This window comes from Carassius auratus, chromosome 9 (assembly GCF_003368295.1).
Source record: "Carassius auratus strain Wakin chromosome 9, ASM336829v1, whole genome shotgun sequence".
Taxonomy (NCBI): domain Eukaryota; kingdom Metazoa; phylum Chordata; class Actinopteri; order Cypriniformes; family Cyprinidae; genus Carassius; species Carassius auratus.
In genome coordinates, this window is record NC_039251.1 from 29922615 (window position 1) to 30045967 (window position 123353).

Below are 123353 nucleotides of genomic sequence, written 5' to 3' on the forward strand. Positions count from 1 at the left end.
CTCAAATGAATCACACTGATCAGTACATTCATTCAAGAACACAGCTGTCCTCTTTTTGTTATTAACAGTATTTTTTTTTTAACAAATATAATTACAAAGTTGCTTTGGGGGTTAAAGGGATAGTTCACCCAAAAGTGAAAATTGTATGTTTATCTGCTTATTCCAAGCCACTTACAATTGGGGAATACAAAAAGCAATTCTTCTTAGTTGCAAAACAGACACAGGAAGTGCTTGTGATACCAAGTTTCAGGCATTTGTTCAAGAAAGTACAAGCTAGAAAGGGAATGAATAAATAAAGAGAAAGAGAGAAATACTTTTTTTAAATTTAAATTTAGAAAGTCAAGTAACGTCAAAAGAGATGAGTTTTCAGCTGTCACTTGAAAATGTCAGGGATTCAGCACTCCGGATAGGGGTGAGAAGATCATTCCACCAGCCAGGAATGGTGAACGATTTTGTGCCTCTCTGTGATGGTTACACAAGGCGTTACTCACTAGCGGATCTCAGACTTCTGGAGGGGATGTAGATTTGTAATTTGTAATTTGTAATTTGTAAAGTGAGTGGAAGTAGGCAGGTGCTGAGCCTGTGGCTGTTCTATATGCAAGCATCAATGTCTTGAACTTGATGCGAGCTGCAACTGGTTGCCAGTACAAGGTGAAGAGAGGTGTAACATGGGGGGCTTTTGGGCTCATTAAAGACCAACCGTGCCGCTGAATTCTGAATCATTTGTAAAGGTTTGACTGTGCATGATGGAAAGTCCAGCTAGAAGAGCATTGCAGTAGTCCAGCCTAGAAATAAGAAGGGCCTGGACAAGAAGCTGTGCAACATGCTCCATTAGAAAGGGCCTGATCTTTCTGATGTTTTGCAATGCAAACCTGCAAGATCGATCAGTCTTTGCAATGTGGCCTTTGAAGGTCAGCTGGCAATCAAAGATTACACCAATATTTCTTACCGAAGTTGATAAGGTAATTGTAGAAGAACCTAGATGGATGGTGAAATCATGGTATAGAGTTGGAGAGGCAGGGAAGGCAAGAAGCTCATTCTTTGAGCTGTAGGAAGCAACTTATTTAGGCATGTAGGCATGGTCAAAATGATCTGCTAAAGTTAAAATCTAGCATCAGAATGGGGATGGAAGGAAATTTAAGTGACTTTGTGGCATGGTTGTAGTGCCAGACGGGATGCTGTGAGTATTTCAGAAACTGCAGAGAATGGTCAGAAAAAATCAAATAAAATATCCAGAATGGCAATCCTGTAGGCAAAAATACTGTGTTGATGCCAGAAGTCAGAGGAGAATAGCCAGACTGGTTCGAGCTAATAGAAAGGCAGCTGTAACCACACGTTACTAATGGAATATGCAGAAGAGCAACTCTGAATGCACTGTAGATAGGCTAAAGCAGCAGAAAACCAAAAAATTGGTTGCCATTCCTGTCAGCTAAGAACAGGGAACTAAGGCTACACTGTCATATCGTAATAAAGGTAAAAAATGCCAAAAATAAATAAATAAAAATTTCTGCAGAAACTGCTGATGCTATTATGTCAATATGGACATGAATCTCTGAAGAACATTTCCAATACCTTGCTGAACCTATTCCACAAAGAATTATGGCAGTTCTGGAGGCAAAAGGGGGTCAGACCCGGACTAGCAAGGTTTACCCTTGCAAAAAATTCATGGGTCCTGGGGTAGTATTTTTATGAATAGGCCCTGGACCCAGTGATTATACAATGACATATAGGACCATACTGGGCCACCCAGGATCCAGGATAACGTTCCTGACTCTCCCCCTTGTGGTGGGCATCTCTTTGTTATTTGCAATGTGGCTGCTACTGTCTTTTGAACCACTGCATGTTGAGGGTGGCATAATGTGTCCAGCAGGACATCAGTAGTGGGATGTTGAATGTCAGATTAGTCCATGTGAGCTTCCCTCTTGTGTGGGCTAGACGTCTCTTGAGTTTATCCCTGTGACAATGGACTCCTTTGTTCATCTTCAAAGCAGAGGTTAAAGGGTGAAATACAGTACAAGTTTTACAGAGTGGCATTTCACTTGCAGTTCTTTCTCCCTGACTTAGTCTTGTCTCATATCTCATCAGCCACATCCTCAATCCCTCCAGCTATTAAACTGGAGACAGGCTCTTAATCAGCTCGATTTTTACCCCTTGATGTTGCCTCTTGTCTTGGCTGTATTGCAGGATGTACAACAGGTGTGTGTGAGAAGGAGACAGATAGATAGTGTTTCAACATTTCGTTGACAGAGGCTATATTATATGACTGGTTAGAGTGAAAGTGACAGAGTAAACAGACAACTGTTTGTGTTCACAGTTGTGTTGGTGGTCACTACAACAAATAACAGTCAGGAAGAAAGGGACATTGTAAACAGTGCATTGGTTGACAGACTAAGGCCATGCATACAATCAAACTGAACAACTCAAGCAAAGCCTATAACAAAGCCCCATACTGTGTGACCTTTGACCCTGCCCAGACAAGTGTCAAATAGTACTTGCTACTGCAGCAAGATAAAGTGTTGGTGGGGTCCAAATAGCTAAAAATATAAACTTTATTTTCTTTATTGGTAAAATACTTCCTCCTATCTCAACTTTTAATGTGCAAAAACGGCCAGGTAAGCCATCATAATTGATTCCCCCTGAAAAGTGTGCCACTATATTGCCCTCTTTGTTTGAACATTCCACCTAGCTCAACAGTGCAAGGAAGGTGTGAGTTGACACTAATTACATATTTTAAAGTGTATTATATCTGTAATAAATACTCATGTTAAAAGTATTAAAAAAAGTATTATTTCCTAAGGGGACATTGCACAATTCAAGGATATGTTGTGCTATATTGCAAATATAGCACAACAGCAGATATGTTGTTACTATAAGGCAAATATCACTAAATCTCTGCTAATGTTTATTAGTGGTTAAAAACTCAATCCAGACTAGTTTTGCTATTTTTGATAACTCAAATTGTATGGTTTGTGGAGGATAGTTGGGCTATATGTTTCTAATTGATGCACCTAGAAATCAGCAAAATGTTTGAGACTTACAGGCGTTTGATCACATTCAGCGTTGTGACTGTTGTGGAAGCTGTTGTTCACACAATTCAAACAGGAAGCTACATCTCCACAATACAGAATTAGTAATGTGTGTTGAATGAAAGTTTGCACAATTTAATGAAAACTGGATTTGTGTTTTATTTTGGTGGTGTATCCCACTCTATATTTTTAAAATGTTGAAATGTCCAGTTTGTGTTATTGCACATCCTCTTGAACTGATTTTTTTTTTTTTTTTTTTTTGTTACAGCTGAATTATGTTTTGTTCCTTTTGTCACTGTTTTGTATTATCTTGATGAATGTGATTAGTTATGCTTGTCCTTTTCATTTAATACTGCTGTTAGCATTTGCAGCTTTTGTTTGTTTTTTTTTAAGCCTGGTGGCATTAGAGATTGTTTTAAACTAAATATTTTGGAGGTATGCATAAGGATAAAAAAAATAATAATAATTTTCTTTCATTGTGCAAATCGTTTCCTCCTAGAAAACAATGAGATTAAATCAGAGAATTTTACAAGTCCATTGCTTCTCAAAGAAGAAGAAAAAAAACTCATCGTATGGATGCTCACATACACATACACACGTAACATACAAGATTTGTCAAACATTAGGGAAAACAACAATAAAAAAAATCTTTACTTTGATTTGTGTTTTTTTTTTTTTTTTTTGCAAATAACGTTTTATTTACGTACTTTGTCTGTTCTACATTGAAAATTTTTAAAAGATATGTTTTAAATGGACATTCAAAATGTGCTATTTTAAGAATAATTATACAGTTTAAACCTTTTTTCATTTGCTTTACAATATGATTTTGTGTAATTGAGATCTGGCAGCAACACAGTTTTCTACGTGAGGTGGCGATTCACAGACAGCTTTTCTTGTGTTTGAAATCACCCACATGCCAACAAACCAATACGAATATGCAGAAATAATGACAGTTCATAATAATGTCAATTAATAACTATAAAGTGTAAGTGCTGCTCAACCGAATCCCTCCATAACTAGAATAGTTATAGTATTACAGACTGTTATGAAAGCTTTATGTTACAAAAGGGAATTTATAGTGATGTTCATTTTAATAAGAAAGTCTCCAAACTCTCTCAAATTGTTAGGGTATGCTGAGCATTCGCAGCTTATATGGTCAGAACACCAGGGATCTGTGTGTGTAACCAACTGTCTGTGATGAATATGAGTGTGGTGCTAAAGGCAGGTTGTATCACGGCAGGGGCCACATAACCAGAGCATGTTTGACATCATTACAGACACACTGTCTCAGTATCAGGTTCCTGTCTCAGGAAGAAGGCGACCCGTGTGCCGTGATGAGAGGGAGCACCGATAGGACCAAACAAATGACACTGCGGGCCCTGAGCCAGGTACATCCAGTGCCCATGTCACTGGAGGAGGGGCGAAGAAGATGAGACACTGATGGGATTTGGGGTGACCGGCATATGTTTACCAAGGGGTCTGAAGGGGTGTGAGTTGGTTGAGGCCTGGCACCTCTGACCCCCTGCATCGCTACGTCTTTATTTCATGGCTGACAGAGTGAATGCCAGAGCCACGGATGGAATTCTGTGTCTGCCTCTGATTTATGACTCTCAGCTGCTCTCACTAATTCAGCTGCCAGCTGCACTTCAGATGGGCCTTAAAGACAGAAAGAGAGGCGGAGATGAGAAATGAGGGAGAAATTATGAGAAAGAGAGAGAAATTGAGAGAGATCAGGAAAATTAGATTCAAGTGGTGGGCAATGAAAAACGTAATACTGACAACACACAGGATGCTGAGAGGGCAACCAGGAGAAAAAAAAAAATCAAGGCTAATTTAGAAGAATATGGAGCTCATGCTTGAGAAAGAAAAATCACCTATATTTTATTCAAAGACTCAACATGAGCAAAAATATGCAATTTGGTGCAGTTGCTGATATTTACAGTATATGGCTAAAAAGAGAGATTAAATTTGGTAGTTTGTATGTAAATCAGTGAGATCGCTATTAATAGTATAACACACTACTTACATAAAATGCACATTAATATCAGTTGACCCTCTATATAGTTAATATTATAATAATGTTGTATCATATTTAATACTCACATTTTAACATTTGTTTTCTAAAAGTAAACCTAAGTTGCGTCTAGCAAGTGTTAATCTTGAAATATTACTAATAATAAAACATATTCTTGCATGTATTTTACAAAAATCAGTTTTGATAATGTTGGGAATTTAGATACCTAGAAATTTGAGTATGAAGTATGATACCTTACATTCCCATTTGCTCAAATAAAAAGAAAAAGAATGGGAAAAGAGATTAACTGATATCGGCAGTATGAAAAGAGAAAAATGTCAAATTTACCATCACTTCCACAAACCATTGCTGGATTTATGATGCTGATGAAGGCCATCACGGTCAAATGCACCGTCACAGACTTTCATAGGCTTAATAGGGATAAAAATATACATTGACGAGTAGGAAAGAAAAAACACACATTAGATATCTTGAATATTTCTCCTAGATAGCAGTGACAGATAATTTTTTTTGCCAGTTTCATCCTCTGGAATGTCGTAAGAGTGCAAAAAAAAACATTGCAATCAATAATACAATAATGTCACATAAACTTATCACACTGCATAACTGTATAATGTGAACTTTTTACAGAAGATTTAGAAATAGTAGCTTGAGGACATTGCCTCTCGTTGCACATTCTATGCATGCAGAAGATTTACGCATTCTGTATAGTGCAGACATTATAAGAAATCTCCATAACACATCCATAACTACAGAAAATATCAGCCAGGATGAAGGCAGATTAAATATGTGGAGGGAAACAGGCACAAGCGGTTAAGAAAGTCATCTGAATTCAGCGCCAATGCTCTCCATTGATCTAAGCTGGAGAGAGAAATCAAAATGTTTGGCTTATTTTAGCCAATTAGCTGTGAGAGAGCCGATTGTGTGAGCACTATTGAGCGGCGCGCTGCTGAAAGCACTTATTGTCAGCATGCTCAGTTTGAGATCAATGCAGGGCTGTGATAGGATTAGCCGTGTTATCGATGCAGTGCTCTAATATATTAACAGGCTCATTAACAGTCTCTCTGACGCAGAGGGCTATGATGTCATGTGACACCTAAGAGTAAACACTGTACACATATACGCAAGCAACAATGATCTGCCATTATTTTTCAGATTAATAAGCTGTTTTTCCTAAATTAAACAATTTTTTTTCCTGTTTTGATGCCAAAATATAGTAAACTGCCAACCTGTAGTTTAACAGCTTTAAATGTGTAACTGTTTATGTGAATTAATCAATTTGCCACATACTGTAGGGCGTTAATAAATGCATTTACTGAAAAAGTCTAAAATACTTTTATTACATACAGTGTGAAATGCTCTATAGGTATTACATTTAAACCATTTATCAATATTGAATTTTTAAATGGGTTCACATCAAGCAGATTAATTAAATGCATCAGTGCATTTAAAACAAAACAACACATATTTTTACTGAAAAAGGTCTGGCTACATCATGAATCATTAAACTATCATGTCAGCATGGTTTAATCAATAAACATTTCTTTTGTTCAATCATTCATCGCTTAAAGTAGGCTGTGATTATCACAAGCCTGTGAATCTTTCTTAGTTAAACAACAACACATAAAAAGAAATAAACCGAAAACGCTCAGAGTTCATCACTCCAGCTTCCAGTGGTTTGATCGGGTGAGATGCACCACCATGAGACGAGAATCAAAGCATTGTCAAACACTGTCACGTTTAGGAGATCTGCGCTCCTGTTAACTGTTTAAAGGGACTTTACTCCTGTGAAGAGCTTTGTCTTTTGTCTGTGGGTGGAGACTGGCTTAGCGGAGCTGCTTTGTATTTTCTCTGGGCTTTGTGCCTTTGGCTGCCATATGGGGGAGAGAAAACAGCCATATAAGTACTTAAGCAAAGTTTATATTTGCACAGGAATTTTCGGGGCTTTGCTTCACTTCAGTGGAAAAACAATAACCAGGCAGACGGGATGCTACCATTATAAGCACTTATGCAAAGTTCATATTAGCAATGGAAATTTTAACCTTGGCATGAATGTCCAAGAAGCTGTCTTTCGAAATCAGAAGCGCAAATCCCTCCCCGCTCCCCACCTCCTCACAAAAAATAGAAACACAACAACCCTGCGCCTTGAAATGTATGTTCTGTAAAACAAGAGGAGAAACGTAGTCGTAAACGAGTTATTTTCTGCCATAATGTATTTTTTGGTCCTTTTTTTTTATATGAAACAACTGTGAAGCATCTTTTACTGATTATAAGTGCTTTATAGGTAATTATCTAGGCAACTCTTGTTGATGATTTTGTGCTTAAATGACTTATATTTAAATGTAAACTATTGTATGTATTATTTAGGTGAGAACAATAACTGATACATATGTTGTTTGCATTTAAAGACAATGTCATATATTTCACAGCCACTTATAGTCTGACAAAGAGCGGATGTAGTTGCATATCTGCAATCCTTTGCCAGCATCTCTTCAAATTTAAAGATCAATTCCAAATTAATTTCCACACAACTTTAGCCTACAGTCCGATTGCTTTTTGTAAATTTCACAGTGCCTTAATCCACCATCATCTCATTAGATATTAACAGCTGTTTTGTACAACTAATGGTAATATTAAAGTAGATTTAAAACTTGATTTGACATACTGTCTATTTACACTGAGTAAAAATACTCCACGTTGCTGACAGAGACTATTAACACTAGCTCCGCCCACAAATGTCTGGTAGGCATAGACAATAATACAAAAGACACACATTGCACCAATTTTTTTAAATTGCATATGTTGGTATTTTTTTTTTTACATTTAAAAACATACCTTCTTGGTTTAACATTAAGGGGAAAGTTCCACTTGATAGTTTTGCAAAAATTATGGAAATGTTGAAAAATTATGAAATGTTCTCTAAACCATCCTAGACAAATATGTAACAAAATGTTTCATAAAAATGAATTGTATAAATAAAGTTTTTGTGTTGCCGTTTTAAAGGTATTAAAGAAAACTTTGAATAAATGCTCTGTTGATGTTACTCAAAGAAAACTCATTCATAACCTTCAGAGAATCACCAGAACATCTGCGTCAGTAAAATCATAATCCATTCCATCACGTTCATTACAACATCATCTAATGATCTAGTAATGATGAAGACATGTCAAGGTTTGTTACAACCATCATAGGCTGATTATTTCAATAGACATAGACTGATGCTTACTGGTATAAACTGACTTCATATTGTTACATAATTTGCATGATTTTAATCTGTTGTTTGTTTGGATTTATTTCTCAATGGATCTGTCTATTTTATGTAGACAGATATCCAGAGAGATCATCCATCATACCTTAAAGACCACAACATTTATCTCGGAAAGAATGAGAAGGGAGCTGGCAAATGGAGGATTTGACACATTCATTAAAACATTTAGCAATTTATTTAGCATTAGCGTTTAGTATTAGGTAAGTGTGAGGAAAATAAATGGTTAAAATAAATAGAGTATCGTACCTATCTCAGATGCAAAAAAAAATCTGGGGAATTGACAAGGAGGATGCAACAATTTCACAAAAATCGATAGACTATCGTGAAAAACTTAGTAATAGTTTTATGTAGACACCTGTCACACTCAAAAATCCCAAAATGTCATTGCATTAGAATATAAAATAAAAATAAAATTGGCACTAGAGCATTTTGGCAATATGACATACAATTGTTGCCAAGGTGATCTTTAGTGAATGTACAGTGGTTCATCACATTATGGATACATTTCCACTAATGTTTTGAAAAGTGTGTTGTGCTATATATATATATATATATATTTTCTAATATTTGTGTGATTTTGTTTTTTTTGACTCTTTTCTTGACTTTATACAACTGGCAAAATCAAGTCCTCAGATCACAATGTTTTACCAGATCCTCAAGCATACATACCTCTAACATACGATATTACGCAATATCATACGACACGATGAATACTGCAAAATTCTAGCAGAAGAAGTTGGGAATTTGGTTGGACTAGCCAAAATTCCCTTCCAAGGCAATCTGTGTGCCCTCAAGTGACAACATCATCAAACTGAGTTCTGGGATGTCTGCCAAAGCCTGGTGACTATTTGTTTAAAACATTTAAAGTGAATCCTCTGGATTCCCAGACACTGAAATAACGTGTTTCTTCGCGGACTGACGATGATAATCATGATTATTATTCAGTGTTCTCCAGTTGCAGTAAAGTCTTACACTTATGAAAAAGAAACATTAGCAATCTTATGGATTTACAATTAATAACAAAAAAAAGAATACATTTAAAAAAAAAATCTTCAACAAAAATGTGCAAGTTAATTTAAAATGGGGATGGCAGCAATAAAATTGACCTTGTAACATAAAAACTAGATTTACCTTACTATTATGTAATTATAGTATGCGTGTGGGATGTGGCACCTTTTTTACAACAGTGTGCAAATTCTCACAGCCACCTTCCTTTCACACCACAATCCTTTTTTGTTCACTATTATGTTCTCCGACATTAATGAGAGAAAAAAGAGCACATTATGGGCATTGATGCTCTTCAGATGCGTGCTTGTTTTCTGTGTTTTCAACCATCTGTCTGGCATGACACACACAGAGCCACGGCCACGGCCGCCCTCGCTGCCAAGACTATCTATTCATGAGACTTAACCAGGCGTATGATGGGCTCAGAATACCAAGTGCAGGAGCTCTGGTCTCCTTCCCCGAGCGAGAGGGACACGAGAGCTGCATCGCTCCGTTGGGCCACACGAGGGACACTAGACGTGTTGCCACGGCGACACGGCGGGAGGTCAGAGGGCCTGCGTGAGAGGTGAGAGAGACACAAAAGGATGAGCGAGAGTCCATCTGGACGAGTGACCTGACATAATTAGATATTAATCCTGCTCTGAGGTGCGGCAGGAGTGTGTAAGTGTGTGTGTGATAGGGTGCATGCGAGCGTATGAGTGTGTGTGGCGCACGGGGGGGAGTTAAGCTGAGGAAGAGAGAAAAAAGAGAGTGTTGTTCTTAAACACTAAGCTGATTAGCCAGGCATGTGTTTGCTGTCGAGTTGAGCTGCAGTGGACCGGGCCCGTCCATTGGATGTGTTGGAGGGTCTATGGGGAGGGGGATGATGTTTCTGGTCTCATCTGTCTACTTGTTTTGTATTGACATTTGTTAAAAAGGAGAAGCATGGATGGAGAAAGAAAGAGGATGGTGGAGAAATGAGAAGGGGTTCGGAAATGTCAGTGCTGACAGATGGTGACGTTTGATGGAGCTGGGCTGAGTGCCACGTTATTGTCAATCCCTCGCTCTTGTTTCTTCAGAAACGCTACATGTCTTTAGATGGCATGGAAGAGTTTTTGTTCTTTTTCGACAAGCTTTCTCTCAAGCGTGCCACAATTCACTCATCTTTGCATCCATCCACCTGTCCGACCCTTACGTGATAAAGGCTCCTGTTGATTTACCTCATCAAACTGATTTTGAAGAATACAAATTGGCTCTAAGTTTGCCCAAAGTTGGCCTTCTTTGAGTCAATTGATGGTGTAACAACTTGGGTCACTTGAGATGAACTAGGTTGAGACATGTCATCCAATTTGTTGACCCTGAGGCCATGTTTAGTTAAAGCATCTGGAAGACACCAACTGTGACTGTCAACTTGGATGGGGTGATTGCCAGTCAGAAAAGTCCTTTGGGTAAAATATATTAGTGTGGTTTCATACCCATGCCCATGGAAGGCATTGATAACTTGGGCAATCATGCAAGAAAGCTACTTGAGACTTCTAAGCATCTGAATACAGAAATTTGGTTCAGTTATTTATGACTGATTATATTCAGAAAAAGTTGTATGCAATAATTCCTTCTTTATCCTAAATTGCCCCCCTGCCACAGTCAGCTTTAGCTTGCATGCAGCATACAAAAAGGAACATTTTTAAAAACAATATGTATTGTAAAAATGTTTTACTGAAAGAAAAGGTTTTTTTCTCTTGGTTTGGAATTGTTTCAGTTTTTAATGCTCTGTTATAATTGCAGCCATAATGTCCTTTAAAATCTTTCACTGTGAAGTTCTTAAATTGTAGTTTGTTTTTTTTTACTTGGCAGCATTTTCACTGGTCTAGCCAGAAATCATATTTCTGCCTAATATTTGGGTGAAAGCTTTGATACTTTTTTATTTTATTATTATTTGAAACATAAATATTTTATAACATTTTAAATGACTTTGCTGTCACATTTGATCATTTATGGATCCATGTTGAAAAAAAGCATACATTTCTTGTTCAAAATGTATTTAAAAATCACACTAAATTAAGAGGTCCTGTTCTAGAGTAAGCCCTGCATGCCCATGCCATGACGCCACCTCCACCGAGATTTACAGATGAGCTTGTATGCTTAGGGTCGTTTGCAGTTTTCTTTTTTCTCCACACAGTCGATCGGGTCGTCACTGGTTGCTGATGTCACCGGTAGTTTCCAAACTCTTGTTTTCTCCATGCTCTTTGTTTTTCCTATAGTTCTAATTGACTTCCTCTTTTCTTTTAGCATCCAAATTGCTTGCTTTTTTTTTTTTCAGAGTCGTTTTCTTCGTCTTCATCCTAGTTTGTGTGTGTCATCGTTGAATGCAAGACAGAAACAATGGATATAACTGATAATACACATTTCCTGCTTTTAATACCTGAAGAATTAATGCAACAGGACACAGCTCAACACTTAGAAAAATGTGAAGCTACTGTTCCAATACTTATGTTCACATCAGACAGGGAGATGCAAGTCTAAAAGTGCTGATTTTCTTAGCTGGTAAAACATCTTTGTGTTGAATCACCCAATGATAAAATGTGACATTCTGTAGTTTTGCCTCATATACATCTTTTAATCATATTTACAGATTTCTTGAATCCACAGCAAACAGAACAATTTCGTCTTTACTGTTCCAGTACTTTTGGAGAGCACTGTATATACGTAACATACACACTGGCCAGGTAGGGCATTTGTCAGCTCACCAACCTTATTGATTAAACCTGAAAAGTCATTACTGCATGAAGAATTAAGGACTGTCCAAATAGCTCAATGTTCAGCTGTGTTCAAATAGTGTCAATCCCACTATTTGCTACACGAGGATGGAAACATATATGTCACGATCTGTTGCTACTACTGTGTCAGAGATGAGGAGCAAAGTAGCGAGGAGACATTGGAGAACATACAAAACAGGATTTATTAACACATATGTAGTACAGTAACCAAAAGACGTTTAAGACAGCACACAGGACTTAGAAAACACAGGCCAACTACACATGGAAAGTAATGAGGGAACACCTGGAAACAATGATCATAAATAGGACAAGAACGTGAAGGACCAAATATGAGCAACAAAGACAGTCTAACGGGTGTGACATAGCACCCCCCTTCCCTGAGTGTGTTCCCACTTTGTAGAAATGACACATTTAACAATAATGTTCACAAATTGATAATTAGCTTTTTTATGCTCAAGCGTTAACTATGTTTCCATCATCCACTATCTTGGCCTTCATACAAAAAAAAATACAGATCTTCCAAATCAGTTTGAATTAATATTGATTATATGTTTATATGTAATATCAATATTATATTTGCTTGACTCAACCCAGATATTTTCAATTATACCAACTACTAACTGCTACCCACTTTAGGGTTGAGTTATACATTTCTAAAGGGGAACACAAAAAGGTTCCTTAACATGGGTAACATCTTGGTAAAAGCAGGTTTAAGGTTAAGATTCATTACTGCGTTTGTGGATTAAATAAAGTAGAAATAACTTCTGATGTTAACAGTAGCAAGTCTCCCATTTTTACAGTAAGTGGCCACACTATATTTTAAGATCCAATTCTGGCCATTAACAAACCATTAACTACAACTTTAGTCTCAATAAACTCCTAATTTGCTGCTTACTAATAGTTAGTAAGGTAGTTGTTAAATGTAGGTATGGTTAGAATATGTGCTTTATAAGTACTAATAAACAGTCAATAGGTTAAAAATAGGCATGCTAATATGCAATCAGTTAACAGTGAGAATTAGTCCTTATACTAAAGTCTCACTGTAAAAGCTTCAGTCTTTGGAATAAAACAATCCTGAACCTTGTATTGGGATATTGCATCTTTTTCAGGTTAAAACGCCTTAAATTCTTTGGCATTTATATTCCTTGGCAGTTTTCTGAGCATGCAGAGAAATCATCAGACCTAATGACTCCCATGGGACGAGAGCCTCATTACAGATCTCCATGTTTAAAAGCTGGCAACAAGGATTGCGGGTTGAGGCACAGGCTTCCACCAAACATAAACCCATGCAGATGCAGGAAAGAGTTGAAAGATGAAAAATCAGACTACCTTTTAACTTCTAGATTTTGTACTCTTTTACTTCAAGCTTCAAAACTAGACACTTTTAAAATGGCGGCCAAGCTATAAACTGCACTAACACTATATTTTACGGTCTCCTTACATATACTTGCTATTATAAGAACAACAAATTATGCATTATTACATGCAAGTAACCCTAAGACAAATCCTAATCATAACCCTAACTACATAGTAAGTAAATGTAGTTAATTAATATTTCTCAGAAACTAAATATTACACTGTAACAAGGACACCTTAAAATAAAGTGTAACTTAAACTGCTTTGAGAAGCATTTGAGGTACACGTGTTTAATAACTATTAAATAACTAATAATGTCATGATTTGGCATGTCCTCGTGATATTTTTGCCAGTTTACTTTGATAATTAAATAATGAATCATGAATCAGAAATGTGTTAGTTGGCTCATGTTGCTCTGAAATGTACGTTTTGTCAGATCTTCCAATTAGCACATATTGTAAATTGGCAATAAGACCAATGTGCATGACCTTTGCATGCGCATTTGTAATTAAAGTTTCAATAGCTCCAAGATTAGCTACATTCATGCTGTGTGGCCCCATCATCTCATGTACATCCTGTATATATTTATGCATCACAAGAGAACTGATGATAAACAAGGAGGGATGCCAGTGACACTGAGAAGCGGGAACCTAGCTGTGATAAACAGGGATTTCGGGGAGGATATTTTTGGAGTTTGCCTTCTAGTCTGTTTGTCAGAGCCTCATGTTTAGTGAAATGAGCCCTAATTATCATGATGGAAATAGCCATGGGCAGCGATAGCGAACAATAGTTAGCTTGTGCAGTAAGCAAGTGCAGAGCTAAGCGCTCTCAGCTGTGCTCACAATGTCAACCTATTTACCTGCTTGTTCATGCTTGCAGCCCCTGTGCTGGGAGCTTCTGCGTATTTACCCCAGAGATAGGTGTGAAATATCAGCCCTAATTTTGGGCTAATAGAAACTTTGTAGCTATCAGAGACAGATTCCTTAGTAGAAGCAGAGATAAGAGTGTATTTGCACTTTCCGAGAGAGGAGAGTGGCAGATAGCAGAGGTGTTTTGAATATAAATGGTCATATCACATTGGGATGGACCAGAAACCTCTCCAAAGTAAGTTGTACTTGCTCAGCCTGTGCTTTATGGGATGTTTGTGGTAGAGTAGAGAGACAGACAGTTAGTTGAACCAGGGGACTTGTTAAAAGTTTTACATGATTTTTTTCTGATGCTGTAGAAGCGGTTGTTAATGAAAAGCCTGTCAACACTTTTCCTACATCTACACTGCTCACATTACCACTCACCATTTGGCTTTGTGCCCTCCAAGCATAAATCTGACCTTTGGGATTCGAACTATTCCTGCCAGACTTCCTTTTTGCTGTTTAGTAACATGTATTTGTTTTTTGTGAATTCCTGCAAATATGCCTCCAGAACCGCATCTGAGGCTCATTTTGCTGAGAAATGAGGGCAAAGGTATGGTGTAAGTAAATGAAACTGTAAAATAATGTTGGTCTGGAACTGAATTAACATGCCCAAACATTTCCAGCTGCATGCATTTATTGCAATTAAATGCAAATGATGTACATTTCACCCCCAAGAGTCTGGGAAGACGACTGCTCTGCTTTGTGGTTTTGCTCGGCTGCACTTGTTTTACAAGTAGACCACTGGGAATAATTTACACAGAGTGGGCACACCGAATGATTAATGGCTTAATTAATTGAAAGGAAAAGACTTCTCCAGTGTTCTCAAATGGCTTGAGTGAATACCTAGAACTTTGTTGCAAATACACTTACAGACATTTTCATCATGGTTATTGCTAATTACTTGGTCATTACACATCAAGATTAATTGCTAAACAGTTTAGTATCCTGTTAAACTTTCTATTGATAACTTGCAGTCTAATGCAGTGTTTTTCAGCTGGTGGGTTGTGACCCAGAAACGGGTTGCAAGTCTGTTCTAATAGGGTCACTGACAGCAGGCGTAAAACTGTGCAAAATGCTGAGTTTTTTACCTGAACAGGTCTCTCAAATACTCTTCTCAGAAGAGTCATGATACAGAAATCACTCATTTGCATTTATTAATTAGTGTAGAGTATTCTTTTTTAATCATTTACTCCCTTTCATGTTGTTCCAAACCTCTTTTTCTTTTACTGTAGAATAACAAAAGAAGATGTTTGCTGCAATCGACCTATAACTGTCATATCTGTAACACTGTATCATCAGATCCTTTTTTTCACGTTTTGGGAATGTCCAATCGTAGTGAACCTATGGACAAGTGAATTCTGTTTTATAATTTTTACTACAAATTGATGACATGTCTAATCCATGTTTATGTCTTCTTGATGACGATTCTAACTACTGTATAAATTCATTAAAGAAGAGAATGTTGTTTGCTGGTTTTACAGCTGCAAAGAAGACAATTACACAAAATTGGTTTACTCTACACATGTGTGAAGAAACATTTTGGATCCCCAGCCTCCTTAAAATAGTGACTTGTGAAGAAACAACAGCACGAATGAACAAGGCTAAACCTAGTACCATCGATGCATGGCAAAGTTTTCCCTCCAAAATGTTGGCTTATATAAAGGAATGAACACAAAAAGTTTTTTTTTTTTCTTTTTTTTTTCGGATTGTACAATTGTTGATGGTTTGTTTGAATGGATGTTGTTTTGTTACAAATAAAATGCAAATAAAGAAGTTGATCAAAAAAAAAAAAAAAAAAAAAAAAAAAAAATATATATATATATATATATATATATATATATATATATATATATATATATATATATCTTTATTTGAAGAAAGTTTCAACAGTTTTTGGCCATACGATAAAAGTCAGTAGAGTCTGGCTTTGTTTTATTCTTTAGGTGTTTTTATAAAGTCTTTGCAAAAGCATTTTAAATCCATAAAAAAAATCTATTATGTGTAACAAAATCTAAATAAAATAATGGAAAACTATTGATTTAAAGATAGTGCTTGCATATAGAACTCATTTTAATGGGTTAAATTACAGAAATAAAAGTTGCAGGTTACCAAATTTTAATACTTAGATATATTTCTAAATAAACCTAAACAACCGAGTTTCTTTCCATCTATCATCGATCAGTCAAAGAGAGAGTCCCTCCCCAGACTCACGCCATTGGTTGAGACAATGTTGCTGTTTCGGAATGCTCAAATAAACAGATGTTTTGATTTTGAGAGAATCAATCTGTAAATGTCTTACAGTCATCCCTGCACAGTTTTGTTTAGGTTTGTACAATTTTCAGGGTACTTCTTGATGTCCAAGTACAATCTGGGTCCTAAAGCAGAAGCACTGCACTAATGCATGCATTCTTTGTATTGTGATGCCTGTGTGCTGAGTGAACCAGTGGCCCTGTCAGCTACAGTAATTGTGAGTGGCGTGTCCAGTCTAGATCTCCGCAAACCATATGTGTGACTTCATCCCTCCACATGCATGGCTCAAAATCAAGAGTTGGACAAGTTTTCCATATGAACCTTGTGCGCCCCCCTTCCTCACCTCCATTTCCCCCCTTTTATTTAAATGCTAATTTTAAAACATCAAAGAAGCCAAAGAATTACAGTTAGCAGCTAGAGCTTCATTAGCACTGGTTAGATTGAAAGTTCCCTATGTTGCCCGTACCCCGAATAGCATCTCTCATTGTTAAAAGTGAGAGAGTATGTGGGGGGAATAATTGCATTAGCATTGCTGATTATTAGGCCTTGCGTTCTTGATTAGGCCTTTTAGCAAGTGTGCACGCGCCACTCATAGTAATAAGCTATGCCAGACTCATCTTATTATTGCAAGACTTGAATATTTAAGGAAGGTCATTTTGTTTAGCTAATGATACTGTGTACTATTTAATGACAATCAATAATTACATACACAAAACCTCTTGAAAAAGACATTTTTCATTTGTCATAGTGGGCAGGAAATATTGCAGTAATGAGCAATTAAATCATGAGGGTTATTGCTTTGTGTTTCTTTACAGCTTCCATAATTAAAAAAGTGCCAGGAAGTGCTTTTGTTAGACGCTCGCAATGTGTTATTTCAGTTCAAAGGCAGAGTAGTAAATAAAAACATACTGAGGCAGAAGTTTGAGATGGCTGATCTGAAGCTTTTATCTTCCTCAGGGGCCAGTGTCAGTCTCTCATGCTTTTAACCCCTACAGCGCCGAACACACTCAACATAAGGAAACCCATAAGACTGTATACACACACACACACACACACACATACGTGTTTGTGTGTGTGTGTGTGTAAATGAAGAGTTCAGATGCAAAAGCCTCTAAATGCCATCTGAAATTTTCATCTAAAATAAGCATTTATTTTTTTATCAGGATCGTATGATAAGGTTCAGTAATTTTACTCTAATGGCAATGTATAAGTCCATTTCTATGCAATTAAGTGAAAAAGCCAATATATATATATATATATATATATATATATATATATATATATATATATATATATATATATATATATATATATATACTGTAAGTTGTACATGTAATGTATTTTCTAGCCCCCATAATACATTTTGAAATATATTTTAGTATAAGACGTTTGAAGCTAAATATACTTAAAATTTCAAACATTTATTTCTTTGAGAGTCACTGTTTACAACATGTTAACATTGTGTTTTCTTGGTCTCCTCCATTCAAATATGGCGTGTCTGTACAAACTTCTCAATACACGCGCAGAGACAAAGGAAATTAGCTGCATTAAGGAGAAGATCAGCGGGTAGCGGAGGAGAGCAGGGGATTATGGGATTGAGTGACAGCTCTCATCTCCACAGAGCTATCAGACTGAAGCCTGGTTTACCAGGATTACAACAAAACATAACTGTTTATTCAATCCATCTAACCCCGCAATAATCTCTACACACAACCATCTGTCAGATTGTAATTCTGACACCACAGTTCAGCACAGGAGAGGAAAACACTTTGCACAATACACATTTTTTTAAAAGGCATTATGGTTCAGATGTCTCCAAAGAATTTATATTAGCTCTCCAAATGATTTTTCATAAAGAAAAGCATTAAGAGATGATTGGTCTTGTGAATTGTGATAGGCTTGTTCCTACAGACCTAAAAATTATTTAAGTTGTGGATAAAATTTGTCATTGATATTTTGATTTAAACATGAAAAGTGCATGGGTTTAAGTTAAGTTTGGTGTATTAGGTGTCTTAAACTGCTATGTACTTATGTCAAACAATTATTGTTAATGTACCTAGTGTGTTCATGTTGAATTACAAAACACTTTTCCTGCTATTGAGATCAAATATGGTTAGGGTTAGGGACAGGTTTGGTGGTCTGGTTAGGTTTAAGTGTGGGTTAAGTGGTTAACAATGTATCGATGTAGTCTCAACCTCAAATGTCACGTCAACGGACCATTGGTTGAACGTCTGTACACTAGAGGATCCCTTTGTAACGTAACATGCAACTGGCACCTTCAAATAAAGTGGGTAACACTTTAGTATAGGGACCAATTCTCACTATTAACTAGTGACATATTAGCATGCTTATAATTAACATATTGACGGTTTATTAGTACTTATAAAGCATATTATGCATGAACATATTCTAGATCCCTACTCCTACCTTACTATTAATAAGCAGCATATTAGAAAAAGTTGCAGTTTCAGGCAAAAGTTGTAGTTTATGGTTTGTTTATAGCAAGAATTTAACATTACAATACAGTGTGGCCATGAAGGGTTGTCTAAACAGTTACAAGATATTGTCAAATTACAATGATCATCTTGTCTATCTTGGAGTTTCTTGTATAGTTTGCCAGTAATAAAGAAAGATGGCAGTTTGGTTCCCAGCATGCACTGCTGCGTTTAAGAATTATGTGGTTGCATTTTCTTTACAGTTTCTACACTGGTTCATTGTGATGTTCTTACAGTGTAATTATACAGTAATGTCATTTTACAACATGTGCTTACTCTTGGTTTAAGATTAGCATTTGATTTAAAGTTTGTTTGTAACTATTCATAATTACCTGTTATTACTATAGAACATGCAGAACATGTAAAGTATATCAACGGCACATTTTATTGTTAATAAAAGTTTATAGTATTTCACTAAACTAAAATACTAAACAATATTTTCCATATAACTATGCACACTAAATAAGAAAAAAATGATTGTTTAAAAAAAAACAATAATTAATTTAAAAAAGTAGAAATAGTAATAATAATAATATTTGTTTCCAACAAAGGGAGTTCTAATCTATTCTGACCACACAAAATATAATTATTGATGTTATTATCCCATAATGCTGTGTGATATTGTTAACATTGAAATTTGTTCATAAATTAATTTTAGTAATGCACAATTTGGACTTTGAAACCATATGGATTGTGAAAAGCTATACAAATAGAACGTGCTCGTTGGTTGCGACAACAGCTCCTGTACTAATTCAACTCAAACATCTATTGGACTCTGATCGAACTCAGCGTGTGAAGAAGGAGCGGTGCAACAGCAGAGGTGTTGGTCAGTGCCATCGATGGGGTCATTGATCTGTCATTCCTCCCTGAACTGCAGGTCATAAGTCAAATGTGATTTATTGAGTTCTGACCTTCTGAGTCACAGCCACTGCTATGCTTTTTTGTGCCGAGCCCATGGTTCTAGACACAGAGATGCAGATATAGCAAGCACAATAGAAATGTTTAGAAAAATGCACTATACATTAAATGACTAATGTTATTTTATTTATACAACTCATTATAATTGCTTTTGATAGTTTGCAAATATCAGTGATTACTTTATATTATAATTGACATATTTAGTCAAAACATTAGAATTGCTAAATGCTAAGCAAAGATAAGGTTTTAGTCACATTAAATCACTAGCTGATGAAAGTAGGCATCTCTTTAAATTAGATTTCCTCTGAGCTGTTGCTATGGAGACACAGTGAGAGCGAATGAATGTGAATACTATGGAACGGAATGTATATATATATATATATATATATATATATATATATATATTACACACACACACACACACACATTAAAAAAAAATTCTATACATTTTTTTTTTTTTTACAAAACTTTTTTATTGAAAGTAGGAAATATCATTAAATGGTTGAACAAACCTCCTTACCTTTTTTTAGGGCAATATATTGCAGGTAAATAGGGTAAAAAAAGTGTATTGCATGTTTTCAGAAATATTATGTTTGAATATACAAATAAGACTTTGTCTAATGATAATTTATGTATATAAACAGAATAGGAAACCTGAACACTGGATAAAGTCAGGTATACAATTCTGTTTTCATTTTGTTGATATATTAGAGTTAAAAGTTTACACACAGGGGATACTGGATATATATTTTTAATCACTCATTAAATAAAAAAATACAAGAAATGTTGTGAATGATATATTAATAACCACTCTGTAATAACATTCAGAAAGATAGGAATAAAGCTGTAAAATGTAATGCACATTTTCAGAAAATTTATATATTGTAACTGAAATATACTACTCCAAACATATAAATTGTAAAACTTAAATATGTATTTTAGATTTTTTTTATATATAGTTTTAAAAAAGAGCTAAATAGCCCAAACTCTCAATATTGACCATGCTGTGCCTGAAAAATCAATGGGATTTCCTGTACTGTTTTGCTTAATATGTACTAAATGAAAAAGGTTTTTAGTATATTATATTATCTTATTGTAATATACAAAAATATGCTTTATTATTAGATTTATAGTATATATAAGTCAAAAGCATCTTCAAATTATAGATCTAGAAATATTCAGTTATTTGAAAGAAAAACTTGCACTTTTCTTAATCTATATTTTGTTGGTGTCAGTGTGTATGAGTGTGTAACTGTGTCTCGTGGTCCTGTGGCCCTTCCTGGTCAAAGACGAGACACAGTGCTGTTTATGAGGGAGAAAAAACTGAAAAAAGCCTGTGAGCTGTCCAGCACCATGCCAAATGAGACGCGTGACTCATAAGATGAAACAGGGGATTAGGTGGTAATGATCTGGCAAATGATTTTGAAATTGTAATTATCTACCCTGTGCTGTTACGCTTAGATCTTGTGTGTGTGTGTGTGTGTGAGAGAGCAAGAGACAGAGACAAAAAAAGAGAAGGATAAAGACAGAGAGCGTATAAGAGAGAAAGGGGCTCATGGAGGAGTCAATAATAAAACAATGATGAAGTATTTTATAAAAACAAGTAGTTATTTCAAAAGGAAAGCCATGAAAGTTTTCTCAGCATTGAGTGGTGCTGATAGTATTGTGATAATTTTAGCAGGCTTCATGTCTGAGCTCTCTGATCTCTGGGTAAGTGCAGACAAAGAGGATATGAGCGAAGACTGCTCTCACTCCAGCATAAACACTTGACCTGACCGGTGGCACTCTTACCTGTGTTTCAATACTCAAGCACTTCAGCGTGCTAGAAAAGAGCGGCAAAAGCCCTCTAAATCCTCCTCTGCATATGCTACAACAAATATGGCACAACTGTGGAAAGCAATGCATATTCATCACCACACAGACTGAAATCAACAGCACGACAACCTGTAGGTTCACAGTGTAACACGCTAAATGTATCAGGAAAATGTATTGAGAACAAAACAAAATGAACAAGCTGAATAAATGTTCTCTGGCCACTTTAATTTTCATTGTTTCTTAGAACAATGAATCATAAGAATCAGTGGAGACAAACATCATGAGCTCAACCGTGAACTGTCTGATAGGGGCTTGCTGCCCCCTTGTGCTCAGAAAACATCATCACACTTAGGTTTTCCTGTAAATTGGGCTTATGCCTTATACATATGCCTTTTCAGTGCATATGTATAATTAGCATAATTTGAATTGGATTGTCTACATTCCACAAGGAATTTTTGGAATTTAAATCGGAAAGACAGAAAAGGGAATTTATTAAAACTGTATTTTAATAATAATTGATGTATGAATTTTTTAACAGCTTCTTTTGAGAGTTATTTTCTTTGGGTGTAAACTGCTTCATGTTGTTTGGTTGCATTTTGAAGATTTTATGGTAAATTACAAAAGTAGAAGAGACTGTAGATGGTTCGCACTCTGAAAGACTAGACAAAGTAAATGTTCTGGTAAATTACAAATAAAATGTTCTTCTGCCATGTTACATGAAATAACCGCTCATTCGGTCAATGACATCAGTGTATAAACAATGTGTTATTTTCAGATATAAAGAGAAACATTTGATAATTCAGTTTTCATAGCAAAAAATGTAAAATCATTCAAAGCTGCCATCTAGATAGATAGAAACAACCCCAATTCCAAAGAAGGTGGGACATTTTTTAAATGCAATAAAATCAAGAATCTGTTATTTGCTCATTCTCTTTAACTTTTATTTAACTGACAAGTACATAGAAAAGATTTCCAAAGTTGTCACTTACCAACGTAAATGTGTTTTGTAAATATGAACAAATTTTGATTTTGATTGCTGCAACACACTCCCAAAAAAATTGGGACAGAGGGAGAGTAAGAGTGAAAAGGTTATGTAAAATATCCATGTTAATGTGTTTTGAAACAGTTCACAATAAGCAGGTGCACTGGTAATAGGTTTGGGTATAAAAAGAGCATCTCAGACTTTGCAAGCAAAGCTGGATCATGGCTCATCACTTTGTGCCAAATTTCACTACGGAAATGTCAAACTTTTGTCAATTAAATAAAATTTAAAGAGAATTAACAAATCACAAATTCTTGATTTTATTGGATTATACAAAATGTCCCAACTTCTCTGGAGATTGTGTTGCTGATGAATCTGTTCTATTTCAGAGGTGAATGTTTGAGTGGTTAAACGTATATGCTCCGTTGCTGTGTCTTGTGCATCCTGACCACATGCTGTGAACAGGTGCTGCTCTCATCAGCACAAGTTCCTCTCCATTACTGCCCAACTGACAATATGTGTGTGTGCATGTGTGTGTGTGTTTTGTGATCCTTCTATGATCTACAGACTCTTATACATTTCAGCATTCGCATTGTTGAAACTGAATTTAAAATCCTATATATTAGATTTCATTTATTTTAGGTTTTCTGTCATTTCTATATTCTGTAGCCAATGTATATTCTTTAAACAGGTGCATCTCAATAAATTAGAATGTTGTGGAAAAGTTCATTTCAGTAATTCAACTCAAATTGTGAAACTAGTATATTAAATAAATTCAATTCAATTCAATTCAAGTATATTTGTATAGCGCTTTTTACAATACAAATCGTTACAAAGCAACTTTACAGAAAATTATGTTTCTACAATATTTATTAGTAGCTTATGGTGGTGACTGTCAGTTTGTGCATGTTTGACAGGATTTTTAGAAAAAATTAATACAAGACGTAGTCAGCTAGACGATGAACATTATTAATATTATTAATATATAATTATTATATGATGCAGTCACACATGTAGCAATAATTGCTAGTTCTGTTTGTTGATTCAGGGTTAGCATCATCTGAGGTCCTCTGATGGTCAGCATCATCTCTTCTCAGGTGTTCTGGATCCAGAATGGAGCTTGTGTAAATCCTAGTTACCATGGGATGTAAATCCCGTGGCAAAACATAGAAACAAAATAGAGACATCATTAGCATAGCTGCTAATCCAACAAACTAGAATTTGTTTAACCCAGAATAAAAATGCACATTTGATCAGATGCAACTACACTCACAATTTAAGAGATACATTATTTGAATGCTTGGCGAAAGAGATGCGTTTTTAATCTAGATTTAAACAGACAGAGTGTGTCTGAACCCCGAACATTATCAGGAAGGCTATTCCAGAGTTTGGGAGCCAAATGTGAAAAAGCTCTACCTCCTTTAGTGGACTTTGCTATCCTAGGAACTACCAAAAGTCCAGCGTTTTGTGACCTTAGGGAGCGTGATGGGTTGTAACGTGGTAGAAGACTAGTTGGGTATGCAGGAGCTAAACCATTTAGGGCCTCATAGGTAAGTAATGATAATTTGTAACTGATACGGAACTTGATAGGTAGCCAGTGCAGAGACTGTTAAATTGGGGTAATATGATCATATTTTCTTGACTTGGTAAGGACTATAGCCGCTGCATTTTGGACTACCTGTAGCTTGTTTATTGAAGATGCAGAACAACCACCTAGAAGTGCATTACAATAGATCAGTCTTGAGGTCATGAATGCATGAACTAGCTTTTCTGCATCAGGAACAAATAATATGTTTTTTAGCTTGGCAATGTTTCTAAGATGGAAGAATGCTATTTTTGTAACATGGTAAATATGGTTTTCAAAAGACAAGTTGCTGTCTAATATAACACCCAGATTTTTGACAGTAGATGAAGTAACAGTACGTCCAAACTGTAGTCTACTAGATTCTGTGTACTGTTTTGTAGCGTATCAGACCCGAACCAGACAAATTAAAGATTCGATCTGGACCATGGTTGAAACTTGAGGAGCCGAATTCCACAGAAAGGCAACAGGATGTTTTAAATCAATTCCTAGTGCCACAAGTCAGAAGCAAGTCCACTAACCAACCAACTCTTTCACAGAACAGCTTTCAACATTAATACCATTAGAACAATTATTGACAATTTCAATTCGGAGAAGAGATTGTCAAATTTGGGGCAAGTAATCAAGATTGATGGTCAAAGAGATGCACAGCCTGACCTTCACATGTAAACCCATGAGAGTATACAAGATCTTTGGATTGACTTCCCCCCAACTAGAAGAACCATACTAAAATTCTTAAGGGTACCTTTTAACCTCTGGTCTCTACAGAACATCATTATGTCAGAGAATGGCACAGGAACTGTTCTTTATAGATGTAGATGCACCGAAATGAACTCAAAAAGACTTATAAATGAATATCAGTCCATTGATTAACTCCATATTCATTTATATGTAACCCACAGATTTGACTATCATGTTTATAATCACTTATTGTGTATGTCTTTAAATAACTACTGGATAGCTTAAGGATTCATATTCATGTTTAGTATGTATGCGTTTGAATCTGTCTGCTTGAAACGTTTCTGACCATCATATTTGTCAATTTTGATACATTATTTGTCAAATGTATCATATTCTTGTTATAGGAATCATGTCCAAAATTATACCCTGCAAGAGCAGGAAATTTCAGACCTCGTGCTTGATAAGATAACATATGATTTATGATACCCCGAGCAAAGATAGTATCTAATTGGTCAAGACAACATTTGAGGTGTGGCCAAAAGGTTGAGGTGTGGGCAGGACACCATCAAATTTAGCTTTTAGCGTTTGCTTCTTAGCTTTTGCTAACGCATATTTAGCGTTCTCTGAGCACTGTTCCAGCGTGCTTTGGCCTGCATGCCTGCTGCTACCACGTAGTCTCATCAAACTTTACTTTTGTTATTTTACTCTAGTTTCTTTTTCTTTTACATTTGAGAGTTTCGTGTTCTGAGTTTTGTAACACTGTGTCTCCGAGTCTGACCTCGAGTGCCCAATCAACTTCAACCAGCCCACACAACATCGTCAGCCAACGCCCAACCACGGGCTTCCCAAGACGTCACTCCAAACAACTACCGAACTTCCAGCCAATCAGCGACATCGGGAAACCCCCTTTCAACGACAACTTTACACAGGAGACGCAAGTAGTACCTTTTATACTGGTGTATCTAATATAATTTTAACCTCATTGAGGAACTCAATGCGAGGGTTAATTAAGTTATTGATGGCTGTTCATGTCTATGCAATTTCAAGTATTGCTGTAAACTTGGGACTTCACATTTTTATTCTCTTAAACTCATTCTTCCCTAATGTTCTATCTTCCTGCAACTTGTATGAATGTCTGGGTGCGTGTGCTTATGTGTTAGATTAGTTTATATGTCTTAGATTTATCTAATAAAGCCTTATTCATATTGAAAAGAGAAGTATCTTGTGTTTTGTGCTTACAAGTTAATGTCTTAAACTGCCGATCTTGTTACTGTGCTAATTGATAGTGTTTTCACTATACTTTGGATATTAATATCCAGCGCAGATTTGATGTTAAACGGCTTGTTCAGTGAATCGCAGGGCGTCTCAGTGATCAGCCATGAAACAGTGATTCTGTTCAAATTCCCTTAAAAATCTTAATGATTCCCTTTGAGCTAAATTGACCTGTTTCCAGGGTTTCTGCAAGGTTTAATCAGTCAAATTTAAGACTTTTTAATACCTTTTTATGACTATTAGGATTTGAATTTATGACTTACACGAATTATGATAAATAACTTCAGTCATTAAAATTCCTTTCAAAAGTCTTTTTTTATTATTGACTTTCATTGAAAGCAACACGTTTTATTATTTAAAGAGTTATTCTATTATTTCTTAAGATTAAGAAACTGAAACCTTCGCCTTCTTTGTCTTGAGTATCAAGAACTCAGGAACATTTAACAATTGTAACATTGTAAATTAACAATTATTTTATGGCATTACTTTTCAAAATAACAAGTGTTCCTCTTCAGGAAACTCGATCTGCGTCAATGCGCTTTGGGGAACGCGGCCAGCGTGCGCGACTCTGAATATCGTGTGAAATCAGTCCAATGGAAGAGTGTGACGTCACCGGCGGGGTGACGTAAGCGACCAGAAAGCTATAAAAGCACGTGCCACGCAGCTGGCGTCAGCTTCGTGTCTTTCAGCAAGCGATCTGTGTGTGAATGTCAAACTGTTTGTCTTGTGAGTCTTATTTACTGTTGTCTGTCCAGTTAAGAGCTCCTAGACATGTCAAAAAGCAAGGCGAAACTTAAGCATTCTGATGGTGATTCCAAATCGCGTTATAGGTTGTGTGTTCCTCCCTGCCCGAGATATATAACGGGTGGGGATACACACAGCCTGTGCGTGGTTTGCCTGGGTTCGAAGCACGCTGAGTCGGCTCTCGAGGGGGCTGACTGCCCGAACTGTGAGCGTATGTCGGTGTGGCTGCTTCGTTCCCGGAGGGCCCTCTTCGAGGAGGGGGCCTTCGCCAGCGTTCCCCATGGTGATGGTCCCGCTTCTGCTGAGGCAGAACAGCGGCTGCACTCGTGGGGTTCGCAAGTGGATCTGGTGGAGGGAATGGAGACGGGCCAGTCCCTATCTCCTTCCACTTCTGCCAGATCCGGCACCCAATCCCTAGAGTCGGAAGCACGCTCAGCGGTTCCTTCCACTCAGGGAGAGGGGTCGACGCTCCGCCTCTCTTCCTCCGAGGAGGTTGACGTGGAGTCGATCGACAGCGATTCGCCACCCCACTCGCCGCAGTATGAGGAGCTCTTGGAGGTGGTTACTCGCGCGGTGACCAAATTAAGCATTGATTGGCCTGCCGAGAAAACAGCTGAACCGCAGAGAAGCAAGCTTGACGAACGCTTCCTGTGCATGAGTCAGCCACCTCCCAGCCGGGGCCTGCCATTTTTTCCCGACTTGCACGAAGAGATCGCCAGGTCATGGAAACGTCCATTTTCGGCCCGCCTCTACATCCCCTCGTCAGTTTACTATGGAAATGTAGTGGGGATGGGAGAGCACGGTTATAGAGCGATGCCCCAGGTGGAACAGATGCTCGCGAGCTATCTGTCCCCTGGCGCGTTGTTCTGAGTGGCTTTGAGGGCAATGCCGGGGCCTTTAGAGACGATGCCGCTAAAGTAAAAATAACCACTATACATATCTCATAAAATCATCACAGGGTGACTCTAAGAAGTCCTGGAAAGTGCTAAATGAAGTCCTTAAAGGGGGGGTGAAATGCTATTTCATGCATACTGAGTTTTTTACACTGTTAAAGAGTTGGATTCCCATGCTAAACATGGACAAAGTTTAAAAAATTAAGTTGTACGTTTGAAGGAGTATTTCTGTTCCAAAAATACTCCTTCCGGTTTGTCACAAGTTTCGGAAAGTTTTTTTCGAGTATGGCTCTGTGTGACATTAGATGGAGCGGAATTTCCTTATATGGGTGCTAAGGGCGCGTCTGCCGGAAGAGCGCGCGCTCCCGTATAGCAGAGCAGAGAGAGGCTGTGCACAGACAATCCCTGATCAGAGCGAGAGCGTCGCGAAATGTCACAAAAGGAGTGTGTTTTTGGTTGCCAGGGCAAGACAACCCTGCACAGATTACCAAAAGAGAAACAGCATTAAGGGACCAGTGGATGGAGTTTATTTTTACAGAGCATCAACGGAGTTGTGCAAGTGTTTGTGTTTGTTCCCCTGAATTTCGAAGATGCTTGTTTTACAAACAAGGCCCAGGTTGACGCTGGATTTGCACATCGTTTATTTCTTAAGGATAATGCAATCCCAACGAAAAAGGGTCACGATCGTGTGTTGGAACCGCAGGCGGTGAGTAAAACGGCTTCAAATATCTCTGTGTTGTTAACTTAGCTGTCGGCGTGTAAGCACATCAAGTAAACAACATGCGTTGTTGTCATCAAACTGCACGAGTAAAACTGCTTCAAATATCTCTGTGTTGTTAACTTAGCTATCAGCGCGTAAGCACATCAAGTAAACAACATGCGATGTTGTTATCAAACTGCACTTTCCACATGTACAGCTTAAAAAAAAAATAAAAAAAAAGACGACAAAGTGGAACCTAGTCATTTTCCAAAACCGCTAAGCAAATATATACAGTTTCAGTACATACCACATAGAGAAGCCTTTGCTGATGCTGCTCTTGTTAAATTTCAGCCTCTGGATCTGTGTCACAGCTTCCAGACTCGCTCAACACAAAATCCTACTCGCGCTCGTGATTCTTTAGCTCCGCCCACACGTCACGCCTCTAGGCGCTCGTGTTTTTCCAGGAAAAATCGGTACAGACTATCTTTCTCTTATGAATATAATAAAACTAAAGACTTTTAGGAGTTATGAAGGATGCAGTACTACTCTATAGGTACTCAAGATTAACAGGATATTGAGTGAAAACGAGCATTTCACCCCCCCTTTAACAAGAGCAAAAACAATGCTGTGCTTCCTAATGCTGTGGGCTTACCCTTAAATTTGGATAACAAATATACGCATGACATTAATTTAGCAAATAATTTTAATAATTACTTTAACTCTATTGGGGAAAAACTCTCTAACAAAATAGTTCAACCTCAGGGTATCACTTTCGACCATTATTTACGGGGCTCTTATGCACATTCTTTTTTTATGAAACCAACTAATTGTGATGAAGTCTATAAAATAATTAGAAATTTACGAAGTTCGTACACTGCTGGTGAGGATGAAATTTGTGGTAAAATTCTGAAAGCCATAGCATTTAATATCATGGAGCCATTGACTTATTGTATTAATCTCTCTCTGCTTGTTGGAATTGTACCAAAAAGGACAAAAATTGCCAGAATGAAACCAGTGTTTAAATCTGGGGATAAAAATGATATGTGCAATTATCGTCCAATATCAATCTTGCCCACAATTTCTAAGGTTTTAGAGAGAGTAGTGTACAATAGGCTATATGGCTACCTTGATAAATTAAATATTATTGCTTCTTCTCAATATGGTTTTAGAAAAAAAAGAACCACATGCATGGCGGTACTCGATCTGATCGAAAAGATCAATGATGCCATTGATAAAGTTGATAGTGGTATTGGTATTTTTTTAGATTTATCTAAGGCGTTTGATACTATTGATTTTTACATCTTATTGAATAAATTACACCATTATGGAGTTAGAGGATTAGCCCTTAGCTGGTTCAGAAGTTATTTGTTTGGTAGACAGCAGTATGTAAGTATCAATGAACAAATTTCAGTAAGTAAACCCATTAAATGTGGAGTCCCTCAGGGATCCATTTTGTGTCCTCTTCTTTTTTTAATATATATAAATGATTTTGAAAATTCCACAATGGCTTTACACAAGGTCTTATTTGCTGATGACACAAACTTATTTATGTCACATAAGAGTCCAGATGAAATGGAAGAAATAATAAATAGAGAGTTAAGAAATGTTGCTATCTGGTTTCGGTGCAGTAAATTATCTCTTAACATAAACAAGACAAACTACATCGTATTTCATTCCAAACAAAATCAATTGGCAAATAAGCACTTTTGTCTTAAAATAAATGAACAAATTATTGAAAGAGTAAATACCACTAAATTTCTCGGAATCTTTATTGATGAATGTCTACAATTTCAATGTCATATTGAGCAGTTAATAAAAAAATTATCAAAATACGTTGAATTATTTTTCAAAATAAGAAATTTTCTCCCACAGTCAGCACTTGTCATCTTATATAAAACCTTGTTTGAGTCCCATATAAACTATTGCAATGTCATATGGTGTAACACTTTTACTAGCTACCTGAAAAAAATACAGTCTTTACAAAAAAAAATTATACGGGTATTGACATGGTCTGAGCCAAATACCCCTTCTCGTCCCTTGTTTTATCGCCTTGGTCTATTAAGACTTACCGAATATAATACTTTTCATAATGCCTGTATGAAATTCCAGGTTGTTCATAAGTTAAATAACAGGTTGTGTGAACTTGTCCCAATCAGCCGACCCCAGCATACATATCACACAAGGGAAAAACATTTAATTACTGGTAAAATAAGACGATAGAAATGTACGAGTCTGAGTGCTGTCTGTAGAGGTCCGCAGATTTGGAACGAGCTTGAGGAAAACCTTAAATTGATGCATTCTGTCTCCATTTTCAAGAAAAATCTTAAGGAAAAACCGCTTTTAACATATACTTTTTGACCATTTTGAAAGTGTTACATTTGTGCTGGGATCGTCTATTTGCTGTAGTGTTTGTCTTGTTGTATTTATATTTATTTGTGTTTATGGATTGAGCTTTTTGTTCTTGTATGTTATATGTCGTATGGTGTTATTGGGCCCCCTCCTAAAAGCTTTCAGTAGCTTCTTTGGGGTTTCCCCTTTTTACACACATTAACCTTTCTGTAACTATTGTTAATTTTGTCTTTAAAATGATGAAGTGTGTGAAATAAATTCTTCAAATCAAATCAAATATCAACCACCAGGGAGGTCTGCGTTCACGCCCTTTGTACAAGCTGGTGTACCAGATCCTGGTGTGGTCCCAGAGCAAACTCCTCTCATTAAGACAAGTATATATTCCTGGGAAACAAAATATGGGAGCAGACATACTGTTGAGGCAGGGGACGAGGCCCGGGGAATGAAAACTTGACCCAGAAGTAGTGAAGCAGATATGGAGAGTATTTGGCAGGGCTCAAGTAGACCTATTTGCATCTCAAGAGACGTCACAATGCCCCCTTTGGTTCTCTCTAGTTCATCCAGCTCCTCTGGGACTGGACGCTATGGTACAGACTTGGCCGAGGCTTCGTCTGTACACATTTCCCCCTATTGCTCTGCTCCCGGGAGTTCTGGCGAGAGTACGCCGGGACGGGGTGCGTCTGTTGTTAGTAGCCCCATTCTGGCCGGGCTGAGTATGGTTCTCAGATCTAGTCTCGCTCCTCGACGGCTCTCTGTGGGAGATACCGATCAGGACAGACCTACTTTCGCAGGTGCAGGGTACGATAATTCACCCTCGCCCGGAGTTGTGGAAGCTGTGGGTGTGGCCCCTGAGGGGGCAGAACTTTTAGCAGCCGGTCTCTCAACCGAGGTTGTTGAGACCCTTCTCCAATCCAGAGCTCCCTCAACGAGGAAACTGTACACCCTGAGGTGGAAAGTCTTCACCTCATGGTGCAGAGACCACCAGTTAGACCCAGCAAACTGCCCGGTTGGTACAGTTCTGGAGTTTCTACAGGCTAGGCTGAATGTGTCTTTCCTGTCCTGTTGCCCAGTGGGGTCATAAAGCTTTACGACCTGGTCAGGAGTGGGGGTTGCAGAAACATGGCTCTCTTTGAGAAAGTTAAAATGAGGATAAACATTTCCAATTTATAAGTCAGCACTTTAATCATTTACCCAGGATTAACCATTTTTATGCAATACACAAACATTCATAATACATATTAATAAGGACTTACAAAAGTCAGGAACTTTAAGAAAGGTTTCTTTTTGTGTGTGTGTGTTAAGGAATTTGGGTGGGGGTTTCAGGTCTCCTTTGAGGCTTGCATGGGTATCGTAAATATTTTAAGTCCAGCCAGGCTGGCACCAGGCCAGGCATTTAGTGCAAAAAGGTTTAATTTGTATGCCTGAATTTAACCCATGAATCGATGACCTGCATATCCGTTACACACTGTAATTGAGAACTGCAAAGGAAAATCATAGAGGATTAGTACACACATAACCACCAGCAATTTGATAAACATAAGTATAAATAGAATGGGTTTCATACTCACCCACCCTGGTTCCTGCGCTGAAGCCCCACTCAAGGGTTGGCCCCTTTTAGTCTGGACCATTATTAAGGTGGTTACTATGAACATAGAACCAACCAAAACATCATAGGTCCAGCATAGGAAACTGTTATGCAAGAAGTTCCCACCTAACCTCGGTCAGGGGGAGAGCTGGGTGTTACAGGGGAATTAGGAAGGGGAGGATAAGGGCAGATGTAAAAATCCCCAAAGGGAACGTGTAGATACATAAGTATCGCTTTGATTCGCGTGAGAACACTGCCTCATCTGTATCACATCCCTTAGTTCTTGCCTACCACCCGTGACCCATGATTCCTTTTACACCTACCCACAGGTGGAGGAGGAGCATGAGTCGCGACACTTGCCTTCTGTGCCCATCTCTGATCCTCAGATCGAGAAGGACCTGGACCCCTATGTTGTTCGGGCTCAGACCTGGCCTTCGTGGAATGAAGGATTTGAAGGCAGCTAAGCACAACTTCGCCTCCCTGAACTTCTCGACTACCCTTTCTTTCTTCCCAATATCTGCCAGGTTCACCCACGGATGGCTCTCTGTTATCACCATGGACCTTTCCATGGCCGAGGTGGCCTGCTTGGTAGCACAGAGAGAGAGAGAGATCTGTGCGGCGCAACTTGGCTACCTGATCAGGTGAAAGGCCTTCGTCCTTATCCAGGTCCTTCAGTAGATCAGCCTGATATGCCTGAAGCACCACCATCGTGTGCAATGAAGCCACAGCCTGACCTGTTGCTGCGTATGCCTTGCCATTTAAGCAAGATGATTTAAGAGATTCAAGAGACTGACATCTCCCCCACAGAGAGATAGCTAGCCAGAGTCTCTTCTACAGGGGGCATCCTCTCATAGTCGCTTTCGCGCATCGCCTCGATGTTGGCATAACTCGTATGCTGAAACCGATGGATGCAAGAAGAAAACAGCTTCTTCCATTCCTTTTCAACCTCTGCATGGAGATCATGCAAAAATTTAAGGCTCACCTGAGCTGGAGGGCTATGGTCAGAAAGATAACACTCATGATCTGCCCTAGCAGTTTTTAGAGCCTGTCTATAGCTGGACATGCAGTTCTAAAAACTTCCAAGTTAGTTTTTCTCAATTTGCGTTCAAGACTATGAGTTACTTTCTTGAGAGAGTGAGTATTAGTGTTTTACCATGGCACAGTACGTTTTTCAATTTGATAGGGGCAACAGCTTTTAATGTATTAGAGAAAATAGTGCCCATGTTGTCAGTCATTTGGTCTAATTCATGTGTATTTTGGGGTACATATAGCAGTTGAGATAGATCAGGCAGGTTATTTGTGAATCTGTCTTTGGTGACTGGAACAATAGTTCTGCCCAGACGGTAACACTGAGACATATAGTTAATATCAGTGATATGCAGCATGCACAATAAGATAAGAAGATAAGATAAGATAAGAAGCACTTTATTCGCCAAATGCATCAGCAGATACACAGGAATTTGATATGGCCATCAGTAACACACAAACTCAACACACAAACATATATGCGTATAGCTGCAAAAGCATGCCTAAAACAATCCATCAAATAATAAAATAGTCCAAAAATAGTGCAAGATCAGCTATTCATAAGGGAAATGGCTCTTGGAAAAAAACTATTAAGATGGCGTGAGGTCCTTGTCCTCACTGCTCTGTACCTTCTTCCTGAAGGAAGCAACCTAAAAATGTCACTTGCTGGATGGGACTGATCAGCAGCAATTTTAGCCGCCCTCTTCCTGACTCTGGCCTCATAAAGGTCTTTAAGAGACAGCTGCCTTTGTCCAGTCAGCCTCTCTGCTATGCGCACAATACGCTGTAGTCTGGCCTTCGCCTGGGCTGATGCGGATGCAAACCAAACAGTAATGGATGCTGAAAGAAGGCTTTCCACAGTGGCTCTATAAAATTTAGACCGAACAGAGCTAGAAACGTTTAATTTATTTAGCTGTCTCAAAAAAAACATTCCACTATGAGCTCTCTTAAGAATGGAGGAACTATTTTCCTCCCATTTCAAGTCATTTGTGATAACCGTTCCTAAAAATTTAATTGACTCCACCCTCTTCACAACGGAGCTCTTGATAGTTAGAGGAGAAAGGGAGGCGGGTGTTCTACGAAAATCTATCACCATTTCCACAGTCTTTTGCTGATTAAGCTCCAAGTTGTTCTCATCACACCACGCAACCAATTTAGACACTTCCTGCCTGTAAGCAGACTCGTCGTTTCCCTTAATAAGACCAACTAATGTAGTATCGTCTGCAAATTTAATCAGCTTGATGGAACCATTATTGGAAGTGCAATCATTGGTATACAGTGAGTAGAGAAATGGTGACAGCACGCACCCTTGAGGTGCTCCAATGTTAGTAGTCTGAGGATCAGACATGTGCTCGCCAAGCCGCACATACTGTTGTCTGTCACTAAGAAAATCCATAATCCAGCGGCAGATAGAGGGTCCCACTCCCATCAGTGACAGCTTCTCCCACAGTCGCTCTGGTAGAATGGTGTTAAAGGCTGCACTGAAATCTATGAACAACATCCTTACATAGGAGCCAGGAGAGTCAAGATGGTCCAGAGCATAATGCAGTCCTAAATTGACCGCATCATCTACCGAGCGGTTTGCCCTGTAAGCAAACTGTAATTGATCAAGATATGGAGCTGTAATAGGTTTAAGATGTGACAAAACCAACCGCTCCAAACATTTCATGACCACTGATGTAAGGGCCACCGGTCTGTAGTCGTTTAGGTCCACAGCTTTGTTTTTCTTTGGTACTGGAATAATGGTTGATGACTTAAAACAACTCGGAACACTGCATAAAACAATTGATTGATTAAAAATGTCCGTAAAAACTGGGGCTAGCTGACTAGCACAGTACTTCAGGGTGGCAGGTGAAATCCCATCAGGGCCACTCGCTTTCCTTACATTTTGTCGGCTGAATATCTGATACACATCCTTCTCCTCAATTTCAAAGTCAATATCAGAGGCGACTTGATCTTGAGGGCCAATGTTCTCCCCCTCTCTGAGTGTAACACTCCCGGGAGGAAAAGGGTGAGGGCATGGAGATTTCTCAAATCTTGTATAAAAAACATTGAATTCATTGGCCAGTTTAGCAGATGGAGTGACTTGTTGTTTATTACTTTTATAGCCTGTCAAGTTCTTCAGTGACCTCCAAGCTGAAGAAGAGTCATTAATGCCAAATTGTTCCTCCATATTCACTTTATAGGCACTTTTTGCTTTCCTAATCTCTTTATTTAACTTTTGTCTGGCCAACCTGTACTCATCAACATTTCCTTCTCTGTAGGCTTGTTCTTTGGTTTCCCTGAGTAGCCTAAGGGATTTTGTGAACCAGGGTTTGTTGTTGTTATATTTCACCACAGTTTTGGTGGGAATACAAGCTTGCTCACAGAATGAAATATATGAACACACAGTGTCAGTATATGAGTCCAAAGAGTCACAAGAAGCACGCATGGATTCCCAATCAGTGGTATCTAAACAGACCTGTAACATACAAATTGCCTCTGTCGTCCATCTTTTAGATGTATACTGTACCGCCCTTGCTAGTTTTAGTTTTTGTTTGTAGATGGGGACCATCTGAATTAAACCATGATCTGAGTTCCCAAGAGGGGCACGGGGAAGTGAACGATATGCTGCTTTGTGAACAGAATAAAAATGATCCAGTATATTTCCTCCCCGAGTCGGACAACTAACTAGCTGTTTATATTTGGGCAGATCATGTTTCAAATGACATGCATTAAAGTCACCCATAACAAGTAGTACAGAGTCAGGGTGCTTATCCTCAATATTTATAATCAGCTCCGTTAGAACGTACTGCGCTTCCCGTGTGTTAACTTCAGGTGGAATATACACACAACCAAATATAACAGAGGCAAACTCTCTAGGGGCATAAAATGGCCTACAGTCTATAGCCAGGAACTCCAACAAGGGGCAACAATGTTTGTATAATACTGAAAAGTCAGTGCACCAATTTAAATTAATATAACAGCACAGACCTCCGCCCGATGTCTTCCCACTTCGTCCTTTGTCGCGGTCGGCTCTGATTAAGTTAAATCCAGGTAATTCCACCGCTGAATCCGGAATGTCCATGTTCAACCAGGTTTCGGTGAAGACAAAAGCCGAATTCATACGGAAATCTCGGCTGGTCCTTAACAGTAGATTAAGCTCTTCAATTTTGTTACTGAGAGAGCGCACGTTAGACAGGCAGACAGCAGGGAGAGGAACCCGGTGTCCCCGCTTCCTCCACCTGTGGAGCGCCCCAGCTCTCCTCCCTCTCGCTCGGCTACGTCGCTTAACTCTTGTCGCTGACTTAATGATATCCTCCTCAAAAGTCAGAAATTCGGGGATCAAGCTGGCAGGCATTGTTCCCCTAATGTTCATAAGCATGTCACGATTGTAGCTAAACCGCATATTTAGAAAAACAACAGCGAACAACAGCAAAAAACAAAAACAAACACACAGCACTGAAACGCCGCGGCTGCCCTGCATAATGGGAGGCGCCACAATCCCAAGGAAATGGTCTGTAACATCATCACATTGAGGTACGATATATATAGCAGTAAGATCTATCTATATGAGTGGGCCTGGTGACACTTTGCTTGACTCCAAAAGGGTTTATTAGGTCAGTAAACGCAAGTCCTAATGCATCATTTGTATTATCAACGTGAATATTAAAATCTCCCATGATTAGCACCTTATCAACTGTAACCAGAAGGTCTGAGAGGAAATCTGCAAATTCTTTTAGGAACTCTATACGGCCCTGGTGGTCAATACACAGTAGCCAGAGCAAGAGATACATTAGATTTCTTTTGCATGTCTGACAGTGTAACATTAAGCAGAGGTATTTCGAATGACTTGAACCTGTATCCCGTTTTCTGGGTAACATTGAGAATATCACTATATATTGTTGCAACACCTCCGCCACAACCAGTCTGACGTGGCTCATGCTTATAACAGTAGTTTAGTGGAGTCGAAAATAATCATTTGGTTTTAGCCAGGTTTCAGTCAAGCAGAGTACATCAAAACTATTATCTGTGATCATTTCATTTACAATAACTGCTTTGGGTGTGAGTGATCTAATATTTATGAGCCCAAACTTTAAAGATTGTTTTTTTTCATTTACTTTATATGTTTCTAAATTAATCATGATAAGATTCTTTCTAGATCCTACATTCAATTTATATTTTGACCTCACTATTCGGGGAACACAGTTTTAATAGATTTTTCAGCGCAAGTACTTTTATCATTTAAGTGGGTGGAACAAAAGTCATCAAAATAGTTATTTGAGAATTGTCTCACTAGTCACATAGAGCGAAGTGTCCTGGAGATGTTGTCAGAGAGCAACTCCGCTCCGCCTCTGCTGGGGTGCAGACCATCAGCGCGAAACAGCCTAGGACACTCCCAGAAAAGATTCCAGTTTTTAACAAATAGCAGTTTCTGTTCTTTACACCATGACAACAACCATTCATTTAGAGCAAAAAGTCTACTGAACTTTTCGTGTCCTCGTCGATACATGGGCAGTGGTACTGACACGATGATTGTTGCTGTGGGCGTCGTGCTGCGAACCGTCTCGATCAGGCTGCTGAAGTCCCTCTTCAGCGTCTCCATCTGCCGCAGCGTGGTGTCGTTAACCCTGGCGTGAAGCACGACTTCTCTGGGGCTTTCGTCGGAGATTGAATTGAAATTGGCAATAATTGTTCTAGTGGTGTTAATGTTGAAAGCTGTTCTGTGAAAGCGTTGGTTGGTTATCTTGCTTGGGACTTGTGGCACGGAATGTTTTATGACTTCCTGTTGTCTTACTGAGGAATTCGGCTTGTGTTTCAGCCACAGCCCTGATCGACTCTATTTTGCCTGGTTCGAGTCATTTCTGCTACACAATACAGGATATATTCACACGTTATATAAACGGAAACGATGGTGTATAAAATTAATTTTTAAGATAAAAAGTCAATAAAAAGCATATAGTGACGGAGCTCAAATGCAGTACAGGCACCAACAACAAACAGGCCCCATGGTGAGTGCCATTTTCCCTTCCAAGTATCAGATGAAGCCACTAACCACTGTTGTAACACTTACTGCCACTGACGTTTCCCTTCCAGTCAATGCCCTCCTCGATTCTAGGTCAGCGGGCAACTTCATCTCCGGCACCCTCTGCCGTCAGCTCAACCTCACTACCACGGCAACGCCATCAGCCTATCAGATCCATTTAATAACTGTTAAACCGCTAAGCACAAGACAGGTTCGCCGTAGTGTCGGCCCTCTAACACTCAAAATTGGTCTGCTTCATGTGGAAAAGAACCATCTGCTGGTTCTGGAGTAATCCACCGCTGACATGATCCTAGGGCGCCCGTGGTTGGAGCAGCAAAACCCGGTCATCTCATGAAAGACCGGCGAAGTTCTGAAGTGGGGTGACACTTGTTTCCAAAACTGTTTGTCTGGGTTTCTGGTTCCATCCTCTCCTCTCCCGGAACAGCTGTCTGTCTGCACCACCTCCATTGAGACAGCCCCAAACGAGCCTCCAAGCTGCCTCCACACCGGCCATGGGACTGTGCTATACATCAAGGAGGCACTGGCTCAAGGCTACATCCGTCCATCAACTTCCCCTGCTGCTTCAAGTTTCTTCTTCGTGGAGAAATAGGACGGAGGCTTGCGGCCATGTATTGATTATTATGTATTGATGGTCCCTCAACAATATCACCGTGAAATTCCGATATCCACTTTCTCTCTCAGCACATATAACCTCCGCAGTGCATATAACCTCATCAGAATACGTGAGGGGGACGAGTGGAAGACAGCCTTTATAACCCCTGCTGGACACTACAAGTACCTTGTGATGCTGTATGGCCTGGTCAATGCCCCCTCAGTATTCCAGGACTTCATACACAAGGTACTTCGGAAGTCGTGGCCTAATGGTTAGAGAGTTGGACTCCCAATCGAAAGGTTGTGAGTTTGAGTCCCGGGCTGGCAGGAATTTTGGGTGGGGGGAGTACATGTACAGTTCTCTCTCCACCTTCAATACCATGACTTAGGTGCCCTTGAGCAAGGCATCGAACCCCCAACTGCTCCCCGGGCACTGCAGCATAAATGGCTGCCCACTGCTCCGGGTGTGTGTTCACAGTGTGTGTGTGTGTGTTCACTGCTCTGTGTGTGTGCACTTCGGATGGGTTAAATGCAGAGCACAAATTCTGAGTATGGGTCACCATACTTGGCTGAATGTCACTTCACTTTTACTCCCGGAGCTTGGCGGGACATCGACACCACGTTGCGGAGGTCCTGAAACGCCTGAGGGAGTCCCAACTCTACCTGAAAGCGGAGAAGTGTTCCTTACATCAGCCCTCAGTCGAGGGGAAGGAGGATGCCATCAGGAACTGGCCAACACCCACTACCATTAAACAACGTCAAAGATTCCTCGGCTTCGCTAACTTCTACCACCGCTTCATCCAAGGTTACAGCTCCATCACCAATCCTCTTACAAGTCTTCTCCGTAATAAGCCCAAGTCTCTGTCCTGGACCCCAGCTGCCACGGAGGCTTTCAATACCCTGAAGGAGGGTAACTATGACATCAGCAACCAAGAGCTTCTACCATCAAGTTGGCTCTTGAGGAGTGGAGGCTTTGGCTGGAGGGAGCTAGACATCCTTTCCTGGTCCTAACAGACCACAAAAACCTAGAGTATCTGCATATTGCCAAGAGGCTTAACCCCCGGCAAGCTTGATGGGCATTTTTTTTACCCACTTTAATTTCTCAATCTCCTATCGACCTGGATACAAGAATATCAAGGCTGACGCCTTATCCCGTTGTAACACTCCTGAAGAAATCCCGGAGGAACCTGAAGCCGTGCTCCCTGAGAAACTCATCGTCTGCCCGATCACTTGGTCCACTAAGACTCTACCCTCCTCCAATTCCTCAACACTCTGCCGGGTTGCCCACCTGGCTTGCAATGCATCACCAGGAAACGGAACACTCCACTCATCCACTCTGCTCACACCTCACTTGGCACTGGCCACCCGGGGGTCAATGAAACCCTCTCGCTGCTGAAGGAAAGCTTCTGGTGGCCCAGCATGGCATCCGACATCAGAAGGTATGCGCAAGGATGTAGGGAATGCGCCATCTCGAAGAGTCCACGTCATCTACCATCCGGCAAACTCCTTTCTCTGCCCATTCCTAACCAACCATGGTACGATGTGTATGACGTCATTTACATTTTAAAATACTTTTTAAAGCAAATAAGTGACTCTAAAAAATCTTACACCCAGCTATGTGTAATTTCTTTGCATCTCCTTTCGAATACAACATTCAATTTACTAGACAAAAAAATTATATCCTGAGAAAAGTGGATTTTGAGGGGTATACCGCCATTGACCTCCATTGATTCTGCACACGTCCTGTGAGCGCCCTCAAATGGAATCAGAGTGGAACTGCAACCAGTTCAGAAGCTGTACGTGTAGTTAGAGTGAAACTTCTCGCCATATTAGACATTCTCTGATAATACTTTTGCCTTAAATAAAATGACCCGCATGATGACCTTTCACCTGACGACGACGACCTCATCCGACTGGGATGATTCCTCACGCCGCACAAGCATTTTTTAGTTGCTAGATGATATTTTGAACACCGTGGCAGCTGGTAAGTGGTGTTTCATTCTCAGCAAAGTGATTTTGATGTTTATTTACTTATTATTATTATTTTACAAGAACAATGTGATGTGAGAACATGCAGATATGTTGTTTATATTGCTGTAGTGTAGAAGTAACGCTAGCGTGCGGTTTGAGGGAGAAAAGTTTCACAGGCATCGAGGGGTCTGGTCTTTTTTTTTTTTTTTTGAGTGCCTTAAAAATAATTATCACAACACTGGTAAGGCTTATTTAGATTTTCTCAATCTCTGAATTATCATTATAAAAATAAAAACTATTCAGAAATGAATTAAAATATAATTATATTTTAAATGTGACACAATTTTTTTTTTCTACTATAGCAACAGTGTTTACAACAGCAAGACCACTTTAGCCTGTAAATTCAATAATATATCTCTGGAAGTAAATGTAAAAATATCAATGTAAATATAAAATGAATTATATACCTGACATCAAAGTGCAGTGTGAAGGAGATTTGACCCTAGCAGATTTCAGGAAAAGGTATGAAATGTCCTTTTGTGTTTGTGTTTTGTAGTGCAAAGATGCCTAGCAAAGAGAGGACAAAAATAAATAAATAAAAAAGGAGCTGCTTGAGGCAGCAAAAGGCAGTGGATCCCTATCCAGCTGGTTCACGAAGAGCACAACAGGTAAGAATAACACAAGTAGCCTGTCATTTGTTTACACTGCAAAGGTGTTAAATTTTAGACAACAGCAACTACAACTGTAAAAATAATATTAATCACTACATTCCAGTGTATCAGGTGTTTAATGTTTTGTATCAATATTTAAGGTGGACTTATTGATTAGGTGCAAGAGTAGTAGTGATGGTTAAAATAATAGATTAATGCTAAAATAGATTAAGTGCCCTGTTCCTAGATGGACAGAGAGTGGAAAGTAATAGATCAGATGAGGAGATGGTGATAGAGGCAGAAAAAGAGGGAAATGTAGAGGCAAAAGTGACAGAAACAATGCAGAAAGATGCAAGCATGGAGAAAGAGGCTGGCACATAATCATCCATTCCATATCGATACGTGAATCAGCAAAGAATGCATCACAATATAATGCTGTATTGATATTTTGAGCAGCGCTATTTAAAGTCTTAATCCATGTGCCCCTTTTATACTTTGAGCACCTGCCCCTCCAAAGGTCTCTTCATGGCCCTGTGATCACTGCCACTAGATATAAAGAAAACGTTGTTTTTTTAACTCTATGCTATTTAATGACAATAAAAAATAAAAAAAAATGTGTCGTTCGTTATTGTGCACTGCTGCTCGTAGACTAGTTCCAGTGCTCATTGCTGCGATGCTAAATGACAGCAACTCACCAGGACACTTCACCAACTCTCCACTCATTCTCTTCGGACCATGCATTTAATTGGCTTTGGCGGCCATCAGTTCTTGGCAATTCCTCATTTGCCCTAACAAGTCTGGCAGGTTTGAAATTATACAGCTGCGGGCCATCATACATGTTGGCTCTTACTTACTCTTTCTCATCACAGTCAGTCGCCATAGTTCTAATACGAGACTGAGGCTACCTTTCCTCCACTTCTCCTCAACGTGATGTCCTCATCGAATTGCGTAAAAAAAAAATTTTATATCAAAAACTTAAAAAACTGGTCTTTAAGACCATTTTTGAGACATTTTAAAAATGATATACATATCTAAAGTGATTTATGTACCCATTAATCGACTGGTGGTTAACCTGCAACATGGGCTTTAACATCTAAATCTTATTACTACTCTAATATGATTAGAATAGATTAGGGGGGAATACAAGGTCCTTGTTTAATACAGTAAATTATATTTTACGGCCTCCTGATACCCTTCTTTCTCATCTATGTTCTAGTGATCTATGCGATCAATTTATTACAGTTTTTAATACTGTGGTGGAAAAATTCATTTAACATTGCTTCTGTATACCTATATAAGCATGTGTTTTTCATTGCTACTTCCGGTGGAGAGAACGCTGGCATGTTTGGTTGCCGCTTCTCCACTCTGCAATTTTAATTGTTGTTTTTTTTTTTTTTTTTTTTTTTTTTTTTTCATTGTTTATTTATTTATTATTATACGCTATTGTTGGATTCCAACCTTTGGTTGTGCTATGACATTCCTGACTGGGATCGGACACACTCGCGCTGTGCCTGGATTTTTCACTCCTGTGCGCTCACTCGTGTAACCGTGCTTCAGAAGATCTGTTTTATTGCGCTTTTGGATTTACTCGGACATTTTAGGCTGGATCTAACGGTGTCCTGTGTAGCAGTCTCTGATCTTAGGCTCATCACAACATCTTTGTCCTTATTTTGACATTGCTATGTGGATCTGTCTGCTATCTGCTGTCATCTGTATTTTGCCAGTGACTGGGCTCTGTGGAGAGCGGATCCTCGAACTCCCGGACCACGCTATGATAAGGTACTCTCTGCCTGAACTGCTTTCACAGAAACACCAGTTGGGGCTCAATTTACGTGTTCGTGAAACTTTACGATCACTTCACCTTCTACGTCGACCTAAATATGTTCATAGGGGTTCACAGCGGAATTTTAACATCACAGGGACTGACATTAAGGTCTTATGTTCCCGTCCCGCATGTACTGATATTAAACAAAACATCTCTCGTGGTGTTTGCCCTGCGAACTTATGTTATCCACAACAAGTGTCTACAACATACTCTGATAAAGTACGCCCTGGTTCCATCAGGTTTGCCCATCTCAATGTACGCTCTTTAAACAAAAAGTCTGATTTACTCTATGACATCATCTTGGACAAAAAACTTGATGTCTTCTGTATTTCTGAAACTTGGCACCAACAGAATGACCTTTTAAATCTTAATTTATGTACTCCACCGGGATATAGATATCTTGACAAATCCAGAGCAACTGGAAAAGGCGGTGGCCTTGCTGTTGTGTACAGTTCTGATGTCTCTGTAACTGAAATTGTTGTTCCTTCTGTTTTATCGTTTGAGAGTATTGTTTTTAAAATTAGCGGTGCTTCTCCTGTTCTGATCTTGTTTATCTATCGGCCACCAAAGAGTAACCCTCTGTTCTTTGATGAACTCACAGAGCTAATTGCATTTGTGAATCCCCTTTGTCCATCTATGATTCTTATTGGAGATATTAACATTCATGTTGACAATCCTAGTTGTAATCATACTGCTAATTTGATGGAGATTCTGGACTGTTTTAACCTGATACAGCATGTCAAATTTCCAACTCATAGAAAAGGTCATACACTGGATTTAGTATGTACAGCCGGTGCTGACATAAATCAGCTTGAAGGTAAAGATTTGTGTATTAGTGACCATAAGCTCTTGAGTTTTAACTTATCTGTTTCTCTGCAAAAACTGCAAAAGAGGGTTATTAGTTTTAGGAATCTTAAAAATATCGATCTTAATCAATTTTCATGTATGATAAATGACAGTTCTGCAGGAAATACTGTTGATCATTATAATTCAATTTTATCATCAACACTAGATGTGCTGGCCCCCAAGAAGGAACGTGTTGTTTCATTTTTGAAATCATCACCCTGGTTTACTACTGAGCTCAGGGCTCTAAAAGCAAAAAATAGGCAGTTGGAACGACAATTTAAAAAATCAGGGCTCACTGTCCATAAACTTATGTATGATGAGCAATTGGTTCAGTACAGCGATGCCCTCAAAATAGCAAGAGCTGAATACTACTCTCAAATCATTAATGATGGTATTGCTAATCCGAATAAGATGTTTAAAGTAATCAACAAACTTCTTAAACCTTCCAATTCACTTATTTGTTCCACTGGGCAGCAGTGCAATACGTTTTTACATTTTTTTGCTGATAAAATTGATAATATTTATCAGTCTATTACTTGTGCCTCTATAAGTGTACCTCCTGAGATTCAGCCTTTAAATTGTCCGTCTACTTGGTTCTCTAGTTTTAAAACGGTCACCATTGATTACATTTCCAAATTAATTATGACTATGAGTTCCTCTACCTGTACCTTGGATCCTATTCCAACTCATGTTCTCAAAGAGTGTCTGCCAGCTATCAGTCCTCTCATTTTGAACATTGTAAATACTTCCATTACCACTGGACTTGTTCCTCAAGCCCTTAAGGTTGCCTCCATCACACCAGTTCTCAAAAAGCCTGGGTGTGATGTGTCTGATCTGTCTAATTACAGGCCAATATCTAATCTTCCTTTTTTGGGGAAGGTTTTGGAACGTGTTGTTGTGTCACAACTTCATTCACACTTGTCCATGAACGATCTTTTAGAACCTTTTCAATCTGGGTTTCGTTCTGGACATAGTACTGAGACTGCCTTGGTCCGAGTTATGAACGATCTCCTCGTCTCTGCTGACTCTGGTGCCCTTACTATCTTGGTGCTCTTAGATTTGAGTGCAGCCTTCGACACGGTGTGTCACTCTATACTGCTTGAGAGACTCGAGACCTGGCTTGGTATTTCTGGAACAGTGTTGGAGTGGTTTAAATCTTACTTGACTGATCGTACCCAGTTTGTTATTTTAGAAAATAATAAATCTAACGTTGGACAGGTGTGTCATGGTGTTCCTCAGGGGTCTGTCCTTGGCCCGATACTTTTTAATATTTACATGCTTCCTTTAGGGCAGATTATCAGAAAGTATGGTCTCGGGTACCACTTCTATGCTGATGATACACAGATTTATATTAGCACAAAAACTATCACAGGTGTATCAGAAACCCTTTCTGACTGTCTCCAGGAAATTAAATTATGGATGTACCAAAATTGTCTTAAATTAAATGGTACAAAGTCCGAGGTTCTTTTAGTTGGTACCCCTGCAGCTACCTGTAATGGTAAAAATTTTAATTTGGAGATTGAAAACAATCTACTGTCTGCATCACCACAAGTACGCAACCTTGGAGTAATTTTTGATTCTCACTTGACACTTGAAGCACATATCAAGAGCATTTCAAAATCTGCATTTTTCCATCTAAGGAATATTGCTAGGATCAGGTCCTTTCTTTCATTACCTGATGCAGAAAGGCTTGTCCATGCACTTGTGACCTCTAGGCTTGATTATTGTAATGCCCTTTATCTTGGACTACCAGCAAAATCTATTAAGCGCCTCCAACATATACAGAATTCAGCTGCTCGTGTTCTTACACATACTCCTTTTCGTCAGCATATCTCTGGGGTGCTTAGGAACCTGCATTGGCTCCCGGTCCATGACCGTATTGATTTTAAAACTCTTATCTTAACGTATAAAGCTTTACATGGAATTGCACCATCATATATATGTGATTTAATTAGATTATATATGCCCTCTCGATCTCTCCGTTCTGCCAACTCTCTTCTACTTAAACAGCCTTCTTGTAGACTGAAAACGATGGGTGTAAGAGCCTTCTCTGTGTCCGCCCCCAGATTGTGGAATGCACTTCCTTCAACTATTAGGAATGCACCAACACTAACAAGTTTCAAGAAACAGTTAAAAACCCATCTTTTTAAGATGTCTGTGTCCTAATTGGTGACACTTGATGTATATTCTATTATACTTGTTGTTTTCTTTTTCCTTTTTTTTAATGTATTTTTAATGTATTTATTTTTGTACTGTACTTAGCACTGTAGCGCTTTGGGTATAAGAAAAGCGCAATATAAATAAAATGTATTATTATTATTATTATTGCTGTATGACTGTCTGACCTTCTTTGCAAAGAATAAAAGCTTTTTGTTAATTATACCTAAATTTGAGTCTGTCTCTTATACTGACGAGAGTTTATTTAAATTTTGCCACGACAATACTAAAATTGGAAAAATTCATCAATAATTAACTTCTCAAAATAATGTGGCATCTGATCTATCATATTTACCTTTCCGTGATTCTCATTTGTCTCTATTTTACAGTTTTGGTCCAAAGTCTTATTTTCAGATGAGAGCAAGTTTTGTATTTCATTTGGAAACCAAGGTCCTAGAGTCTGGAGAAGCTCATAGCTCAAGTTGCTTGAAGTCCACTGTTAAGTTTCCAGTCTGTGATGATTTGGGGTACTTTGTCATCTGCTGGTGTTGGTCCATTGTGTTTTTTGAAAACCAGTCACTTCACCTGTTTAACCAAGACATTTTGGAGCATTTCATGCTTCCTTCTGCTGACCAGCTTTTTGAAGATGCTGATTTCATTTTCCAGCAGGATTTGGCACCTGCCCACACTTTCCAGAAGGCCAATGATTCACTAAAAGTGATTTTTATTTTTTTCATTAAGTATTCTAATTTGTTGATAGTGAATTGGTGGGTTTTTGTTAAATGTAAGCCAAAATCATCACAATTAAAATAACTAAAGACTTAAACTATTTCAGACTGTGTGCACTGAATTTATTTAATACACAAGTTCCACAATTTGAGTTGAATTACTGAAATAAATGAACTAACAGGTGCATCTCAATAAATTAGAATGTTGTGGGAAAGTTCAACTACATGTCTGTACTGACCATGCATTATAATAAGAGACAAATTGACCAACAGGAAGCTATGGATGCGATGAATGTGTATTTTTCAAGCATTTTATTGTGGCATTTAGTTTTTTTGCTGCACAGCAATGACAGTTTCTACAACCAGAATTCTGTCAACATTGACATTATTATATCAATTTGCCCTAAATGTTTGTAAACCCCTGACTTTTTTTTTTTTCCGCAGAACTCAAAAAAATAAACTTTGAATAATGCTGGTAATCAAAACCAACGGGTTTGTTACGTGTAGTCAACATAAAGGGAGTAATATATTTAAATTTTTGGGTAAACTATTCCTTTAATTAAGATAATAGACACTTTAAATTTCTATCACAGATTTAAATTTCAGCACTGGACACAGCCACTTAATGTGCTAAATTAAAATGGGTAAATAACAATAAGTAAACAGTCTTTCAAACAATGTGGCGCTGCCATTGTCACCCTTTTCTTGTGTGGTTTATGTCATCTTCTGATTGGTCAACTTTAGATGGATCGTCTCTCGTTCAAATTGTCTCGTACAACCACACATATGCCACGAATTTAAACCGACCGATATCTTCGGTCTGGAGAAGCGCATGTACTTCAAATTTACCATTATTAAAGAGGGAGCTAATACGCATGTGCGAAGAAAATATCACAGATCAGACAAGTTGTGAACGCACTTTAAGGTGTTTCAAATGTTTCAAAGGTGTTTCAAATGTACCCCACACACAAAGTATTTTTTTTTCTTACCATCTTTTTGGGGGTGTCTTGCTTTTAGACTAGTCGACTAACGCTAGTCTGATACAAAACTTTAGTTTAAACCATAGTCAAATAAGTCGTTGCGCACAGTTTCTTGAAGAATGATAATATGACTTTTTACATACACCATGTGACCTGTAAATGCGAAAAAAATGTTTCCATTGCAGTTTTGCAAATAATATATGAGCATTTTTGCAAAACGGACACATTTCCATTTCATTTACGCACTTTGAAGGGTAATGGAAACGTGCCTACTGATAAGTCTGCCTGATGCACACGTAAAATGTGAAGGCAATGTTTTTGCATTCAAATGTGGATTTTTAGACTAAATTCAATGAATATTCAAAATTCTCATTTTTATTTGATTGCCCTAATTTATTGCTTTTTTCTGAGTGTGTGTCATTATTAAGATACTTTGATTTGTTCTTGAAATAAGCTTAATATACAAATTAATTTATAAATAAGAAACTACCTAGAAAAATGCAACACAAATACAAACTAATCTTGAAAATACAGTATGTAGTTTTAAATTGCATATGGTTGTCAATACAAAATAGGCTAAGTGGGTAGATCTCATTTATAGTCATTTATACTCATTACTGTTCTTTAATAATTAGGTGGCAATGATATTCTGATTTAAGTCAAAAATATTTTGTCTAACTCGCATAAAATATGTAAGTAAAGCTAATGCTAACAAAGAGAACTCATTACACTGTAGAAAAAGTCATTTTAACAATAATACAATATAAATAGCACTTTTATATTTTATTATACACATATAATTGCAATATAATATATATTATACTGTTTAGACTTGTTGGTCTAGAGACTTTTGTTTTTTTTAATGTGTGGACTCAGAGGTTTGTGAATTCAAAATATTTAAGATAATATTGTACTGGTTGGGCCTATTGTAATAAAATGACTCTACCCTCAGTACCTGATCTATGGGCTAGTTGCATATCTCCGCCATCTTGGATTTTGCCGGTCTTGCGAGTGTGTGCGTAGATCTTTCCGGTTGTGCTTAAAGTCAGTGCAGAGAACCGGAGAAGTCCAAATATTACCTTCTATATGTTTACAGGATTTATAATATCACTTCATATGCAAATAAGATATACACTGCTATTATCACTATACTACAAATGTTAACTGAGCCAGTGGATTTGAAACTTGTGTGTGTTTGGGTCTGGTGAATGAATTAAATACACTAATGTTGACTACTGTTCACGAGATGAAAGTTGAACTCATGGTGTGTATACACAGCTATATAATGTATTTTATCTTACCAAATATGTAAATGTACAAATTACTTATTTCTCGAAAATTTTTGCATTATTATTATTATTATTATTATTATTATTATTATTATTATTTTAATATATTAAATATTTACCTCGTGAGACATGGGCTGCGATTTATCTTCAGAAGTATCCATTTCTCAATTGTACACATACATCAGTCTGTTTCATCGTTATTTTCACAACATATTTTATTATTTTACACAGTAAAAAATGTGACTAATTTTAATATCTGTTTAATCTGATAATGCAAAACAATAACAATATACATGGCTGCTCATAGACAGATAATAATTTATGCTGCAGATCTTTCACAAAACAAATAAACAGATAAAAACACACATGAATGCAAACAGCGATCTTTTATTTAAGGCAAACCTACCATAATTATATTACGTTTAATTGTACAGTTAGTTATAAATTATGTTATCAAATAAAGTTAATAAAACATGCTTTATCAGAAATCTCTGTGCATCGTTTGACAGTCAGAAACATTTATCTTACATAACAGAACAAAACCAGCTCTTCGAAAATGAAAAGTATTGCATATTTGAGTGGTTTGTGTTTGAAAGGAGAAATCCCTGTGGACCTGACATAACGCTAATCCGCATAATCAACAGAAGAATAAAGCAATCTCCGCGTTGTATCTTGATGAATTTCCACACAGAGGTACGCAAAATATAGGGAGGATGTTTCCCCATGTTTTTGATATACCACTATCGGCTGTTAAATTTGAAAATCATTAATTATATACATCTAGCCAAGTTTCGTATGTAAGTTTCCCTTACAGTTAATGCGAGCGTCGCAAGACCGGAAATAAGTACGCACACACTCGTGTCGCTGAAGCTCACTGGCACCATCTTGTGCACCTAGCCCATTGTCAGTACCTAAACTAACGTAGATCTGGTGGCCAGTAATATACTGTAAAATCTTTACTGGTCTTCATTGGGAAGTTTCTGTCAAGTTCCTCTAAATTACTATTTGAATTCAGCTATGCCTGGATTATTTCATCTGTGGCAAAAGGCCCCTTCCCTCAGTCCAGCTTAAACCACTGATGTTCTAAAATCTGCTCTAACGTCTTGGTTTGAGGCCTGACCAGACACTGCTCTATCAGATCTTGAAACTCTGTACAAGTTTTCAAAGAGGAAAAAGCTGGTTAGTCATGTATGCTCTTAATGACAGCATAGCACAGGCATGTTGTCATGTATGAAAAGCTTCTGGAAAGCATAGTATTTCGTACTGTATTCAATTTTAAACAGGGACAATCTCCTGTGTGTTACACTTACTGTACTTTAAATATCAATTATAATGTATTCTGTCTATCAGTTTTCCCTTTTATTTTTAGTAGCTGGGAAATTGAACACTCTGATATTGTGCCAAAAAGGTATGTTTGTATTATTGTTGTGTGCTGTTGTCTCACCACTGGAGAAATTTGGTATCAAAGGATGACGTGCTTTGGAGAGAAAAACACTCATGGGCTGGTCTCCGCTTACTATCTCCAAAAGTAACATAGCCAAAGACCAGACTGTTGATCCAACCGCCTGTTGATGATCTGTATAGGAAGCAAGAGATTAACAGAGCTCTGTCATTTCAGTTTCTAAAGTCATCTGTGAGCAATTAGTCTACTTTGAGATAATAAGCTTTGAATCATGTACATTTTTTGACATATTATAGCATTACATCAACTCACCTTCAGAGCAAGACATGTTAATACGTTTGCTACAGCTGAAGTCTATAAGTTTGAGCTGCAGTGTCTCTGTGTTGACCAGCATGTTGTCCGTCTTGATGTCATTGTGTAAGATGCCCCGTTCAATGCAGTGTTTGGCTGCAAGCACCGCTTGCCGCATTAAACCACGTGCCACAGATTCATCCAGACAACATCCATGGCACATGGTAAATTCCAGCAAGGTCTGACATGGATGTGGATATTCCATAACTATGACGAACTGATGTGTCTGATCAAACCACTCGATCATTTGTACAATGTAGGGGCTTTTCGGAGGTGCGCACACCATCACATTTATAACCACTTCTGACAGCAGAGGTTCTGTAGATCCAGGCTGGAAAAACAAATTTTGACTAAAGGTTAGCTTGACCTTTCTCTTCTGTGTGTAATATTCACATTGAGATACAGCAGAGTCTAGAAGTCTGAAAATGCTTTTTCTTGTCACTATTTTCCATTACAAACTACACTAGTCAACAGTTTTTCTAAATTTGTATAGAATTTTTTTTTTTCAATCTGTTCACAGAGTTTTGAACCCAAATGTGCAATAAATGTAAGTATACAGTACTTATTAATATATTGTCTTGCCAACTTACCACATTAATAAAGCTGTTCCATGGCTTCTTACGTATACATTTGATAGCAACCTGCGAAGAGACAAAATCGTTTAAAACATGTTTGATCAAAATAATCTGCAATTATCTCTGTTAATTTTTCGTAAAAAAAAAAAAAAAAAGTATGGAATATAAAATGAGTACAAAACAGAGACGAAAGGAAAAAGACAAAGACAAAACTAAAATACACAAAATGTTTAAAAAATAAATAAAGCAGGAGTAGTTTACCTTCTGGCCACTAAATCTGTGAGTCCCCTTATACACAGAACCAAAGGCTCCCTGTCCCAACTTCACTCCCATATCATAACGGGAGGAAAATGATGCTGAAAAAGAAAACATGCAGAAAGAACAGATGAGCACTACTTTGTTTTGATTATCTTACATTAACATTAACAAAAAGCAGACAGAGAAGTTATTCAGATAATGTTGATTTTATAAACTGTATTCCATATATTAGCTAAGAGCAGACTATAAAGGCAATCAGGGAACCAGGAAAATGATGATATACAAGGAAGTATGTGATTCAAAACAAACTCTGTCCACTAGAATACCACAGGATTAATTTTGAATACCAAACAAGGAATTAAGATACATGTCAGGAGCATAAATAATTTATATGTTCAGTAGGAACAAATATTAAAATTATGAAAAAGTAATGGAACATTATTATAGAAAGTAGTGACACTAGACTCACCTGCAGTTGGCCAAAAACCAGATAGGACTGGGACATGTTTTTGTTTAGAATTGTCCAGATCAGTGTCAGGTGTCCGCCTGCAGCTGCATGAACCAGAGGCAGATGACGGCTCGGGATCAATCAGATCCACAGCAGCTGTCAGAACGAGACTGGAGCCTGGAATGGGTTTTAGCTCAGGAACATCCAGACCCATGTCAGACCCATAGACTGGCATTATCTCCTGACTGGATGGTCCTGGGACAGATGTCAACTCAACTACAAGACCAGCTGGGCCTGGGTCAAGTGTTAAGTGTGACTGGAGGCTGAATGGATCTGGCTTAGAATCAGGTGGATTTTGGTTGGCCGTGACGGTCACCTCGAAACAAGATGGACCTGGATCATTCCTTGACAACCACAAGGGACCAGATAGACCTGGCTGGAGGTCCACTTGATCCCAGTGAGCTACTGGCTCAACTCGACATGAATCTGGGGCCAAGGAGGGAAACTTAACAGTCCTCCATGTTCGCTGAAAGAATGCTCGGATGTCTTTCTTCATCCTGATTTTTCTTTGTTTTTCTAAAATAAGAAAAAGAACAAGAAATTTCCACCAGAAACTGTACGTCCATTACTGAGGTCAGAAATCATGAACAAAGAAAAAATACAGTTCCACCTTAAAATAAAGATCCACATTAAATTAATTCTAAACTTGTATGGGATGTTTTAGCTCTGACATTGGTGGCATGTCATGCTATGTTTTTGTATTTTGTCCCTTAGAAATAAACATCAGGCTCTATTAATTTAATTATAAAAGCAGTACTAGATCCTCACATGCTACTGTACATGCAAATACTGATGAATTTCAGGAACATAAATATTATTTTTTTTACATTGTATATGTAGGTGTACTGTGTATATTAATTATGTATATATAAATACACACACATGTAGTATGTATTTTGAAAATATGTCCATGTATATACATGTATAGTCTTATTTTATATAAATTTATTTAATATATAAACAACATATATAAACATTTCTTGAATATATACATGCATTTGTTTGTATACATGATATACACAGTGTACACTACACACATATATTATGTTAATATTATGTGATTTTTTGCAATTAATCATTTGACAGCACTAGTAAAAATACAAGTAGACAGTAGACTAATAATGACAGTAGACTTACCAACAGGTGGCTCATAACCTGACTGATGTGGGGCAGGCATTGGCTCATTATTCAGTTTGGATGGGCCTGGGACAGGTGATGGCTCCAGATATGTTGGCTCAGCATTAAGTGTCAGCCATTCAATGCTGAATAAATCTGGCTGGAGATCTGAATTTTCCTGTTGAGCCACTGGGTCATTGGCAAATGGATCTGGAGCCACTTCGTTGCCCCTTTGGCAACAGAGAGCAGCACACTTAACAACCCTCCATGTTCGGCGGAAGAATGCACAGATGCCTTTCTTCTTCCTCTTTGTTGAATGTTTTCCTACAACAACAAAAAAAAAGGAAGAAGAAAGAAATAGAAACATAATTAAAAATTAGAAACTGTAAGTCAAATACTGAGTCTAGACATCATGAACAAGGAAGAACACTGGGTGAATACAGATGTTAGACGAGACAACTTGTAAAATGGACACGTACTGTGTGATTAATCATCTTGTGACTTTCTCATAATGAAAGAATATACATAAAGTTCAATTTAAACTACAAGGGATGACGCACTTGTGGTTTTTGATGCAATCTTGACACTAAATTTCACTTACTAAAAGTAAAATACAAGATAAATATACTGAACACTAATAAAACCACATCCTAAACTAGAATTAAACTAGAACTATATCCATCAATTCCCCGTGCTACATGTTGAATAGTATAAAAGGTATTATACATAAAGTTAGGAGCATATTATTAATTGGGCATAAGTGTAAAAGAGCAAACAAGTAGGTGAAATGAAAATCCCAAAAGGAGATGAAAAATGACAGTAGACTTACCAACAGCTGCCTCAAAACCAGATGGACCTGGGACAGATGATGGCTTGGGCTCGGTTAGATCCATGTGCGGTTTCATCTCAATACTGGTTAGACTTGGTACAGGTGTTACATCAAGACTAGATAGTCCTGGGATATTCATTGTCTCAGAAACCAGTTTGGATAGACCTGGATCCAGTGTTAACTTTAAATCGAGGCTGGATGGACCTGGGACAGGTGATGGCTCTGGATCAGCCTGATCACTGTCAGATATCACCTCAAGACTGGATGGTTCTGAGACCAATGACCCATCAGGATCAGCCGGATTGGTGTTAACTGTCAGCTCCAAACCAGATGGACATGGATCGATTGATAACGCCCATTCAAGGCCAGATAAACCTGGCTGAAGATCTGCTGGATCATCGGATGGAAATGGGGGCAATATATCGTCCCCGTAGCAGTGTAGGGTGCAAAGCTTTAAAGCCTTCCAAATTCGCCGGAAGAATGCATGGATGCATTTTGTCTTCCTCTTTTTGGTTTTTTTTCTAAGAAAAGAAGAAACAAAGAAATAAAAAGGTAAAAAGAAATTACTATGTTACCAGAAAATGCAAGTCAAATTCTGAGGCATAAACCATAGAAAGAAGAACAATGGATGAATACAACATTACATAGTGTGACACTGCTGTATTAGATTAACTATATGTACAAAAGAGTCTGTTTTTTCCACAGTTTTTACTATTCTATATATTAAGACTAGAGTTTTCATTTATATTTTATACTATCGTTATTCCTAACCTGTTGGGCGGTTCTCCATAGCGGCTGCTGTGGGAGAAGCCTGTTGTTCTGAAGAGCTTTTTCCTCCAGCTGTCTGTGGAGACTCACTCAACATCAGCTGAACATCAGCTGAACTTCTGCTGACACTGAGCTGCTGAAGTAGAGCTCCTCTGACTCTAACGCAGGAGAAACGCGTGTTGACTGTATCGATGTCAAACTTGCTGAATTTTAGTCAACTGTCCGTCTGGATGGACTTCGAGTCTCTGCTCAGGTGAACGTCTTCGCTTCTGCTCGGAATCTCACTGAACTGAAGTGATCTTCAGACTTCAGAGCGCGCGGGTGTACAGTTTACACCGTGTGACGTCATAATCTACTGACGTTCTCTCGGGGGAGGAGGGGGGCGGGCGTGTTTCAGTGAAGCGAGAAAAATTCGCTGTGGGACAACATATTAATTTAGTATCGTGGTATAGAGATAATTTATGGGACAAGAGTGTCACTGTGTCAACAAGTATCACAATACTTATTTATTTGATATTTTAATAGTTTTATTATTTTTGTCCATAAAATTGCTGAACACCATGGAACAGAACCTTGTTTATCACAATGTACATTTAAACATAAAAATGGGAAGTCCAAAACTGAATCAAGTTTAACACACCAAAATGGCTGAAGACAACTAAAACAGAAATAAATCACAACCTAGATATACCTATTGCAGAGTCAAAGTCAAAATGCAGAATCAAAAGTTTTGTTGCATCATGAAACATAAGAAACAATAACAACAATGTATGATGGTCAAAATATTGTGGCTATTCTCACATCCACTCAAAATTGCTCCCATATTCACCCGAGGTACTGCTGGCAGAGCTGTAGTTCCTGTATGATAATTTCACCTGGCGGTGCAGTTGTAACCAAATTATCGTTCCTCCTGGGGCACTGCTGGCGGTGCTGTTGTAGCTGATTGTTTCACCTGAGGCACTGCTGGTGGAGCTGTTGTAGCTGATCATTTCACCTGAGGCGCTGGTGGCGGTGCTGTTGTAGCTGTATGATCGTTCCACCTGAGGCGCTGATGACGGTGCTGTTGAAGCTGTATGATCGTTTCGCCTGAGACGGTGGTGGCGGTGCTGTTGAAGCTGTATGATCGTTCCACCTGAGGCGCTGATGGCAGTGCTGTTGTAGCTGTATGATCATTCCACCTGAGGCGCTGATTGCGGTGCTGTTGTAGCTGTATGATCATTTCACCTGAGGCGCTGATGGTGGTGCTGATGTAGCTGTATGACCGTTTCGCCTGAGGCGCTGATGGCGGTGCTGTTGTAGCTGTATGATCGATTTGCCTGAGGCGCTGGTGGCGGAGCTGTTGTAGCTGTATGATCGTTCCACCTGAGGCGCTGATGGCGGTGCTGATGTAGCTGTATGATCGTTTCGCCTGAGGCGCTGATGGCGGTGCTGTTGTAGCTGTATGATCGATTCGCCTGAGGCGCTGGTGGAGGTGCTGTTGTAGCTGTATGATCGTTCCACCTGAGGCGCTGATTGCGGTGCTGTTGTAGCTGTATGATCATTTCGCCTGAGGCGCTGATGGCGGTGCTGATGTAGCTGTATGATCGTTTCGTCTGAGGCGCTGGTGGAGGTGCTGTTGTAGCTGTATGATCGTTTTGCCTGAGGCGCTGGTGGAGGTGCTGTTGTAGCTGTATGATCGTTCCACCTGAGGCGCTAATGGCGGTGCTGTTGTAGCTGTATGATCGATTCGCCTGAGGCGCTGGTGGAGGTGCTGTTGTAGCTGTATGATCGTTCCACCTGAGGCGCTGATGGCGGTGTTGTTGTAGCTGTATGATCGATTTGCCTGAGGCGCTGGTGGCGGAGCTGTTGTAGCTGTATGATCGTTCCACCTGAGGCGCTGATGGCGGTGCTGATGTAGCTGTATGATCGTTTCGCCTGAGGCGCTGATGGCGGTGCTGTTGTAGCTAAATGATCACTTCACCTGAGGCGCTTCTGGTGGTGCTGTAGTTAACTGCAGGCTCGACCGCTGGGCACTGTAGAGGTGGTGCTGTTGTCAGTTGTGAGGTCATCCACCTGAAGTACCGCTGTGGTGGTGGCGGTGGTGATAGCTGTAGATTTAACAATGCTGTTTGGGCCGAACTAACAACATTATGACACGGTGCTTGTCAGATTAGTTAGATAATTAGAAACACAGGGCCATATTCCTGTAAACAGCTGAAGTTAGGGTGGAAAAAAATGTTGGGATGAAAGGATGTTAGTGAGTAGGGTGTGTTGCAAGATGCGGGGGGGGGGGAGGTTGGGAGGTAGAGCATGAAAAGAAGATTTAAATAGAATTGGAGGCTGAAGGGAGACCGGCTGGTCTGCAATAGTGAAGACTAAATAATACAGAAGACATGTCACTCCTTTAGTTTTGGGTGGCGTGAGGGACAGTGAATGGGCATCTGTAATTTAGAAGTAGCCGTAGAAAATTATTAGAAAACATGGAGCCGTATTTCTGATAGTTTCTCTTTACTTATTAAGCCATACCAGCATATGAGGCTATATGACATGGCAAAATCAGTTAATACATAAAATCAATCCGTGCACAAGTCTTTAATACATACGAGTCAAGGGGGGGAACAATTTAGACTGTTTAATTTGACCAGTCTGCATGTCTTTGGGCTGTGAGCCGTATTGCTTAAATCAGCTGAAAGGAAGGGTATAGGAATGGATGTTGGGATGAAAGGATGTTTGTGAGAGGAGTTATGAACGAAATGTGAGCATAGAGAAGAGAGATCGGTTGAATGAAAGTAGGTGGAATTACGTCTTGCCTGCCGCTAGGGGGCGCTGTGGTTTGATGCTGTGGAGGAGAATTCACGTGACGTCACGTGTGACGGAGAGTAGAGTTGCCGGAAGTGCTGGGGGGCTAAAAGTTTGTTATGACAGAAGTTTAATTGAACTCAATATAGTAGAAATAACTGTTTGTCATCTGCACGATTGAACTGGATACCTTGGATTTAAGGGCGTGTTGAAGGCGACCCGTGGTTCAGTTGTCCTCGGCTCTGGATTCTAGAAGACGTGCAATGAGAGCGCTGGAGAAGCGTGAGCGAGCGGCCGCGACGGGAGCGGGAATTCAGTTTCGGCGTTCACCGCGCTAATGAAGATGGCGAATTCGGCCTGCGGATCTCACTGGCGGAGAGCAAGGAGGTTGGGCTCAGGATCCGCCTGAGATGAGTGTGTGAGTGGGCGCTCGAGGCCCAGAATGTGGATGATCGAACGCGAACGCTCTGAAAGAGACTGTGATCAGAATGATGAGAGGTGATCGTCGAGTGTCGTCAGTGACGATGAATCAAACAGCGTGCCGTTCAGACCAGGCAAGTACACCTGTCCTTCTCGAGAACGAGACTAGCAGAGTGGTGTGACGTGGCCCGGTATATATGGAGGATTGGAAGTCAGGTGATTGTTTGAGGCGTGGCCCTGCTCCCGAACTTCAGTTAACCTCACTTAACCCCATGTTGTAACAAATAAAAAAAAAAATAGGTTACTGGTTATTTATCTAAAACAACTAAACAAGTCAAAACTATCAGATGTGTTGTACAGTTAGTTATAAATTATGTTATCAAATAAAGTTAATAAAACATGCTTTATCAGAAATCTCTGTGCATCGTTTGACAGTCAGAAACATTTATCTTACATAACAGAACAAAACCAGCTCTTCGAAAATGAAAAGTATTGCATATTTGAGTGGTTTGTGTTTGAAAGGAGAAATCCCTGTGGACCTGACATAACGCTAATCCGCATAATCAACAGAAGAATAAAGCAATCTCCGCGTTGTATCTTGATGAATTTCCACACAGAGGTACGCAAAATATAGGGAGGATGTTTCCCCATGTTTTTGATATACCACTATCGGCTGTTAAATTTGAAAATCATTAATTATATACATCTAGCCAAGTTTCGTATGTAAGTTTCCCTTACAGTTAATGCGAGCGTCGCAAGACCGGAAATAAGTACGCACACACTCGTGTCGCTGAAGCTCACTGGCACCATCTTGTGCACCTAGCCCATTGTCAGTACCTAAACTAACGTAGATCTGGTGGCCAGTAATATACTGTAAAATCTTTACTGGTCTTCATTGGGAAGTTTCTGTCAAGTTCCTCTAAATTACTATTTGAATTCAGCTATGCCTGGATTATTTCATCTGTGGCAAAAGGCCCCTTCCCTCAGTCCAGCTTAAACCACTGATGTTCTAAAATCTGCTCTAACGTCTTGGTTTGAGGCCTGACCAGACACTGCTCTATCAGATCTTGAAACTCTGTACAAGTTTTCAAAGAGGAAAAAGCTGGTTAGTCATGTATGCTCTTAATGACAGCATAGCACAGGCATGTTGTCATGTATGAAAAGCTTCTGGAAAGCATAGTATTTCGTACTGTATTCAATTTTAAACAGGGACAATCTCCTGTGTGTTACACTTACTGTACTTTAAATATCAACTAGATAAAAAAGTTTGTCAAGACTAACTTTGAGTTGGCTTGAAAAAGCCAAACCAGAGAGTTTGAAATAGTTTTAAAAGCTTTAATTTTAAGGTTTTCAGTTTTAACTAGTTTTAAGTATAAAGCAGTTTTAAAGTTTTAACGTTTTGAATACAACACACAGTTTATCAGATAGATCGATGTTTAAATACAGACAGACAGACAGACAGATAGACAGACAGACAGACAGACAGACAGACAGACAGATAGATAGATAGATAGATTAGATTAGATTAGATTAGAAATTAGGCTTAATATATTATATGGTGTTGCTATGTGGTTGCTAGTGTACTTGATAATATACTAAAATATAAAAGTAATACAAATTAAAAAAATATTAAACTGGAAAATGCCTTCACATGCTGTCGTAAACTTTCTACTTCACTTCTGAAGCTGTAGCCAAATTAAGAGTTTGAAGATTAGACTATTTTCAGTTAATATCTTACAGATTTGTAGCTTCCCATTCATTAGTAACCATATAAACATTCACAGCAATATCTAGATACATATTCCGCTGGCCGACAGTTTATAATTTTGAATAATTAAATGCTATTTCCCAGTGTTCACTCCATACAATATGCATTCAATTGTAATTTATATACAATTTGGAAAACTTCGAGAACAGTAAATGGGAGACTAAAACAAATATATTTTGCATTCCTATTGGGTTTTTAATTAAAAAAAACTTTGAAGGAACATGCTGGAATTAGGAGCACGTGATTAAAGTAACCAATGAGAGTGCTAGAATGCTGCATCGCTAATAAGCTGTTATTCTGGTTCTGACCGGTTTCATTCCTTCTTCGGTGCTTGCTCTGTGCGTTATATGTGATTTATTCCTGAGGTAATTTCTGTGTTTTCTTTTCAAATTTGCGCAAAATTTGAAAATGTTAAATCAATTAATTGAAGATAAAGTAGTTTCAGGCGTGTAATTAATTATGAGTGAATTATTTGTTGTCATTTAAATGATTAACGTTAAACCTTTTGAGGATCCACTATTCACCTCAGCTTGTCGGTTAGTTTACAGTGAATGGAAATACTTCTTTTTTTAAAAGTAATTTAACCTTTACTACACGGGAAAATTAGTATGATTTAATTGTGTGAAATTAAATTTCTTTTGTTTTAAATTTTTAATTCTATTTTCATTGATGTTTGTACAATGATTGATCCATGGCTTTTGATCCAAGCAATTGTGGAAATAATTGAAGATTTAGAGGCTGAAGTAAAAAGTAAATTCAATTGGGAATTCGTGTGATTAACTGATTTAAATGTTGAGTATTATCGGTTTTAATAAATGTACCTAGAGCCCTCAAAAGCGTGTGGAACTCATTCGGCAAAAGACCGCGAAAATCTAGACTATGACGGGGAAACTCCTTTGGGTGGCGCTGTGGCCCCTTTCTAGAAAATTCATTTACATATTTCACTCGGTGCATAAAATGGCGTCTGTGAGATTCGGCGACTCGAGTGTGTGCATGTGTATTTCTGGTCTTTGAGACGCGCACATTAACTGTAATTGAAACTTTAATACGAAACTAGGTAGGCTGGCCACGCAAGTGTCATTAATGTTTCTGAAATTAATATCAAAGACGAGAAAACACCGTCGTCAACATTTTTGGGTACCTCTGTGTGGTAACGTTGATTCAAGATAATAATAAAAAAAAACTAGCCTGAATGCCCTGCTAAATGTATAAATGAAAATGTAAGATATAATGTGGAGATTGTATCAGTCTCTGCAGAGTTGATTTTGTTCTGACTGATATTAATAAGATCATTGGTAGCTACACTTGGCAACTTTTAAGCAAGAAAGGTAGAAATATGTAATTTGTGCATTTACCTTAGGGAAAAAATACATTGTGAGGCTATATATACACACCACGAGTTCAACGCATATTCTTCATCTCATGCAACTAACGTTAGCCCATCAGAATTAACGTTAATCTGGAAGCTCTCTGAATATATGTTTTCATGACTTTTTTTTTTTTTTTTTTTTAATCTCCAGAATCTTTCCTGCCTATCTCCTTGCGGTTTTTGATTGATTGCTTGCTGTAACCCTGAGGTAATTTCAGTTTTCTCTCAGATGTCACATATCTGTTCATTTAGTGAAGGTAAAGTTGTGTGTGTGTGTGTGTGTGTGTGTATATATATATATATATATATATATATATATATATATATATATATATATATATATATATATATATATATATATATATATATTCTTTTCTTTTTTTGTTGTTGTTATTCGGTACTCTGCCAGACTTGCCAGTCAAAAATTTGGAGGCTTTTTAAAAAAAAAAAAAAAAAAAAAACTATTATTAATAATTGAGTACCAATAATGATTTATCATAATATAGTTTTTGGCACTGAAGACTGGAGTAATGAAGCTGAAAAATCAGCTTTGATCAAAGGAGTAAATTATATTTTATTTTTCATCACCACATTTTCTTTTGAAATCTCCAGAATTGTTCCTGCCCATCTCCTTGCAACTTTGATTGTGAGTGTTGTATACCTGAGGTAATTTCTGTGTGGTCTTAAAAAATAATAATAATAATAATTAAATACTTCAATCTGTTAAATTTATTGAAGATAATTTAGTTGTAGTTGTTTATTTCATAATGAATGTATTATCTGATAAACAATTGAAAGTTATTTTTTGTATCCTGCTAGTCAATTTTTGGGAGTAGAATTTTAGTTTTTATTAATAGTAATAAGAGCCATTAATTAATGATTGTGTACCAATAATGATTTATAGAGCATTAAATCAGCATTTTAAAATGATTTAAGAAGGATCATTTGGCACTGAAGACTGGAGTAATGTTGACAATAAATTCATCTTTTTTCCATCACAAGAATAAATTACATTTTACAATATATTTACAAAAAAAGTTATTTTGATTTGTAATAATATTTCAGTTTAGTTAGATGTATGTTTTCATAACCACATTTGTTTTTTAATCTCCAGAATTGTTCCTGCCCAGCTCCTTACGGTCTTTGATTGTGCGCTTGTTGTATTCTAGAGGTAATTTGTTTTCTCTATTAAAAAAAAAAAATGAAATACTTCAATCCGTTAAATTTATTGAAGATAAATTAGTTGTAGTTTATTTCATGATGAGTGTATTATTTATTTTTTAAACAGTTATTTAAAGTTATTCGGTACCCTGCCAGTAAAAAGTTTGGAAGCAGAATATATTTTTTTTTTTTCATAATTAATATTAAAAAGAGCCCTTATTAATGATTAAGCACCAATAATGATTTTTAATTATAGAGCAGAGGTGTCAAACTTAGTTCCTGGAGGGCTGGAGCCTTGCAGAGTTTGGATTCAACCTTAATTAAACACACCTGATTCAGTTAATCAAGTAATTTAGGTTTATTTGAAAACCACAAAGAGTATTAGAGCAGGGTTGGAAATAAACTCTGCAGGGATGCAGCCCTCCAGGAATTGATTTTGAAACCTCTGTAATACAGCATTAAATCAGCATATTATAATTATTTCTGAAGGATCATTTAGCACTGAGGACTGGAGAAATTAAGCTGAAATATAGCTTGGATCGTATGAATAAATCACATTTTACAATATATGCACATAGAAGTTATTCTTATTTGTAATATTTCATTTTAGTTAAGCGTATATTTTTAGGACCACATTTGTTTATCTTCAGAATCAGTACCACATTATTTTTTAGGTAATTTCAGTGAAGGTAGTCTTCAGTGTCACCTTAATCCTTAAAACATTTTAATATGCTGATTTGATGATCAAGAAACGTTTCTCATCAGTGTAAAAAGAAAAAAGAATTATCAAGAAACATGGATTTGTAATCAAATCAGCATATTAGAGTGTTTTCTGAAGGATCATGTGACACTGAAGACTGGAGAAAACACTGAAACCTCAAGAATACAACACAGTCAACACATACATTGAGACTAAACAGACACACAACTTATCAGAGAGCTGCAAGATTCTGGATAGATAAAATCTAGTGTATGTGAAAACGTGTGTATGTTTTTATGACCACATTCATTTTTTTCCTCCAGAATGGCTTCAAGAGGAAATCCATACAGCAGAGGAGAGCCGATCCGGGTGCGCTGCGTGGGGTTGCGTACCAGCAGCAGAACAGTCTCTTTCAAAAAAGAGGCGGGGGTCATCAAGCCCAATAAAACAAGAGTAACAACACTTGCTGCTCTGTGGGATGGAAACAAGGTCTACGTCTCCCCCCAAAACTCAGAAAATTCTTTGTTTAGTGAAAATACAACGTACTTTGTACGGAATTACACACTGAGTAACAAATATGGCAAAGATAGCTTATTAGTTGATCATAAATCAAGCGTATTTAAAACTGCCCCAATACCACTGAGCGAGAAGGAACGAACAGCAGCGATGGAGGTACTCCTGCCTTCATCAGTTGATAAATCTGGTGACGAGCACAATCTCTTCGTGTGCGGAGGATACATCACCCTTAGAGGGGAGGTCAACAATGTAAGCCCTTTTTAAGTATTTGTTTAGCGCAATGATCATCGAATCTGGCTTGCAAGATCCACCCTTTTGCAGAGTTTAGCTCTAGCCCTAATCAAACACACTTGAGCATGCTAATCAATCTCTTAAGTATCAATAATAATTCACAGGTAGGTGAGTTGGATCAGGGTTGAAGCTAAACTGTGCAGGGAAGTGGTTCTCGCCAGACAGATTTGAGGATCCCTGGTTTAGTGTTTCAGAGTCCTAGTCTTATAGACATTCTAACATGGGTCACCAAACTTGGTCCTGGAGGGCCAGTATCCTTCAGAGTTTAGCTCCAAACTGAGTCTGGTGACCTCTGTTCTAACACTTCACGTTCTGAAGCACTAACGGTTGGGCAATATGTCCTTTTTTTTCATATTAGTCAGTATTGATGATTATCAAAAATTTCCAATCTTTCTTTCGATTTTAAAGACAGCACCAAAGTGAAAGTTGTAGAACCCAGACTTAATTGTGGTTTAAAACTAATATTTATGGTCATAACATCATAAACACTTCATGTTTTGGAATTCTGTACACTTTTACAGTCATTGTACTTTAAAAAAAACAAAAAAACAATCATAATAGAAATATTAATAAGTTCCTGTGTGTTCTAATGGGCGATATAGTTTACTTTTTTGTCTCAGCAATGCATTTTGATACTAGGAGTAGCTTAAGTAAGGATGCAGGTGTAATTTTATGTTCATTATCAAAATAAGTAACATCTGTAAAAATTGTAGCAACCTATTTTTTTATACTTAAAGTTAATTATTCTGAGTATGTGTTTTATTAATGAACTATTTTGCGGATAAACATAAACATGCGAACATTTATCAAACAAAATTTATATTGTGATATAATTTTTGAGATATCATCCAGCCCTAGCTGTTTGTCAAGCAATTTATATACACGTGAGCAAAAGAATCATCGCTGGCTGGTTCATATTTTGGTAACACTATAAGGTTTCAGTAGTTCATGCTTTTTAATGCATTATCTACCATTAACTAACATTAAATAAACTAAGTTTATTTTGTTAATTTTTTATTAATAAATAACTGTTCATAATTCACATTAGTCCAGGTCCAATAAATAATATTAACATATAAAACTTGTATTTTTAACAATGTGCTAGTAGATCTTAAAGTTAACGAAGATTAATAAATTATTTAGAAGTATTTTTATTGTTACTAAAGTAGTTAACAGTTGTTAACCAAAAAAGTATTAATTGTTTTTATTAACATTTTACCTTTTACAGGTGAAGGTCATAAGAATGACCCAGTCGGAGATGGGAGAAATCCCCGTCTTAGACTTGGACCTGAAGTGTGGCAGCTCCATACTAAGTGTAACTCTTTGGCGTGATGAAGCCCTGATACCACTGTCTCTGGACGATGAAGTCGTAATTACTCATTTAAGACCAAGCTCTTCAAATGGGGTCAACAAACTGAATAGTTCCTCATACACCTCAATCAAGGTACAAGTAACCCTCTGCAACAACTGAGCTAGCGCTAATCAATAACAGTTTTTCTGAATTTAAAACATAATTCAGCAGTTGAGCCCAATTAGATACATGTAAATATAAAAAAGGAAATTCAGATTTTTGTTCATCAGATGTTTACAAAATGCATGAAAACCACTAAATGGGGCTCTACCCTTAAATTTATTTCTAAAGGATCTTAAGACTGGAGTAACAGCTGATAAAAATGCAGCTTTGCATCATGGGAATAAACTATATTTTTAAGTATATTAAAATTCTTTTATATTGTAATACCATTTTGGAGTATAATTTTTCCTGTATTTTGACCCAATTAATGCAATTTTAATGAGGGTAAGACTTGTAAAAAATAACATTACAAGTGTGGACAAACATTTGAGCATTGTGTGTGTGTGTGTGTATATATACGCGCACACACATACATTTTGGCCCCAACCAAAGTTTTTTACTTTGCTTATGATTATCCAATGCAAAGAAACCATAATACCTCATCTTAGGGTGTGTTACATTGTAAACATAAATGCAAAAAAAAAAAAAACAGAATGGTACTTGCACACAATTATTTATTTATTTTTGAGCGGATCTTTTGACTGCAGGGGTAAAAAGTAGACAAAATGAACCTTGTTGTAGAGTGTAAATTTTTTGAGTTCTAATTTTAGTGTAGTAGATTATTTAATTAAATATTAGCATTAATTGGGCCATTTTCAGTTGTGCACATTATTGCTTTTACATTATAGCACAATTATCTTTGTGTTGCATTGCAGATAGGTCTGATATATAAATGTTACATTTTCACTCTTAAAATGTTTTAATTTCATCCAGGTTGTTGATCAAAAGCCAATGGAGGAAGATATTGAAGTGGTTGGAGTATCTGAAACGGAAGAGGGTCTCTGTCTTCTGACAAAAGACTTTAAGGAGTTCATGACAACAACTGATGTTTACAGCGTGTCAGTTGATGAGATGCTGGAAATGCTGCCAGTTAAATTACATGTCGTACACCTAAAGAGGAGAATCTTAAAAATTGTACACCCACTGGTAATGGAAGAGTAGTCTTATTTCCTGAAAGGGAGAGATAGTTCACCCAAAAATGAAAATTGTATCATTATTACTCACCCTTATGTTGTTACAAATCTGCAAGACTTTTGTTCATCTTTGGAACACAAACTAAGATATTTTTAATGAAATCTAAGTGCGCTCTGACCCTTCATAGACAAGCAAGGGTTTTACCACATTCAAGCCCCAAAAAGATACCAAGAACATTGGGGAAATAGTCCCGTGACATAAGTGTTTTAGCTGTAATTTTATGAAGCCACAAGAATACTTTTTCTGCACAAAATAATGTCTATTCTTTTTCCCGGAGTTACTGTCTACCAGCATTATTGAGAGTACGAAGAACACAAAAAGTGTTCTCATACTTTATTAAAATTACGCTTGAACTGCTGATGTCACATGAAAATTTTTGTCAAATGTTCTCAGTACATTTCTGGTCCTTGATTATAGTAGAATTCTTGCTGTCTATGGAGGGTCAGAAAGCTCTTGGATTTCATCAAAAGTATCTTATGTGTGTTATGGAAATGACTGGAAGTCTTACCAATTTGGAACAACATGAGCATGAGTAATAAATGACACAATTTTCATTTTTAGGTGAACTATCCAAAAACTGAATTCTGTAAAAAATAAATTCTGCATGTTATTTATAAGCATACCTGATGCTATTTACGTGATTTGCAAGCAATGTTTTTTACATGCTATTAGAACGTTATTTATACTATAACTTATTTATTTCGGTTATTTATAGGAGAACAGTGTTTACATGTTAATTACAAAAGAATATGTAATGTTATTTACATATGTAAAACAACATGAGATATGTACATATGAGAAGTATTATTCATAAAAGAACATGAAATGAAATTTGGATATTAATTTAATACAAATGTTTAGTACATGTAATACAGAAAAGAAATAAACATGTTGAGAATTTGAATGCTGTGAAGTTTTCTGAATGTTATTTATGATCACACCTAATGCTATTTACATATGTAAAAGAGAACATGAAATATGTACATAAGAGATCTCAATTTTAAGGGTTATTTATTCAAGAACATGACATGCTATTTAAATATTAGTTTAATGTTAATGTTTAGTACATGTACTACAGAGAATAAAAAACATGCTGAAAGTGTAACTTGAACTTGAAAAAAAAAAACTGAAATGTTAGCCTGTGATATCTGTGTTTCTGTGACTATTCAATTACCGATGGATTTGTTTATTTGATTACAAAATATGTTAGGTTGTTACAATCGTATTCTAGGTGTTTACACAGCTTTGCCAGTTAAAATAATACAAAGATAAGACATTTATAACAAACTTAAAAGGGCTAGTTATGAGTTTGTGTTATCTTTCCATTAACAATAATGATACATAGCTTTTTGTGCATGTGTATTTATTATATTAAATGCGTTTTATTAATTTAAAATAAACGTAAATATTTATTCAAAATCGTTATTTGATAGCAATTCATTATTTAAACATTTATAAAATCAATTTTAATTTCGATTGGTATACTTTAGTTAGCGGTCGTCAGATAATCAGCACGTGACTGAATCTTACCAATGAGACGGGAGAATTTGAATATCTAATCCGTTGTGTTTCCACATTACGACCAAACGGCTAATCCTTCCCAGCGCCTAGCTGTTGCAGGTAAGGGGTTTACATATATGAGGTGATTGATTTTCGTTTGATTTATTTTCTATCGTGAAGAAAAAATGCTGTTAAAATAATAAAAATAATGATTTTGATATTAAAATACACCGAAGTTCGTTTGTTGTTGAGTGTACATTATTAACGTTAACTTACTTGTTGCTATTTAAATCATAAACCGTTAACGGCGGACTTACGTTAGCCTCTTCAGTACTGAAAATTTGCCGGGCTAGGTCACTGAACAGTAACATTTAGTATTAAAGTATTTAGGCCTTTAATTTTGGAAATATATAAACGCAAATGAGGCTTTTAGTGTAAACACAAAACTTAAGCTTAACAATCTTGTGGTTGACGCACCTAACTGCCCGTGTTCGATTCTAGAGGTCCTTTGCCGCCCCCGTCCTCTCTCTACACTGTGCTTTTGTATCCACTTTATACTATCCTATATGATAAAGGCATTCAAATGCCAAAATATAACAAACACGGACGCGGGCACTCTGAGAGACAGAGACAGACAGAGACTAGACCGGAAGGCTTACAATCGCTTTAGTGATTCTATGGCAAACTAACTTGTTCACAGTGCCTTTTTTACCTATTCACGTAACGTTAAGTGCTACTGATAGCTCATTTATTCACTGAAGGGTGTTGTTAGGCACGACGCGCGCACACATCAACATATCTCCGCATGAGAAGCGTTTATTAGAAGGGGAAGGGAGGGGTCTCAAAATTAAAGATGAAAGATGCAACAACACCAGAAAGGGTCACTCAGACTTCATTAAATAAATAACAAACATTTAATTTTGCCGAAATACATAATACATGTAAAAGCTTTAATGCTATATTATTGATTGTTTATGTTGTTAAGGGTGGTTGCTAAGGGTGTTGCTCAGCCATGCTGTATTCTGAATAAAACACTGCTGACCAATCAGAATCAAGGAATAGAACTAACCGTTTTATAATTATAAATTAGATCCTTTAAGTTGGTTTACTACTAATAAAATGCCATTAACATTATTTTTCATTTTTCTCTACAGTGTTGATTGCAGTCACCTTGATTGTTGTAAGTAATCAATCTTGCATCCTGCAACTCTTATTTTCCATGCATATAACACGTTGATTAGTCAGCAATCACTAATAAATACTTTTAAACTTGTACATTGAAAAAAGCTGTATGCAAAAAACAAAAAAACATTAACTAACATTTTAGGAATGTTACTTTTTTCCCTTTCGTGTCCACAGGAGATAAATAAACCCCAAAGGCACTATTAAGAGCCATCCAGACACAGGTCACTGCATTTTTTGCTGTGTAAGTACATTTTCTCAATATTCTAAATATATGTATTAGATTTGTATTATATTTCTCAATTTATATTAAGAATAAATAAAGGGATGGTTCACCCAAAATATAAAATTTGCTTTTAGTTTCATTTATTTAGTGAAAAATGTAGTCCTCTGTGAGTTGACTGTAACATCACTTTGAGAGCAAAAAAACATATACAAACAAAATACAATTCAAGTAATTTATGCAAAAGGAAGCTCATACTCCAGACTTTTATGAAAGTGCTCACGACTGTTTGCAGAGACTGCAGATTGCAGATTGAGTTACTAGTATTAAATTGGTTTTGCCTGGAAGTTTTTTTTTTTTTTTCTTCTACTTCTTTCTTTTTTCACTCAAGATCAACTGTGCTGCAGAGTTTAGCTCAAAGTGAGCTTGGACTATCCATTTAAGCATTCTTTGTGTACAGTTATGTCATGTTATTAAAAATCATGTAATTAACTTCTCTTTTTTTGTCTTATGTGTTTGTGCTTTGTATGTTTGCCCTGTGTATGTCCACTTATTTGTGATTCTGAATCTTTTCTCACCTTTGCTTCATTCTGTTATTTTTGCCTTCTTATACATTCACAAAAATGCAACTGTACTGCCTAAACGCTAACCTGTAAAAAAAAAAAAAAATGTACTGTGCTAAATGCTTACCGTTAAATTGTTTTACTGTGCTAAACGCTAACCTGTAAAATGTTTTACTGTGCTAAACGCTAACCTGTAAAAAAAAAAAAAAAAATGTACTGTGCTAAATGCTTACCGTTAAATTGTTTTACTGTGCTAAACGCTAACCTGTAAAATGTTTTACTGTGCTAAACGCTAACCTGTAAAATGTTTTACTGTGCTAAACGCTAACCTGTAAAAAAATTTACTGTGCTAAACGCTTACCTGTAAAATGTTTTACTGTGCTAAATGCTAACCTGTAAAAAAATTTACTGTGCTAAACGCTTACCTGTAAAATGTTTTACTGTGCTAAATGATAACCTGTAATTTTTTTTTACTGTGCTAAATGCTAACCTGTAAAAAAAAGCAGTGCCCTGAATGCTAAGCTGTAAAAAATTATTTTTCCAGAAACGCTTGACCAAAGAATAATAATACAAGGAGACCAAAAACAAGACTATTAAGCAGACAAAAAAAAAACTTCATACATATATACATATAAAAACGCTTTGACATTATATTAAAAACGTGCAAAGACCATCAGCAGTTCCTGCAGACCCTGGATTGGAGGACTTCCTTTTAACAAATCAACAACATTACAGCATTCATTTGTCTAACTGATTACATTTTTATATATTTATAATATTACAGTCTGTTTTCCTGTTACATAGTACATTAATTGTACAATAAAAATTGATTGTCTGTGTTTGGCATTAAATGAATATACTTTTGGTAATTTTATAACATATTTCAATGTACAGTGTAAGAGTGTTGTTGGCACTGTAAAAAAAAACGGTTCATGTTCACATATAAAGATAAATAAGCTGTTTTGCACTGAGTTTTGTGTTTGTAGTCTTATCTCATATTTGTTTATAACTGCATATTTAATATAACAAGACTTTTTTTGTTAACTAATCTAATGATTAAAAAAAAGTTACATTGTATTGCACCGTAACCAGTTATTAAAGTTGTATCTGCAAAACATTTTATTTGAGGCATTGTGCATACTGTGTTAACTATTTACACAATTCACAACAATTACAGGTATTGTTTGTTTATAAAACCAGACGTTTCTGGGTTCCAAAACATATTTTTGCCTTTCAAAACGTTTTGTCGCCATGCCAAAAAAAGGTAAGAGAAGTAAAGCTCAGAAGCAACGCAGAAAAGCAGAAGCTTCAGCTGTCACCAACTGCAGCACCAGTTCTGTGTCAGGTACTGATGAGGTGAACCAATATGTGATCTCTGTTACGGCAACTCATTGTCAAAGTGATCCAAGATACAGTGGTTACTCTAGAGGCCGTCAGTGTACTTGCAATTCATTAATGTTTTTGGCTGTGCACAATGAGTGTAACGACCTCAACAGTTTGGATTTAGATCACATTTTACAGAAAGGTGATGGTTTGTACACTAGTGTCAAACGCACATTGCAGGATAAGGGTCAGTTTGTGGGTAACTTTTTAGATTTTGATGAGCTCCCTAACGTTATTGAGACAAGCTCACAGTGCTACAGCATCCTAAGACATCCCCAAAAGTTTGGATTTCTCAGAGACACACCAGCAGTTGGCGAGTATGAAAACCTTGAGACCACACTGCAATGTCTCAGAGCTGATGTAAGTGATGCGTTGCTGATTTGTGCAAGCACATGCATTGCTGTGTTCAGGGATCGTTCAGGAAGGTTTGGTTATTTCGATTCTCACTGCAGAACACCAGATGGCCTGTCTGCTGAGGGGGACACAGGTACTGCTGTGATGCTCACCTTTTACACTTTGGACGATATGTTGGAGAGATTGCTGCTCTTGTTTCAGTGGTGTTTCACACAGAACGATCATGAACAGTTTGACCTGCTGCCTTTATCATTTCTAAACATAACAGCAGAAAATTGTGCAAGCAGTGAAGCCTCACTGGAGTGTTGCGAGAACATTGATGTAGAGCCATGTGTTACATCAGTGTCTTTTGACAATATTCTGTCCAGTAATCATCAGTGTAAGTCTAATAAGACACCACCATTGAATTCATCTATACCACAGTCCCCTTTAAATCCTCCATTCTCACAAGCAACTGTCCCCGACTGCAGCACCAGTTCTGTGTCAGGTACTGATGAGGTGAACCAATATGTGATCTCTGTTACGGCAACTCATTGTCAAAGTGATCCAAGATACAGTGGTTACTCTAGAGGCCGTCAGTGTACTTGCAATTCATTAATGTTTTTGGCTGTGCACAATGAGTGTAACGACCTCAACAGTTTGGATTTAGATCACATTTTACAGAAAGGTGATGGTTTGTACACTAGTGTCAAACGCACATTGCAGGATAAGGGTCAGTTTGTGGGTAACTTTTTAGATTTTGATGAGCTCCCTAACGTTATTGAGACAAGCTCACAGTGCTACAGCATCCTAAGACATCCCCAAAAGTTTGGATTTCTCAGAGACACACCAGCAGTTGGCGAGTATGAAAACCTTGAGACCACACTGCAATGTCTCAGAGCTGATGTAAGTGATGCGTTGCTGATTTGTGCAAGCACATGCATTGCTGTGTTCAGGGATCGTTCAGGAAGGTTTGGTTATTTCGATTCTCACTGCAGAACACCAGATGGCCTGTCTGCTGAGGGGGACACAGGTACTGCTGTGATGCTCACCTTTTACAGTTTGGACGATATGTTGGAGAGATTGCTGCTCTTGTTTCAGTGGTGTTTCACACAGAACGATCATGAACAGTTTGACCTGCTGCCTTTATCATTTCTTAACATAACAGCAGAAAATAATAGCAGTGAAGCCTCACTGGAGTGTTGCGAGAACATTGATGTAGAGCCATGTGTTACATCAGTGTCTTTTGACAATATTCTGTCCAGTAATCAGCAGTGTAAATCTCATAAGACACCACCATTGGATTCATCTATATCACAGTCCCCTTTAAATCCTCAATATTTAGAATCAGCTAACATAAATAAGCAAACAAAGAAACTGAATAAAACTCAAAGACGCAAAGTTTACCTTAAAAAACGACAGGAAAAAATGGTTTATGAAAAAACATTGAAAAGTAATTTAAAGACAAGTAGAGAATACAGGCAAAGACATAACCAAGCCATGAAGAATAAATACCAGCATGATCTTATTTACAGACAAAAACACAAACAAGCCATGAAAAACAATTATGTGAAGAGTGAAAAATACAGAGAGAAAAAGAAGAAGAGTATTATCAGAAATTACAGGAATAGTGAGCAATACAAGGAGAGACAAAAGAACTATGTCATCAGAAATTACAGGAATAGTGAGAAATACAGAGAGAGGCAAAAGAACTATGTCATCAGAAATTACAGGAATAGTGAGAAATACAGGAAGTACCATAAGCAGTACATTGTTAATAGATATTTCAGAGATCCTATTTTTAAGCAAAAGCAAAAGGAATATTTTACAAGTAAGTGCAAAAATGATTTGAATTTCTATGAACAACGAAAGAAAATGTTTAAACAACTCTATCATGGTGATCCACATTTTAAGGCCCGCCACAAAGAATACTATTTATTTAAATCTCAAAGCAAAACATCTGCACTGAAGGTACTTCACAAGCTACAGTGTGCAGAACACATTCTATACAAATACAGAAGAATAAACCGTGTGCAACAGATAACAGAAACAATTACAAATATGCAACCTGTTAAAATGGTAAATAAATCAGCATTAAAGGCATTGCATATTTTTAGGGATGTGATAAAACAGGGGCCAACATATGTATGCACGTGCTGTGCAAGAGCACTTTTCTTGAATCAAGTGCGTAGTTGCAATAATCAAAGCTACCAAAAGAATCCAACAGTTGTTTCACAATGTTTGACAGGTAACTATGTTCACATATGCTCTGACTGTCCTGATCAATGCATCTGGGAGAATAGGAACACTGAATGGATCTGTCACTGCTGCCATGCAACGCTTTTGAGAGGTCTAATGCCAGATATTGCTACAGTTAATAAGCTTCAGTTCACTTCTATTCCTGCAGAGCTCTCAGATTTAAACATTTTAGAAAGACATCTTATTGCAAAGTACATTCCCTTTGCTAAAATTATATCACTTCCTAAAGGTCAACAGAAAGCTATTAAGGGAGCTGTAATTTCTGTTGCATCTGACATACAAACAACAGTAAATTGTTTACCCAGACCAAGAAGTGAATCACAGCTGCTAACAGTGAAACTAAAAAGGCGCCTGTGCTACCAAGGTCACTATCAGTTTCAGACTATGAATATGCATAAGGTCTTGTGTGCTTTAAGAAAACTGAGAGAAATACATTCAGAATATAAAGATATTATCATTAACACTGAACTCGCAGCTGATGAATTGTTTGATTACAGACAGTCTAATACAAATGACGATAGTGAAAATGATGAACAAATGGACATTGACACCAGTAGCCAAAGTGAGAACACGGAACAACAGAGTGATGACAATAAACAAAATGGTGATCCTGATACTTTCACAGAACAGCCCTCTGGTCTTATTTTAGATACATGTCTTCAGCCCCCTGATCTTGGTCAGCAGCTGTTGTCTTATGATGATGGAATATTTTGCATTGCTCCAGCAGAAAGAAACAGTCCTGTAAGCATTTTTAAAGTTCCCAAATTGGAGTCTATGGGATTCCCAGTACAGTTTCCTGATGGAAAGAACACACTTGATGAGCCCGGCAGAGCAAAACATGTTTCCCCCAGCAGGTACTTTAACGCAAGACTACTGTGTGTAGATAATCGTTGGGCAAGAGACACAAGCTACATCTTCTTTGCACAATTTGTGACTGAAATGCAGATGGCCACATCTAGTATCTCTATCCAGCTGAGAAAAGCAAAACCTATGACCCGTGATGGACGCAGAATAAACTCTTCACTGCTACAGGACAAGCGTGAGTTAGAAAATCTTGTGAATAATAAAGAGGCAACACGTTTCATGCAACCATTAAGAGGGACGCCGGCATACTGGGAGAAAACTCTGCGTGATTTGTTTGCTATGCTGAGACAGCTGGGCACTCCCACATTTTTCTGTACTTTTAGTGCTGCTGAGATGAGATGGCCTGAAGTGATTACTGCTATTAAAGCACAACAAGGTGAAACTGTAAACTTCTCTGAATTAGACTGGTCAGAAAAATGTGAAATTCTAAGAAGCAACCCAGTCACTGCCATGAGAATGTTTGAAAAACGCGTTGAAGCCTTAATGAGGGATCTAATCATGTCACCGGCTCAACCTATCGGTGAGGTTATTGACTTTTTTTACAGAGTAGAGTTCCAACAGCGTGGCTCTCCACACATTCACTGCTTATTTTGGGTGAAAGATGCTCCAGAGTTCGAAAAGGATCAAGATCAGGATGTTTGTGATTTCATTGATAAATACATCTCATGCAAATTACCTGACGCAAACAAAGACCCAGAACTGCACAAAATTGTAAGTGAAGTGCAGATGCACAGTCGAAACCACTCAAAATCATGCAAAAAGAACAAGAAGCACTGCAGATTTGGATTTCCTAAACCACCTATTAAGCGGACAATGATAACTCGTCCCAGGCCTCCTCCTGCAGAACAGTCTGATGATGAGAATGGATCAGAGGAAAGAAATTATGCCAGTGTTGCAAAAGAACAGCTTCAGAAGGTGTGGGATCTACTGAATGACTCAACTCATAATTTTGAAACAACCACAAAGCTGCTGCAAGAAATTAACATGACTTATAAAGAGTATGAAAATTATCTTGAATCTATGTCAACATCAAATATAATTGTCCTGGAGAGACGACCACAGGACTGCTGGGTTAATGGCTATAATCCCCTTCTGTTAAGAGCCTGGAATGCAAACATGGATATACAGTTCATTCTGAACCCCTATAGCTGCATAATGTACATTCTCTCATACATCTCAAAAGCTGAACATGAGATGAGTGATTACCTAAAGAGAGTGATAAAAGACTCAAGTCATGATAACCTATCTGAACGTGACTGCATGAAGCAGGTAATGAATGCCTATTCAAAAAACAGGGAGGTCAGCGCTCAAGAGGCAGTCGCTCGCACATGCAGTTTAAAATTGAAATCATCATCACGTGCTGTCATATTCATACCTACTGATGACAATGCTGTAAAAATGAGTTTACCAATGAAATACTTGCAGACCATGGATGATGACGTAGAAAACGTGTGGATGACAGGATTGCCAGACAAATACAAGGCCAGACCAAACAGACCTGAGTTTGAGAACATGTGCATGGCAGAATTTGCAAGTGAATATCGCATTGTTTATGGAACACAGAAAAAGGGTAAACATGTTTTGCCACTCCAAATAAATATGGGACACATACAGAAAAGAACAAAGGGAAAACCTGCTGTCATCAGATTTGCACGTTTCTCAGAACAGAAACATCCAGAAAAATTTTATGGAACTCTCCTAAAACTTTACTTGCCATATCGCACAGATAAACAGCTGAAGTCCTCAAGATTTCCAACATATGAATCATTTTATGCATTTGCTTCAGTAAAACTACCAGGAACTGATGAACTGCAGCGTGTGCATATGATTGTAAAAAGAAATCGTGAGAAATATGAAAAGCATAATGAGGCTATAGAACAGGCAATTGAGGATTTTGAACAGAATGGTCCAATTGAAGATGCATGGACTACACTGGCACCGACAAATGAACTGATCAGATTAGAAAGCATATTGGAAAGTGAATCAAATGATCCAAATGACATAAATGAACAAGACAACATTCCTGAATACACAGCATCAACCTCTGTCAGTAATACAGCGATGCCAGTAATGCAATCTACCCCACTGAATACTACACAACTTCGCAAAATGTATGAAAGCTTGAATGAAACACAAGCTTCCATATTTTATGCAGTTCGTGATTGGTGCAAAAGATGTGTCTCTGGTGAAAACCCACAGCAGTTTTTATATTTCTTGAATGGAGGAGCTGGAGTTGGTAAATCTCATGTAATTAAAACTATTTATGCAGAAGCATCTAAGATTTTACACAGGCTTCCATGCATACGAGAGCATACCGACATTTCAAATCCAACTGTTCTTTTAACTGCATTCACAGGCACTGCAGCCTTTAACATCTCTGGTAAAACACTGCACTGTCTTTTGAAGCTCCCAAGAAGCTTGAAACCTCCATACCAAGGCCTGGGAAACAGCTTGGATGAAATCAGGGCAGACTTTTCTAATGCACACATTTTAATTATTGATGAAATATCAATGGTTTCAAAGCAGTTGTTTGCCTATGTGAACTGGAGACTGCAACAGATTAAAGGAAATCAGAAACCTTTTGGTGGATTATCTGTTTTAGCCGTAGGAGATTTCTTCCAGTTGCCACCACTCGGGAGAGCAAAACCTCTCTGTGTATATGAGGACCATGTACCTGACTTCTGGAAAGATTACTTTCAAATGGCAACACTGACACAGATCATGAGACAGAAAGATGATCTTGCATTTGCTGAGCTGCTCAACCGACTAAGAGTAAAACAGAAGCATGAGAAGCTGACTGATGAAGATAAGTGCATGTTAGAAGCTGTCACAAGGTCTTCATCTAAAGAGTGTCCCACTCATGCGTTACACATATTTGCAACCAATAAAGAGGTAGACAAGCACAATACAGAAGCCATATCCTTGTGCTTTTCAAATATTCTTAACATTGATGCACACGACTACAAAAAAGATCCACGAACAGGGGAAATGAAAAGGCAAGCAGCACCATTTAAAGGAGACAAAGGTGATCTTATTGACACACTACAGATTGCTATTGGTGCAAGAGTGATGCTTACCAGAAACATTGATGTGGAAGATGGACTGGTCAATGGTACTTTTGGCAAAGTGGCGAAAATAATAACTCAGAACCAAAATAGTGTTATGTTTGTGCACTTAATTGGTCTGCAGTTAGATAATGTGAATGCTGGACAGAAACATCGCAACAAAGTACCAGATGGAGATGATAATACTGTCTATATTGAGAGATCAGAGGAACCATTGAAAAGAAAAGGAACAGTTCGAAGACAGTTTCCCATGAAACTTGCTTTTGCATGTACCATCCATAAAGTGCAAGGAATGACAACTGATTGTGCTGTCATATCTCTAAAGCACATATTTGAAGCAGGCATGGCATACGTTGCACTCAGCAGAACCACCTCACTTAGTGGATTACACATTGTTGACTTTGATGAAAAGAAAATTTTCTGTGATCCAGAAATAAGTGTCTCCTTGGAGAAAATGCCAAAAGCTGACTTTCAAAATGTCCAGCCTATCCTACACATTGTAAAGGATTCAAATCTGAAAGCAGCTCTTAAAATTATTCATCATAACACAGAGGGACTTCAGTGTCATATGGGTGATTTAAAATGTCACCATGAGCTTCGCTTGGCTGATATTTTATGTCTAACTGAAACACACCTCTCAGGTTCAGCTGTTCCTGAGAATCTCCAGCTGGATGGATACACCATATACAACCGAAACAGACATGCATCCTACACAAACTTTGCACATTTGGCTAGCAAGAGTGGTGGTGGAGTGGCAGTGTATGTAAAGAATAACGTACAAGCTCATCCTCTGAAATACATGCACAATGTTACAGACCTGGAATATTTGGTTTTGAAAGTAGAAGTCCCCCACCAAGCACTTCTTGCAGTGATCTATAGACCACCAAACTACAACCTGACAGAGTTTTTGAGAAATCTTAATGCCCTTTTAACATCTTTACACATCATAGATTTTAAACCTGCTATAGTGTGTGGAGACTTCAATGAAAACCAGCTGTCCCATGGAAGCAAACCCATTCTGAATTTGTTTCAAGATAAAGGATACACACAACTGATCCACTCTGGAACAACAGAAAACAACAGTCTTTTGGATCTTGTGTTCATCAGCAACTCACACTCTCATGTCAGAGCTGGTGTTCTGCAAACATACTACAGCTATCATGATCCTGTGTACTGTGTTTTGGAATAGATACGTTAATAGAATATTAAAGCTTGCCTTGGGGAAAATCTAAACACAGACCTGACTACACTCACCTATAGCGGGTAGCACAAACAAACCTAGACAAAGACAATGGTAACATGAGGCTCTTTATAAACGAGGACCAATGCGTAAACAAGGAAAACCTGAGAATAAAAAAAAAAATGAACCAAGAACAGGACACAAGATACCAATGTAATCAATCAGAACATGACATATGCACAGTAGGAGCACATAGCAGGCTAACATGTGGGACAAAGGAAAAACACAAAAAACTGAAAAAAATAAAATAAAATAAACAAATCCCAAAACCAAACGTGACTATAGGTTGCTTGGAAATTACACATTTGCAGAGACTAAAGGGATAATTCACCCCCTAAAAGGGGTGAACCCCATTAAACTAGTATCCTTGTTATCACACCACACACACACACACACACACACACACACACACACACACACACACACACACACTCTCTCTCTCTCTCTCTCTTTTCTTTGCTGAAAAACTATATAAATTAAAACCACCACACACACTCAAAAAAATTATTCCATCCACTTTCCAAACCGCATTTTACCTTTGCCACATGTAAACACCTACTTCATAATTCCACTGTATTTAGCCTACTAGGGATACAGCGGTAATCAGAGGCATGAGGTGATGATTCAATGACGGGTAAGACTCCCTTTTGGCCAGCGGGGGGCAACCTAAGGCAGGACATCACCGCCGCCCTGAGCACCTGCCCATGAATGGAGGTGTATGCAAAATGGATCAAAAATGGTCAAGTGGATGTGATGCTTTGAGGCCAGAAGCATCAATGGAGGGGCTGTAAGAAATTACAAGCTGCCTCAGAAAGATTCCCACTGAACCAGGTTCATTCAACAACCGCATTGTCCCACATGGCTAATCGTGACTGAGAGAGATTCCTTGCTGCCACACTATTTGGGTGACCACACCAATCAGTGTTAGTGTTCAGTACACCGTTTACATGCTAACAAACAGTCAAATTAATAGTAAAAATATATATATATAAAAATTGTGAGTTACACTCATTTTATTAGCCAATACACTCTGTGTGCGTGTGTGTGTGTATGTGTGTGTCCTTTCCAAGGGTCGCCACCTTGACGTGGTGGAAAGGCTTGTGTGTTCCAATGATCCCAGGAGAAAATCATTCTAGAGCTTTTTACTCTAGTTTGGCATGCTTAAGGGTGAGGTTCCAGACTAAGTGCGATCCGAAATGGCATTAACTGAATAAAATTATATTTATGAAGTACTTGATTTTGTCTCCTTGATCAAATTACAATAAAATAAATGATGTGGCCTTCACCTTAGCAACCACAAATCAACATCCTAGCAACCACCCACAATACCATTGCCTCCGTACATCAACATCTTAGCAGCCACCCTTAGTACCATAGCAACCGCAGGTATGTTATTGATATGATTAGCAAGTGACTAGCATGTCACTAGAATGTATTGCAAGTGACTAGCATGTTGGTAGCATGACTAGCAAGTGACTAGCATGTCATTAGCATGATCAGCAACTGACTAGCATGTCTTTAGAATGTTGTTAAAATTATTAGTAAGTAACTGGGATGTCTTTAGCATGATTTTAACATGACTAGCAAGTGAGTAGCATGTCATTAGCATGATTAACAAGTGACTAGCCTGTTTCTAGCATTACTAGCAAGTGACTAGCATGTTGTTAACATGATTAACAAGTGACTAACATGTTGCTAACATGCTGTTAACATGATAAACAATAGACTACCATGTTGCATGATTAGCAAATGAAAAACATGTTGTTAACATTACTGGCAAGTCTATAGCATGTTGTTAGCATGACAAGCAACTTACTAGCATGTTGCTGGCATAATTAGCATGTTGTTAACATGATTAGCAAGTTACTAGCATGTTGCTAGGATGACTAACATTTCTGTAGCATGATGTTAGCATGACTATCATGTCGCTAGCATGTTTCTAGCATAATTAGCATTTTGCTAGCATGTTTCTAGCATGATTAACATGTTGATAACATGTCACTAGCATGTTGCTAGCATGTTCCTAGCATGTTTCTAGCACGATTAACATGTTGCTAGCATGTTTATAGCATGATAAGCAAGTGACTAGCATGTCGATACCATGTTTGTAGCATGATTATCATGTTGCTAGCATGTTTCTAACATGATTAGAATTTTGCTAGCATGATAAGCATGTTGCTAGCATTTTTCTAGTATGATTAGCATTTTGCAAGCATTTTGCTAGCATGTTTCTAGCAGGATTAGCAAGTGACTAGCATGTCGCTACCATGTTTTTAGCATGATTAGCATGTTGCTATCATGTTTCTAGCATTATTAGCATGTTTGCTAGCATGTCGCTTACATGTTGGTAGCATGTTTCTAGCATTATTACATGTTGCTATCATGTTTCTAGCATTATTAGCATGTTTGCTAGCATGTCGCTTACATGTTGTTAGCATGTTTCTAGCATTATAAGCATGTTGCCAGCATGATTAGCAAGTGACTAACATATCGCTAGCATGTTGCTAGCATTATTAGCATTTTGCTAGCATGTTGCTAGCATGATTAGCAGGTGGCTATCATGTTTCTAGCATGGTTAGTATGTTGCTAGCATTTCGTTAACATGTTGCTTGCATGATTAGCATTTTGCTATATTGTTTCTACCATGATTAACATGTTGCTAGCATGTTTCTAGCATTATTAGCATTGTGGCTAGTATGTCACTAGCATTTCGTTAGCATGATTAACATGTTGCTAGCATGTTCCTAGCATGATTAGCATGTTGCTAGCATGTTTGTAGCATGTCATTACCTAATTTTGTAGCATGATTAGCAAAGTGACTAGCATGTCGTTAGCATGTTACTAGCATGTTCCATTTTGCTATCTTGTTTCTACCATGATTAACATGTTGCTAGCATGTTTCTAGCATGATTAACATTGTGGCTAGTATGTCACTAGCATTTCATTGGCATTATTAACATGTTGCTAGCATGTTCCTAGCATGCTAGTATGTCACTAACATGACGTTAGCACTATTAGCATTTTGCTAGCATTTTCCTAGCATGATTAGCATGTTGTTAGCATGTTCTTAACATGTTTAGCATGTTGCTAGAATGACGTTAACATGTTGATGGCATGATTTGCATGTTGGTAACATGTTGCTTGCTTGATTAGCATGTGGCTAGCAAGTCTAGCATGATTAACATTTTGCTAGCATGTTTCTATCATGTTTCTAGCATGATTAGCAAGTGACTAGCATGTCGCAAGCATGTTAATAGCATGTTCCTAGCATGATTAGCATTTTGTTAGCATGTTGTTAACATTATTAGCATGTTGCCAGAATGTTTCTAGCATTATTACCATGTCGCTAGCATGTTTGTAGCATGATTAGCAAGTGACTAGCATGTCGCTAGAATGTTTCTAGCATTATTACCATGTCGCTTGCATGTTTGTAGCATGATTAGCAAGTGACTAACATGTCGCTAGCATTTTACTAGCATGATAAACATTTTGCTAGCATGTTTCTAGCATGATTAGCATGTTGTTAGCATGATTATCAGGTTGTCAGCATGCTTCTAGCATTATTAGCATGTTGCTAGCATTTTTCTAGCATGATTAGCATGTTGCTAGCATGTTTGTAGCATGAATAGCATGTTGCTAGCATGTTTCTAGCATGATTAGCATGTGGCTAGCATGTCTCTAGCATGTTGTTAGCATTTTTCTAGCATGATTAGCATGTTGCTACCATGTTTGTAGCATGATTAGCATGTTGTTAACATTTTTGTAGCATGATTAGCATGTTGCTAGCATGCCGCTAGCATGTTTGTAGCATGATTTCCATGTTGCTACCATTTTATTAACATGATTAGCAAGTGACTAGCATGTCGTTAGCATGTTTGTAGCATGATTAGCATTTTGCTAGCATTTTGCTAGCATGATTAGCATGTTGCTAGCATTCCACTAGCATGTTTGTAGAATGATTAACATGTTGTTAACATTTCGCTAGCATTTTGTTAGCATGATTAGCATGTTGCTAATATGTTTGTAGCATGATTAGCATGTTGCTAGCATGTCGCTAGCATGTTTGTAGCATTATTAGCATTTTGCTAACATGTTTCTAGTATGATTAGCATGTTGCTAGCATGTTGCTAGCATTTTTGTAGCATAATTAGCATGTTGTTAACATGTAACTAACATTTTGCTAGCATGATTAGCATGTTGCTAGCATGTTTCTAGCATGATTAGCATGTTGCTAGCATGTTTCTAGCATGATTAGCATGTGGCTAGCATGTTGTTAGCATGTTTCTAGCATGATTAGCATGTTGCTAGCATGTCGCTAACATTTTGCTAGCATGATTAGCATGTTGCTAGCATGTTTGTAGCATGATTAGCATGTTGCTAACATGTTTCTAGCATGATTAGCATGTGGCTAGCATGTCTCTAGCATGTTGTTAGCATGTTTCTAGCATGATTAGCATGTTGCTAGCATGTCGCTAACATTTTGCTAGCATGATTAGCATGTTGCTAGCATGTTTGTAGCATGATTAGCATGTTGTTAACATTTTAGTAGCATGATTAGCATGTGGCTAGCATGTCTCTAGCATGTTGTTAGCATGTTTCTAGCATGATTAGCATGTTGCTAGCATGTTTGTAGCATGATTAGCATGTTGCTAACATGTTTCTAGCATGATTAGCATGTGGCTAGCATGTCTCTAGCATGTTGTTAGCATTTTTCTAGCATGATTAGCATGTTGCTAGCATGTCGCTAACATTTTGCTAGCATGATTAGCATGTTGCTAGCATGTTTGTAGCATGATTAGCATGTTGTTAACATTTTAGTAGCATGATTAGCATGTGGCTAGCATGTCTCTAGCATGTTGTTAGCATGTTTCTAGCATGATTAGCATGTTGCTAGCATGTCGCTAACATTTTGCTAGCATGATTAGCATGTGGCTAGCATGTCTCTAGCATGTTGTTAGCATTTTTCTAGCATGATTAGCACGTTGCTAGCATTTCGCTAACATTTTGCTAGCATGATTAGCATGTTGCTAGCATGTTTGTAGCATGATTAGCATGTTGTTAACATTTTAGTAGCATGATAAGCATGTGGCTAGCATGTCTCTAGCATGATTTTCATGTTGCTAGCATTTTATTAACATGATTAGCAAGTGACTAGCATGTCGTTAGCATGTTTGTAGCATGATTAACATGTTGCTAGTATGTCTCTAGCATGTTTTTAGAATGATTAGTATACAACTAGCATGTTGCTAGCATGATTAAAATGTGACTAGCATGTGGCTAGCATGGCTAGCAAGTGACTAACATGTTTCTATGCTAATCCAGGTAAAACCAGTTGATTCAGTTAGAAACCAGCTAAGACCAGCGTGACAGTGGCCAAAACTACTTTAAAACCATGTTAAAAGCATGTTTTTGACATGATTATCAAGTTACTAACATGTTGTTAACATGTTTCTATGATAATCGAGCTAAAACCAGTTGATTCAGTTAGAAACCAGCTAAGACCAGCTTGACAGTGGCCAAAACCACTTTAAACCATGTTAGAAGTATGTTTCTAGTCTGATTAGCAAGTTACTAGCATGTTATTAACATGTTTCTATGATAATCTAGTTAAAACCAGTTGATTCAGTAAAGAAAACCACCTAAAACCAGCTAAGACCAGCTAAAGCCAGCTTGACAGTGGCCAAAACCACTTTAAACCATGTTAGAAGTATGTTTCTAGTCTGATTATCAAGTTACTAACATGTTGTTAACATGTTTCTATGATAATCTAGCTAAAACCAGTTGATTCAGTAAAGAAAACCACCTAAAACCAGCTAAGACCAGCTAAAGCCAGCTTGACAGTGGCCAAAACCACTTTAAACCTTGTTAGAAGTATGTTACTAGACTGATTAGCAAATTACTAACATGTTGTTAATATGTTTTTATGATAATCTAGCTAAAACCAGTTGATTCATTAAAGAAAACCACCTTAAACCAGCTAAGACCAGCTAAAGCCAGCTTGACAGTGGCCAAAACCACTTTAAACCATGTTAGAAGTATGTTTCTAGTCTGATTAGCAAGTTACTAACATGGTATTAACATGTTTCTATGATAATCTAGCTAAAACCATTTGATTCAGTAAAGAAAACCACCTAAAACCAGCTAAGACCAGCTAAGGCCAGCGTGACAGTGGCCAAAACCACTTTAAAACTTGTTAGAAGTATGTTTCTAGTCTGATTAGTGAGTAACTAGCATGTTGTTAGCATGTTTCTATGCGAATCTGGCAGAAACCAGCTAAAAACAGTGGATTCAGTAAAAACCAGCTAAAACCCAGCTAAGACCAGCGTGAGAGTGGTCAAAACCACTTAAAAACCAGTTTGGGAGACTAGCCAAAACAACTGATCAGCTTAGGCTGGTTTTAGCTGTATTCTCAGTAGAGAGTTTTTAAGGTTTGCCCTGGTAGTAGACAGCTTAAATATATTATAAGCCTTATTTTTCAAAAGTTTGTACCCCCGCAATGAAAGTCTATGGGATTTAAGGTGGTTTTGGTAGTCTGGTTTACGAAAACCATAAGCAGAATCAGTTAGAAAAGATATAGCAACCCGAGTCAGACCAGTCTGAAGGTCTGACCCGAGTTTGGTGGTTCTAGCTTGAAAGCTCTAGGAGGAGATAGTGTTTAAAATTTGGCTCAGAAGAATAATAATAATAAGACTAGAAGGTACATTTCCTGAAGAAAATGTGAGTGGTGCTTGCAGTGGCAAAACTCTGCGCCCTGTTGCTAGGGTGTTGCAATGAGGTTGCTATGGTGGTTACTAGGGTACCCTGGGTGGTTGCTAGGGTCCACATGATGGTTGCTAAGGTACTAAGGGTGGTTGCTAGGGTAATCTGGGTGGTTGCTAGGGTCCCCGTAATGGTTGCTAGGGCCGTTGCTAAGGTACACAGGGTGGTTGCTAGGGTAATCGGGTAGGTTGCTAGGGTGTTGCTATGTGGTTGCTAGGGTACCCGGGGTGGTTGCTAGGGTGGTTGCTAGGGTCCTTATGATGGTTGCTAGGGCCGTTGCTAGGGTACCCAGGGTGGTTGCTAGGGTAATCGGGGCGGTTGCTAGGGTGTTGCTATGTGGTTGCTAGGGTACCCGGGGTGGTTGCTAGGGCGGTTGCTAGGGTCCCCGTGATGGTTGCTAGGGCCGTTGCTAAGGTACCCAGGGTGGTTGCTAGGGTAATTGGGGAGGTTGCTAGGGTGTTGCTATGTGGTTGCTAGGGTACCCGGAGTGGTTGCTAGGGCGGTTGCTAGGGTCCCCTTGATGGTTGCTAGGGCCGTTGCTAGGGTTCTCAGGGTGGTTGCTAGGGTAATCGAGGCGGTTGCTAGGGTGTTGCTATGTGGTTGCTAGGGTACCCGGGGTGGTTGCTAGGGCGGTTGCTAGGGTCCCCATGATGGTTGCTAGGGCCGTTGCTAAGGTACCCAGTGTGGTTGCTAGGGTAATTGGGGCGGTTGCTAGGGTGTTGCTATGTGGTTGCTAGGGTACCCGGGGTGGTTGCTAGGCAGTTGCTATGGTAACCAGGGTGGTTGTTATGATGTTACTAGGTGGTTGGTAGTTGTCACAGATGGTCACTATGTAGTTATTATAGAGTTCTTAGCCCATTTGAGCACTTAGCTAATCACTATTAGCATGTAGCTAATCACTGCTAGCATGACTAGCATGTTGGAAGTCCAGTGTGCTAGCATGAGTCAAAAAATCCAACCGCCATGTCTGTACGATGTTCTGATGCAGAGATATAGGTCGTGCAAAACGGTTGCTAGGGTACTCCGTTTGGTTGCTATGGAGTGGCTTGGGAGCTGCCAATGGTGATACTCCAAAGGCTGCTCGCCAATATAAACCAACCCCCATGCCTCTACAATGTTCTGATGCGGAGATATAGATTTTGCAAAACGGTTGCTAGGGTACTGTGTTTGGTTGCTAGGGAGTGGCCTGTCAGCTGCCAATGATGATACTTCAATGGTTGCTTGCTAATATAAACCAACCCCCATGCTTCTATGTCTTTCAGATGTTAAGATATCTCTCTATACTTTGGGTTGCTAGGTAGCTCTTAATGGTTGCTAGGGCGTGGCTAGGTTGTCTTGAAGGAGATACATGATTGGCCGTTTGCTGCCCGAGTCAAACGAGCCCACCCTCATGTTTCTATGACACTTCTATCCAAAGTAATTCATTTGATCTTTTTCAATGGAAGTCTATGGGGCTTGTTGCTATGGTGCTCTATATGGTTGCTAGGGCGTGGCTTGATAGCTTCATAATGATCCTGAGAGTCTGATTGGTTGCCTGATTCAAATGAGCCCACCCCCTTGTCTCTATGACACTGTGATGCAGAGTTATGTTCAATACAATATCCCTATGTAATTTCCCATTGTAGGAAAAACACAGTGTTTCATGGGCGATCCCGCACCATACTATGTCTATGGGGCAACTTTGGGGGTCTCTAGCACCCCAGGGGTACAACTTATACCCCATGTCGGGGTATGATCGCGCACAGCCTGATAGCCTCTCCAAATGTGGAGATTCACGTGTTTCTGCGAAATTCTCTCTCGGAGCTACGATCCGTCAAAGTTGGCCGCAATGCATTGTCTATGGGATTTTTCGCCCGATTTTTCGTCCGGTGTACGAACATCGTACACCCGATCGCTTATAAAAGTCATAGCACACCATTCCCGACTAGGCCGCACGATTTGACACCTCTTTTGCGGGTCTGTGACGAAAACTGCGGGACTAGTTACGCGCCGAAATTTGTACGGAAGAATAATAATAAGTATAAGAATAATAAGTATGTGAGATAGTAATAGTGATGCCTTGCCTCCGGCAAGCACCACTAATTAAATAGTAGATCAGTAAGTTGGCTTTTTCAAGCCAACTTAATTATAATGTATTCTGTCTATCAGTTTTCCCTTTTATTTTTAGTAGCTGGGAAATTGAACACTCTGATATTGTGCCAAAAAGGTATGTTTGTATTATTGTTGTGTGCTGTTGTCTCACCACTGGAGAAATTTGGTATCAAAGGATGACGTGCTTTGGAGAGAAAAACACTCATGGGCTGGTCTCCGCTTACTATCTCCAAAAGTAACATAGCCAAAGACCAGACTGTTGATCCAACCGCCTGTTGATGATCTGTATAGGAAGCAAGAGATTAACAGAGCTCTGTCATTTCAGTTTCTAAAGTCATCTGTGAGCAATTAGTCTACTTTGAGATAATAAGCTTTGAATCATGTACATTTTTTGACATATTATAGCATTACATCAACTCACCTTCAGAGCAAGACATGTTAATACGTTTGCTACAGCTGAAGTCTATAAGTTTGAGCTGCAGTGTCTCTGTGTTGACCAGCATGTTGTCCGTCTTGATGTCATTGTGTAAGATGCCCCGTTCAATGCAGTGTTTGGCTGCAAGCACCGCTTGCCGCATTAAACCACGTGCCACAGATTCATCCAGACAACATCCATGGCACATGGTAAATTCCAGCAAGGTCTGACATGGATGTGGATATTCCATAACTATGACGAACTGATGTGGCTGATCAAACCACTCGATCATTTGTACAATGTAGGGGCTTTTCGGAGGTGCGCACACCATCACATTTATAACCACTTCTGACAGCAGAGGTTCTGTAGATCCAGGCTGGAAAAACAAATTTTGACTAAAGGTTAGCTTGACCTTTCTCTTCTGTGTGTAATATTCACATTGAGATACAGCAGAGTCTAGAAGTCTGAAAATGCTTTTTCTTGTCACTATTTTCCATTACAAACTACACTAGTCAACAGTTTTTCTAAATTTGTATAGAATTTTTTTTTTTCAATCTGTTCACAGAGTTTTGAACCCAAATGTGCAATAAATGTAAGTATACAGTACTTATTAATATATTGTCTTGCCAACTTACCACATTAATAATGCTGTTCCATGGCTTCTTACGTATACATTTGATAGCAACCTGCGAAGAGACAAAATCGTTTAAAACATGTTTGATCAAAATAATCTGCAATTATCTCTGTTAATTTTTCGTAAAAAAAAAAAAAAAAGTATGGAATATAAAATGAGTACAAAACAGAGACGAAAGGAAAAAGACAAAGACAAAACTAAAATACACAAAATGTTTAAAAAATAAATAAAGCAGGAGTAGTTTACCTTCTGGCCACTAAATCTGTGAGTCCCCTTATACACAGAACCAAAGGCTCCCTGTCCCAACTTCACTCCCATATCATAACGGGAGGAAAATGATGCTGAAAAAGAAAACATGCAGAAAGAACAGATGAGCACTACTTTGTTTTGATTATCTTACATTAACATTAACAAAAAGCAGACAGAGAAGTTATTCAGATAATGTTGATTTTATAAACTGTATTCCATATATTAGCTAAGAGCAGACTATAAAGGCAATCAGGGAACCAGGAAAATGATGATATACAAGGAAGTATGTGATTCAAAACAAACTCTGTCCACTAGAATACCACAGGATTAATTTTGAATACCAAACAAGGAATTAAGATACATGTCAGGAGCATAAATAATTTATATGTTCAGTAGGAACAAATATTAAAATTATGAAAAAGTAATGGAACATTATTATAGAAAGTAGTGACACTAGACTCACCTGCAGTTGGCCAAAAACCAGATAGGACTGGGACATGTTTTTGTTTAGAATTGTCCAGATCAGTGTCAGGTGTCCGCCTGCAGCTGCATGAACCAGAGGCAGATGACGGCTCGGGATCAATCAGATCCACAGCAGCTGTCAGAACGAGACTGGAGCCTGGAATGGGTTTTAGCTCAGGAACATCCAGACCCATGTCAGACCCATAGACTGGCATTATCTCCTGACTGGATGGTCCTGGGACAGATGTCAACTCAACTACAAGACCAGCTGGGCCTGGGTCAAGTGTTAAGTGTGACTGGAGGCTGAATGGATCTGGCTTAGAATCAGGTGGATTTTGGTTGGCCGTGACGGTCACCTCGAAACAAGATGGACCTGGATCATTCCTTGACAACCACAAGGGACCAGATAGACCTGGCTGGAGGTCCACTTGATCCCAGTGAGCTACTGGCTCAACTCGACATGAATCTGGGGCCAAGGAGGGAAACTTAACAGTCCTCCATGTTCGCTGAAAGAATGCTCGGATGTCTTTCTTCATCCTGATTTTTCTTTGTTTTTCTAAAATAAGAAAAAGAACAAGAAATTTCCACCAGAAACTGTACGTCCATTACTGAGGTCAGAAATCATGAACAAAGAAAAAATACAGTTCCACCTTAAAATAAAGATCCACATTAAATTAATTCTAAACTTGTATGGGATGTTTTAGCTCTGACATTGGTGGCATGTCATGCTATGTTTTTGTATTTTGTCCCTTAGAAATAAACATCAGGCTCTATTAATTTAATTATAAAAGCAGTACTAGATCCTCACATGCTACTGTACATGCAAATACTGATGAATTTCAGGAACATAAATATTATTTTTTTTACATTGTATATGTAGGTGTACTGTGTATATTAATTATGTATATATAAATACACACACATGTAGTATGTATTTTGAAAATATGTCCATGTATATACATGTATAGTCTTATTTTATATAAATTTATTTAATATATAAACAACATATATAAACATTTCTTGAATATATACATGCATTTGTTTGTATACATGATATACACAGTGTACACTACACACATATATTATGTTAATATTATGTGATTTTTTGCAATTAATCATTTGACAGCACTAGTAAAAATACAAGTAGACAGTAGACTAATAATGACAGTAGACTTACCAACAGGTGGCTCATAACCTGACTGATGTGGGGCAGGCATTGGCTCATTATTCAGTTTGGATGGGCCTGGGACAGGTGATGGCTCCAGATATGTTGGCTCAGCATTAAGTGTCAGCCATTCAATGCTGAATAAATCTGGCTGGAGATCTGAATTTTCCTGTTGAGCCACTGGGTCATTGGCAAATGGATCTGGAGCCACTTCGTTGCCCCTTTGGCAACAGAGAGCAGCACACTTAACAACCCTCCATGTTCGGCGGAAGAATGCACAGATGCCTTTCTTCTTCCTCTTTGTTGAATGTTTTCCTACAACAACAAAAAAAAAGGAAGAAGAAAGAAATAGAAACATAATTAAAAATTAGAAACTGTAAGTCAAATACTGAGTCTAGACATCATGAACAAGGAAGAACACTGGGTGAATACAGATGTTAGACGAGACAACTTGTAAAATGGACACGTACTGTGTGATTAATCATCTTGTGACTTTCTCATAATGAAAGAATATACATAAAGTTCAATTTAAACTACAAGGGATGACGCACTTGTGGTTTTTGATGCAATCTTGACACTAAATTTCACTTACTAAAAGTAAAATACAAGATAAATATACTGAACACTAATAAAACCACATCCTAAACTAGAATTAAACTAGAACTATATCCATCAATTCCCCGTGCTACATGTTGAATAGTATAAAAGGTATTATACATAAAGTTAGGAGCATATTATTAATTGGGCATAAGTGTAAAAGAGCAAACAAGTAGGTGAAATGAAAATCCCAAAAGGAGATGAAAAATGACAGTAGACTTACCAACAGCTGCCTCAAAACCAGATGGACCTGGGACAGATGATGGCTTGGGCTCGGTTAGATCCATGTGCGGTTTCATCTCAATACTGGTTAGACTTGGTACAGGTGTTACATCAAGACTAGATAGTCCTGGGATATTCATTGTCTCAGAAACCAGTTTGGATAGACCTGGATCCAGTGTTAACTTTAAATCGAGGCTGGATGGACCTGGGACAGGTGATGGCTCTGGATCAGCCTGATCACTGTCAGATATCACCTCAAGACTGGATGGTTCTGAGACCAATGACCCATCAGGATCAGCCGGATTGGTGTTAACTGTCAGCTCCAAACCAGATGGACATGGATCGATTGATAACGCCCATTCAAGGCCAGATAAACCTGGCTGAAGATCTGCTGGATCATCGGATGGAAATGGGGGCAATATATCGTCCCCGTAGCAGTGTAGGGTGCAAAGCTTTAAAGCCTTCCAAATTCGCCGGAAGAATGCATGGATGCATTTTGTCTTCCTCTTTTTGGTTTTTTTTCTAAGAAAAGAAGAAACAAAGAAATAAAAAGGTAAAAAGAAATTACTATGTTACCAGAAAATGCAAGTCAAATTCTGAGGCATAAACCATAGAAAGAAGAACAATGGATGAATACAACATTACATAGTGTGACACTGCTGTATTAGATTAACTATATGTACAAAAGAGTCTGTTTTTTCCACAGTTTTTACTATTCTATATATTAAGACTAGAGTTTTCATTTATATTTTATACTATCGTTATTCCTAACCTGTTGGGCGGTTCTCCATAGCGGCTGCTGTGGGAGAAGCCTGTTGTTCTGAAGAGCTTTTTCCTCCAGCTGTCTGTGGAGACTCACTCAACATCAGCTGAACATCAGCTGAACTTCTGCTGACACTGAGCTGCTGAAGTAGAGCTCCTCTGACTCTAACGCAGGAGAAACGCGTGTTGACTGTATCGATGTCAAACTTGCTGAATTTTAGTCAACTGTCCGTCTGGATGGACTTCGAGTCTCTGCTCAGGTGAACGTCTTCGCTTCTGCTCGGAATCTCACTGAACTGAAGTGATCTTCAGACTTCAGAGCGCGCGGGTGTACAGTTTACACCGTGTGACGTCATAATCTACTGACGTTCTCTCGGGGGAGGAGGGGGGCGGGCGTGTTTCAGTGAAGCGAGAAAAATTCGCTGTGGGACAACATATTAATTTAGTATCGTGGTATAGAGATAATTTATGGGACAAGAGTGTCACTGTGTCAACAAGTATCACAATACTTATTTATTTGATATTTTAATAGTTTTATTATTTTTGTCCATAAAATTGCTGAACACCATGGAACAGAACCTTGTTTATCACAATGTACATTTAAACATAAAAATGGGAAGTCCAAAACTGAATCAAGTTTAACACACCAAAATGGCTGAAGACAACTAAAACAGAAATAAATCACAACCTAGATATACCTATTGCAGAGTCAAAGTCAAAATGCAGAATCAAAAGTTTTGTTGCATCATGAAACATAAGAAACAATAACAACAATGTATGATGGTCAAAATATTGTGGCTATTCTCACATCCACTCAAAATTGCTCCCATATTCACCCGAGGTACTGCTGGCAGAGCTGTAGTTCCTGTATGATAATTTCACCTGGCGGTGCAGTTGTAACCAAATTATCGTTCCTCCTGGGGCACTGCTGGCGGTGCTGTTGTAGCTGATTGTTTCACCTGAGGCACTGCTGGTGGAGCTGTTGTAGCTGATCATTTCACCTGAGGCGCTGGTGGCGGTGCTGTTGTAGCTGTATGATCGTTCCACCTGAGGCGCTGATGACGGTGCTGTTGAAGCTGTATGATCGTTTCGCCTGAGACGGTGGTGGCGGTGCTGTTGAAGCTGTATGATCGTTCCACCTGAGGCGCTGATGGCAGTGCTGTTGTAGCTGTATGATCATTCCACCTGAGGCGCTGATTGCGGTGCTGTTGTAGCTGTATGATCATTTCACCTGAGGCGCTGATGGTGGTGCTGATGTAGCTGTATGACCGTTTCGCCTGAGGCGCTGATGGCGGTGCTGTTGTAGCTGTATGATCGATTTGCCTGAGGCGCTGGTGGCGGAGCTGTTGTAGCTGTATGATCGTTCCACCTGAGGCGCTGATGGCGGTGCTGATGTAGCTGTATGATCGTTTCGCCTGAGGCGCTGATGGCGGTGCTGTTGTAGCTGTATGATCGATTCGCCTGAGGCGCTGGTGGAGGTGCTGTTGTAGCTGTATGATCGTTCCACCTGAGGCGCTGATTGCGGTGCTGTTGTAGCTGTATGATCATTTCGCCTGAGGCGCTGATGGCGGTGCTGATGTAGCTGTATGATCGTTTCGTCTGAGGCGCTGGTGGAGGTGCTGTTGTAGCTGTATGATCGTTTTGCCTGAGGCGCTGGTGGAGGTGCTGTTGTAGCTGTATGATCGTTCCACCTGAGGCGCTAATGGCGGTGCTGTTGTAGCTGTATGATCGATTCGCCTGAGGCGCTGGTGGAGGTGCTGTTGTAGCTGTATGATCGTTCCACCTGAGGCGCTGATGGCGGTGTTGTTGTAGCTGTATGATCGATTTGCCTGAGGCGCTGGTGGCGGAGCTGTTGTAGCTGTATGATCGTTCCACCTGAGGCGCTGATGGCGGTGCTGATGTAGCTGTATGATCGTTTCGCCTGAGGCGCTGATGGCGGTGCTGTTGTAGCTAAATGATCACTTCACCTGAGGCGCTTCTGGTGGTGCTGTAGTTAACTGCAGGCTCGACCGCTGGGCACTGTAGAGGTGGTGCTGTTGTCAGTTGTGAGGTCATCCACCTGAAGTACCGCTGTGGTGGTGGCGGTGGTGATAGCTGTAGATTTAACAATGCTGTTTGGGCCGAACTAACAACATTATGACACGGTGCTTGTCAGATTAGTTAGATAATTAGAAACACAGGGCCATATTCCTGTAAACAGCTGAAGTTAGGGTGGAAAAAAATGTTGGGATGAAAGGATGTTAGTGAGTAGGGTGTGTTGCAAGATGCGGGGGGGGGGGAGGTTGGGAGGTAGAGCATGAAAAGAAGATTTAAATAGAATTGGAGGCTGAAGGGAGACCGGCTGGTCTGCAATAGTGAAGACTAAATAATACAGAAGACATGTCACTCCTTTAGTTTTGGGTGGCGTGAGGGACAGTGAATGGGCATCTGTAATTTAGAAGTAGCCGTAGAAAATTATTAGAAAACATGGAGCCGTATTTCTGATAGTTTCTCTTTACTTATTAAGCCATACCAGCATATGAGGCTATATGACATGGCAAAATCAGTTAATACATAAAATCAATCCGTGCACAAGTCTTTAATACATACGAGTCAAGGGGGGGAACAATTTAGACTGTTTAATTTGACCAGTCTGCATGTCTTTGGGCTGTGAGCCGTATTGCTTAAATCAGCTGAAAGGAAGGGTATAGGAATGGATGTTGGGATGAAAGGATGTTTGTGAGAGGAGTTATGAACGAAATGTGAGCATAGAGAAGAGAGATCGGTTGAATGAAAGTAGGTGGAATTACGTCTTGCCTGCCGCTAGGGGGCGCTGTGGTTTGATGCTGTGGAGGAGAATTCACGTGACGTCACGTGTGACGGAGAGTAGAGTTGCCGGAAGTGCTGGGGGGCTAAAAGTTTGTTATGACAGAAGTTTAATTGAACTCAATATAGTAGAAATAACTGTTTGTCATCTGCACGATTGAACTGGATACCTTGGATTTAAGGGCGTGTTGAAGGCGACCCGTGGTTCAGTTGTCCTCGGCTCTGGATTCTAGAAGACGTGCAATGAGAGCGCTGGAGAAGCGTGAGCGAGCGGCCGCGACGGGAGCGGGAATTCAGTTTCGGCGTTCACCGCGCTAATGAAGATGGCGAATTCGGCCTGCGGATCTCACTGGCGGAGAGCAAGGAGGTTGGGCTCAGGATCCGCCTGAGATGAGTGTGTGAGTGGGCGCTCGAGGCCCAGAATGTGGATGATCGAACGCGAACGCTCTGAAAGAGACTGTGATCAGAATGATGAGAGGTGATCGTCGAGTGTCGTCAGTGACGATGAATCAAACAGCGTGCCGTTCAGACCAGGCAAGTACACCTGTCCTTCTCGAGAACGAGACTAGCAGAGTGGTGTGACGTGGCCCGGTATATATGGAGGATTGGAAGTCAGGTGATTGTTTGAGGCGTGGCCCTGCTCCCGAACTTCAGTTAACCTCACTTAACCCCATGTTGTAACAAATAAAAAAAAAAATAGGTTACTGGTTATTTATCTAAAACAACTAAACAAGTCAAAACTATCAGATGTGTTTTCGTTAAGCAACACGCGAAAAAGATGTGAGAGCTTGTAGCATTACAATTTAAAAAGGTGTTTTGTTACCAGCTAGAAAAGAAAGCATTTATCACTTATACCTTACCTCAAACTAAAAAAGAAACAAATGTAAAGCGGCGATACAAACCAGAAAACTTGGCATTTTTCACGATGTTATAAAAAGTTAAAACAAAAGAAAAAAGAGGTAGGTATTACGCGGATCTAAAATAAAATCCATCAGACAAGAAACTTGTCAAATCTATGTTGTACTTTACCACTAACCACCATTTTAAAAAGCGAGACTGTTAGTGACAGAGTTAGACGAAAGAAAAAAATATCTCACAGCAAAGTGTTAAGACATCTCCGTTGAGCGTTCCTGACAGCACCGCAGACACACTTAGAATGAGGCTCGGGGGAATGCTCCGAAAAAAAAAAACACGCCTCCAGAGCTTGAGACTGCCCCGCTGTAGGTGTGATAGCAGCGTCAATTTGGGCTTAACAAGTGTTTAAAAATAGGATTTTGTTGAATCAAATTTATCCGTACCTAGTTGTAAAATACGAAAGGTGTTTTTTGTGAATTGAAAAATTGGACAGCTAATCTGTAACAATGGCTACGACATCATTACCTAAAACTCCTGAGAAGACCCAGCCGGCACATGACCGACCTTCAACGTTGAAATATGGTTGAAATAAGGTCAGTTGTGGTTTCAACGTTGAAACAACGTTGATTCAACGTTTAAAGCTGAATGGTTGAAAAACATCCAGCACATGACCAACTTTCAATGTTGAAATATGGTTGAAATAAGGTCAGTTGTGGTTTCAAAGTTGAAACAACGTTGATTCACCGTTTAAAGCTGAATGGTTGAAAAACATCCAGCACATGACCAACTTTCAACGTTGAAATATGGTTGAAATAAGGTCAGTTGTTTTAATGAAACAACGTTAAAAATGTTTAATGCTAAATGGTAGAAAAAGGTTAACAAGTTAACAAAAATTATTTATATTAAATTATTTAAATTAATTATTATTTTAATAGCATTAAAAAATATTTTAGTCATGATACCTATTCTAAAATGTTAAATATTATCATCATTAACAACAATAAAACTATACATTTCGCTGCTTTATCACACTGAAACAACTCCCATTGGTAGTTTTATTTTATTACTTCTATCGTGATTGGTTAATCTGGCTGTCATTCAGGAAACTGGACAATGAATCGGTTCGCGCTTTTCTACATTTAAAAATATGACCGTTATTGTCGTCTTTCTGTGAGTGAGGCGGCTAACTGTGAGCTGCTGCTCGTTATAACTGACTGCTCGGTCGGTCCCGAATTATTTCATATTTGCCTGTACATTTTTTATTTATTTCGAGCGAATTTGAGTCGTGACATGTCAATGGAGAACAAAAACTGTGAACACAAGAAGGGTCAGGTGTTCTGCGAGGTCCTGAAAACATCCTGTCAAAATGAGGTAAGAAAATCGCTAACTTTATCTTTATCATCTTTTGAAAATAGTAAAGTATTACCAGAGTTTACAAATGGGTAGTTTAAAGGACATGTAACCTGCAGATAAATAAATACCCGTGTGTCTATTTTTGCATTGCTTTATCACAGATGATCAAGTTAGATGCTCACCTAATGTGTTGCTGGTGAGTTGTGTTAATGTCTGTCTTTTAGAGATTTTCCCATATTTTCCTGATATGAATCCCATGCATTAGGTGTGTTATATATGTTTGTATTCTTATATTAGTTTCAAAGTGTTTTCTGCAACATATAAGTGCAAATGTCGGTATTTAAATAATATAATTTTAATGAATTAATGAAAATGAAAAAAAAAAAAAGGATTGTTTAAAGCCATGGTTCTCAAAGTGTCAGGCCCCCTCTAGTTGTTATGCAGGTGAATCACTAAATTAAACTAATTAATGTTAATATATTTTAACTTAATCTTTGAGTAAGTTTTTTTTTTTTTACACATTTAAGTATGTTACAGTTAAAGTACAGTACAGTTTTGTAACTTTTGTTACATAATTACATTTAAAATTACATTTTAATTTAAACTTTTTTTTTTCATTTACCTGTGTATGTAAGCACAGTTGTAGTGTTAATGTTCAAACTGTATTTACCATGGTAAAGTGTCTGACAACAATTAATATTCTTATTAGAATAAAACTGCCTCATTGTAGACCTGTAGCTGAATAGTTTGGCCTACTACGCTGCTGAAATGTAATGTTGGTCATTATGGTGCAACTTAATATTTAATAACAAATATTTTCTGAAGTGGTACTTGGTATAAAAAGTTTGAGAACCAGTGGTTTAAAGAAATGGTATAATATGAAATCCTGCTTTTTAAGAACTTTTCAGTAAACCATTTCTTCTTTCCCCTTGTAGAGTCATCGAGGATCCAGCTTGTTCTTTAAACATTGGTAAGAAATTGTTCTTCTGCTACATTGCACTGTCACTTCTGCTAGAGATGCTTTGACCTTTTGTGATAGGTTTTGGTTGTGCTTAGTTTAATACAAATGCACTGAATTTGATTTGACTACACTGTTTGGTTTTACTACACTGTAATGTTAGTGTTCTGATTAAAACAGTGTAACTGGGGGCTCTGAAAACACTGCTTGTGAATAATTTGTTAATATTGTACATTTTCATCTGAATACATTAAATAAGTGTTTAATGAATAGTGTTGTCCACTTTGTTTCCAACCTCACTGTTACTGAACTGTAAAGTGAAAATATTGTGTGTTTATTTTGCATTCAGTTTTCATTTAAATATATTTCACAATATCAAAGTTATTGTCAAACATTGTGAACATACCTAAACTCACTGGTTAAATCTTATGTGCCCTCCAGAAGTTTGCACTCTGCAAGTGAACGACGCCTTGTGGTGCCATCCCAAAGAGGTTCAAAATCACTCTCCCTGACCTTTTCCTGGACTGTGCCCAGCTGGTGGAATCACCTCCCAATCTCAATCCGAACTGAGTGTTTACTCATTTTCAAGAAACATCTTAAGACTCATCTTTTTCACCAGAACTTAACCAACTAATGCTAGCACTTTTCCTTCTTTTCTTGTCTTTTTTATATATATATATATATATATATATATATATATATATATATATATATATATATATATATATAAAAAAACCTGGCTATGCGTTCTGTACTAGACTAACTGAGACTTGTCATGGCACTTGTATACTGTTGTTGTTCGCTTGTACACCTGACTGCTTCTGTTGTTCTTATTTGTAAGTCGCTTTGGATAAAATCGTCTGTTAAATGATTAAATGTAAATGTTTATACAGGACGGTACAGAAAGTGCACAAGTGGGAGAGAGTGGAGGGGACGGCGTCAGAAAGGACCTAGCGCTGGGACTCTTTCAAGGATCACCCGAAGCACAACCACACTGTATACACTAAGGCTGCTGGTTCTAACATTTTAGAGTGCCCTTCGGTAGAAATCTCATTCTGCATTCCCCACGGTAAAGAAGACACAGTCCGGGGGGGTTCCCATTAGAAATCAACTGGTGGAAGGTTCCCTTCTCGAACTGTTCAACACATTTTCACTGCACAAATGTACACAACTCTTGTAATGAGACACATTACTAAAACATGTTTTTGACAGAAACTGTAGGTTTCCACCAAAATAAAAGATCCACTGGTTTCAGTCATAAAGGTACAAGGGTTTGTCTTGTAAGTGCTGCAAAAAATATGCATTTATGTGCCAAATTATTTCACAAAAACCTTTAAATATTATTGTATTTGGATTGTTCTACTACCTGTTTTTAGCATTACCTCCATTCATACTCTGCATAATAAAGTGTGGGATTATTTTCATCTGTTTCCAAAATTTAACTGCTGTTTGACAATTTTGAGCATGTGGTAGTTTATTGAAGTTGTTTGTAAAGCCATTGCTGCCAGTCATTAGATTTTTAGCCTTGCCTGTACATTGTTGATCTAAATACCAACTAGGATCTAGGTGTATTTACACACGGTGCAAGGTACGACGGGGAAACAACGTTGTGTTATCAACGCTGATTAACTTTTCAAAATCAACACCTCATTCAGCTTTCATCCCAGGGCTGCAGCACGACCCTAATTCACCCATAATGCAGGTAAGACGGTGAAACAGCGTCGCGATTTCAACGGTGAATCCACGTCGTGATTTCAACGTTGATCCAATTGGCAAAATCGAAAGGTTTTTCAACGTTGATTCAACGTCGGGAGTTCAACAGTGAATCAGCGTTGTGATTTCAACCGTACATCAACGTCACGATTTCAACGGTGAATCAACGTCGTGATTTCAACGTTGATCCAATTTGCAAAATCGAAAGGTTTTTCAACGTTGATTCAACCATGGTACCTGACGTTGTTTCAACGTTGAATCAACGTTGAAATGCCGGCTGGGGAGTGTCGAGTTAGATATGGAACAGCTAATGCTGGCCCCGAGGAAGGTAAAACATGGTCCGTGTCTGGCCAATTTCCTCCACGAACCTTTGGACAATGTTAAGCGTGAGTTTCATCTATCCGGCAATCGTATTTGTAGTTACGATTTTGACAAGAGCAACCGCGAGGTCAGACTGAGCACCGTGGATAGTGCTCGGGGATCACAGTAACAAGTATGCTGATGATTATATATATATTCTTTGCAGCGACCGCCTCCTGGATTTACCTGAACGCGCATGGCCAATATCTGAAGCGGACCATCTTAAATACTATAAGATTAAATTTTTGTTTCAGTGGAAAGACGTGCCTGCGTTAGAGGAGATATTTGGAAAGATAGAAAAAATGTTTAAGTGGTGCGAGGCGTTTGACAGATACAACAACATAAAAGCGAAACTGTTTCACCCTGAATGGTGTGTGGCCAGCCGGAGAGGGACTCACGTGGCCCCGCCTACCATCTATAATCATTAAATACGCACGTCAGGCACCTCTGTGGAAATAGACTTTGAGCGACATCACCACCACCAACATGACTCAAGAAAATACTTCGCCACCTCCACACTTTGTATGCGATGACAACGCATCAGACCAGTGGTCAATGCCGGACAAAGATGCCTGGCTGAACAAATTCTGTACAGAATTCGGATACCATAACCTCGCCTTCCTCGCAAAGTACAATCCGCCACCTCCCCACGCTGGACCATCTGACACGGCAAATTCTGAAAACGTCTCGGACACCGTAGACGGTTGCATCAGGGTGATTGGACATAAAATCATTAAAGCTGTGGTTGCCATAATTCTGGAACATCTGGTTGACAAGCAGCTGAAGAAAGATTGTTACAGATGTCAGGTCGATCATCCTTCCCAAACACAACATTGATGTCTCTATGAGGCACCTGCGTACTTTTTTCTGGGATGTTTTGAACAACTCTCGCATAAATTATGTAAACCTGATCTGAAACTCATTCTGGCACAAACCTTGAAACTGTTTGGTTTAACACCTCATCAGCAAAGAATTCAGGGGGTTGTCGACGGTGTTCTGTGTGAGCTCAGAGATGAGATGTACATAGTGGAAGGTCTGGCAGAACTCCGAACGAAACTTGTGGATGAAACTTGCGAACAGGCCATTTACGACGCCGTTGACAGCTGGAAGAAGAGTACACCTGCTGATTCTGATTAACCGCGGGGCATGGGTAACCTCTGCAGCACAAACTGTCTGGAAAAACTCATATTTAAACAAAGAATTAAGAGTGAAATAACTTTTTTATTGTATAAAATTATAGATGATGAGAGTGAATGTTATGTGGACAAAGGTTTAACGAAATTAAAAAAACTTTTCATTTTCACTCAATATCCTGTTCATCTTGAGTACCTATAAAGTAGTACTGCATCCTTCATAACTCCAAAAAGTATTTAGTTTTATTATATTCAAAAGAGAAAGAATCTGTACCGATTTTTCACGGAAAAACACTAGCGCCTGGAGGCGTTACGTGTGGGCGGAGCTAAAGAATCACGAGCGCCAGTAGGCTTTTGTGTTGAGAGCGTTTGGAAGCTGTGACAGCTGTGAAGGCTGAAACTGAATGAGAGCAGCAGCAGCAACAACTCGCTTCGAGCGGGGCTCGAACCCGGGTCTCCGGGAGGGGAGGGGGACACACTAACAAGGAGGCAGAGATATTTTAAGCAGGTTTACTCACCGCCTGTGGTTCCAACACACAATCATGACCCTTTTTCGTTGGGATTGCATCATCCTTAAGAAATAAACTATACGCAAATCCATCGTCAAACTGGGCTTTGTTTGTAAAACAAGCATTTTAGAAATGCAGGGAACAAACACAAACACATGCTCCGATCAAACTCCGTTGATGCTCTGTAAAAATAAACTCCATCCACTGGTCCCTTGATGCTGTTTTTTCTTTGGTAATCTGTGCAGGGTTGTCTTGCCCTGGCAACCAAAAACACACTCCTTTTGTGACATTTCGCGACGCTCTCGCTCTGATCAGTGATTGTCTGTGCACAGCCTCTCTGTGCTCTGCTACTCCGTCAAACCTACAACTTAATTCTTGAAACTCAGTATGCATGAAATAGCATTTCACCCCCCCTTTAATGAAAAAAGTGTACTACAACCCAGCACACCCTGGTTCTTTGGGAGGTAAAGAACGATTAAAACACGGTGTACTACAGGAATACGGGGTAACTCTGAAGGATAAAGAAATATCAGATTGGCTATCATCTCAGGACACTTATACATTACACAAGACAGCACCTATCAAATACAAACGGAATAGAGTGATAGTGTACGGAAAAGATGTACAGTTTCAAGCAGATCTTGTTGGCATGTCTGCTTTTTCGAAAGAAAACGACGGTATAAAATTTGTACTGACTTGTATAGATGTTTTTAGCAAGTATGCTTGGGTGCGTCCGGTGAAGAATAAGTCAGGTGTAGAGGTGACGAAAGCATTCGCTTCTATACTCAAAAATTACAGACTGATAAAGGTACAGAATTTTTTAACAAACATTTCCAACAACTGATGAAAAAGTATAACATACATCATTTTGCTACGGCAAGTGATGTAAAAGCGTCTTGTGTTGAGCGATTTAACCGTACATTTCGTTCGAAAATGGCACGGTTTTTAACGGCTATCAATTCAAAGCGTTACTACAATATCTTACAAGATCTTATAGAAGGATATAACGCCAGTTATCACAAAAGTATTAAAATGCGACCGTTGGACGTTAATAAAGAAAATGAGACAGATGTGTTCAATAATCTGTATGGGAAGTTACGAAAAGGAACACCTATCCTTAAGTATAAAATAGGAGATGTAGTTAGAGTTTCAAAAGTTAGAGGTGTATTTTCGAAGGGGTATGAACAGAATTACACCGAGGAATATTTCACTATAGCCGCTCGTATACCACGAAACCCTCCAGTGTACAGACTACAAGATTATGACAGCGATGTTATCGACGGTTGCTTTTATGAAAAGGAATTACCAAAAATCATTGTAAACCAAGACAAATCGTTTAAAATAGAAAAGAGAAAAAAATAGAAATAGAAAAAAGAGTGGTCGCCAAGTGTTTTGTCTTGTCAAGTGGCTGGGCTGGCCTACTAAGTTTTCCTCATGGTTACCAGAAAAGGAGATCGTGGACATACAGAATCCATTAAAGTAAAACCCGAGGAGTCATAAGTAGCATTTGTGAAAAACTACACCATGAGTGAGGGCGGCTTTTATATCACGCTACCTTGTCATCTATGGATGTTTACCCTGACAATCGTATCTCAAATTACAAAACAAGACTAGCAAGAAGTATGAACCTCAAGGGCTAATGGGAAGTCGGTTTAATTTAATTTTATTATCCTGTTTCCTGGTACACTTTTAATGAGGAGGATGTCGCATTTATTATTAACACCGACCCTAATATACTGGGATATGATGAGAGACATTACAAAGAGGACAGTGATGTGATTATCTACATTAAAGAAAAAAATCTACAAAATGTATCTAAAGTGTGCAATAAATTAAAGCCGGGTTATTATGAAGATGTACTATTTCTGGTTAGAGAAATGCCAACGCCAACCTTCCACCAAAAGTCACACTTGGTTACGATCACATCAAAAACAGGATATTTCTAAAAGCACCGACAAACACATCTTTGATATTTTATGGGAAGTTGGCTATTATTCTAGGATTAAACTCTGGTGTGTCTCTAGGAACTGCAAAGCAGCCACCCGAAAATAGTTCTGACGGCGCACCTGTCGTCACATACGCACCGCATCAAGCTGACATAGAAGGTGCATTTTATAGCATGTACATATACAGTGATATGATCGAATATCAACCAGTAGGTGATTCATACGTACCGCTACTGAGAACTGTACATATAGACGGTACATCTAACGACAGCGTCAGTGTTAGATTCGACAATCCGCATTACGTACCTGTGAATAAATCTAATATTACAGATATTTGCATTGAGGTTAAAGACGATCAGAACAAACACGTGTGTTTCACTTATGTTAAGTTGTGGCTAAACTTCACTTCAGACCGGTGAAATAAGTTTTAGTTTTAGCAAAACTATTACGCAGCTATGGACCCTGAGCGATATGTTACATACTACAGGAACCAGGCGGGTAACGGGTTACCAGGATACGCAGGCGGTCCTGTTATGTACGGAGCAGGCATTGGTGGCATCTTCAAATCTCTTTTTAGGACGGCACTACCTCTGTTGAAAAGAGGTTTTAGTATAGTAAAACCACATCTAAAAACTGCTGCTAGAAATATAGCTAGCGATGTTGTGACCAGCGCTCTATCAAGATTGTATAACGACAATAATAATAATAATAATAATAATAATAATAATAACGGACAAAATGGCAATGGGTTAATGGTGATGTCACAAGGTTCTTTTAAACCACCGGGTGAGCGTCTACGTAGGGGGAGTGGCCGTGTGAAGAAAGCTAAACATCGCAGTAACAAACGCGCTGCCCCAAAACGTAGCAGGCGTCCCCGAACACTAAACGTGTAAAGAAAACCGTCCGTACCAAAAGACTTCTGAACACTTTTTTCTAATCATGGCTCTATTCCATCGCATGTCCGAGGAGTGTATTAAATCAGAGTTAGACTTATTTACGATCCCCATGACACAAACGTCCATTGAAAAAAATACTTACGTCGAAATACCACCTCTATCCGCAATAACCGATTCATCACCGTTAGAATTTTTTATCGCTGGCAGAGGATTATTTGGATCTTAATAACACTCTTTTATACACTAGACTCAAAATAACCGGACCCGACGGTTCTAATATACCAGATAGATCACCTGTCGGTTTAATAAACTATCCGGGAGCATGTATATTCTCACAGGTGGATGTGTCTCTGGGGGATCGTCTGATAACCTTCAGACCTTCAGATAAAAGTTCCAGTACCTACCCCTACAGATGTTTGATTGAAGCTCTGATTAATTTTGGAACAGATACACTCGAAAGTTTCTTTTCAGCCGGTTTGTTCTACAAAGAAAATAATATGGCACATGGATGCTACTGACCCCGCTGGAGAAAATACGGGTTAATGAAGAGAGCTGCATTTACCAATGCTAGTAATGTCATAGAATTACTAGCCCCCATTCATAGTGACATTTTCTTTCAAGAAAAATTAATGTTGAACGGTGTAGATATAAAAATAAGAATGACAAGAGCTAAAGATGAGTTCTGTCTAATGCGCGATGACGCAGTTGCTTATAGAGTCAATATTGTGTCAGCATCTCTTTTTGTCAAAAAAGTTACTGTTTCACCAGGCGTCCGGTTGGGGCATGCTCAGGCGCTTCTAGGCACTACTGCCAAATACCCCATAGACCGTGTGTGTGTGAAGAATTTTTCTATCCCAGCCGGTTCTCGCGTATCTAATCAAGAAAATCTTTTTCTAGGGACACTACCAAAATCAATCATTTTAGCAATGACCGAAAATTCAGCCTTTTCAGGGGCGTATGATAAAAACCCCTTTGCTTTTAAACATTTTAACCTGGAGTTTTTGGCTTTATATCAAGACGGCGTCCAAATTCCATCCAAACCGTTTCAACCGGAATATGAGAGTGGATCAGCCGTTAGGGACTTTTATCAACTCGTGACGGCTACCAGAAGACATCTTAAAAATCAACCTCTTGTAATAGATCGTCAGGATTTTCTAAATGGATACACGCTCTACGCATTTAATTTGACCCCTGATGAAGATTGCTCGAATCATGTTTCACTAATTAAATCGGGAAATATTAGACTAGAAGCACGATTCAGACAACCTCTCAGACAATCCATAACCATTATCGTATATGCGATTTTTGATTCAATTGTTGAAATATCCAATCGAAGACAGGTGTTAGTGGATTATTACTGAGGAGGAAGGAAAATGAATACAGTTCAATTAACGTCTGTTATGGAAAAGATTGATCACAATACAAGTTTTTTAGGAGTGCTCCCCAGTGCTTATCTACCCAAACTGACCATAAAGAAAACCCCGTCTATGCTTATTTTTAACTCTGACCCCTCCACAAAACTGGGGTTGCATTGGTTAGCAATTTACATAACCGAGGACGGCGTGAGCTGCTTTTTTGATACCTTTGGAGGATCTCCAAAAGATCCCCGTTTTCCAAAGACTGTACAAACCTTTTTAAAAAACAACTCTATCTGTGTACAATACTCTAACAAACAGGTTCAAGACTTCACATCCAATACTTGCGGAAAACATTGTGTTTTTTCTGTATCACATGTCAAAGGGTTATGATTATGAAAATGTTGTTAAACTGTACCATGATGATCTGATTAAAAATGATAATATGGTTGCAGAATGAAACCTTCTCTCTGCGATACATTTAATTATATTAAGTGTGTACAAAATTGTAAAAGGTGTCTTTAGTGCGTCTAGAACTGTGTTATTATTTTATGTTTAATAAATAAAAAAATGCTATGTAATCTTGAATGTCAACAATATGTTTGTACTGTATAAATAAAGACAACGTATAGAAAGACATCTTTTTTTTGTCTTTTTTATTAACATCAAAAACTTAATACATAACACAACACAATTATTTCAAAAACATATTTACACACACACACAAAAAATAAATAAAAAATTAAAAAGATAACCAGGCAGTAGTATCGAGTGAGGGCCGATTTTTCCCGGAAAAAAACACGAATGCCTGGAGGCGTGACGTGTGGGCGGAGCTAAAGAATCACGAACACGAATAAGCTTTTGCTTTGAGCTCGCTTGGAAGCTGTGACACCGTGATGACAAAACCAACCAAAACAAACCATGTCTAACAGTCAGATTCAGCATATATTTATGATCCAGAAACAGATCCAGAGGCTGAAATTTAACAAGAGCAGCATCAGCAACAACCTCTCTATGTGCTATGTACTGAAACTGTATATATTTGCTTAGCGGTTTTGGAAAATACCTAAGTTCCACTTTGTCATTTTTTTTTTTTAAAGCTGTACATGTGAAAAGTGCAGTTTGATGACAACATCGCATGTTGTTTACTTGATGTGCTTACGCGCCGATAGGTAAGTTAACAACACAGAGATATTTGAAGCAGTTTTACTCGTGCAGTTTGATGACAACATTGCATGTTGTTTACTTGATGTGCTTACATGCCGATAGCTAAGTTAATAACACAGAGATATTTGAAGCAGTTTTACTCACCGCATGCGGTTCCAACACACGATCGTGACCCTTTTTCGTTGGGACTGCATTATCCTTAAGAAAAAAACGATATGCAAATCCGGCGTCAAACTGGACCTTGTTTGTAAAACAAGCATCTTCGAAATGCAGGGGAACAAACACTTGCACAACTCCGTTGATGCTCTGTAAAAATAAACTCCATCCACTGGTCCCTTAATGCTGTTTCTCTTTTGGTAATCTGTGCAGGGTTGTCTTGCCCTGGCAACCAAAAACACACTCCTTTTGTGACATTTGGCGACGCTCTCGCTCTGATCAGTGAAGTCTGTTGTGCTCTCAGTGCTCTGCTATACGGGAGCGCGCGCTCTTCCGGCAGACGTGCCCTCAGGACCCATATAAGGAAATTCCGCTCCATCTAACGTCACACAGAGCCATACTCTAAAAAAACTTTCCGAAACTTGTGACAAACCGGAAGGAGTATTTTCGGAACAGAAATACTCCTTCAAACGTACAACTTAATTTTTGAAACTTTGTCCATGTTTTGCATGGGAATCCCAACTCTTTTAACAGTATAAAAAACTCAGTATGCATGAAATAGCATTCCACCCCCCCTTTAAGGGTTTCAACCGTGCGTTTAACCTGCGGATTCATGATAGTGGAAAAGTGGCAAAAGCATCCAGAAATTCATCCCAACCGCGCGGTCTGTATTCATCACGGAGCGTGTGAGGTGCCGTTATACTTTTAACCAAATCCAACATGTGTGAACCTACGATTACATTCCCTTTATATACAAACTCCCCAGAAGTTGTCCATGAAGACACTTGTTTGGCATTAGACATTTTATTCAGAATGAGTTTGATGTTTTTTAAACTTCTTTGCGGCACATTGTTTAAGATTTCATTGACAAGCTGATCCTCACTTTCATCATCATGCGACAGTGCAGCAGCAGGTGCACTAACAGGTGCAGTGGCAGATGCAGTAGCAGGTTCATCGGGATAAATAGCGTCCGTTTTCGGTAGTGAAAGAGTTAAAGTACTGCTCTCCAAATCACCTTGTTTTACTATAGTTAAAAACCTCTGTAAGACGCTGGAATAAAGTTTAGCCTTCCCATGCGAATCTAAATCACTCCTCTGCAATACGTTTCGTATAGCCGCATCTAAATTGTTCTCCACACTTTGTTGAATTGTCTCACGAGCACCTGCAGTTCTTAATTTATTCATCTGATTCTGAGGGATTAAGTAAAGTTTTTCGGCATATTCCATTTCTAATGCTGTCTGGAGGTTATTAAACTAGTGATAAATGGTATCGCCACACTTAACAGAGGTACAAGAAAACCTCCTCGTTGATTAATCAACCGCTTTTTACTTTTGATGTTAATCTTTTTACTAGCTGCGTATTTGATCTCCTGTTTTTTCTTTTTTAACCTCCGGAACTGGTTGATGTTTAGAGGTATGTTGCCGTGAAGTACATTAAGAGCTATCTCACACAGGGATAGAATCAGCTGATCTGACGCTGACTGTAAAATAACACGGCGTTGTCTCGGTGAAGCCATATATAATAGTTTTAAAAGAGGTAAGTTTTTACACAGCCTATCACTCATTTTCTTTTCTGTACATAAACCACCTGTTGATCTGAAAACAATTCTGATCTGAGACGAAAACGCTCCGGTGTTTTAGCTTTAAAGTCAATCAAAAGGAATCCGTAAGGCTGATTGGTAGCATCCTTATAACACTCCATAAAGAATTTTGTATTTCCAGGGTAAATCTGCTGTCCTAAAGTCATTATTTGCATCGAGTCTCTCGGACTCTTGTACAAAATAAGATAGTGAGTATTGAGTGAGATAGTCCTACTGGTTTTACCATGAAAAAACTGATTCTGGGTTATTAATATGATAGAAAATGGTATATGATGCACGTATTGTGTGAAAGCTCGCTAGAGTTCAGCGTTTGAAAATGCTTCACACATCAGGTCGTCACATATAATAAGTACATAGACATTAGGCTTTATTAAAGTTTCATCGGTTAAAGAGTTTGGAATACCTTCAATAAATTTGATATCATACAATGACAACAGTTCATCATACAAAGGTTGCCAACAACTGAATAAAAATACAATACTGTCAATTTTTACATTGATCAACTTGTATGCATTACGCAATAAATTCTTTACAAAAACAGTCTTTCCGCTTCCTGACGGGCCGGACACCAAGACTGAGAATGGATATTCTAAACGAAAGTAAAAATCCTCTTCAACATACACATTTTGTGCGTTAGAAATACCCTTAGTAGCCATAAGGAAGTGTGGTGTAATCAGGAAGTAGCACACGTTTGTCATAAACCACTTTGAATCTTTTCAATACTGCTGTATTATGCAAAGTGAACTTCTTTTTATTCCGCACAATGGTCTCTGTGCGCGTGAGCAGGTGGCTAGTGTCACGTGATGTTACATAACCCTGTATCAGACATATCATGCTTTCTAGAGTTACAATTTTCGCATTAACAGAATGCAGCGTGACCCCTTTAGCTTTAAGAGTTACTTTATTTTTTGTGGTTTTAAAAGAGTATGTTTTCGGGCCCATTGACGCGAAAGAACTTATGAAATCTCCATCATCAACTCACCAAGATATGCACCTGTTTTAGGTACCCAATCTCCATCTTTCGATACAAAGATAACGCTGTCTGTATCTACATAAAAAACACGGGGCCCTAACTGATCCATGAGCTCATATAACTCCAGACGGCCGTAAGCCGTGGTAAATGCTGCGATGAATACATTAACATCACTCGCGGGGGCGGGGTCTTCATCGGCATAGCACCATTGAACTAAAGCCACAGTGTCCGACACGAATGAGAAGTGTTTAATGACGCGTCCGTTTCCAAAGATATAGCGGGCGAAATCTTCAGGGTATGTTAAAAGATCTGCTGTAGCTTGATTACACCTAAGACCAAATCTACCCCAAAGCGAATTCAATAAATATTTATTTATAGATCTGCGTGCGGGGTTAAGTGCTATTTTGTCAAGGTCGAGCTGAACTCCCTCCTTCTCAAAATAATCTCTGACGTAAGACTCCTTTTCATCATCTGTCACTACGTATGATGGAAATCCTGAAGCCTCTTGTTTGAATTTGAGAGACGTCTTAACATAACCGCTGTCTGATGTCTGCGGAAAATGCCAGACTTCCTCAATTCTGACTACCGAATAACCTTTATCAATAGCCCTGGAGAGCTCGACAGAGGTCCAAACTCCTGAAATGATTCTTTCGTCATCACTGTGCTGACACTGACCCTGATACTGTGCCTCAACACAGGTGCGACACAGCGCAAATAGTAGTTTAGCCTGAGAGGATTTTGCAGGTAATATTGGATGCAGTAGTTTACGTGGGGGCAGTACACTGCATTTGATGAGACCGAAATAAGATTTGACCAGTTCAAAATCTTTTAAAATGATCTCAGGATGTCCGATAGGGTAGGTTGTACACGACTGTACATACGGATATAGAGATGTGAAATCCAGATATGACACGCGTTCGCCCTCGGCGGTCTCGTGGTACAAGCGGAGTGCATTCGTGCGTCCGCCGTAAAGTGTTTCTCTAGGATTCAGTCTCGCTGGTGCATTATAATTACTCATAAATGCAATGACATTGGTATCGTTTTGTTTAGCAGCCTCCCACTGACATTCCCAAATCTTGTGCACTTTGAGATTGTAGGTATTACGCAAAACATTCAGCTTATTGTCAGATTGTCTTCTGAGCAGGCCAAAAGGTGTTTTTGAAACAGGATTCAAATCGTTAGGATTAAAACGACAACAATGTCCGTGCCAGAAACATCCCAGAAATTCCAAAGCTATTTTATCTCCATTATCAGCCTCATAATAGCCGTCCACATGATACGGTCCAAATTTGGCTTCGCCATAATTTAAAGCGTGATGAACATCGACGTTTCTGCTTGCTTTAATGTATTCCAACCATTGTATGGAAGGGTTTGAGTAAGCTTTGTACTGATTGATGTAAGCATTTTTGTGCGTTAAGGCAATTGTGTCTTTGGTAAAAAAAAAAGCGTTTTGAACACTTCCATAGCACAGCCGGCTAATGTTATACATCCAAAAGGATCTACGTTGGTACATTCTATAACTCTTTTCTGTATTTCATACAGCCTTCATGTAGCAAAACAACGTCATTCTTACAGTACAATGCTAGTTGCTTTTTGAAGTCAAACACCTCTCCTGCTACACCCTCGTACCAGGAATCAAATTTCACACGTTCAGCGTCAGACATTGCCTGATATCCGTAATAATCTTTTGACGGATACGGACCGATATAGTTTGCATTCTGCAAGCGATTAAAATGATGCGGAAAGTATCCTTTTTCGCTGGTGTTTAAGTTTAAAGCAGAGGTCATTTTTGACAATTTCATGGGCAAGAAGCTATAGCTATCGATGTATCTCTGTTTAAAGGCTTGGTCGTACATGTAAACAAGTCTACAGCCTTGGAGTATGATTTTTGGAGTTAGTCCCTGACTAGTAAAATACTTGAGCAGTGAAAAAGAGTCGAAACCTGAACAATTGTGTGCGATAAATGTGAAACCCTCAAATTTCGGTCGTCTGAAATGCTTGACCATCTGATCCACACAATCTGCGCCTTCCGCCGAAAACTCATCCCCAGCTTGCGTTGTTGAACATAATAAAATTGGCCTTATGACGACCGTCTTCATACATCGTCTCAAAGTCAAAATAAATATAGTATTGGCTATGTTCTCTAGGCTTGGCTGGATGAATATAACAACAGTGCTGATCTTCACCCATGAGAACTTCGGCGCAATGAACACATCTGGATGGTGCACATTTGTGCGTTAATAGCTTATCACCGGACCATTTTGTTCTGTACTGTCTGTAACATTTATCACAGTATTTTATGCTATCACACTGAGACTTTGATCCGTCACTTTTTGCTTGTTTATGCATTTCATAACAGAAATCAGATCTACAGTATCTCAAACAATCATCGCATTGCACCGATTTCTTGGGATGCGTGTAGCAAGACATGTTCATGCATACATTACATGTAAATTTGCAATAATGTAGACTACAATCACTAAACCCTTGATAGCAGTACTCACAAACATACGCGTATCCTAAGAAACCTTTCAGATTTTTTATCCCATAAAAATGTTCTTCATGCAGGTACAAATGCAACGTCTTGTGATGTGGCTCATCCGTATTTTTATATTTATATACTTCCAATTTACCTGAACCTGATCTGTGAAAGATAACTATTTTCAAGTCTAGAAAGGCTTCAAATTTAGAAACATCATGCAACGCAATTTTATCTTGTGGATCGTAACCCAGATCGGTATGTATATTTCTAGCTAATGTCATCAATTCTGCGTCGGTACACTGTGGATTTAGAAAGTGAGCTATGCACATGCTAAAACACATATTGTCTGTGAAATTTTTGGGGGCAAACAAATGCATTCTATTTTTCTGTATGACCTGGTTATGTGCCAGATCTGTCAACTTCCTATGAACACCGCCTTGTTTGTTTCGCGCTACAGAGACACGTAACTCTAAAGCGGTATCAAAAGCCACATGCGTATTGCTTTGAACGGTTCGTTCGATTTGGTCTACAAACACATTAACGTTGTGATTGTTATCAGGCGTTAGAACGGCATTATTATCTGTGGGCAGACTTGCACATTGCAGAGAGATGTTAAAAAAACCCCCTCACCAATAATCTGGAAAGCGTAACAATCTCGTTCAAAATATCATGTAAAAATATATTATACATTGCAAAATCATCTGTCGCTATTTCACGAAAATTTAAAGTTCTGCGAATTTCTAAACCATTAAATCGGGGTCTTGGGACAATCATAAAATCACCCACACTACCTCTCACTCTCTCACTAGTCTATCTATGTAATGCTGACTTAGACCCATATTTTAGATCCGCGTAATACCTACCTCTTTTTTCTTTTGTTTTAACTTTTTATAACATCGTGAAAAATGCCAAGTTTTCTGGTTTGTATCGCCGCTTTACATTTGTTTCTTTTTTAGTTTGAGGTAAGGTATAAGTGATAAATGCTTTCTTTTCTAGCTGGCAACAAAACACCTTTTTAAATTGTAATGTTACAAGCTCTCACATCTTTTTCACGTGTTGCTTAACGAAAACACATCTGATAGTTTTGACTTGTTTAGTTGTTTTAGATAAATAATCAGTAACTTATTTATTTTATTTTTTTTTTTGTTACAACTTTAACAACGTTTTACACTTTTCCAACTACGAAAACGATCATTACATCGTTCCCATTTTGTTTGTGTGTATAACATTTTTTCTTGAAATGCACTGTATACTTAAAACCTTAATAAAAACTTCCCTTATACCATTTTCATGATTTCATTCCTTTACACAGTTTAACAAAAAAGCACATAGATCCCAACACATTTTCCCCCTCCCTCACCGAAATTCCTTCTTAGGTTCGTAAGTTCATATCTAGGTCACCGGGGTGTACAGGGAGGGGAGGGGGGTGTACAAACAGGTGTCCAGAACAGATGGCTTTTATGACCCTCATCAATCAAATTTTTGACACAAGGTGTACTATATTCTCTCTAAAGTGCTCCTCCATCCAATTATTAAACACATCTATATTAGACCCCGGTGTTCTATAAATACAACTTACAATGATATTTTTAATTTTTGTCCTTACAATTTCAATAGTAAGACATTCAAGTATATCATCCACATCCATAGTCATATTTTCAATCATTTTATAACCATAATTTAAGTCTACAAACATAGATACACCCCCACCATACTTATTTCGTCTGTTCTGACTTATAAAGTCACAACCTTCGATACTAAAATCCATTTCTCTATCATTATGTATCCATGTTTCTTTAATTATAATCACACTGAATTAATAAAATGAATCTGAAAACTGTTAAGTAGCTCTTAATGTGATCAAAGTTTGCATAAAGGCTTATACTATTGAAGTGAATTACAGAAAATGTATTAACATTTTTGAATTTGCAATTGTAACAATACTCTTTATAATATTGACAGTCATTAACAGATCTCGTAAAGATATTATTTCCAGGGTCGATGTCACTCTCAATGTTCTGTAAATCATATTGTGAGTATGCAAAATCCATAGCATTTGATTCAGTAAATTTCCTTAATGAAAGTTCAAAATCCGAAATTCCTATAGTAGACTTGTTAAAGGCCATGTGAAAAGAAGTGCTTCAACATACCAGAGTTATGGAGATTACACTGGGTTTGGTGTGCTGTTTCGCCGGATGAACTATTAGCTTGTCATAACGCAAGAATGCAATATCGCCCCTTTCTCTTGCGGCTCTCAACTCTGGCAACAATTCTTTTCGCTTCCTTTTAACTGTGTCCGTATAGTCCACATTTATGAAAATGTTGGTTCTTTTGAGACATTTTGCTGGTCAGCAGAAGGAAGCATAAAGTGCTCCAAAATTTATTGGTAAACGGGTGCAGTGACTTTGGTTTCCAAAAAACACAATAGACCAACACCAGCTGATGAAATTGCACCCCAAATCATCACAGACTGTGGAAACTTAACACTGGACTTCAAGCAACTTGGACTATGAGCTTCTCCACCCTTCCTCCAGACTCTAGGACCTTGGTTTCCAAATGAAATACAAAACATGCTCTCATCTGAAAAGAGAACTTTGGACCAATGGGCAACAGTGCAGTTCTTCTTCTCCTTAGTCCAGGTAAGTCGACTCAGAAGTGACTTAACAAGAGGAATATGACAACTGTTTCCAAATTCCTTGACACGTCTGTGTGTGGTGGCTCTTGATGCACTGACCCCAGCCTCAGTCCATTCCTTGTAGTTCACTTAAATTCTTGAATCGATTTCGCTTGACAGTATTCATATGGCTGTGGTTATCTCAATTGGTTGTGCATCTTTTTCTTCCACACTTTTTCCTTCCACTTAATTTTTTGTTAAGATGCTTGGATACAGCACTCTGTGAACAGCCTGCTTCTTTAGCAATGAATGTTTGTGGCTCCTTGTGAAGGGTTGGCTTCTGGACAATTGTCAGATCAGCAGTCAAGTCTAGTCATCTTTATTTATATACGCTTTAAACAAAGTGCATTGCATCAAAGCAACTGAATGTAACAAATTAGCTCAAAGTGATGTGTACATAATTAATCATAACAGGTTATTTTTAACTACATTCATCTTCAGGAATTACTTGTAGCATTATAGCATTAATAATACAATAAAATCATTTTTTCATTCATAGAGCATGTAACGAAACCGGAACATTAAAGTGACCTCTTCCTGTGAGCAGTGAACACAGACCAAACCAAACCAAGTGTGAATACATATGGATGTTAATTAAACTACACTACAAGGGAACATGCAACATCACACACAAACTTACATTAAACATAGATGCCACTGGAAGGAAGGCATGGTTAGAGAGAGAGAGTGAGAGAGAGTGAGATAGTGAGAGAGAGGGAGAAAGAGAGCGCTCATGTGCAAGACCGTGGAGAGTCATGGCAGTATTTACTCATAAACCAAATCACAATCTGTTAAGAACCATCAAAGAATCTCATCACCTTAATAAAAAGGGGTCAAAGCCTAGAAGCGCATCTTAATAGTTAACAAGAAGATACTTGCATTGCATCTGTAAAGTGTCTGGTCTGTAAAAGTAAAGTTTCCCGGTGCATATATAATGCATAGATTCCTGTTGAATCCTGTTAGGAGTGAAACCTTCATCATTTCATCCATGGGTTGACTGCTTCGAAGTGAATCAACAAAGTTGCTGAAAACTGCCAGAAGATCAGACTATAAACATAAAGATACACTTAAAGGCACTTAGAGGTCAACTAACACGACTGGAGAATCATAACTATGCTAATATGAGCTGGGCAACATACAAACACAAAGGGATATTTTATATACATTTTTAATGGCTTACATTCTGAGTTAAATGCAAGAAGGTTTGTGTGTGTGTGTGTGTGTGTGTGTGTGTGTGTGTGTGTGTGTGTGTGTGAGTGGCATGGGGAGGTCTTTTCCTCTGCATGCTTGGGCCATTGACTGATTAAGATCTCTTTGAAGCTTATGAGTCCGAGCTAGGAATGTGGAGGTGTTCCTCAAACATGCTCCTAAAGGTGTCAATGGCACCGTTTGATGCAGACTCAAAGGCTCTAAGCTGTGATTTACATGAGGTCAGTCAGTAGTAGGGATGTCAACGATTAATCGATGATCGATTAATTGTCGATAAGAGATGCAATCGATTAAGGCTATCGATGGTCGGTTAACCGATTCAATGTTGGGCTGCGTGCGGCTCATGCGCACTCAACACGTGCGAGCGGCTGTGAGTGACGGTGACGATATATAAAAGCATCATCATTCATTCACAATGTACAAATTAAGCTTTTAATGTGATTTAAACTTCAAAGTACATTAAAATAGAAACAACATAAAAGTTCTTCAACATTAAATGCAATAGAAATGTAGTTACTAATCATTTCATCAGATAACTGTTTTATATCGTGCGCTTTGCAGGGCTGCTGGACACAGTGACAGGACAGGTAGTCTATTCATTCCTACAACTTGTTAATTAATTCCTACGAATTATTAATGTGGCAATCCACTATATGCACGGAGCGTTCTTTGGAACTTCCGCATTAAGATAAGTCAGCCCGTGAACTTCCGGTGGAACGTCATTTGATGTTGTGGTACTTTTAGGTTAGTGGGTGGCACCTTCAAATCCAACTCCTTGAGACTCTAGTGGTTTATAGATACAGTTTGAACTATAACTTATATATTTAATTTATTATTTATTCAATATCTACGTGAAAATAAAGTAATAACTTAGGTTAACGGAAATGAAAAAGGCATTTAAATTTCAGCGCTGTGAGGGAACGTCAGCTGAGCACTGTTGTGTCCCTCAGTGTTCGTCCTCAGCGAAATTCAACTCAGTTATAAGTTTTCATACTTTCCCTTCAGACGTACAACAGCGAAAGAAATGGATAATAAATATAAAAAGAGACAATTTTATTATATCTCACCATACACGCGTGTGTAGTCGGCACTTTGTGCCAGAAGAGCTCAAGGAGCCTGCTGAAGTCGGAGGGAGGCGAAGGCTGAAGTATGGTGCCGTACCTGTACTGTTCCCTTGGAATAATTACTCTCTTGGAGAAAGAAGGCTTGGAGTTTGGGAAAGGAGAACGAGACCAGAGAGTATGGAAACTGGGGAATATTATGAACGTATATCTACCAACGACCACGATTACAGCGCAGCACCGCAGCCCGCGTTTGTTGACTTGGTTCTGGAAGAAAACGAAAGGCTTCGCGAAGAAATCGACCATGTGAGGCAGCAGATGGAACAGATGTCACTCAAACAGCGTTTTGGGCTTCAGCGATTTACCGGTTCTGACAGTGACATCCGTTTCTATACCAGGTATGTAGACATATTTAATTTAATAAAAACGCATTATACTTTAAATATCTTGCATTTAAAGACTGATATTATACAGTGATCATACTATCTTTACTAATTACATTTAAAAATAAAATATTATTTAATATTAAAACACTTTATAGGCTTAATGTGCATCGTGCATTAAAGAAGTACTCCAAATAAAGTTTAATTGTAATATTTATATCCTAAACTTCAAGCATTATGTCAGTAAATATCGATTTTTAGTATACTTAGTATGAAATAAATTATTTTAAAAACATTTTGGTTTAGGTTTTTTTTGCACTACGGTGTCCAAACCACAAACATTGAAGCTTAAATATAAATAGACCAGTGCAAGTCACTTCCTACTTCAGGTTCACCTCTGACCTGGTGTGTATAAATGTAATAATATGTATGGTGCTATATGCAAGAAATGTCAATGCTTTGACATTTTCACTATTTACAGGTTTTCATCTTATGATCATCTGATGCGGTTTTGGCAGGTTATTGAACCATCACTGAGATTCATGGTTCGAGTAACCAGAGCAGGAACTGCAAACATTGAATCTGAAAAGCAAAGTGCTTCCATGGTAAGTCTGTTGTCTGTGCTATTATGACCAAACTCTCCGGCTACAGAAATTATGCATCCTATCATTTACTTGTTCAAAACATGGTTGGACTTTTACTTTCTGAAGCCAGGATGTTCACATTATGACCAACACTAGTACTTTTAGAATTTAATGTAGAATGAATGGAAATAAATTCCACACCATCAGATATCTGTTGTTGTAACTGTACTGTACACCTACTAGTTTTGACAATTACATATACAATTTAATACAATTTTGTTATGATCTGTCAGTCCTTACAGGCAATAGATGAACTGTTCCTCTTCCTGAACTACCTTGCCCTTGGTCTGAAGCAGAGGGACCTAGCTGAGCGGTATGGGGTGCATCAATCTACTGTAAGCAGAATCATTCTGACCTGGAGCAATTTCCTGTTCTCTGTTCTTGGTTCACAATGCATTTGGATGACTCAAGACAAAATTAAGGAACACTTGCCATCAGAGTTTGAAGACTACCCAGACACCACCACAATTCTGGACTGCACAGAGCTCCGGTGTCAAACACCCTCCTCCCCTTTACTTCAGAGTGAGGTATACTCAAACTATAAGTCCCACTGTACCCTGAAGGGTATGATTGGCATGGCCCCCCATGGTGCTGTAACCTTTGTTTCCTCCCTTTTTGCCGGCTCAGTAAGTGACAAACAGATCTTTGTAGAGTCAGGTATTCTTACTCTGCTTAGGCCAGATATGGCAATTATGGTCGACAGAGGCTTCCTTGTGGATGACTGTGTGCCCTGTAAGGTGTACAGGCCTGCATTCCTCGCTGGGAGACCTCAGATGCCAAAGCACGAGGTCAGGGAGACCCAATCTATTGCACATCTCAGAGTGCACATTGAGCGCCTAATTCGTAGACTGAAGGAATTTAAATTCTTTGATACGGTCATCCCCTTAAACATGTTTGGGAGCATAAATCAGCTTTATGCAGTTGCATGCCTACTGTTAAATTATCAGAGTGGGCCACTTGTAAAAGCTTGGGCTAAGTAAAAGTGCCTCTTGTTTTTATCCTCTCTTAATCCTTGTAAATATATCTTAAACATGCCTCTAGATTTCTTCTCTGTATATATCATTCATCTCATAGTTTAAACTTAAAATCTATTCACAAAAAATCTGATTAACTGTAATAATTACTTTTGTTGTTTTTACATTATTTCTATGTTTTGTACTCTTTGTTAATTGTATTTAACTTTTCAATATTTGTTAACTAATGAAGTATAAATTCAGAACACACAAACAAATAACATGTTTATTAAAATACATAATTTAATCAGTTAACAACAGATCCTGTACATTTGTGGAAACAATTCAAAATAAAGCATGGGGCAAAAAATATGTACAAATTGATGGAAACTGATTGAATGGCTTGAAATGTTTCAAGCCAAAAGTGTTGGAAGATAAAAGTAAAAGTAAAAGTAATCAACCTTTTGCTTCATTGTTTTAATGACTCCCTCATCTCTGTATATTCTTTGTATGAACATGTCGTCTTCAGTAAACACAACAAAATCACACCACTTCATCCCGGAAATGAACAGTTGGCCCTGCACCTGCCAGTAGTAAGTGTGAGACTGTTTGAGCTGTAGCACTCCACCAGAGACCCTAAGGTAGGCACAGTCCACATAGCTTCTCAAATTTGGGCACTTCACTTCTACCAGTCCAAACACAGGATCAGCTTTAGGGTCGTACACCAACCCATCTGGTGATGAGCCAAGCCAAGGTGCATCGGGGTGGATGATAAAACCACAAGGGTAGTGATTTACCTCCTGAATGCAGCAGTATTCCTCAATAGCTTTGGGCTCCATCTGAAGGCCCCGCTTCATTTCTGCAGACTGATAGCCTGACTTCAAAATTCTCACCGCTAGACTCGCCGCTGAGGACTGCCCTCTCACATGGCAAACTTCTCTAGACATAAATTGATACACATAAAAATAACTTTAGTATTTATATTAGATGACAATAAATGAGTATTAAGAAATGAGTATAAATGAGAAAACAAAATGTGCTGAATGTGCCAGTATAGTTTACAGTTACCTGAATCTAGAGGAGGTTAGACGTGGCTTTCTCAATAAATGCCATTCCCTCATTTTGCTTTGTTGTCTTGTGCCCATCTCAGTTTCGTGTGCCATGACTTCTGTTGTTGCTAGAGAAGTCATGTGCATCTGCTGATGGTGAGTCAACACAAAACAGCACTCTGAGGGACCTAGACAGTAGCCATCCAGAGGTAAGTATGGTCGTGGTGGTGCAGTGCTATGTGGACAGGTCTTTGGTGGGCTCCATGCTGGAAGTTGATAGGACAGTAAACTCCCTTCTTGGACTTTTCCAAAAGCGCTGTCAACTAAAGGCACATCCCCTGAAATACCCATAGTGGCTATTAAAGGAGCAGATTCTTTCGACATGCCTTCGTAAATATCCTTCACCCGTAGAACTGACATGTCTGGAAGGCAACAGGCAGCTTTATACAGGTTGCTCCTGAAAACACATAAAAGACATGCACACAGTGTTAATTAAAGGTTCATGTAATGTGTAGATTACAGTGATCATAAACAAGTCTGAAAAAAAGTATTTTACAGTTTAATACATATTTTCAACACATGCATGTAGTAAAACAACTTCCCATTTCTACACCTTTCCTGATGCCTTCTGCCAATCTTCTCTCCTTGGGCCTAGCTGACAATACCACCATTTCATTTGTTGGACCAGGCTTAAAGCCCTGTAAATGGATGTTGTATAAGAACTTATTTGTGCTGTATTTAGTTTACTTTAGCTCCATGATTTACCTATTTTCATAAGAAAAGATTCTGCACTATCTGTGTTATTGGAAGTTGATGTGAGAACAAGAACAAAACTTAACAAAGAAGATGTAGGATTATATTATAATGTGTAAATTAACAATTAATTGTGATAGTGTTGAGCAGCATCACCTGGGTCCTGGGTTTGTGCCATTGCTGCTCAGACCCTGTGCAGCTGTGAGTCGGGGGGACAGCTGCCGCTCCCTGTTGGCTGTAATGTGCTGTTTGGAAGAGCAATGCTGCAATGTGATTACATAGAGCAAGCCCTGCCACACATGAGCACTGACAGGCCATCAGCTCAACAGGTTTAGTGTGTTTGAGGACAACCTGTAAGCGAAAAATATATCAATTGTATATTTTCTGTGTTTTAGGATTCAGGCAATCATAGTCACTAATTACTGGAATAAATAATCATTAGTTGAATTATGTTGGTTTGCACTGTATCTAGTGTTTGAATCTTCCTTGGGCTACAGTGTCAAATGTTGGCAAGCTAACTAACTCTACTCTCTGGGAATCTTAATAGGCCGTATTTGTAATAAATTACTGTGTATATACTTGTTAGAATACACAGTGTGCAGTTGATATAGTGGTACAGTGAACTATTGTCCTGACAGCAACAGTTATGCTGTAAGCCTTTGTAAACTCCAAACATTGGTCTATTACAATCATTATCTGCATAATTTTATATATATATATATATATATATATTTTTTTTTTCTCATTGAATTCCTAGAGAGCAGACACTGCCTTATTACATTTTATTACATTGAATCTGATCTCATTCCCCTACACTCAAGTTGTGTGGTCTCTCATTTTTCCTCATAGACCTGAAGCATCTTGCCCTCACAGAAACCTCTCCTGCCTCGTTCTTGTCAGAAACTGAGAAACAAAACAATTACAACACTAGGAATATCAATACACATGTACTTGGATTTTTCCTCAGCAGTGGAAACATCTTATACTGCCTGCTGTTATTTATAGTCATACAGATAAGAGAACATCATTCAAAAGGGAAAATCTGTAACCTGTGGCATTTCAAGCGTTTAATAAAAATGCATGTGTCTTGCGGAAGAACATTGTAGCCGGAGCTATTTCTCTATGTTTATGTCTATGGCGAGTCACGCAGGGATGTCCATACATAGTGATACAAGCCGACTGGTCTAAAATAGTCCCAATATAAACACTATTATAGATGTATAACGTAGTGATTCAGGATAAGACAAAAACACGGTTTAGAAAATCGATTCATGATGTATTCGCTCATATAAATTGTGTAAATTTTGAAAATAAAAAAAAGTTACAGA

At 38.4% G+C, this 123353-nt stretch overlaps 5 protein-coding genes and 3 long non-coding RNA genes across 11 annotated transcripts; 3 read left to right on the forward strand and 5 right to left on the reverse strand.

Moving 5' to 3' along the window:
- Window positions 1–50498: 50498 nt before the first annotated feature.
- On the reverse strand, window positions 50499–56863 carry LOC113108990 (uncharacterized). 2 transcript variants are annotated; one of them, XM_026272442.1, is made up of 9 exons: window positions 55523–56863; window positions 54752–55272; window positions 53944–54246; window positions 52768–53322; window positions 52302–52396; window positions 52056–52106; window positions 51427–51796; window positions 51157–51288; window positions 50499–50861 (listed from the first exon to the last, which is right to left on the reverse strand). In XM_026272442.1, the coding sequence occupies exons 2-9, from the start codon at window positions 54888–54890 to the stop codon at window positions 50770–50772; spliced, it is 1737 nt and encodes a 578-aa protein (XP_026128227.1). In that variant the 5' UTR covers window positions 54891–55272; window positions 55523–56863; the 3' UTR covers window positions 50499–50769. The 2 variants fall into 2 exon arrangements, with proteins under 2 accessions (XP_026128227.1, XP_026128226.1); XM_026272441.1 differs by having other exon boundaries at window positions 50768–51288.
- Window positions 56864–57383: 520 nt separating this feature from the next.
- Window positions 57384–58981, reverse strand: LOC113109384 (uncharacterized). The gene is made up of 3 exons (XR_003292955.1): window positions 58488–58981; window positions 58302–58403; window positions 57384–57606 (listed from the first exon to the last, which is right to left on the reverse strand). It is a non-coding gene; the product is annotated as an uncharacterized LOC113109384 (long non-coding RNA).
- Window positions 58982–60289: 1308 nt separating this feature from the next.
- On the forward strand, window positions 60290–67120 carry LOC113108991 (uncharacterized). Of its 3 annotated transcripts, none has more exons than XM_026272443.1 (7): window positions 60290–60850; window positions 62006–62062; window positions 62467–62520; window positions 62969–63025; window positions 64039–64480; window positions 65751–65966; window positions 66810–67120. In XM_026272443.1, the coding sequence occupies exons 5-7, from the start codon at window positions 64040–64042 to the stop codon at window positions 67035–67037; spliced, it is 885 nt and encodes a 294-aa protein (XP_026128228.1). In that variant the 5' UTR covers window positions 60290–60850; window positions 62006–62062; window positions 62467–62520; window positions 62969–63025; window position 64039; the 3' UTR covers window positions 67038–67120. The 3 variants fall into 3 exon arrangements, with proteins under 3 accessions (XP_026128228.1, XP_026128230.1, XP_026128229.1); XM_026272445.1 differs by having other exon boundaries at window positions 62467–62500; XM_026272444.1 differs by having other exon boundaries at window positions 60290–62062.
- Window positions 67121–68590: 1470 nt separating this feature from the next.
- On the forward strand, window positions 68591–71228 carry LOC113109385 (uncharacterized). Its single transcript, XR_003292956.1, has 4 exons — window positions 68591–68690; window positions 69725–69750; window positions 69930–69996; window positions 71042–71228. It is a non-coding gene; the product is annotated as an uncharacterized LOC113109385 (long non-coding RNA).
- A 17344-nt stretch (window positions 71229–88572) lies between these two features.
- LOC113108992 (uncharacterized) lies at window positions 88573–94389 on the reverse strand. Its single transcript, XM_026272446.1, has 8 exons — window positions 93049–94389; window positions 92278–92798; window positions 91470–91772; window positions 90294–90848; window positions 89828–89922; window positions 89583–89633; window positions 88954–89323; window positions 88573–88815 (listed from the first exon to the last, which is right to left on the reverse strand). Exons 2-8 carry the CDS (start codon window positions 92414–92416, stop codon window positions 88586–88588), a joined length of 1743 nt encoding a protein of 580 aa, XP_026128231.1. The 5' UTR covers window positions 92417–92798; window positions 93049–94389; the 3' UTR covers window positions 88573–88585.
- A 520-nt stretch (window positions 94390–94909) lies between these two features.
- LOC113109386 (uncharacterized) lies at window positions 94910–96507 on the reverse strand. Its single transcript, XR_003292957.1, has 3 exons — window positions 96014–96507; window positions 95828–95929; window positions 94910–95132 (listed from the first exon to the last, which is right to left on the reverse strand). It is a non-coding gene; the product is annotated as an uncharacterized LOC113109386 (long non-coding RNA).
- Window positions 96508–118369: 21862 nt separating this feature from the next.
- On the forward strand, window positions 118370–120337 carry LOC113109387 (uncharacterized). Its single transcript, XM_026272992.1, has 3 exons — window positions 118370–118641; window positions 119108–119231; window positions 119504–120337. Exons 1-3 carry the CDS (start codon window positions 118424–118426, stop codon window positions 120248–120250), a joined length of 1089 nt encoding a protein of 362 aa, XP_026128777.1. The 5' UTR covers window positions 118370–118423; the 3' UTR covers window positions 120251–120337.
- Window positions 120338–120593: 256 nt separating this feature from the next.
- Window positions 120594–121671, reverse strand: LOC113109388 (uncharacterized). The gene is made up of 2 exons (XM_026272993.1): window positions 121292–121671; window positions 120594–121162 (listed from the first exon to the last, which is right to left on the reverse strand). The coding sequence occupies exons 1-2, from the start codon at window positions 121654–121656 to the stop codon at window positions 120637–120639; spliced, it is 891 nt and encodes a 296-aa protein (XP_026128778.1). The 5' UTR covers window positions 121657–121671; the 3' UTR covers window positions 120594–120636.
- Window positions 121672–123353: the final 1682 nt, after the last annotated feature.

Coding starts and splice junctions, on each gene's coding strand:
- LOC113108990 (XM_026272441.1), bottom strand. CDS start 54,890: ATGAATATCCCAGGACTATCTAGTCTTGATGTAACACCTGTACCAAGT. Junction 53,323..53,943: donor AGGTTATGAGCCACCTGTTG/GTAAGTCTACTG, acceptor TTCTTATTTTAG/AAAAACAAAGAAAAATCAGG. Junction 51,289..51,426: donor TAACATGTCTTGCTCTGAAG/GTGAGTTGATGT, acceptor CTTCCTATACAG/ATCATCAACAGGCGGTTGGA.
- LOC113108992 (XM_026272446.1), bottom strand. CDS start 92,416: ATGAATATCCCAGGACTATCTAGTCTTGATGTAACACCTGTACCAAGT. Junction 90,849..91,469: donor AGGTTATGAGCCACCTGTTG/GTAAGTCTACTG, acceptor TTCTTATTTTAG/AAAAACAAAGAAAAATCAGG. Junction 89,634..89,827: donor ACAGATTTAGTGGCCAGAAG/GTAAACTACTCC, acceptor GTCTCTTCGCAG/GTTGCTATCAAATGTATACG.
- LOC113109388 (XM_026272993.1), bottom strand. CDS start 121,656: ATGTCGAAAGAATCTGCTCCTTTAATAGCCACTATGGGTATTTCAGGG. Junction 121,163..121,291: donor CTAACCTCCTCTAGATTCAG/GTAACTGTAAAC, acceptor ATTTATGTCTAG/AGAAGTTTGCCATGTGAGAG.
- LOC113109387 (XM_026272992.1), top strand. CDS start 118,424: ATGGAAACTGGGGAATATTATGAACGTATATCTACCAACGACCACGAT. Junction 118,642..119,107: donor GACATCCGTTTCTATACCAG/GTATGTAGACAT, acceptor CACTATTTACAG/GTTTTCATCTTATGATCATC. Junction 119,232..119,503: donor AAAAGCAAAGTGCTTCCATG/GTAAGTCTGTTG, acceptor ATGATCTGTCAG/TCCTTACAGGCAATAGATGA.
- LOC113108991 (XM_026272444.1), top strand. CDS start 64,040: ATGGCTTCAAGAGGAAATCCATACAGCAGAGGAGAGCCGATCCGGGTG. Junction 64,481..65,750: donor TTAGAGGGGAGGTCAACAAT/GTAAGCCCTTTT, acceptor TACCTTTTACAG/GTGAAGGTCATAAGAATGAC. Junction 65,967..66,809: donor CCTCATACACCTCAATCAAG/GTACAAGTAACC, acceptor AATTTCATCCAG/GTTGTTGATCAAAAGCCAAT.